Source organism: Gymnoscopelus microlampas (genome assembly GCF_963454915.1).
Source record: "Gymnoscopelus microlampas genome assembly, chromosome: 21".
NCBI classification, from domain to species: Eukaryota; Metazoa; Chordata; class Actinopteri; order Myctophiformes; family Myctophidae; genus Gymnoscopelus; species Gymnoscopelus microlampas.
In genome coordinates, this window is record NC_139958.1 from 35,143,662 (window position 1) to 35,257,475 (window position 113,814).

Here is a 113,814-nt window from a genome sequence, read left to right on the forward strand (position 1 = left end):
CTAACATTCATCGAGCTCTACATGGCTATAAACACATTATAAACACATATCGATGACATAATGTATCAAAGGCACCGCTACCTTCACACAGGGTGTGATTTTTTTTCTGTACTTTTGAATTGGGATCCTGAAAAGTAACATTCGTATTTAATTTGAAATGCATTTAGTTATACTTATATTAACCTTATGAATTTAATTACAAATACATTGGACATAAAAAGACAATAGAATTGTAATACTAGTCATCAAGCTACTAATATAGACTGAAGTAATTAAAGCGGGTCATGTTTGCATGTTTGGAATTGTAACAGCTGAAATCAATAATATATCAGTATTCTGATATTAACCTGCGGGCCGCTTTAAGTGAGGGTGGGGGCCGCGTGTGGCCCCCGGGCCGCCAGTTGCCCATGTATGCTCTAACTGCACCACCGGGGTTTCTTAGTTGTCTAATGTCTTGTATGCTCTTCAGCAGTGGTGGGAGAAGTGAGGCCCAGCATCCCTATTCTGGCGGCAAACATTTGTCAAGATTTACAATGTGTCGACGTGTTGTGAGCTGTAGATTGACAATTCTTTGTGAAAAGATTTGGTGTAGATGGTAACAAGGCAAGCGGGAAAGTAAAGTTGCAACTTTACTAAGAATAGAGGGTTTAAGTGGTGAAGTTAATGTATAAATACACTGTGCATCTAAATACTAAAAGGATAAGTATTTCCTTCTCATCTGCATGTCTCATGTCTCTGTGGCTCAAGAGATGTGTCACTGTTTATGAACCAAAGAGTTTAAGGTTCAAAGCTCCTAAAGAACATTTTCATTGTCCATCTCAATCCTGAAAAGGTGGTTTAAATATTATGTTCTCAGTTGCTTGGTTCATGCCACCATGGCTCAAGAGAAAACTCTGGGGTTTATAAACCGAAGGTTTAAGGTTCGAAACTCCTGGAGCACATTTTTACTGTCCATCTAACTACTAAAAGGTGGTTTAAGTATTACGTTCTCTTCTGCGTTATCCATACCTGTGTGGCTCAAGAGATAAACACAGGGTCTGAAAGCAGAAGGTTTGGGGTTCAAAGCTCCTGAAGAACATTTTCACTGGCCATCTAAATTCTAAAAGGCAGGTGAAGAATGACGTTCCCAATTGTAACTTCCATGCCAGCGTGGCTCAAGAGATAAACACAGGGTCTGAAAGCAGAAGGTTTGGGGTTCAATGCTCCTGAAGAATATTTTCACTGTCCATCTAAATTCTAAAAGGCGGGTTAAGGATGACGTTCCCAATTGTACTTTCCATGCCAGCGTGGCTCAAGAGTTAAACACAGGGTCTGAAAGCAGAAGGTTTGGGGTTCAAGGCTCCTGAAGAACATTTTCACACTGTCTATCTAAATTCTAAAAGGCGGGTTAAGGATGACGTTCCCAATTGTACCTTCCATGCCAGCGTGGCTTAAAAGATAAATCAAAGGTTCACAAACGAAAGGTTCAAGGTTCAAAGCTCACTCAATACAACTACTGAATAAAAACTAAAAGGGTAATACAACAAAAAAACAATGGAGCTGTGGTCAATACAAACTGGTGATGAAAAAAAACAATAAAAAAATGTCTCAAACAAATTCATGTGAAAAAAAACAGAGGCCATAAAATAACAAAAAATACTAAAATAAAAATCTTTAATTAATATGTAAATGTATTAAGCTCCTCCCCCTGGAGGTGGGCTCCCTCCATGCTCCTCCCTCTCCTACCGGAGCTAAAAGAGGGCGTGAGGAGGGAGGCGGGCTTCATCCATGGTTCTCGCCTTAAAAAGGAGGAGCACCCAGCTGCGTCCGCGCAGACGAGACTTGGTGCGTGAGCGTTGATACGTGAGCGCTGCTGTGTGAGGACCGGAAGTGTTCTTTTTTTTTGTGTCGCGCGTGCACAAGCGCGTGCGCAAGCATGCGCGCACGCGTGTACAAATTTACGTGCGTGCGCGCATGCACAAGTTTACGTGCGTGCGCGCATGCACAAGTTTGCGTGCGCGCGTGCACAAAAAAGCAAATAAAAAGCAAAACAAAACCTCACAACATCCCTGTATTTATTTAATTATTTTACTCTCAATAACAATGATTGTTTTGCATTAGTACAGTGGACATATAAATTAATAACTGTTGTTTGTTTTATTGTTTTATATTAAAGCATTTCACTCCCAATGTGTTAAAACGTAGCATTATCATAGGCATGATTACAGTGGATATTTAAATTCATATTAGTATATAATAATATAATATAATCATATATAATAATGATCCTTATCATTAGTGTATGTACATAAATACAAATAAATAATAAAGTTAAAAAGTGCTAGGACAAGTGGATTATCTGTAATCAGCACCCAGCTAGTTTCATTAGTCTTATCTAGGTAATCCATTTAATCTATTTATTAGCATAAACCTATTTTTTTTAATACATTTCCATAACATTTATTGGGGCACTAGAGACATCTGGGCACCATATTGTTGGGACGACTGGGCACCTGGAAATCTGGGCACTAGGGACATCTGGGCACTATGGTACAACTGGGCACCTTGACAACTGGGCACTAGGTACATGTGGGCACTTGGACAACTGGGCACTAGGTACATGTGGGCACCTGGACAACTGGGCACTAGGGACATCTGGGCACCATATTTTGGACGACTGGGCACCTGGACATCTGGGCACTAGGGACATCTGGGCACTATGGTCCAACTGGGCACCTTGACAACTGGGCACTAGGTACATGTGGGCACTTGGACAACTGGGCACTAGGTACATGTGAGCACCTGGACAACTGGGCACTAGGGACATCTGGGCACCATATTTTGGACGACTGGGCACCTGGACATCTGGGCACTAGGGACATCTGGGCACTATGGTACATGTGGGCACCTGTACAACTGGGCACTAGGTACATGTGGGCACCTGGACAATTGGGCACTGGGGACATGTGGGCACCTGGACATCTGGGCACTGGGGACATCTGGGCACTGGGGACATCTGGGCACCTGGACATCTGGGCACTGGGGACATCTGGGCACCATATTTTGGACGACTGGGCACCTGGACATCTGGGCACTAGGTATATGTGGGCACTATGGTCCAACTGGGCACCTTGACAACTGGGCACTAGGTACATGTGGGCACTAGGTACATGTGAGCACCTGGACAACTGGGCACTAGGGACATCTGGGCACCATATTTTGGACGACTGGGCACCTGGACATCTGGGCACTAGGTACATGTGGGCACTATGGTCCAACTGGGCACCTTGACAACTGGGCACTAGGTACATGTGGGCACTTGGACAACTGGGCACTAGGTACATGTGAGCACCTGGACAACTGGGCACTAGGGACATCTGGGCACCATATTTTGGACGACTGGGCACCTGGACATCTGGGCACTAGGGACATCTGGGCACTATGGTACATGTGGGCACCTGTACAACTGGGCACTAGGTACATGTGGGCACCTGGACAATTGGGCACTAGGGACATCTGGGCACTATGGTCCAACTGGGCACCTTGACAACTGGGCACTAGGTACATGTGGGCACTTGGACAACTGGGCACTAGGTACATGTGAGCACCTGGACAACTGGGCACTAGGGACATCTGGGCACCATATTTTGGACGACTGGGCACCTGGACATCTGGGCACTAGGTACATGTGGGCACTATGGTCCAACTGGGCACCTTGACAACTGGGCACTAGGTACATGTGGGCACTTGGACAACTGGGCACTAGGTACATGTGGGCACCTGGACAACTGGGCACTAGGGACATCTGGGCACCATATTTTGGACGACTGGGCACCTGGACATCTGGGCACTAGGGACATCTGGGCACTATGGTACATGTGGGCACCTGTACAACTGGCACTAGGTACATGTGGGCACCTGGACAATTGGGCACTGGGGACATGTGGGCACCTGGACATCTGGGCACTGGGGACATCTGGGCACCTGGACAATTGGGCACTGGGGACATGTGGGCACCTGGACATCTGGGCACTGGGGACATCTGGGCACTGGGGACATCTGGGCACCTGGACATCTGGGCACTGGGGACATCTGGCACCATATTTTGGACGACTGGGCACCTGGACATCTGGGCACTAGGTACATGTGGGCACCTGGACAACTTGGCACTGGGGACATGTGGGCACTAAGGACATGTGGGCACCGGTACAACTGAGCACTAGGAACATCTGGGCACTTGGAGAGGTGGGCACCAAAACCATCTGGGCACTAGGGACATGTGGGCACCTGGAGAGGTGGGCACCAAAACCACCTGGACAACTGGGCACTAGGTACACGTGGGCACCTGGACAATTGGGCACTGGGGACATGTGGGCACCTGGACAACTGGGCACTAGGGACATCTGGGCACTATGGTACATGTGGTGGGCACCTGGACAACTGGGCACTAGTGACATCTGGGCACCATATTTTTGGGACAACTGGGCACCTGGACAACTGGGCACTAGGGACATCTGGTCACCATGTGTTTGGGACAACTGGGCACCTGGACATCTGGGCACCTGGACATCTGGGCACTAGGGTACTTGTGGGAATCTGTACAACTGGGCACTAGGTACATGTAGGCATCTCGATAACTGGGCACTAGGGACATGTGGGAACCTGGAAAACTGGGCACTAGGAACATGTGTGCACCTGGAGAGGTGGGCACCAAAACCACCTGGACAACTGGGCACTAGGGACATGTGGGCAACTGGGCACTCGCTGTTCTAAAAATGGTTTATGCCACTTTTTAAGGTTAATACCATGGTATGTTGTTTTTTATAATGGCATATACCGTATTTTTTAAATGGTATGCCTTTCCAAAACGGTATGTGCCTTTCCAAACCAGTATGCACCGTTCCTGGGAGTGGTATGCTGTTCCAAAATTGGTTTATACCACTTTTTAAATGGTATGTCATTTTATATATAATTATCTTTAATAACACAATTGTAGTGGCTATTTGTCAACAACAATAAAAACTCAAAAGCGACTGAGGCACCAGGCAGCGAATCTTATGCAGATCAGGGGGTAATTGGAATGAGTCCATTGTCCAGACAGGCAGCGAAGTTTTGTGGTATTTATTTAGCTCTCCATGATGAACAATATAGAAAAAGGATGTTGAAATGTTTGCACATTATAATCACAACACTATAATAATAATAATAATAATAATACTAATACTAATACTAATACTAATACTAATACTAATAATAATAATTACCATTATTATTGTTATTATTTTATGAATTATGATGAATTATTTTGTATTATTATGATGTATTATTAGTAGTATTAATATAAAAATTAGGCCAATACATCCACACAGCTTACAGCATTCAGTAACACTAGGTATAACTGCAGAATTAAATAACCCCTGTAGGCCTATTAATCATTAGCCCAAAATATTATTATTGTTATTATTATAAAAAAATAGGCCAACACATGTATCCACGCAACGAAGACCATTCAGTAAAACTGGTATAATTGAAGTAACCTATTAAATATGTATTCATTATTAACCACCCACTATGTATAATGAAATCTTACTGCATGTCTTTATACAATCATAAAGGCGCACAGTTGCTCTAAGCCACACCAAACTTAGTCCTTGGGCCAAACCCCAAAATCTCACATATCGCTACCACCTGGGATGGCAAATTCTAGTTGGGATTTTTTTATTCCTATACATCCCTAGATATTATTTTTGTATGATAGACCTTCCTGAGGCCCAGCTAAATTGGGGTTATCAGCTGCTAAAGTTACCACCCCCCATTGAAAAATGGCATTTTAGACACATGTGCATATCTTGGTATTGGCTCACGTTCAGGGCATATTACAATGTTTTATATTTTATGTTTGGTATCATTTTTAAGGGGACACTTTGAGCTTTCATTCGAGCCCTTTGTTGACTATGTATGATAAGTACAGTGGTCACTGGAGCTCTTCAAACCTTTAATAACCTTTTTTTTCTCACAATTTCCGCCTAAACCATATATTTTCTTTTAGTTATGTGGCATCAAGAAACATCAGAGACACAAAACACAACAACTGGAATACTGACATGACCCTAAGGATTCAGGAAATGTATAATTTACCCATAGTATTTCATTCTGGGGTGGTCATTTTCAGCCTTATCTTAAACAAGCACTTTTTATGAGAAATAGACCGGTCAATAGGCGTATAGGAAAGAGTACCACTAAACCTCCCTAAACATTGATACAAAAGGGTTTTCAATTGATTCTGGTACCTTTAGGCATGCTTGAGAACATCCCAAATATCCAGGAAAATATACTTAGCAGAAAAGGCATAATTTTCAAGATGCCATCCAAGATGGTCATGCAGTTCTGGGCAAGAACCATGCAGTGTTTTGCATGCAGTACAAATATGTAATTTCTGACTATTGTAAAAAGGAGACCACTTCTAGGAGAGGAGACTGCATCTATAGCTGTATGAGACCACTGTACTGTATCTAGAAACCACTGTACTGTATCTAGACCACCACACTCAGCACACTGTATCTATTGCTATCTGAGACCACTTTACTGTATCTAGAGACCACTGTATTGTGTGTATATATACCACTGTACTGCATCTATTGCTATATGAGACCACTGTACTGCATCTATAGCTATATGAGACCACTGTATTGTGTATATATACCACTGTACTGCATCTATTGCTATATGAGACCACTGTACTGCATCTATAGCTATATGAGACCACTGTATTGCATCTAGACCACTGTGCTGCATCTATATCCCACTGTACTGAATCTATAAACCACTGTACTGCATATATAGACCATTGTACTGCATCTAAAGACCACTGTACTGCATCTATAGACTAGCTACTGTATCTATAGACTGCTGTACTGTATCGATAGACCACTGTAGTGCATCTGTAGACCATGTAGTGCATCTGTAGACCCCTGTTGTGATCTGTAGACCCCTCTAGTGTGTCTGTAGACCCCTCTAGTATGTCTGTAGACTACTGTCGTGATCTGTAGACATCTCTGGACACCGATACTGCATCTGTAGACCCCTCTACTGCATCTGTAGACCACTCTAGTGCATCTGTAGACCACTCTAGTGCATCTGTAGACCCCTCTACTGCATCTGTAGACCCCTCTACTGCATCTGTAGACCACTCTACTGCATCTGTAGATCACTCTAGTGCATCTGTAGACCACTCTAGTGCATCTGTAGACCCCTCTACTGCATCTGTAGACCCCTCTACTGCATCTGTAGACCACTCTACTGCATCTGTAGATCACTCTAGTGCATCTGTAGACCCCTCTACTGCATCTGTAGACCCCTCTACTGCATCTGTAGACCACTCTACTGCATCTGTAGATCACTCTAGTGCATCTGTAGACCCCTCTACTGCATCTGTAAACCACTCTAGTGCATCTGTAGACCACTCTACTGCATCTGTAGACCACTCTACTGCATCTGTAGACCACTCTAGTGCATCTGTAGACCCCTCTACTGCATCTGTAGACCACTCTACTGCATCTGTATATCACTCTAGTGCATCTGTAGACCCCTCTACTGCATCTGTAGACCACTCTACTGCATCTGTAGACCACTCTACTGCATCTGTAGACCACTCTACTGCATCTGTAGACCCCTATACTGCATCTGTAGACCCCTCTAGTGCATCTGTAGACCGCTCTAGTGCATCTGTAGACCCCTCTACTGCATCTGTAGACCACTCTACTGCATCTGTAGACCCCTCTACTGCATCTGTAGACCACTCTACTGCATCTGTAGACCACTCTACTGCATCTGTATCACTCTAGTGCATCTGTAGACCACTCTACTGCATCTGTAGACCACTCTACTGCATCTGTAGACCACTCTACTGCATCTGTAGATCACTCTAGTGCATCTGTAGACCACTCTACTGCATCTGTAGATCACTCTACTGCATCTGTAGACCACTCTACTGCATCTGTAGACCACTCTACTGCATCTGTAGATCACTCTACTGCATCTACCGAGCCTTTGTGGCGACATAGTCATGTTAAATGTGCTTTATATATACATGTTTAAAGCTGTGTTGAGTTGAGATGCAGTATAGTGGTCTATAGATACAGTACAGTGGTCTATACATGCAGTACAGTAGTTTATAGATTCAGTACAGTGGGATTGGATGCAGCACAGTGGTTTATAGATTCAGTACAGTGGGATATAGATGCAGCACAGTGGTCTAGATGCAATACAGTGGTCTCATATATGCAGTACAGTGGTTTCATGTAGCAATAGATGCAGTACAGTGGTATATATACAATACAGTGGTCTCTAGATACAGTAAAGTGGTCTCATATAGCAATAGATACAGTGCGGTGGTATATACAATACAGTGGTCTCTAGATACATTAAAGTGGTCTCATATAGCAATAGATACAGTGTTGTGGTCTAGATACAGTACAGTGGTTTCTAGATACAGTACAGTGGTCTCATACAGCTATAGATGCAGTCTCCTCTCCTAGAAGTGGTCTCCTTTTTACAATAGAGGATATGCACATGCTTAAAGTGAAGGGGGGCCCTGCTTCATCTCTCTCTCAGCTAAGGGGGTCCCTGCCTCATCTCTCTCTCAGCTAAGGGTCCCTTTCGCCTGGAAAAACGTTGAAGTCCCCTCTACACCTATGTAATATTACTAGAGATAATATACAAAGGCAGTCTGACTGAATAAATGACAGTAATAATGTGTAGGTATACTTTTGTGTTTTGTAAACGATTGACATGCAGTTTGGGTCCCAAGAGTCCCTTCCTTCCTAGAAATGTAGTGGAGTCAAACTAAACAAACTAAACTAAACTAAAGTAAATGTACTTAACTGTCAACCACTGAACAGTATTCCCAGTTTAAAATTCAAAACTCCAATTGATTAGATTAGGGTGTATTGTGTATATTAGGCCTACTACATACATTTATAGAGGATGCTATTGATCTTGTGGAAATGTCAACAGTATAGTAGGCATGTGTCATAAAGAGAAAAGTATCATTGTATAGCTTATAATGTCTGTTTCAGGTGCTACTGCATATAATACAATATGCGTGCTATGATATGATATTTGAGAAATGAGTAGCCTAAAGTTTAGTAGATCTCTAGAAGTGTGTAGATTGTCTATTTTAAAATCTATCTATCTAAAGACTTTAGATACTAATACATTTTACTTGTATAGCACCTTTCATGACATGAAATGCAGCTCAAAGTGCTTTACAGAGCAGGAATAAGCAACAAGTGCAAGTACAAATGATTAACAATACAGCAAAAAAGAAAAGCAAATAACAACATTAAAAACACAGCAAAAAAGCCAGTGAAAAAAAATGTGAGGAACCCTCTTAGCTGAGAGAGAGATTGAGCAATTTGCAGGTTCTTAATTTGCATTCATCATGATCAACATTAATGTGTAAAGTGTGTTGGGGCGTGTTTCACAAGTTGGCTGAATTGTGATGAATAGGCCAGGTAGATAGGCAATAACAGTTAACTACAACACACACACACACACACACACACACACACACACACACACACACACACACACACACACACACACACACACACACACACACACACACACACACACACACACACACACACACACACACACACACACACACACACAGGCCCTAATCCCGCTGATTCACACACGACATATTTAAGAAAATGACTGGTTATTTTATTCCTTGATTAAATTGCCAATACTAGATATGCAACATTCCCATTTTTGCAAAGATTAGGGCAAGACAGACAGACGGACAGACTAGTTATAGCCATTTAAGTCAAACACTGCTCTAACACTGTTATGGTGCCACATCTATGTGCATTTTTAGTGTGAATATTGTCATCATGGTGGTCCCCTGATCAGTGTTTCTGCCACGTTTTGTGCAGATTGGAGCAATGGTGTGCCTCTCTGGCCCTATGGGTTCCCCTTGGGGCTTGTGGTGGTCACACGTGGCCCCTTCTGGGACTATTGTCATGGCAGACCCCTGAACAGCGTTTGTTCCCAGTTTGGTGTGGATTAGAGCAACTGTGCGCCTTTATGATTGTATAAAGACATGCAGTAAGATTTCATAGTGGGTGGTTAATAATGAATACATATTTAATCGGTTACTTCAATTATACCAGTTTTACTGAATGGTCTTCGTTGTGTGGATGCATGTGTTGGCCTATTTTTTATAATAATAACAATAATAATATTTTGGGCTAATATTTTGGGCTAATGATTAATAGGCCTACAGGGGTTATTTAATTCTGCAGTTATACCCAGTGTTACTGAATGCTGTAAGCTGTGTGGATACATGTATTGGCCTAATGTTAATAATTATTATTAATACTACTAAGAATACATAATAATAATAATACAAAGTAATACATCATAATTCATCAAATAATAACAATAATAATGGTAATTATTATTATTATTATTATTATTATCCTTATTATTATTATTATTATTACCATTATATATATACCATTTAAAAAGTCGTATAAACCAATTTTGGAACAGCATACCACGCCCAGGAACTCCACCCATAATTGGCCACTCGTCCAGGTGCCCACATGTCCCTAGCGCCCAGATGGTTTTGGTGCCCACCTCTCCAAGTGCCCACATGTCCCTAGTGCCCAGTTGTCCAGGTGCCCACATGTCCATAGTGCCCAGTTGTCCAGGTGCCCACATGTCCCCAGTGCCCAGTTGTCCAGGTGCCCACATGTACCTAGTGCCCAGTTGTACAGGTGCCCACATGTACCATAGTGCCCAGATGTCCAGGTGCTCAGTCGTCCAAAATATGGTGCCCAGATGTCCCTAGTGCCCATGCCCACATGTACCTAGTGCCCAGTTGTCCAGGTGCCCACATGTACCTAGTGCCCAGTTGTCCAAGTGCCGAAATGTACCTAGTGCCCAGTTGTCAAGGTGCCCAGTTGTACCATAGTGCCCAGATGTCCCTAGTGCCCAGATGTCCAGGTGCCCAGTCGTCCCAACAATATGGTGCCCAGATGTCTCTAGTGCCCTCCTGACTTGATGTATTCGATTCATGTATTGGCCTTATGTTAATAATAATAATTATTAACATAACATAAGGCCAATAAATAAATAATATTAATAAATAACAATAATAATAAATAAAAATAATAATAATGAATTGTATATATATATATATATATATATATATATATATATATAAAAATGTATATGTGGTTGTAAATATAGTTCGTTTGCAGTTATATCCACCGTAATCACGCATACGATCTATGTAAAATACGTTTTAACATAAATATTGCGAGTGAAATGGTTTAATAACCAATAATAATCCATTTAAATAATGAACACAATCAGAAATAACAGTTCCGGGCTCAGACAATAATTAACATTATTTTAATTAACTTAAGAATGATAATAATTTTTGTTGATAAGCACCATCATTATTATAAATGTACATATATGCATAAATGTGCACACACACACAAATAAAGTGCTCAAACATCATTATTATAAATGTATACACATTCTGTGTGTGTGTGTGTGTGTGTGTGTGTGTGTGTGTGTGTGTGTGTGTGTGTGTGTGTGTGTGTGTGTGTGTACGTTTTAACATAAGTATTGGGAGTTAAATGGTTTAATAACCAAAAAAACACGCACTTCCGGTATTGTAATGTTATAAATGTATATATCCACCGTAATCATACAAACGATCGTTGATACAATCAGTTTCAACATTAATATTGAGAGAAATGTGTTTAATATATAGAAAAAAACAGGCACTTCCGGTCCCTCACACAGCAGCACTCACGTATCAACGCTCACGCACCAAGTCTCGTCTGCGCGGACGCAGCTGGGTGCTATTGTTAAAAAGACAGAAAATTGAGATCTTCCCTGACCAAGATTCAAACCCACAACCATCCGCTTGTGAAGCCTATGCTTTACTCTTGCACCACCAGGCCTTTCACATTAATTAGGATTTCGAGGTTATATTTAAAGTTAAAGCAAGAGGTGACAGGTCAAAAGATGAAAATCCATAGCAAACACCTCTACCCCTGACAGAATGACTGGATCTACTAGATACACCCTCTGATGATCAGGGAAAGGGTTCATTATGACACGACTGAGATTTAGGTTGTTTAAAACCATCTGTTAGAAAACGTTTACTCTGGCTGAGTCTGAACCCAGATTTACACTTTCATTGAAAGGAAACAGAGAGATGTTTCGTAATGTCATAAAAATTCATACCCTTTTTGTCATTTATAAATTCCTTAGTTTCAGATGATCAAAACTATAGCAGTTTTGGTGTTAAATCAAGTAGGCTACATTGTTCTCACTTTGGACTGGACATTAAAAAATATGTCTTAAGTTTTCAACTATAGTTCCTCAAACAGTGCTGTATTACTCTATGATTAACTGAATTAAGTTTAAGAAAATACCACTTCGCGCTCATGGCATGCAGCATATCAATCAAAACAATGATCAATTATAGGCCGAGCTCCATACTTCGTTTTGAGGTATTCTAGTGACTCAGGGATAACAAATTACATAAATTCAACCACTTAAATGTTATGTATTTATTGCAACAACCAACCAAGAGTGTTGCAAACGGCTGAGTTTGTAACAAAATGAGGAAACTCACAAAAACAAAGAACGTTTAAATTATTTTATTAAAACTAACTTAACCCCATATGGGTAACCGGTGAGCCTCAGGGCTCAATACTAGTGTATTTTCTGTTTTGTGTTATTATGAGGAAAGTTTTGACTGAAAATAGCCGATCGACAAGCTCACAACGTGTCGCAGTGAGCTTGTCGATCGGCTATTTTCTGCTAAAGCTATACCCACAATACGGATACTGGGGTGGTTGACAGTGCTTAAAGGGCAAGACCACTTTGGTAGAGGTTTGGGTTGTGTAGTTACCTTGCCATGATGCATCTCCAAAGGTGGGCAAGAAATCTAAAATAATTGCTCCATTGATAATAAAAAAATATGCTCCTCATTGAATTACATTGTAGGCTGAAACAGCTCTCAAAGTCACTCTTTTAGCACAAACGAACGCAAATAAAGTTGATTCAGACTACATAGAACATCACCAAACCCAGTACCGTTTGTTTTTTAAATAAAAATGCTAACATCCTGTTGATTTTGCTATTTTTATTAAAAAGAACTCGGACTGGATCCGCGGATCTGGATCTTCAAATAGTAAAATCAACAGGAAGTTAAAATTTTTATTAAAAAAAAAAACAGTACTGGGTTTGGTGATGTTCTATATTGACTGAATCAGCTTTGTTTGTGTTCGTTTACGTGCTAAAAGAGTGACTTTGAGAGCTGTTTCGCCGTACAATGTCAATGAGGAGCATATTTTGAATGATCAATTTCTATTCAATTATTATACAGCAATTATTTTAGATTTCTTGTTCACCTTTGGAGTTACATCATGACAAGGTAACTACACAACCCAAACCTCTACCACAGTGATCTTGTTCTTTAACAAGCAAAATCCAAAAGGCTGGAGTGCTCCCAGTGAGCTTCACGGTGAGAGATAGAAGAAGGATGAAGTCCAGCCACCTATTTTATAGAGGACAATCCAGGTGGGCCAGATCTCCACTGATGACACCCTCCGCCCTCCAATCATTCTGACACACATGACACATGGTTAGTAACCATGACAACCACACCAGTCACCCTGACAACTCCTCCAAGGAACAGGCCATATGGTGTAGTTGGCAGGGCTTTAATGAAGAAAAGGTGACATTAAAAACAAACAATTAGACAAATAATCATACATTGATGATAATAATGAAGTGCACATTAGCATTCACACTGATTTACATGTCACCCTTAAAGTCACATCAGACAATGAGCATGAAACTGTCGTTGATTGGTACAGTACATAATCTATCCTAAATATGGGAGCCTATATTTTAGCCTACGACACAATGCTCTATTTGATCATAACAGAAAATAATTGCAATGCAGATTGTTTTTTTTGTTTAAAAAAAAAATGGTGGACTTTAAACAAATGCAACAGTTGAAAGCGTACATGTAACTGATCACTTATAACAAAAGAGAAGCACTGAGTGAAAACGTTTTTATTTCTTTCTTTTTTTGTTTCGTTAAACAGAACAGCAGTTATATATCTCCCTAAACGGAAACGTTCAAAATAATTTAATCCATTTAGACCTGAGGCCGATTCTAAAACGCCTTCTAAATCCTGACCTAAGTTTTCTGAAAAAATGTATTCAAAAATTACAACAAATGTATGTTGCTATATACTGTACATAGCAAGGTTCCCGCCCAAACAGAGCGACACAAGACAAAACCAAATGCAAAGTAAGCATCATCATGGGTACCACACTTATTCAAAATCCACAGTATTCTCCTACTCAATCATATTTGTCTCTTTAAGCCTGCTTGAATTTTAAGACTTGTTTCCAATATTTTAATGGAACAAATGTCAATAATTCAGAGCCAGATAGAGTGGCAGACAGCAGTTGGAGATGAGTAAAGGAATCTAAGGATGCAAACTCAGTGGTTCTCAAAGTGGGGTCCGGGGACACCCAGTGGTCCTTGAGGGGATCCAAGGGTTCCCCAGCTAAATGATTGATAGTTAGGAACCAAATGGACCTTTACATGTCTGTAACTCTGTGAGTGAACAAATGGAACCAATTTGGTAGCCTGCACGTCAGCAGTTCGTTTTCCCCACCACCAGCCAAAGTGACGCAATGGGACTTTTGACAGGGCCATACCAAAAGTAGGTTGCTTTATTCGGATACGTGCGTGTCACTGCCCGCCCCTGCCGGTTATGTTTTTTTTTTTTTTTATAGGCTCTGTCATGATTAATTGACCACACATATGAAGTTAAACAACAAAATTCTATCCGAACGATATCTTAAAGGTAAATTCCGTGCCTCAAAAAAGAAGTTTGAGAGCGTTTTCCAGTTTTAAAACCAAAACCAAAAACAGTGGACAGAAAAACATGGCTGCCGTTCCATTTTGGTCGGGTGCACTCGATTCCATTCGGTCTCACACTCGAACTCTCCACCTGATTGGCCAACCTTCGCTGTCAATCACAGAACAATGAGCGAGGACGCTGATAGGAGAGTTCATGTTATGAACTGCGGAGAAACGCCCAGACAGGCCTGTAAGCCAGACTCACTACTGAAATCAAATACAAATCCGAAGGGAGGGGTTTACCAGGCTACCAATTTGGTTCCATTTCTACACTCACAGAGTAACGGGGGTCCGTGGCCTAATGGCATACCAAACTGGGGGTCCTTGACATGATTAAACGTTTGAGAACCCCTGTGCTAACTACATTATGTTGAAGTTATCTGGGAGGATGAGCTACTGCTGCCAGAGCTCTTTGTCTTCTGCCCCCTGGTGGCACTGGGCTGGCGCTGCACTTTCTGGCTGGAGGAGCCCTCTCTGTTCATGTTCTTGTCACTGTGACCAGCTCCTGCTTTACTGCGCACTGTGAGCACAAAACAAACACAACACATGAGACAAGATTGTGTCTGTATGACCTACATCACAGCTTTCAAATAACTTCTTACAAAAACTGAGAAAACATGCATCAGAAAGATGAGATACAGTGGGTCATGATTATGTTCTTTCAATATTGCTTATTGCATGGCTGCATTCAAAAGTACACATACCAACATCCACATTAGTTGTAAAGGGGCACAAAAGTGCTTTTTTTAAATATCAAATAAACACTGAAGTCACATAATTCTATGTTAACCCAAGTGATTTGTGTGATCTGTGTTGATTCTACATTTACTATTATACACATCGTAGGCGCAGCGTGAAAATGACAACTGTGCTGCGTCAGTCACAAACCAGCAATGACACTTGTGCAGTGCTGGTCGCCCACTTTGAGCCAGGTGTATGTAACTGGACAAAACACACCCTGGATTTTATCTTGAGTGGGAAAGGCTACAATCTGCCTTCATTGCCAGGACAAATGGCTCTGCAGTAGTTTCAGGTATTTTATCTGTTCCAGCGCCTATCGACAGATGGAATCATGGCACCCAGGTAGACGAGCCAATTTCCACCCCTTTTCCAGCGCGATGCTATTAGAGATCCACCTCATTTGAGAAGAGACTCAGGGCTCAGCTCTACGGCGTGAGTAATTCACTCACATTGATACATACATGCTAAACTGAAAATGTATTTACAAGTGTGTGTGAATAACGACACGACTTGAACAACCTCTATAGAATCGTCCATTAGTTATTAATTCAACAAACAAAAATATTATCCTACCCGTTATACATCTCAATAGAGTTTTGTGGTCGGCATACATGTCTTCTGAATTCAGTAGCTAATATGGATGACCGTGGAATGTTTTAATCAATAATCCGCTTTGTGACTTTGCACATCTTACATTGCAAGCCGTGTATGTGGAGACTAATGAATCAAGCAAGTTGCAATCCATTGGTTGCAACGTGTCAATTTGGCACCATCACCAAAATAACTATATCTACAACTATGAAAACCTTATGCCGCCCCAAGTTACAGACAACTTGATGAATTATATGTGTATAAAGATTAGTTTATCATATTTGTAATTCACTTTCTAGCCCCTTTGAACCAACAATTGATAAACACAAGGTGAATACATCTACCTGAATGAGATGATGGCAATGATACACTTTTACAACACCCTTGAACAGGTTCAGTTGCGCTCATCCACACACATGCACACTAGGGGTTTCACCAAAAACTAGTCAACACCGTCGGCAGTAGTCAAATTAGTCGACTATTATAATAACTACTAGTCGACACTGTTGGCAGTAGTCAACTAGTCATGGACTGCTCTTTATAGATGTTAACAGATATACAGTTGTTGCTTGTTGATAGGGAACAACAATATAAGACAATTTTTCCATGCAATGGGTGTGAAATGGGGGTCGGGGGGTATCATGATCCTTTACGTTCATTCTTTATTTATATTATGTACAAGGTAACAAGATCATCTCAAGTATTGGATTACAGTTACCACTTTACATACAGTAAATCTCTTGATGACAACTCTGTACTTTGATAAGCTTTTGTTAGAATGACTCAAATTACTATTTATTTTCTTTTTGTTTCTTTGCGTGGTCCTACACAGACAGTGTGACATGCCACAATAAAATGCTTCAACTTCCTGCCTTCTAAAATACAACTGTCATTGTTACCTGACCAAGAACTCCTCTCTCTTGTGTTTCGTCACTGAACAGTTAAAAGACTTAGAAGTCAACTAGTCAAACTATCAAAATGTTATGAAAAACTTGGCAACTATTAAAAATCAATAGTCGTGAAACCCCTCTTGCACACATGCATAATACATGCATAACACACACATTCAAACTCCCATGTCCTCGTTTCCACGGTATGAACAAAACACGCGTCATTCAGATACACCCCTAATTTGATGCAACAGGCACTGTACTGTATGTGTACAAAACACGACTTGCATCCGAGGAGAAGGGCAGGCCAAGCATACGAATGGAGTTACACAACACAGCGCAGCAACGGGGACCTTGAGAGTGAGCGTCTTGCTGGCCGTAGACCACAATCTTAGTGTTGACCCTGGTGGGCCGGGTACCAGAGGATGAAGGGGGAGGTGCAGGAGGCTTAGGGCTCTTGCCAGAGACCACACTATCATCTTCTTCAAGAAACAAGAAACAAGAGGCTTTTTTGTGGATTTATATAATATACACCAAAATTAAAACCACAAGAAAGGAAAATGACAGCACATGTAGTGAGTGAGTGGAGATGTGCTGCTGCTGCTGGTACACTATTAAAAAAAAGAAAGCAAACGTTTTATATTCTCTCTCTCCTCAGTGTCCCAATGAGAGGAGGCGAGCATTCAGAGAAAATAGCAGATCCACAAGCTAAGGACTGCTATTAGATCTGCTATTTTCGGCAAAGACATTTGGTGTAGAGGAAAATACTATTGGACACCAGTCAACAAAGTATATACGTAGGGTGGTTAAAGGGGGTGTGTAAGTATATGTTTTTGTTAGAGTCAAAGCTCTATATTACGATAGCAGTCATTTCTATAGAGAGTGTTCGTTCAGTAACAAGGGTCTCCCTAGTCTCTCTCTGAACTCTTCCACTATCTTCAAATGCTAAATAGAGTCTGTAATAGTCTCTGTACATGGCTGTAGTTCTATTTTCCAGAAAGTGACATGAACATTTCCTGTTCCGGCTGAGTTTCCCTCAGCTTCATTGGCTCAGCTCCATACTCTTTGAACTAGAAACACACATGACACCTTCATAATTATGTGTTTCCGGTTCAAATCTGTTTCCGGTTGAATTACTGCAACTCCTTATACTCTGGGCTCAGCAAAAAGGTCATCTCCCGTCTTCAACTGGTGTCAAATTCTACAGCTAGGTTAGGTTCAGGGTTGATTTTAAGATTTTACTGGTGACTTTTAAAGCCTGGCAAGGCCCTGCTCCCAGCTACATCAAATCTATTTCCGGTTGAATTCTTGTGGAAACACAGCGTGTGTTGTGTTTGTGGTAAACTGACCTCTGTGCTCTGCAGGTGCTGAGGTCAGACTGGTGGTGTGGGAGGTGGTCGACGAGTCTCCCAACGTAGCATCAGCTATCCTCTGCCCCGCACACATGGACTTCAACGTCTGGAACACTGCCTGAGGCGCCACGTTCATCTTCAACAGATCCACAATGATCCTAGATGGACAAAATAGCAGCCATGTTTCCATTTAGCCTGCACAGCAAAACCCTCAGTGTTCCATTTGTCCATTCGTGACTGCGAGCGTAGAAATGTAATCATATGGACCGACCCTTGCGGGTCCATTTGGTTACATGTGTACACTCTCAAAGATAAAGCTGTGTTCCGGAACTTCTTTTCATGCATAAAACCAATCTGTATGTATGGTAAAGCAGTGGTGTGCCATGACAAGTCCAGGCGTGCTTTGGGATTTAGTGACAACCACACATTATTATTGCAATACAATTTGGGCATTTAGCAGACGCTCTTTATCCAGTACAAACCAGGGCCGGTGGAGGGCTGATCGCCGCTCTAGGTGAGATTCCTTTGATTTAATTTTTTCGCCGTTCTGGGCGGATTATGACAGTGTAGTGCCTCAGTAAACTAGGATCACAGGTGAACCAAGAACCAAGCATCAGTCTAAACTCTAAACAATATATTATACTATCAAAAAATGATCTGTACATTGAAACTACAGACACTATAGGATACCAGGTAAACAATGCACCTACCATCTGTCTAAATAACATGCTATCTAAAATATTATTTTTACCTTTGCATAAGTCTGCATGATCATCGAGGCTAGGTCAAGTGCTGCTATGATATGAACAACTATACAAAAAGTTATGAATTCTTTCTTTTTTAGATGTACTATACCCGTAGAGGCCAATTCTACACCTTAAAGAAATATGTATTTTAAACTTTCCGTCAGAGCAAACCAGAGGTTCCAGATTTCATGTGAGCAGTTCATGTTAACAGTGTGGTTGGCTCATTGTACTGCCTGGTTAACTGCTTGTACTGCCTGTAACTTAACCCAATAAGGCCGGGAACGCATCTGTGTCATTTTAGATTTCTTTGGCTATAGAAAATAGCAGATCTACAAGCTCATAGCGCGGCACCGCGCTACGAGCTTGTAGATCAGCTATTTTTTTTAAATCTTGAACATTTTTGCAAATCTTTGAATATATATATTTTTAAGCGAATATTTGTAACTCAAATCTTTGCTTCTGGGGGTCCCTGGAACTAAATATTTTGAGATGGGGGTCCATGGTAAAATACATATAAGTATTCAGTCAATCAATGGGGGTCCTTGAAACTAAACAATTTGAGAACCACTGGGTTTTCTATTATATGAACCTACTTGAAGATCTCTTGATCTATGGTGATCCCAGCAGCCTGGGTGAGCTCGAACAGCTCGCTCTCCTCAGCGTTGAGAATCTTCTTCTTTTTCAGGGCATATTTCTGGACATTACTGGTCACCAGCACATCAGGGGCGCTGGGCGCAGACTGCCCAGACTGTTGAGACATCACGGACACCTAGAGAAATATGCAATTACAATGAATCATAACCAGTGGTGGAAAGTAACTGTACATGTACAAGTACTTTTACTTCTACTCCACTACATCTCAAGAGGCAAATATTGTACTTTCATTCCACTACAATTATTTGAAAACTGCAGTTACTTTGTAGATTTTGATTATTATTACAAAACATACATTATACAACAGGTAGTTCCCACCAAGCAATCTGATTGGTTGAAATAGCTTTCTAGCCGTGCTTCAAACCAGCATCATAGCACGGGCCGAATCACATTAATAAATCACTCCGCAGTGCAGTCCAGTCCGCACCTGATTAGACCATTATATGGCACAGCTGTGCTGTGAAGTCACTCTGTCCCACGGTAGGAAAACAAACAGACAGTAGCCTGACCCACCGCCGCTACCGGAGAACAAACAGCTATGCAAAATGGACTATGTTGTTAATTTGGTGGATTTACGGTTGATCAATGGTTAGAAGGTTATAAATATCCTCCTGTGTAAAGTAAAATGACTCCCATTTCGTTAACAGTCCAGTAGGCTATATGCTCCGTCGTACGACCGTGTCACGCGGCCAAAATAGCCGATCTACAAGTTCACAACGCGTCGCCATCGCGACGCGTTGTCAGCTTGTAGATCAGTTATTTTGGCCGCGTGACACGGTCGTACGACGGAGCATATAGCCTACTGGAATTCATTCCACTGCGCAAGCATTGATAGCTCAGCTGTGTTGATGAGACAGTGCCTCAAACTCAAAGCACTGCTACAGGGACTATTTAATGTCTCTCAGTCAAAAACTCTTCTCTTTACAGGGAAACGGACAATAGCGAAACATTTTTATTATTAATTGCCCCACAATATGAATACATTTGGATGTGTTTTGTTGGTAACTGTTGTATAATCGCAATATTACACTCGAGGGTGTGCTTTACCTTACATTATTGGCACTTCAGTGATGCTGGCGGAACCCGGCTGGCGCCTCGTTCCTGACCGCATCACTGTCGTGCCAATAATGACGGTAAAGCACACCCTCTCGTGTAATATTGCTTAATTAACCACATTCAGCCCTATATACAGTACATTTTGGCCATTTGAAAATATCTACAAGCTCATTAGTGAGCTTGTACTTTCTACTTTTGGTACTTTAAGTACATTTTGATACCAATACTTTTGTACTTTTGCTCAAGTATATTTTTAATTCCAGACCTGTACTTGTAACAGAGTATTTATACATTGCAGTATTAGATACTTTTACTTAAGTACAAAATGTGAGTACTTTTCCACCACTGATCAAAACTAGCATTTAGAACATGGAATCTACCCAAATAATCGATCCGTTCAGGTGATAGAAAATGGGTTAACTTGCTTTACTTCCTTTCTCACTAAAGACTACACTCTAGCTCGAACATACACTTTAACAGCTGTTAATAATAATGAATGATTACATACGGTCTCGATAGATAAATACGTTCCGATTGTCAGATTATTCAAAAACAAACGAGCCTGACATCAACACGGTCCCACACATAACATGTCATCATTGTGCGACCCCATGAGAGAAGCGTCATCCACGGAGGAACGCCCCCTTTGGATTGCTGTATTAAATATTACTTTTTTAGATCATGATACACCACGTTTTGCATTAAAATGAGGTTAATGCCGCCTAAATGTTACTGTGTCTTCGTCTGCACCACAACACTGAACACTCGAACCAGTGAATCTACCGTTAAACAATATCATGGAATGTTGACTCATACGCCCCCTTGTGGCTGCATGTTTTGTAGCTAGATCTGCTATTTTCAAATAGCCGAACTTATTAAATATTATATTTTTTACTCCACTACAATTATTTGTAAACGTTAGTTACTAGTTACTTTGTAGATTTTGAATATTATTACAACATTATTATTGCTAAAAATAATATTATTAATAAATATTATTTTGATAATTGTTTTACATTATGATACTTTGTGAAACCGGACATTCTGCATAATGAGTACTTTTACTTTTGATACTTTAAATAAGTTGAAATAGCTCTGTATTCCCATAGCAATCATTATGTTACGGTATGTTTATTTGGTTTGAGATGGACATCACAACTGTTATAGCACGAGTGATAATCTAACACCTGTCCACAGGAGGCTTTTATAAGTAGAAACACTAATCTAAAACTTAATCATAATGGTAATAATTAACAATTAATCAATCAGACCCAATACATTAACCTGTGAAATAATGATTAGATATGATAATTCCAATGCAGTCAAACTATTCATTTGAGCTGTTGTTTCAACCATAATTTGAGCCCTTTTAAACACATTACCATCTCTCTCTAGTTTTAGATCCGTAGGCAAAGAGTTCCAAAGTTTTACCCTCTTTACTGAGCAGGCAGACTGTCCAAATGAGTTTTAGCACATGGGAACAATACAATCACCATTTGCTGAAGCTTGTGTAGTTGCTCTAGTCTAGATCCATCATCATTCATTCAGATCACTGCTATAGATTGTCTTTTCAGTAACAGGGGTCTCCCCGACTCTTCAGCTCTTTAGTTAAAATACAGGTCCTGAATGGAGACCCAAAGAAAAGTCTTATAAGGGTCTTTATTTTCAGTTTTCTAACAAAATATCACTTAAACCCCTTACTTACTTGTAAAATGGACCTGAGTTGTAACTGTATTTGGTATGCTTTTTTCACTCTACACCAAATCTCTCAACGCGTCATGTTGTGATCTTGTTGATCGGCTATTTTTGGTGAACGTCTCCCAGACCCCCAGAATACTAGGGATGCTGGGGCTAAACTGTTGCCACAAGAAAACACGTAACACTCACAGTAAAACATCATTCAAAAACACACATGAATACATCATTTATTCATATACTGCTCTAATGGGTCGCACTGCATGATGCACATTTTCCAGACATCTCAGACAGAGCATGAACAAATGACAAATTATCATCCATTCAAAGTGAAAATTACAAGTTTTTTTCAAAACCGTAAGGCGTAAGGTTCATGTCCTACCTGGGATTTGAACCCGGGTCTCCAGTGTGGAAGAACAAACTTCTACAGTTCTTTCAAGAATCCCTGTGAGCTTCAGGCAGTACTACCTGTCAACCGGTATGTGTCCTAACCCAACACCAGGGTCTCCATGTCAGAGTGGGAGAGTAGAGAGACCACCTCCAACCACTGCAGGTGGGTGGAGTTCAATCCAAGACCTTAGTGCAGTGTTTATCAAACCTTTTAATTTCAAGGACCCCCAGTTTGATGTGCATTACCAAAGTGGTCTTGCCCTTTGATAACAAAATCTGCAAAAAAATTGCAAACATGGAACTCAACCTCAAGCAAATCTGATACACTGGCCACCTGAGACCAGAACATTTTGACTCTGGGACATTCCTAGAACATGTGCATATATGTGCATGCCCAAGGTTTTAAATGAACACAAAGTGCATAAGGGGTATTTGAAGTTGACAATATTTTCTTGGAGTTAAATAAAATCTGTGTATCAATTTATAGTGAACCATCTGATGATCGTAATTGCAGGAAGTTATGGCAATATTGATCCACACTCTCTTCCAATCTATATGTCCATGGTCTTTCAAATCTATATTACATATTGCTGTAATCCCCATGTAAGTATTCAACACTTGTTGTAGCTCTCCAATCCATAAACATGAGAGACAAAACCATTGGTGATATTGGAAGTAACTAACCATTTCGACTACTGGATGTTTAGCAAGGTTATCCTTCCAGGACAATCCATCCATATATGTACGCATTGCAGTGCATAACTGCAAATAAAAGAAAAATGACGGACCAGGCAAATTAAACTTGAGTTTTTGAAATGACATAAGTCCATCATTGCTCATAATGTCTGGAAGGATGTTAATGGCACATTTTTGCCATTTGGCCACGGATTTGGCCACGGATGTAACAAGTTAAAGCGCCCTGGTCTAAGTCTCGGGTCTAATGAAAGGCGATTGGATTAAAAAGCTTTTTATTGAACACTACGGAAGATACAAGTACTAAGACCCCGGCGCTATAACTTGTAACATCCGTCGGCGTGGGGTCAGCTCTTTATATTTGAAATCTGAACGTTTATGTAGATGTACTGGTTGTAAATGTAACATTTTCAAAAAACAGGAACAAGTACTGTATGACATGGTATGACAGTCATGTTTCAGGGCTATCTGAGCTCATATTTATGGAGTGTTACATAATGTGCAAAAAATCTCCCTTAATGGTCTGAGTTTGTTCTGAGGGCTGAAAGGGGACATAATTATGTGAAAGCAGAAAGCACCCTAAGATATTGTGTTGTGTATTGTCGGTACGAGTTTATGAGAACGTCATAGGTGTACTGCGTCTGTTATTGTGCTCAAAATTGTGAAAACAAATGTATCACAATGTTTAATGTTATTTGCCAGCATGTTTAGGAAAAGGACAACTACAAAGATAATGGAAAACAAAAATAACTATTAAAGGTTGATATATAGACCCAGAGATCAGTGTAAGAGACAAACACCTCTGTTTATTTTTGCTAAACTGTTCTGAGACCGAGAGTAAATAGAGTAATTACAGAGTTGTGATAATGACAGTGAAAGATATTAGAGGATATTAGGAGACAAAACAATAATTTTCAATGTGTAGTTTGTGTAGCATGAACTCAATCTGAATACCACCTCGTGTTTATGCTCAATACAAAAGCAAAAGCAAATGTATACAGTAGGCTAGTTGGAAAGTACTCTGACTAATGCCCCAGTTTCTTATAAAATAAAATACAAAATAAAAAAGTAAAATAAACCATTTAATTCTGAGGGAATAATAATAAATAGTAAATATGCATTTAAGTAATTTACCTAATCCTACAAGACAGTAGCGGTGGATACTACTACATACTATATGGCAATGGACGACAGTGACGTTAAAAGTACAAACAGGAGTACCCGTTTACATTGTACTGTCCCATTTGGCATAGGGGAAAATGCACATTTCTTTTAGAAACGCATGCATGCCATGCCTCAGGGGCGTCATTTGGGGCATTTAACCTCAACATTCAGGTCTTGCACAATACCGTTGAATGTTTACCTTTTGCAGATCAATCAGATTTTAGATTGACACTTATAGTCACTTGTTTTCTTTCTGCAAACATACATTCATTCTCTTCACTTTAAAAGTGGCCTCTTTATTTTGGGCATGTCATACAGGCAAAAAAAAACATATTTTTTCAAAAATAGCAGATCTACCAGCTCACAACATATCGCACCGCGATGCGTTGTGAGCTTGTAGATCGGCTATGTTTTTTGCTATTTTTGCAATCAGGCTTACAGTAAGTGCATGGTCACTTTTTTTATTTTGCCACCGTCTAGTTTTGTTTATTAAATGACGCCTCTGCCATCCCTCAAACAAAGACAACCAACCAGCTCTGTCCTCTTCTCAGAGTAGGGAGGAGTCCAAGTCTCGTCTTGCCTACCAGGCGAGCCTGACAGAAGGCATGAGGTGCTTGGCTTGAAGGGTCCTCAAACCTCCATCTAAGAAATGGATGGCACCGTGACATCACATGACATTCACGCGTGACATCTGTGGTGTCTTAAGGCCTGGTCCACTTTGGTGGAGAACTGGGTTCAGAACCAAATACAGCCAAGATCAGTGATATTTCATGACATTTTCAGAGAGCCCCATTTCCATCACAGCTTTCCTGCGGAGAGAAACACATATATCTATATTTCACGTGTGTACACACACACACACACACACACACACACACACACACACACACACACACACACACACACACACAAATCCCTGCCGATATTTTTTGAGATATGCTTGGGACAAAATCAGTGCACAGACAGACATGTTGGCTCAACCTTAAAATGAAGATGCACAATGCTCGTCTTTCATGCTATAAGGGGGGGGGGGGGGGGGGGGGGGGGGCACACAGTCAGAATATGAACGTACCCAGGCCTTTTCCCATTGTTTTAGCAGCTGTTCGTGCTCTGTGAGCGCACTCCTCCACTGGTTCAAATCTCTGGATGGAATGCTCTCCTCATCTGTTAATTGATAAGAGGCTTTATGCATATAAACATATACCTAATAATGTCATGTCAGGGGTCATGGCAAAAACACAGCAAACGTCCAGGGTAAACTGTTGCACCAATATTTTGTCCTAAATTCAAGGTCGGTTGCGGTAGTCTCAAAAACATGGAGTAAAAAGAGTGGAGCAAGTTTAACGATTTTCCCCATTTATTTTTGACATGCTCAATAATGTGCTCAACGTGCTCAAGTGTAAAGCTCTAGGACAGGGGTCTTCAACAGGGGGTACGTGACCCCTAGGGGGTCCTCAGAGTTACTACAGGGGGGCCACCAAACCCTTGTGTGATATGATTTTTTCTTTTTTACATTAACCACTTAAACCCTTGCATCCCTATTCTGAGGAGAACTTTAGCCAAAAATAGCAGATCTAAAAGCTCACAAAAAACCCCCCAAAAAAAGCTTTTAGATCTGCTATTTTTGGCAAAGAGGTTTGGTGTAGAGGGTAAAAAAGAGCAGACCAAGTAAAAAGAAATAAAGAAAATCTGAAACACAACTTTATACAATATATAGGGGGTCCCTGCTTCGTCTCTCTCTCAGCTAGGGGGTCCTTGGCCTGAAAACGTTGAAGACACCTGCTCTAGGACAAACGTTTCTGTCATGCGATCAGTGTCACTGATGATGGTCACATGACTAATGTTTGTCCTACCATTTCACTTTCTCTTATTAAATAGAAAAAAAAATGTGATTTCATAAATAGATAGACAGATTATAAATAGATTGCAAACTGAAACCAGGGGTCCAAATGGAACCTTATGGGTCTGTGGCTCTGAGTGTACAAATGGAACCAAATGGACCCTTATAGGCCCCTTTAAGTTCTGTATGTATACTCTGAGAGTTAAATGAACACTGAGGATTTTACATTTATCTCTGGGGGTCCCAGAGATAAATAATGTTATCAGATGGCGGTCCGTGGCCTAATGCATGTCAGTCAAACCTTCCTTGAAATGGAAAAAGGTTGCGAATCACTGATATATATAGATTTAGTCATGCTACATGTATTGATTAATCGGGCGATTAATCGTCTACCTCCAATAGTGAGGTGCAGGTCGACCTCAGAGACGTCACTTCCTGCGCTGGCTTCAGCCATACAGTGGTAACGGGCATCCTTAATCAGCGGCCCCTCCCTGAGCCAGCTGCTTACTAGCACCTCCCCATGGCCCGTCTGCCGCCGGTACTCCATGACGGGGCTATCGAGACCGTGTCCGTTTACTAGCCAGTGAACGTGGACGTCACTAGGACCTAAGGGACAGAATGGGACTTCATGTTTTTGACCCCTGATTGGTGACAACCCTGCCAAGACACCGGTCACTTCACAGGGGACATATATACAGTGGTGGAAAGTAACTAAGTGCATGTACTCAAATACTGTACTTGAGTAAAATGTTTAGGTATTTTTTACTTTACTTGAGTATTTCCAATTTCCAATACTTTTACTTCTACTCCACTAAATCTTAGAGGCAAATATTGTACTTTTACTCCACTACAATTATTTGAAAACTTAAAAAAACAAAAACGTTTTCATTATAAAACATACATTAACCACTTTAGTCCTATTTTATTATTTTATACCAATATAGCAATTTGAAAATAGCCGATCTACTGCTTCTAGATCTGCTATTTTCAAACATTTCAGTACTTTTACTTGTGGTACTTTAAGTACACTTTGATACCAATACTTTTGTACTTTAACTCAAGTAAATTTTGAACACAAGACTTTTACTTAACAGAGTACGTAACAGAGTACTTCTACATTGCAGTATTGATACTTTTACTTAAGTAAAACATTTGAGTACTTTTTCCACCACGGCATATATGTGAAGCAGGAGTACCTGTTTATATCAGGCCCTGATCCAGAAAAAGGTTGAGAACCACTGGTATAATGACTAAATTGCACATTAGCAACCCCAGGTGGCACCTAGTTTACTGATAGCCAGGCTATTCTGAACAGCATCATTAAACATTTCTTCTTTGCAAGTCCAAACTTACTTGATTTTAGCTCGCATAAAGGCAAATTCTATAATTTCTACAGTAGCAAATAAAACGTATACTGTAATTGGTTTTAACAATATTTTCTTGCCGATGGTTGCAATGGGGAGGGAAAGTCAGTTATTTTTATAGAACTTACCCTAAAAAAGGTTTCCTTCATGCTAAATGCTATCCTTGTTAATGCCAGGGTAATAAAATGATGACATAACAACTGAATAAATAGGCACCAGCATTGAAAACATTTGAAATCAAGATTTATTTAACCTCCCTAACAACAGCAATAACCCCAAAATGTTTGAGAATATTATGTACATCTTGAAAGTATTTCCCAATATATACAAATATTTACATTTTGTTTACAGGCAAAGAAAATTCAAGTTACACATTTAACCTACAATAGTTCTACAAAAAGAAAGTCATTTTATTCAGAGACATCCTTCTTGACACTGCTTGAGAAGTACCTACTTAATAAATATCTCATATTTCAGGTCAGATTTTCCAGTTATAAAAACAAAGTTCAGTACCGTGGAACTGAGGCGTGTGAGACATGCAACCGCATGTCTGAGAGCTTGTTAGTTTAAAAAAAGAAACTCCAATTTATTCAGATTAGCCTCATATACAGTTTAGGTATAGTCCAAATGGGCCTCGAGAAAAGGTACGCTAATTGTAACAGGACACACACAAGTAAAAAGGCAGTCTTGTTGTGAGCAACTTCGCACATGCGCACGTACGTGCACACACACACACACACACACACACACACACACACACACACAGACAGACATCATAGGTTAGGGTACATATCTATACAGGTTGGGGGTAGGGAAGTGATATTGTAGCCACATGCCAGGTGCACACAGAGAGATAGAGGGAGAAGGGTGGGGGGGAGAGAGGGGGGGGGGAGAGGGGAGATATAGAGCATTAGTTCTCAAAGTGGGGTCCGGGGACCCCCAGGGGTCCTTGGGGGGGATACCAGGGGGTCCCCAGCAAAATTAGTCAAAAAAGCGTCGCAATCATTTTAACCCCTTTATCCATATTTTACACTTTGGCTATTCAAAAATAGCAGATCTACAAGCCCATAGCGCGGCATAGACGCTATGAGCTATTCTGCTATTTTGTGAAAATTCTTGAAAATGTGTGCAAATCCTTAAAAAAGATGGGGGGGGGGGGGCTGGCACAACATATTTTCAGGTGGGGGTCCGCGGCCACATACATATCAATTTGGGGGTCCTTGGCACGAAAAAAGTTTGAGAACCACTGATATAGAGAGAAGGGGGAAAGAGGGGAGATAGAGATAATGTTGAAAGATGGAGGAAAAAGATATAGAGAGGGATAAAAAGTGAGAGACAGAGAGAGAGAGAGTGACTGAAAGGCAAATCCAAGCAGTGTGAGTTCCTGCAGAGGGGGGGGGGGGGTTGGGGGCGGAGTCAGTGTCACAGGCACCACTCACCCAAGGCCAGACAGAAGAGCAGGAAGGCCTCCTGGGCGTGAACCCCCCAGGCCTGATCCTTCAGCAGGGGGGGCAACAGTCTCACCTCTGCCTCCCTCCTCCGGCCCTCCACGCCGCCGTGAGGCCCGGCGGCGGAGGAAGAGGAGGTGGCAGCGGAAAGAGAAGGAGAAGAGGAGGAGGAGGAGCAAGGGAGGACAGAGGGAGCACTACTTCCCGATGAGGAATGGGAGGAGGAGGAGGAGGAGGAGGAGGCACTGGAAGAAGAGGAGGCGGCTGTGAGGGGAGAAGGGAGCACATGGCAAGGGGAGGGAAGGAGGGAGGGAGTGATGGAGAAACGGTAAGAACTGAGGAAGTCGAGGAGGAAAAAGGGTTGACGTGCAAAACACACAAGGAAGGATAACAAAAGGAGGCTCTGATTAGAGGTCTGCACAGGCCCAAAGCGCTGGACCAGTGCCGAAACAGTCCCGTTTCCTTGTTACCCGAACATTGTTTGTGCACGTTTGTTCTCAAAACAGAGACCCGGTCCGTAATGACCCGAGAATAAGCGAACACGGTCCGAAACAGACACAAGAATAACTAGACCCGGTCCAAAACGGACCTTAATTGGACAGGGTCTAGACCCGATCACACTGGACCCGAAAGCAGGCTACATTATACGTATACTGAAATTGTATTTTCAGCAAGGCTTTGCAAAACAATGCTCGTTTCAACGTTGAGACGTGGCCGTCTTGGCCGCATCAAATCTGAGGAGTGCGTTGGAGAGTGTACATTTAGCTGCGCCAATGTTCTTACTGTCCCCTTCTAGGGATGTCCGATATTATCGGCCGATATTAGCATAAAAATCGATATCGGGAAAATATCGGTATCGTTTTTTTTTTTTTTTTGCTTTATAAATAAGTTACAGGAGTTTTTACTGTATATGGTGTGTGTGATATGAAATTTAAGCTTACCCTAATCACAGTAATCCCCGCATATATCGGTATCGGTTGATATCGGTATCGGTAATTAAGAGTTGGACAATATCGGTATATCGGTTATTGGTAAAAAAGCCAATATCGGACAACCCTATCCCCTTCCATAATATCCACACTTTTGCTCACTATATTGTTTCTCTTGTATTTTGGGGTTTTCTCTCGCTAAGGAAAACCCCCATGGTGTTCAGGCAACACACTGCACTTACTTGAGATTGGCTGCATTTCAATCGGCTGTAAATGTCATTCAAACAGAACAGACAATATGGATTTTAGAATGTAAATACCAAAGATTAAAGCAGATGGGGTCAGATTCACTTACCCGAGACCTGCAGCAATTATAATAGATCCGACCCGTACCTGAGAAAAGTAAATATTTTTGACCCTGATCCGCTCTGGTCTCGGGTAGGGCCTTGAGGTTTCGGGTTTCGGGTTGACCTGTGTAGACCTCTAGTTCTAATGCCTTAAGTATACAGGACTTGGTTGCGCATCGTGTCCATCTACAAGCTCACAACACGTCGCAATGCAATGCGTTGTAAGCTTGCAGATCAGATATTTTCGATGTGCGACACCGGCGCGCGACCAAGTACAGATCATGCGTGTGAGAAACGTATCTGATGCAATAAAAGAACAAACCGCAATGGGGAACATCATAACTATATATGCTGTCAATAAAATGAGAATGTTACCACAGATGTGAGAGATTCGTACTTTAAATAATCATCCTCTGGGAAAAGAAAAAAAAAACTAAAGCTGAATTAAATAGAAATGAAAACACAGTAACAGATTGTTTTCAGGGTTCATTCCAAGAAAAAAAAAAAAGGTTATTTTTTATAAAGCAGTGTATTTCTGTACATTAATGGGTTATTGTCAGACAATAGGGAGGGAGAGTAGTAGAGGTTAATATGGCCCTGGGGGTTTCATAGGGTGAAAAACAAAAACAAAACAGAAAAACATTGTGTGACTCCGGTCACATCGACACAGTTCAGACAGTGGTTTGAAACCTTCCAGCATTTTCCCCCATTCCCCCAGTCAAAGTCCCCACCTCCCTCCTACCACTGAGTCCCATACTGAAGGGTTGATTGGTGCCAAGTAAGCAATAATAGGGTTCTGATTGACAAAACCTCTGTGTGCGAATATCATCTTCCTGCTCCCTCTTCCTCCAGATGTATGATTCGGTAAAAAAAATAAATCCACAGATCTCACGTAGGAGAATACAGCATAAAGTCTTCAAAAACATAAAAATCACTGGCCCACCGGCCCCAGTTTTGCTCTTGTTCTTCCTTTGTATCATTGCTGGTCCTACCTCACTGCGACAGGCAGGACATCCATAGTCCACAGACCACGTACGTGCTAGAGGTGTGAAGATTGTACACAAAGCTAGGTAGTATACGACAGCGTACTGAACAAACCTTCCCTGAGAAATTTCACTACATCCACTAGCCCAAATTTCCAAATAATAAAAACAAACTCATAAAATACATGAATTGAACAGGAATTTAACAATATCAACCCCCGCCCACCCACCCCAATCTCACACTGTACAAAAAGGAACATGCATCCAATTTGGAGAACATCAGGCTAACTTACCAATTTGGTAAAGAATGTTTCCAATTTGGAAATTTAAAATAGCTTTTTTCTTTTTTTTTTACTGGACTATGCGGAGACATTCATGAGTTGGCTTGATATTAAATACTTTGTAGCCCTTTGCATCAGAGAATAAATCCGATCTCTGGAGTCTGATGCACAGCCTTGAATTTGAAATAAATGTATCCTCATCTGGCACTGTAAATAGAACATACTATGTACTGTGAGGCGACAATAGCGTAGTATTCCCTAACGTTTCTGGGCTAAGGGAAATGCTAGCTAAACATCTATGATTTCTCGCTAGCAGCAAGGCTCATCGGCATCTGCGAACTCAATCGGTTGAGAATCAGAATCTACGTCAAATGGTTTCTCCTTGGATGGACTGTCGTCAGGGAAACTGTGAGAGGGGATCCTTCCGTTTCCGCACTCCGGTTCGGTCTCGTACCCGGTGTCGCGCAGCGCACGGAGCTGATTATTCGGGGTGGCTTTGCTGCCATTCTGGGTCGGGCGCTGCTCCGTCAGGTTCAGTTTCTCTGCCGCGCCTTGCTCCGTCAGGCCCGACTCACAGGACCGGTACTCGGGCTGAATGGGGTTCTTGTGGCTGCCCAGGAGGGCCGCTCGCAGGCGCAGGCAGGGCGCCGGGAGGTACTGCATGTAGCAGTTGTACGCCAGCGCGGCCAGGAAGAGGAGGAAGAAGAGGAGGAAGAGGGCGAGGAGGGCCGAGCTATTGTTGTACTGCAAAAACTCCGCCGACGGGTCCAGGGTCTCTGGCCGGGGAACGTTGGAATTCGGAGGGAGATGATTAGGCTGGAACCTGGTGGTAGTACTGGGGGGCGGGGTTAGTGATGAGTCGGTTTGAGACGGGGACGTGAGGAGGTTTGTGGCCGAGGGGCTGGGAGGGACGCGGGCCGAAGTTAGTGGAGGTTTGTCTGTGTTACCGTTACCTTCAGAGCCCCGGGGACTTTCCGTCTCCTTCTGGCCAAGACTGGAGCTGAGGGTGGTCACCGTGCGACCACCGGCCTGAAACGGCGGCCTGGACGGGGTCTCCAGGGACAGAAAGTATCCGGCTTGGAGGTGGCTAAAGTTCTTCCCGGAGGCCGGGCTCCATTCCAGCGACCAGCACTCGTAGAGGCCCTGGTCCTCCGGAGCCACGCTGTAGATGAGGAGGCCGGTCTCCCCTATGAGGTGGAAGCGGGAGGCCTCGGTCAGCGCCGAGCCGTTGGACTTCCACAACACCTGGGCCAGGTTGGAGCGGACCAGACACGGCAGCTCGGCAGAACTCCCCGGTTTCACCGTGACGTGCTTGTAGTCCTGCACGGACAGGCCCGGCACTGGAGGGGACACACACACACAGGAGGAGAACGCAGGTTTTGAAGGCCGGTTGTTTAAACGATTAAGACCTGAGGCCGCTTCTACAAATGTCTTCTAAATCCTAACAGTTTTCTGAAAAACTTATGTTGCTATATATATCAGTGATTGCTCACTTTTTTCACGTCAAGGACCCCCAAAATTATATGTATTTGGCCACGGAGCCCCATCTCAAAATATTTTTGTTCCAGGGACCCCCATAAGCAAAGATTTGCACAAAATGTCACTATTTTTCAAAAATAGCAGATGTAAACGCTCGCAACGAAGTGACGCGCTGTGAGCTTGTATATCTGCTACTTTGGAATAGCCAAAGTATAAAATAATTCTTTTTTAGCTCAAATCTAAAATGACACGGATGCTTTCCCGGTCTTAATGGGTTAAGCAAAAAAGCTTGTCAATGATGGGTAGAGCCCGACCGATGCCCGATTTTTGGGGTCCGACGCCGATCCCGAAATCGGAGAGACCCGGAACCACCAATTACCAAATTATGGGTCGGGCTCCAACAATGAGAGGCAGAATGACTTGCCACATGTCGGTTGTGCACACTACCTTTTGGACAGCCGTCTGCGTCGCCATTCAGACTCTGGATCAGACTCCTGGTGAAAAAACAAACATGCATTATGTACACAAGTGTCTAAAACATTCACAGAGACAAACACCAACTCTTAAAGAGGAAAGAAAAAAAACAGGCCAAACGGGAAGGGGAGCGGTGACAGTTAAGATGGTGTTGGTTTTGATAACCGTCTCTTAACCCATTCAATCCGGGAACGCATCCGTGTCACTTTAGATTTCTTTGGCTATTCAAAAACAGCAGATCTACAAGCTCATAGCGCGGCACCGAGTGCCGCGCTATGAGCTTGTAGATCTGCTATTTTTTGAAAATACGTGAAAATTTGTGCAAATCTTTGAATAGATATTCTACAAAATGTCTTCTAAATCCTAACAGTACGTTGCTATAATCAGTGGTGCTCCAACTTTTCCATGTCAAGGAACCCCAAAATGATATGTATTTGGCCCCCCATCTCAAAATATGTTGTTCCAGGGACCCCCAGAAGCACAGATCAGAGTTAAAAATGTTCGCTTTAAAACATATATATATGTATTAAAAGATTTGCACCAACACTAAAATAGCAGATCTACAAGCTCATAGATATGCACACAAGCGTTTAAAACATTCACAGAGACAAACACTCTCTGTGAATGTCTACTCTATGGGCACTCAGTGCCGCGCTATGAGTTTGTATATCTGCTATTTTTTTGAATAGCCAAAGAAATCTAAAATGACACAGACGCGTTCCTGGTCTTAATGGGTTAAAGTGGGTTCTGCTTTTGGTGACTGATGTTAGAAAGATAAGGTGTGAGACAAGCTAAGCGTGAGAAAAAAATAAACATGGGAAAATACCAGAACTCGAATTACCTGTGTGTGTGGCTGGGGGCATCGAATATATTCACACAGGCAGTTTTTTGAGGGTCCCAGGCGCAGTAGGGGTCCCGGGCCAGAATGCAGTCGTCACAGGACAGGTATTTGTCACAGAAGGCTGTAGGTGATTGGACCACTCCCGAGTCTGAACCGGCATATAGAAAACGTGTCTGGAAACACACACACGAAAAGACATACAAATATAACCTAAAATTAATACACATGAGTAAAAGTACAATATTTGCCTCTGAGATGTAGTGGAGTAGAAGTAAAAGTATAGAAACAGGGATATACACCAGTAAAGTAAAGTAAAAAATAAATAAAAAAAATAGTACTCAAGTACAGTACTTGAGTAAATGTACTTAGTTACTTTCCACCACTGGTTAAAATGCACAACCCAGACACCCACCAGGCACTCTCACGCTAATGTTAAGGGAGTCCATGTCCTCAGGGGAACTGGTGGCTTTGCTTTTGAAAAGAAAGGAGCACTAGACACAAACACTAGATGTGCCACTTTTACTACACTTGTGTTACATAAGGTTCATAGAGAACCCAAGTCTGACACCACTAGAGGCTGCCACCCCCCTGGGTCAGTTGTTTTTTCTATCAACAAGAGAAAAAATGACAGTCATAATTTATAGCAGCTTGCAAGCTAAACTAATCACAATAATCTCATTTTGGGGGATTTAGGGCAAAAAGTACTGTTTAATGTGCATTCTATTATGAATTTGTTTTATCTGGCTTGACTGACTGTTGCTGCTGCAGACAGTAGACTCAAACTATAGCGATTTCCTTTATTAGAGGAGCAAATACAAATTTGGGGAAAAAATGCCCCAAAACCTATCAAATACAAAATATAGTTTTTATCTAACCCTAAGCAGAAAAAAAATCAAATTGTAATTTCTTTAGTGCACTCGTATTCTCCTACTCTGTGTCCTCTGCCTGAGAGCTGAGAGGGGGCGGCACCCTGCAAATAGAGGCTGTCAATCAAACTGCCACACTTTGTAACCCAACGCCCAGTCAGAGCAATGGTTAGAGCCTTTTTTTACAGGCACACCCCCTTTCCACAGCCACGCCCACTTTCCTGGGTAGGGGTATAAATATGAATGGCGGAAGTGCATGCCCCTTTCTCTGCCCTTTTATCGCGGCCTGTTTATAGAGCAGCTTCGCTAAAGCAAGCTGCTAAAAATACCATAGGGTCATCTTAGATCGTGTCATAAGAACCGTGTGTAAAAAGCCCCGCGATTTTACTCATATGGATATGAAGCATCAACTGACAGTGAAAAAGTAATTTATCCAAAGAGTACGAAAACAACAACTTTATAAGCTCATGTCACGTAGCCTGCAACATTGTATCTATGTAACAATGGCTGCCTTAAGTTACAAGAATATATATAGGCTAAAAGGTATCTTACCCAATGAAAAGAGATGGGGGATGGCTGCTGTCAGCTTATGGCTTATAGTTAAACAAAACAATACTGTAATTCTGATTTCACAATCATAATATTTTTGGGGAGGAAAAACAATACTTTTATTCCAAACGTTTATAAAAGCTCTGTGGATGTATTCATTATTTGTTAATATAATAATAAAATGTGTATCTCTATGCCCTTTAATGTCTTTTATTTTGAAAATGTAGCCCTCTAATCAATATAGCGTAAAAGAAAGAAAGTGGTACCATTTTGACCTTCTGTTTTCAATAAATGCCAGAGTCAAAATATGATTTAATATGATCTTACACCAGAAAGTTGCTATAGCCTACTACATAAATACACACCTGTGAGGACAGCAGTAAGTTCTTAATGGACTCGGAGTTCTTCAGTAGTTGAATCTCTTCCACACTGTGTACGTCCCCTTCATACACTACTGACTTGTGTAACACTCCCTTGTCTATGGAGGGGAAATAAAAAGGAAAAGCATGCCGAACATGTTAGAAAGTGTAGTCTTTCACAGCATAGTTTTAGACGAGTATTTATGCATGATTGAGAGGATAAACTAAACCAGTTGTTCTCAAAGTGGGCTCGGGGACCCCCAGGGGTCCTTGAGGGGGTTCCCGGGGGTCCCCAGTCCCCAGCAAACATCAGTTAATTTAGCATCAAAATCTGTTTGACCACTAACCCTATCCTGTCTACATCGGCTGTTTGAAAATAGACTATCTACAAGCTCACAACATGTCGCGGTGTGAGCTTGTACAAAAGCAATAATATTAAACAATAATATTTGTGGAAATAAATTAACATCACCCCAAGATGGGGGTCTGCCGCCAAATACAAATTTGGGGTCCTTGACACGAAAAAGTTTGAGAACCACAACATTCAGCCACTAGATGTCACACTTTTACCATTTTCACCTCTATGAGGCAGCAAAGGCAGAAATGATGTACAGTGGTTCCCAAACAACGGGCCGGGACCCATTTTGGGTCATGGACTCATTTTTATGGGTCTTGCCCTTTTTAGTGAAAATAGCCGATCCAGAAGCTCACAACATGTCGTAATGTGACAGCTAATACTGTAGTTTTGTACGTTTGGGTTCTAGGAAGACACCAAATGTTCTCTTTTGGGCCGCGTCGTTAAGTGGTCAGATGGGTGGGCCACGGTCCAGAAAAGGTTGTGAACCGCTGCCAGTGGTGTAACTAAGTACATTTACTCAAGTACTGTACCTAAGTACATTTTTACTTTACTGGAGTATTTCCAATTTTCAGTACTTTTACTTCTACCCCAATACATCTCAGAGGCAAATATTGTACTTTTACTCCACTATAATTATTTGAAAACTTAGTTACTTTGTTACTAGTTACTTTGCAGATATACATTATTATATTATAAACCATACATTAACCACTTCAGCCCTATTTTATATATAGGCAATTTGAAAATAGCAGCTTTACAAGCTCACAACGCGTCGCATCGCTTGTAGATCTTCTATTTTTCAAACAGCATTTTAGTACTTTTACTTTCGGTACTTTAAGTACATTTTGATATCAATACTTTTGTACTTTTACTAAAGTGAATTTTTAATTCCGGACTTTTACTTGTAACAGAGTATTTCTAACATTGCAGTATTGATACTTTAAGTAAGAAACGTGAGTACTTTTTTCCGCTGCAGTGCTTTACCTGTTCCGGTGAAGATGACGTCGTATATGTTGCCGTCGAGCGCCCGGACCCTCTCCACTGCTATCTGGGTGTAGTTGACGTCTTTGGTGATGAATCGGGGTCTGTTGCCTATGGGGAGGATGGGATCCTCCAGCAGAGGGTGGTCTTTGACGAACTGGAGGGTCTTGTCCGGCAGGTGGAGAGAGCTGCTGATATTCTGCTGCCGGTTGAGGTTGTTCATACACTGGGGAACGGCGAGAGAAGAGGACTCAATATTCAGCCGTCATGTATATTCCTGTACTTTGAAAATGACATAAGGTATGGAATTGGAATAGCCGACGTGTTTCCTTACAGTGTGAAGGAATATCTAGTGTTCAATCTGATGAATGACAGATTAACACATTTTTAAACGTTTAAAAATATATATTATACCATGTTATATATTATAATAGGTTGAAATAATATTTCATGAGTCCATAAAATGTAAGAAAACGTCTTTACTCATTCAGTGCCAATAAAATAAAAAAAAGAATTGCGAACTGTGCCAGCAATTTTTCAAATTTCTTATACCTTTTTCAAGTAGTCACATAATATTTATCTCCAGTATGATCGATCCCCTGATGGGTGCTAATCACTGAGGGTTGCACTGTGTGGTTTCACAAATGTCAACGAGGTCATTGGACCTTGTTGACATTAATTGTCTGCCTTTTGAAAATAACATAACAACATTGAAAAATACATAGTAAAAAAAAGTGCTCAGGAGCCGAGATACAGCTTTTTCCAGTAATAAGTTAAACAAGAAGTGAATGGAGCAGCACATCTTCAAATGATGATATATTGGGTTCTGAACGTCCCCGTCCCCCGTCCCCCCCCGTCCCCCCCAAAAAATAAACACGTCAAACACGTCATTGGCAAGTTGCGCCATTGCGGTAAAACACGTGAAACACGTCAATGGCACTGAATGAGTTAATGGGTGTAGTGTGGGGGGGAAATGCTTGAAATTAAATAATGACTGTTAAAGGCTTGATATAATTCATTGTACCGGTAATCGGCTATTTTGGGTGTGTTGTTTTTTTTATAAAATAGAAATGAAAAATGTTTTTGACAGTTGTGTCCAAAAAAAAGTCTGGCCCTGAGAACCACTTATTGTCGATGAAACAAGAGGTGTGTTCTTTCAACAATGAATTCCATCCCGTGTATGAAAAATGGCCCTTACCGCTCCGGGCCGCGGGGAAGGAGTCATTCCGTTGTAGCGCACCCACTTGGTGTGGGACTGCTCCACGGTGGCCTTCTGCATGTACTTCCCCCTGGAGAACACCTCCTCCACCGCCGTCATGTTGTAGGCGCACACCGCTGACAGGCCCACGTTGGCCCTGGGACACACGAAGGACAAGACGTAAGAACAAAGGACGGCATTAAAACCGTTGAGGCCTGAGGTTTCCGATTCTACAAAATGTCTCCTCTAAATCCTACACAGTTTTCTGAGAAACTTATGTTGCTATAATCAGTGGTTCTCAAACTTTTTCATGTCAAGGACACTCAAAATGATATGTATTCGGCCTGCCGAACTCCATCTGAAAATATTTAGTTCCAGGGACCCCCAGAAGCAAAGTTTTGAGTTAAAAATATTTGCTTTGAAAAGATATATTTTCAAAGATTTGCACACATTTTCACGATTTTTCAAAAAAATAGCAGATCTACAAGCTCATAGCGCGGCACTCGGTGCCACGCTATGAGCTTGTATACCTGCTATTTTTGAATAGCCAAAGCATAAAATAATGGTTTAAGTGGTTACACAGATGCGTTCCCGGTTTATATGGGTTAAACCAAATTCCGTCAAGCCGATCTACTTGTTGATCTGCAATTTTTTGGCGAATGTTCCAACTTCTCCCCCCAGTGGATATTGGGGAACCAGAGTTCAAAAAAATAAGTTTCATGGACCCATGAAACTATGGGTCCATGAAAATCAAAAGGTTGAGAATCACTGTGGTAAAACCATAGACTGTATAAAAAGAATGGACAGCGTTACGCCCCTAGACTCTACTCAGACCGTAAATGAAGCCGATTGTTCAGCAATTTCAAATCCGCCATCTTTAGACCATTATTGGTTGGGTAGCTTGTCAATCAAGAGTGTGGGCGGGGAATGAATGCTATTGGTTGTGTAGCTTCTCAATCAAATCATCCCGCCCCTCCTAGAGCATAACCTACTTTATCGTCAATTTTAAAATAAATGGGACCATAGTTTACCAAAACGCATATCATGACGATTGAAAGGAGACTTTAAACTAGCGACTGGAAGCATATAGTATTTATGACATTTTTTATTAAGGTAAGACAATCTAGTCTAAAGTTTGTCAAAAACCCATTAAGATAAATTCTTCCCGACACCAGCAGGGGTAAAACAACGAAACAACAGGCCATTCATATGAACCTTCTCTTCCGTATTAGCCTCAATGTAAATCTTTCAAGCTGGGCCCTTGGGTAAAACACTGACGCGACATTACAAAGTCTAAACCAGTTGTGCTATAAACACGCCCCCTTCTGTGGTCAACGCGGAAGTGCCTTTTTCAAACAACCGCGGACTCTTTTTTTTCGCCGATAAAGATCGTTTTGGACCATGACGGAGGCGCGCCGACTCAGCAGACCTTGAGGCCGAGGAGACGCGCCCGAGCGCCTCCAGGCGCGAGTGCCCGCGTCGACCGGCCAATGGTCTGCTAGTCGACTCAGCGCCGTTCGAGTTGTGTACCGATAGGGACAGAATAGTATATAATGTTTTGGTGAGAGCGTTTGCCCCAACTGTCACTCAAAGTGGCTACTGGCCAATCACAGCGCGTCCTTGCACAAGCGTATTGGCCAATCATGCACAACTGGTTTAGCCTATGGAGTCACGCAACACTGACCACTGGGAGGTGAAGACTCCATAGATGACCGTCTCCTTGGAGTGGTCAGCTTTCAGGATGAAGACGTCATGGACCACGTTGAACACAAAGTTGAGCTCGGGCATGGAGCACACCAGCTTGGCCTTCAGGAAGGACGTCCATTTCTTCTGCAGAGTCCGCTGGCCTCCGAGGTCTCCCTGGAGAGACAAATGGAACAGTTCATCTCTGCAGATGTCACACTTATCATCTCTAAAAAAAATAATATGAGGTAAGAGAGAGGGAGACAGACATGTAATGAGATCATAAAACATCATTGGTGCACAGTCAGTGACAATAAAATGGATATTGACTACAGGTATGAGAAGGCAGACAGAGAGACTTGTGTGTGCGTGCGTGCATAACACTTTCTATGTCTATAATGCATTATAAACATAAATGTATTCCATTAAAATATGTATTAAAACACTGTATAGTTATAAGCACTCAAATATCCATAATGCTTTAGAGCAATAATCATACCAAATGATAAAGCATATTAAACTCATTCACTGCCAAAGACGACTTTTACGACTTTTTGTGTTTTTTAGGTGTTTCCACTAGATGGTGCTCTTCGCTAACATGAGTGACCATTTCATCCCCAGATGCACGCGGCGTGATCCCAAGATTTACTGCTCCATTCACTTCCTGGTTAACGTATGTTGGGAAATACTGGAGATAAATATTCTGTGACTACTTGAAAAGGTTAAGAAAATCGAGAAAAAAAACGCTGGCAGTGGATGATTTATTTATGTATTTATTCTGGCAGTGAATGAGTTAAAGTATCACAACGCATTTCTGCAAATATATATTGCTTTTCATGCCGTTATGTGGCCTATAAATCTGGTCCTATATTGCGCTGATCAGAGCAGTGGTTACTTATGTCCAGATGTCATGGTTGCGACGTCCACCCACACAGCATTTTTAATACAGGATTTAGAGAGGGAGAGAGTGAGAGAGAGAGAGGGTGTGAGTGAGCTCTGGATGGACGGCACTAGAAAAAGATGCAGGAAGATGTAGGGCAGGACATATGCCCCACACTCGGCACCATGCTGCAGGTTCTGGGCAGATGGCAGATGGCTGCGTGACGTTGCACTGACCTTACAGACACGTGCTACCCTGGGAATGAGCAGCTTGCCAAAGAACTCGTACTCCACCGACACCTCGGTGAAGAAGTAGTAGATTTTGTCGTCCTCGCCATCTGCCGCGCTTCCTCCCTCCCTGATCACGTCGGCGAAAACAAAGCTGGGCTCTGCAGCCAAGCGAGAGGAGGAAGAGATGGAAGGGGATCAGAAGAAAATGCCATGAAGATGGTTTATAAAGTTGATCAAAGTGTTATTTTAGTGTTTAGTTAAATATGGAAGTGTGTTTTTTGTTGTTGTTTTTTTATTCGGGAATTCAGTTTAGGGTTCACAGACAGGTGGATAATATATGCACAAACAGTTTTTTTTACCCTGCATTATCTCTGTATATACAGTAAAACAAAAATAGAAAGAAGAGAAAAAATAGTATATGTAGTGGGAAGTGGTTCTCAAAGTTGGGTCCGGTGACCCCAAAGGGGTCCTTGAGGGGATTCCCCAGCAAAATGAGTTAATATAGCATCGAAACCATTTTAAAGGGCAAGAACACTTTGGTAGAGGTTCGGGTTGTGAGGTTACCTTGTTCGTGTTTGTTTACGGGCTAAAAGAGTGACTTTGAGAGCGTTTTAACCGTACATTGTGTACAATGTAAGTCAATGAGGAGCATATTTTGAATGATCAATTTCTAATCAATGCAGCAATTACGTTTGCATCTTTGGAGTTACCTCATCATCATGGCAAGGTAACTACACAACCCAAACTTCTACCCAAGTGTTCTTGCCCTTTAACCACGTTAACTCAGAAAGAGTCAAGAACATATTTGTCATATAAGATGACTTACCATTGAGCCAGGATGTGGAGTATTCTGTCCTCAGCAGAGTCTGAGGAGTTGGAGAATATCTGGAAATAATCGGTTCGCTGCCTAAGAAGTTATATGCTGTTCCAGAATACAGTTCTCCGTCTGATGAAAAAAATAATAGGACAAAGATTTATTGTCAAGCCATCGCACACGTTTTTTTTTAGACCCAGGTCTTTACTATACGCACTCCAAATCAGAATTAGATAGCTCAGAAAATATATGTTTTTCAGAAAAGTTGTTAAAATTAGCAATTTTTTTCCACAACAGTTGTTTACAGTACATGCGAAGCACCTTTATGGCTTGCAGAATCACTAATGCATTCATTCATATATTTTTTGACCTACGGTAAGTGGGACAAATCGAATATCATGCAGGTTCCAACCTCAGTTCATGTGGTCCATAAGCTAGGACCCCAAATTTACCATCTAGGGGGAATAATTCTCATAGTGATTTTTTGGGGGGTGTACACCCCTAGTGCTAGAAAATATGTGATAATATTGCAGCGGTGGTAGCTTTCTGTGTGTTATCAATCCATTCGTAAATCATGCCAAAACACACTTTTCAAAATGATAGATAGAACCGAACACTTCAAACTGATGGTTTTATCTCATTATTGACCCTCTCTCTTTGGAAAATGGTGGGCATAGCTCAGACAATATGTTTTTCAGAAAAACTGTTAAAATCAGCAACTCTAGAAATGTCATCTATTACTGGCAGTGGCAGCATATATTGACTATATATTACACACAGTGTATTTCTGTTTTCAAAGATGTTGTAGGCAAGTCCACACCAATGCAACTAGTCGCAACTTGCAACCGGTTGCAAGACATTGCAGCGGTCTGGACTGACCAGTTGCAGGCCTGCGCCTTTGGGGAAATGGTTGCAAGTAGTTGCAAGTATTGCAGTTGCACAGTGGACTGGCTTACACAAAAGGTTTCCACCGTAAATAACCTGAAGATTTAACAAAAATGTCCACCGCAAGACTTCATGGCTTGCAGGTGGACCCCTGCTCCAAAAGTTGGAACTGTTTTCAGCTTGAAGCGCCCATGGTGCGCCGCCAAAAAACGCTGAATGGCAAGAATGCTGAAACATGACTAGGAGAAGGAGGGCTCCAGCACATCTTCACCATAAAAATGCATGACAGAAATGCACTTTCTGGGTATATACGGCCTCTTACACTCCATTTTACTACGTCTGTCGAACAAAAGTGCCCGTCTCGTGGAAGTTGTTAAAAATGTTACCGACTCACCAACCATGACGCTGGTGAAGCTTTGTGTCGGGTCAAAGGAGCACTTCCCCCTGCCGTCCTCGGCTCGGCCCGCTAGCGTGAAGTCTGACAGGGTCTGGGAGAGAGAAGAGTTCAAGGGTATTTGTCGCAAGTGGGCCCCCAAATAATTGGCAGAACACTAAACACTAATCACAATTTAAACATTCATATTATTCTTCTGCCTACACATACGTCATGTCCTAGTATGAGCGAATAGGGGAAGGGGATCAACGTCACCTGATTCCCTTGTTTGACCCGGCAAAAACTCAGATGTATGTGTCTCAAAGAATATGATTGTTGGCAGAATCGCGGAAAGTTTAGAACATTTTGCGTTCCCGTTTTCATATTTCACAAGATCGGTGGTTGCTGCAATGACCTGCACTACAATACTTCACCATATGTTGCGCTATGACGAAATAAACCCCCAAAATGTAACAATGTGTGCTTTCCGTAATGCAAGCTACAAGCTACAATTTTGAAATGTGTGTGTGCTCGTGTGGCCTAGTCGCTTCTTATGAGCTTGTTTTCGTAGACCTGGCCACTTGTTTCTCTCGCACAAATCTGGCAACACCGGATGGGAGCCGTCACTCACCAGGTAGTCACACTGCGGCTGAAAGGCGTGCGTCCCACAGACAAACAGCCTCTCCTCGTCCAGCACTTGAAGCACCCGGATGTAGTTTAGACAGTCCTTCTGTAAATGATCGAGAGATACGACTAATAAAGCCTTATTCTTAATAATGAAACATGTATTTAGACATTTTAAAAGAAATAAAAGAAAATTCCAATCTGACCTCTTTTGATTTTCCTTTGAGTGTGCACATCGTCATTGGAGTTTCTGCAACTGTCCATTGAACCTTTTAGAAGGGACAAAATAATATCAACATGAATGAACCCATTCAAAACGGAAAAGCATCCGTGTCATTTGAGATTTTTGACGTTAGCTATTAAAAAATAGCAGATCTAGAAGCTCACGGCACGTCACTTTGTGCCGAGCTGCGAGCTTGCACATCTGCTATTATTGAACATAATTTTAAATCTTGAAAGTGTATGAACTACTGATTTAGAAGGCATTTTGTAGAATCGGCCTCAGGTCTTAACTCATTCCTTGCCTAGAACGACTAAAACGACTTCTGTCCCATAAGCCATGCCTGCCTAGAACGACTAAAACGACTTTTTTATTTTTTTTATTTTTTTTTAATGATTTTTCGAAGATCTAGACTCCCATCCACTTCCTTGTTAACTTTAAACTTAAAAATTCTGTATCTCGGCTCCTGAGTACTTTTTTTTTTCAATGAAAAATCTTGGCAGTGGGCAAACGCGGCCAGAAATAATTCAGGCAGTGAATGAGTTAATGGGTTAAAGAGAACACAGCACATTTGTCTTCATATCTAAAAGGATTCCATATCACATTGTGATACCTTGTTGTTCTTGACTGTAACGTTGGTCTTGCTGAGTTCAAAGATGGCCTCCCGGGCTCCCACGTACAGCGCGTCTCTCTCCTCGCTCAGCAGCAGAGTGGAGTAGTTGAAGATCCCTGGCTCTGAGAACTCCATCAGGTCCACCTCTGATAAAAAACACATTAGATCACATGAGAGGATATCCACCAGCAGATCTACAAGCTGGCCAAGGGATTTGGCCGAATCTGTCGGCAACTCCCGTTACAACGTGTAGAGTTGTTGTTATTAGGAATAAAAAACAGCGGTGTAAATTAACTAAGTACATTTACTCAATTACTGTACTTAGGTAACATTTTGAGGTCCTTTTACTTTACTGGAGTATTTGCAACTGTCTATACTTTTACTTCTACTCCACTACATCACAGAGGCAAATATTGTACTTTTACTCTACTACAATTATTTGAAAACTTTAGTTACTAGTTACTTTGCAGATCTAAATTATTACATTATAAAACATACATTAACCACTTTAGCCCTATTTTATAGCTAGGCTATTTGTAAATAGCCGATCTACAAGCTCACAACACGTCGCATCGTGACACGTTGTGAGCTTGTAGATCTGCTATTTTCAAACATTTTTGTACTTTTACTTTTGTTACTTTAAGTACATTTTGATATAAATACGTTTGTACTTTTACTCAAGTACATTTTGAATTCCGGACTTTTACTTGTAACAGATTGCAGCATTGATACTTTTACTTGAGTAAAACATTTGAGTACTTTTTCCACCACTGATGAAAACAAAGGAGCACCACCGGAAGAGGAGGGCTGAACAAGATTGGGTGCAGACAGAAAAAAGTACAGTTATAACTCTGGTCGGTCCGTTTGACTAAGAATAGAGGGTTTCAGTGGTTGAAACCAGGAAAAGACAACGCTAATATCACAATAGGCCATCACAATATAAAAAAATCCCAGGCAGTATTTAGTCTCATATCACGATATCAATATAATATCAACATATTGCCCAGCCGTACTGTATGTGGGCCTACTCTACTTGTGGGGCATGAGTCTCTGTATACTTATGCAGAGTGTCCCATTACTGTCTCTCCAGCTATGGCATATTAACCTTTTAAGACCGGGAACGCATCTGTGTGTCATTTTAAGATTTCTTTGGGCTATTCAAAAATAGCAGAGCTTGTAGATCTGCTATTTTTGTAAAATCGTGAAAATGTGTGTAAATCTTTGAGAATATGTATTTTTTAAAGGGACATTTTTAACTCAAATCTTTGCTTCTGGGGGGTCCCTGCAACACCATACTTTGAGACGGGGGTCCGCGGCCAAATAAATATAATTTTGGGGGTCCTTCACATAAAAACGTTTGAGAACCACTGATTATAGCAACATACGTTTTTTTCAAAAAACTGTTAGGATTTAGACGAAATTTGTAGAATCCCCAAAAGCAAAGATTTGAGTTACAAATGTTCACGAGCTTGTAGATCTGCTATTTTTGAATAGTCAAAGAAATCTAAAAAATGACACAGATTCTTGCCCGGTCTAAAAGGGTTAAAGCATCCTGTGAGTGTATCCGTGCACCCATGTGTCACTATGTTCCGGGTGATTTATCGTGGCCCTAGCGGAGTTTGTGTTAGGCAGGCTAGCTGGCATGGTGGTGTACCAGGTGTGAGCAGGCTCAGGTTGCTGGTGCCAAGACATAAACATCACAACCATGAAAGCAAACACCCTCACTGACTGACCGAATAACTGGCTGAGTCACTTGAGAGTAGAGAAACTCCATTTTGCTTTGAGCCGAGCTATACCACATGCAGCAGGGGCCGTCACCAGGGTTTGTTACGAGAGCTATTTATGTCAATGGCGGCGTACAAATGGGAGCTTCCTCCCTGGCCCATTAGGAGGCATTACTTGAGAACCCGCGATGTGACGGAGACGCGAAGGTGTTGACCCAACAACCCCCCATGTCTGGAAATAGATGGTGACAATTTCATAATATTTCTTTAAACTGAAAAAAAAAACGAACAAAAGAAAAACATTGAAATTGTCTGTAACCTCAAATGAGAGTAGGATCTTTCACATCCATAACTACATGCTGTACTTTATTGTACGATGAAAAGAGAAAATCTTCAAGCTACGAGCTTGTAGAATCTACAAGTAGATTGTATATTTTTCAAAATTTTAGGAGAAACTTACAAATAACAAAATTACAAATAACACAATCTTGAATCTTCACAAGTAAAAAGTGAGGAAGAGAAATATATATAAATGTTTTAAATATTTTTTTTTGGGGACCTTTCTGCCTTTATTTGGATAGTAGTAGTGGATAGTGACTGGAAACAGGGAAGAGAGAGACAGGCAGTGACGCGCAGCAAAGGTCGTCAGGCTCGGGAATCGAACCCGCGACATGCTGTCAGGCTGCATTGGAGCCCATGTGGTATGCGCCTTAACCGCTAGACCATCGGCGCCCCCCGGGGAAGAGAAATATTCGCCTATTTTCTTTTGGTGCCTATAATGACATGCCCAAAATAGGGGCATCGGGTCGCAAGTGGTTGACCTCGAGTGAGCGTCTGAACTTTCACATCCTTCAAGTGGATTACGGTCCATTTCATCCTTTGACACATGATCCTGCATTAGTCAGTGTTCCGGTCTCTCGTATAGCCACAGACACAACTTGAGGAGGTTGTCTGCCCCATCGGCCAGAGACACACTAATGAAAAGCCTTGGGTTACTGCAGTGTGGTTCTCAAAGTGGGGGGGGGGGGGGGGGGGGGGCGCGGGGACCCTCGGGGGTCCTTGAGCAGGTTTCAGGGGGGTCCGTAACAAAGTTGGTTAATAAAAGCGTAAAAGTCAATTTAACCCCTTTAAACCTGTTTGAATTGCGTCGAAAATAGGCGATTTACAAGCTCTCAATACATCGCATTGCATTCTCAAAGTGGGGTCCAGGGACCCCCAGGGGTCCTTGAGGGAGTTCCAGGGGGCCCCCAGCAAAATGATAGATAGTTAGGAACCAAATGGACCCTTGTGGGTCTGTAACTATGAGTGTACAAATGGAACCATTTGTACACTCTCAGAGTTAAATTAACATTGATTTTACTATATAAATTGGGGTCCCAGAGATAGAAATGTCATTAAATGGGGGTCTGTAGCCTAAAATGCATGTCAAACTGGGTGGTCCTTGAAATTAAAATGGTTAAAAATCACTGCTAGAGACGTAAAAATCTTGTCCTTGGCATATCTTTTCAAATGGGGGTCCGCGGGCTAATAAGTGTCCATTTGGGGGTCCTTGACATGAAAAAGTTTGAGAACCACTGGTCTAAATGATTACCTTGGTGTTTGAAGGAGGTGCGAGGCACAGTGTGGGGTCCATGAGTGGACACCTCCAGGAGCAGGCCCAAGAAGACCCCCAGCACTCCAAACCCCATGTTGGACTCCGTCAGCTTTGGAACCGTGAAGTTTCCCCTGCAACACACAGAGGGAGAGACCAAGGTGTTTAACATCTTGTGACTTTACACACAAATAAATCTCCAAAATCCCCTCTATGAAGACGTACACTGTTTCTTTAAATGTTGGTCTTACGTATACAGAGACGGGCACTAAAGCAATCGAACACACTTTCACCTCATACTGAAAACTGGCGGAATGGTATTATCTTGTTTTATATTGTGTAGTGTGGCATAGCATGCGACGAGAACGATTGAAACCTTTGTGCCTGCTCAGAAATTAGTTTTTGGGAAGCCACAGCCACAAATAAAACAAAAACACATTTACAACAGGGTTTCTCCAACAGAGTGGAGTAGACCTTGCTGAGCTCTAATTCAACTCGGAATCATTATTAACCAATGCTACTAAGCACACATCCTCTCTCTAGCAGTTTCAACTTATCATTATACAATCCACTGCAAAAGCTGTGTGGGCGGCATTATATTTTCAGTCACATCAAAAGGTATGCTAGTTGACTCACAAACATGAAACAGCCAGGCTCCCTTTGGACATAGCTGTTAACCACATGAACCCATAGTGTGTGTGTGAGAGCAATGAGGCAGAAAAACAGATGGGCACGGGTGTCGAGTTGGGCAAGGGCTCAGGGATGAGTAACGGGATCAGAGAAAGGCATGATTACGTGACGCGTGACATGATGGCGTGACGTGTCATCAAGGCTCTGTCTGAACAGAAACCATGATGTACAGCCCATTATGTTGGTCTGGTTTGTTTTAAGGTGACTCTCCACCAAACAGATTACCTCAGACTACAGCAGTAGTTGCTTTCCAACGCCTTTCCGAGTCGGGCCGATATCGGTGCGGTGGAGAGTTGACCACAAGCCACACACGCACGCACGCACACCTGATTACAATTAGTTATGGCATGGCTAATGATTCAGGTGCTAGACATCATCATCTTAGGAAGTTGTGAGTTTGTAGATCGGCTATTTTCGGTGTGCAACACCAGTGCGTAACTAAGTATACTGTAAATCAGTCATAACTTCCAACCCCAACCCCTAAAACGTCAACTCTAAAACGCCTCGTCCTAACCTGGAATCTTTTCCTAACCGTAAACTCAACTCTAATCTCCTCTTGTGAGCACCAGGAAAAATTGTCCTCACTATGTCCATTTCTCAAAATTCCACATTTGGCACTCACAAAAATAGTAGTACACAACACACAGAGGTCTGAATGAGATTATGCATACTGTGTGAATATCTATTTTCATCATATTCGGGTGTGTGTTATGTAATGACAGCACCGGGAACGCATCTGTGTAACCACTTTATCCATATTTTATACTTTGGCTATTCAAAAATAGCAGATATACAAGCTCATAGCGCGGCACCGAGTGCTATGAGCGCTATGAGCTTGTAGATCTGCTATTTTCTGAAAATGTGTGAAAATATTTGAAAATATAACGTATTTTTAAAGGGAACATTTTTGACTCAAATCTTTGCTTCTGGGGGGTCCCTGGAACAAAATATTTTGAAATGGGGGTCCGCGGTCAAATACATATCATTTTGGGGGTCCTTGACATGAAAAAGTTTGAGAACCACTGATATAGCAAAATAAATAAAAAAGTAAAAAAAACGTTTAGGATTTAGAAGACATTTGCACAAATCTTCACGATTAAAAAGAAAATTGCAGATCTACAAGCTCATAGCGCGGCACTTGGTGCCACGCTATGAGCTTGTATATCCGCTATTTTTGAATAGCCAAAGAAATCTCAAATGACAGAGATGCGTTCCCGGATCGAATGGGTTAAGATAGGGGAAAATTGATTCTATTGTGCATGTATTGTTGGAGCATATAAAACATAAGAGGCGGGGCTCCACGGGTCTATCGGCTGATGTGGATGACGCCGGCATTCCTGGTGTTTGCTATCATTCCTGGCAGCTATCAGGCCTGTCCTGATCTGGTTGTTGTTCTCCGTTTGCCAATTTGCGGGGACATCGTGCTCCTCCGCCTCCCCTCTGAACAGGCCTCTCTCTCCTGACGCATTCACATCTGCTGCCCGGATGGCCATGATAAGGAAGCCATTAAGCACAAGGTTCTGCGTCATCTCTGTCCGCTTGTTATCACGCTGGTTCTCAACGTGGGGTTCGGGGACCACCAGGGGGTCCCCCAGGTGATTTGCTTAACCCATTAGGACCGGGAACGCATCCGTGTCATCCGAGTGCCGCGCTACGAGCTTGTAGATCTGCTATTTTTGAAAAATCGTGAAAATGTGTGCAAATCTTTGAATATACATTCTTTTAAAGCGAACATTTTAACTCAAATCTTTGCTTCTGGGGGGTCCCTGGAACTAAATATTTTGATATGGGGTCGGCGGCCAAATCATATCATTTTAGGGGTCCTTAACATGAAAAGGTTTGAGAACCACCGACAATAGTATACATACGTTTAAAAAAAAAACAGTTAGGATTTAGAAGACATTTTGCAGAATTGGCCTCAGGTCTTAATGGGTTAAATGTCTAATATCACGTACAGTATATACTTGCTGCTATGTTGATGCACCTTGCGTCTAATACCATGTACATAATGTGTGTACGTAGATATCTTTTTTGCCCCTGCCTTGACCTTGCAGGTCCATTTGGTTACATTTGTACACACCGAGTTCCAATAACAACGGGGGATTTTGTACTGTGTAACTCAATGGAATGCCAAGATTGTGCATTAATCTGCATGATTATTTTGCACATTGACCTACGATGTGAAACTAGGTTACATAAAAAAAAAGCAAAATGTAAAAATACGTTAAACCCACAGAAATGCAACAGGCCTTTTAAGCTCGAGTAGAATATTGAAATAAATCTCTAAAATCTGCCCACTCCTCAATCCTGGTTGTAATACGTTTCTACAGAATGTCTATTTCAGTCAAATGACAGAAAATAATCTCAACAGCAAATGTTATCATAAACAGATTAGCCCATTTCCCACACTGACAGAATACAGATTGCTTCATTTCTGCTCTGTGCATGGTATTAACAATGTAAGAGTGTTATGTTGGAAAGCGATTAACTGCCATAATTCAAGAGTACGGCTCACGTTCTTCCTTTCACTTGATCCAATCATGAGGGGTGTTATGGATGGAGAAGTGTCCTATACAATGCTGTGTCTGTGTCGTTAACGTTGCATTCGTTTGAATGACATTGCCCAACATTATTAGAGGGGAAAAGCTCCTCGTAAACCTACAAATAATGGAGGGAGTAAAAACATTGCCTTGTGTTCTGTACATGTGCTCACAAGGCACACATGTACACAAGTAATGCCTGATTCATACTGTGGCGTTGGGCACCGAAAACTGCCGATCTACAAGCTCACAGCGTGCAGCGATGCGACACGTTGTGAGCTTGTAGATCTGCTATTTTTGGCACATGACACCGTCCTTATAAGTTAAGCATTACATTCACACAAGCAGGGTTATTGTAGATAAATAAAGTTAAGGCTAAAGGGGGGGGGGGGGGGTGTTAAACTAAATAGTACTTAATTTAAAATCATCTTTGAGTCTTTCCCCCATTATAATTATTCGATGTCATGCATTCTTTAACCCTTTCTTCTTCAGCTTTTACAAATCAAGACTTTCCTCATACCTGGACAAACTAAATACAAATGTACTAAAACTAGTCAATTCCTAACTAAAACTACTTAGTTGTAGGAAACGACTGCACAACTGTAAACAAAAAATAAGCTGATATCAAACACCAAAACTGAAGAACTAAATAAATATATATAGCCTACATTTAGCGCTGCCTGCAGCCAAGCAGTGTCGATTCGTCGACTAAAACTTAAAAAATAATGTTTGTTGACTACCTTTTTTCACTGAAGAAAACTAAATAAAAACTAAGCTATGGTGACTAAAACTGAGACTAAATATATTGACAATTTCGTCAACAAATAAAGACTAGACTAAAATGTTAGGGAGGGGCTAGTGGAGAAGAGATCCAGTACAAATAAGACAATTCATTTTATGTTTGGTTGCGCTCGGGTGTTGCGCTCCGAAAATAGGAGATCTACACAAGCTCACAACGCGGCACGCTGCGACGCGTTGTGAGCTTGTAGATCGGCTATTTTCAGCATGAAACCAAGTGTAAAATCTGCCATTACGACGCCATCAAGGCCCGCAAAAATACATTTTAGTCGACTAAATCAACCGTAGATTTAGTCGACTAAAACTAGACAAAAACAAAGACATTTCAGATGACTAAACTATGTCTAAAACTAAATTGAATTTCATTCAAAAGACTGACTAAAACTAAATTGAATTTTATTCAAAAGACTGACTAAAACTAAATCATAATTTGCTGTCAAAATCAACACTGCAGCCAAGACATGTGTTATAATGGTGGTGGTGGAGTAGTAGTAAGTAAGCAGCAGGCACATGGGGGCCACTTGCTTTCTTCTCCTCTCTCTGAGAAAGAGAAAGTGATCCGGCACCAAAGCAGGTTATTCTGGTTTTCCAGAGAGGATAAAATACCAGCAACACACCTCGCCAGAACAGGCGGGGCAGGTGTCCTGAGTGGCAGGAGATGAAGGGTTATCAGGTGTCTCCTAACCAGCGGTTCTCAACCTTTTCTGGGTCAGGGCCCAATTGAAAATCTCAAAAGTGACGCTGACCACTTAACACTGCAGCCCAAAAGGCGGCCAATTTTCAGAGCCTGTTTATTTTAATGGTCAATCAATCAATTGTTTTCCGGCTTGGATTAATGGAACCAACATAGTATACTTGCAGTATAAACTGTAGTATAGTTCCTAATTATTGGTAACAAAAAGAAAACTAAGGTTTAAGAAAAAAATGACCTTTTTTTTTATAGACATATAGTTATATTATTATTCAAATCTTAGTGTTTTGGTAATTATTTGAGGGCCCACTTGCAATACCCTCACGGCCCACCAGTGGTCCCCGGCCCACAGGTTGAGAATCGCTGTTTTATACCATGTTGGACTGAGATAAGGTTTGGCTCAGAGAAACGAAACCAGAAACCTAACGATATGACTAGTCTGGACAGCCAAGCTACTGAAATCATGACGGTCACAGTCAAAATGCCGGAAAAAAATGTATGTCTGCTTCATGTAAATCCATTACAACAGTGACTCTCAAACCTTTTCATTTCAAGGATTCCCAGTTTGATATGCGTTAGGCCATGGACCCCATTTGATTTAAAAAATGTATCTCTGGGATGACATTTCACGGGTACATTTGGTTCCATTTGTACACACACTCAAGAGTTACAGCCCAGAAGGGTCCATTTGGAATCCTGGTCGTTCGGGTTAGGTGTTCTTCTGCAACGTTGGATTGAGATTACCGTGCTGAGGATTCGACTCATAGCAGAGAACTAGAACTAGATATGACTAGGAGGGACATCCAAGCTAATCATGACCGTCACACAGTCAAATGCCGGAACAAAATCGCATGTCTGCTTCATGAAAATCTCCCACAAGCTAGCATCTCATACAGCAGTAGTTCTCAAACCTTTTCTTGCCATGGACGCGCCCAAATTGATAAATGTATTTGACCGTGGACCCCCATCTGAAAATGTTGTGCCAGGAACCTGAAGAATTGCCAAATTATTCAAAACCTTTCAAAAATGATAAAAAAAATAGCAGATATGCAAGCTTGCAAGCACGGCTATTTTTGAATGGCCAAAGATAAAATACGGTTAAAGTGGTTAAAATGATTGTGATGCTGTATTAAATTTAGCTGGGAACCCCCTGGAACCGCCTCAAGGACCGACCCCACTTTGAGAACCAATGTCATACAGAACACAAGAAGCACACCGATAACGCTCTAGCTCAAGCAAACACATAAAATAAGCCTAGTCTTATTTATCTTTATTTCATGACATTACCAGCAGAGAACACCACAATTTTATAACAACATAAATCATCCTCAAATACTGATTAATGACCTAGCGGCACAGATTTGGAAGTTTCCATTACTAAATAGGTTAGAAATAGGCTAGTAATTAGTTAGCCCGTGGGGGATAAATCACACAGTGAGACAAGTGCAGACAATCAATACAGGAGGACAACAGCTAGAAAAGTGTAATTGATTATTGATGGGGCTGGAGAATGAGAACAAATGGCCACAGGGGTGAATTTCGGTCTCTAATACAACCCTCCTATGCTATGCGTTCGAGGAATACCTTTTCGGTACTGGAATAGCAGTCAAGCAGGGGTTTTCTTAGGGTTTCCACAAAACAAATCCACCACTAATGGAATTCTACCCTAGTTCCAACTGTAGCCAGGGACTCTACTCTTCTTCTTCTAAAGGGGGTCAAGTACACAAAGAGCCATTGTTTACTGTGGATGAGGACAACCTCCCCTCCCCTCTTCATCCTATCTACATCATCTCTGCACCGTCATGAACAATGCACAGAGACAAGAGGAGAGAGGGAGAGAGAGAGAGAGAAAGAGAGAGGTGGGGGTTAAATAAAGAGAAAGACATCACTTCTTCCCTCTCGCCCAGTTCTGCTCCAATCTTGCCAATCTAAATGCCAGGCCAGCTTAGCTGTGGGAGCCAAAGCCAGCGTTTTCAAAGATCACATGGGCTCATGAGACCTGGAGCAGCCAGTCTAAAAAAGACTAGATCCACAGAGAGACCGATTATGACACCAGAACTGTCTGTCTGTTCAGGGGAAAAACGCATTCCGAATGGATGAGATTATATAATACACACTTGAGGTGTGCTCAATGCTATTAACCACTTTCAACGTGGGGTTTAGGCCTGTCACAATTATTACATAATCGTCTAATCGCAATTATTTTTGCATAATCGTCATAATCAATTCCATGTTAAAAAATGTCATTTATTTTAAGGCAAAAATAGTGGAAATAGCAGATCTATAAGCTCAAAACGCGCTGCGATGCAACGCGTTTTGAGCTTATAGATCGGCTATTTCCACTATTAATGTTTATTTTTAAGTGTAAAGTAATTAAATGTGTTATTTGTCATATCTGCCCTGTGCAACTTTAGTTTACGAAAGCTAAAAGCCAAACAGTCATTTGTATTCATAATGTTCCATTCATTTTCAACGACAGAAACACAATTAAATCGTTAACCGTAATTATTTGAGTGACAATTAATAGTCAACTTAAATTTGTAATCGTGACAGCCCTATAGTGGTGTTCCTATTTTGGGGTGTGTCATCATAATATTGTCAAATTGTGTGAAAATAGCACATCTACAACCTCACAGCAGATCTGCTATTTTCCCTATTTTCCCTTTTTTATTTTTGCCATTTCTTTGTATCTAAAACATTGCGATGCCACGCGTTGTGAGCTTGTAGATCAGTTATTTTTGCTATTCGTCGTATGACGAAGAAAAGGACTCATGTGGATAAAACTCCAGATGCTAGAGTCTCATTTTCTTGTTTTGACCTTGCAAAAATCCCCTCCCCAAAAGAGGACACAAATCAAAGCCTCAAACTAGATTGCACCCACTGTCCGTGCGCTCCTAATGTCCCCCATCAATCTACCCATGGCATACCCCGCCGAGACTTCTCTTTAGAGAAAAGCTTTAAAAAGTGTCAAAGTCCGTCGAGAGGCACTGTTTACAGTAACATAAAAAGAGCCTCCTGGCAGCTAGCCGACGGTGCTCAGAGATTTAGGAGTGACCACACTGGCCCTGGGATATTTAAGACGGTAACCATGCTGGCATGTCTCTTTGAGCGCTTTGTGTTCGACTCTGGGCTCCTTTGGTTGCACAGGGAGGTTGACACCTGCTCGGGGCACTGGGGCTCCCAGCGCTCTCTGCTGCTAGCCGGGCACACAGAGGTTGGCAGGCTGCCACACAAGGGATGGTGGTGACGGGGGAGGGGAGGAGGAAACGGGAACTGTATGGGTGTATGGAGGCCATGAGAGAGAGGGAGGGTGAGAGAGAGAGAGAGAGAGAGAGGTGTGTGAGAAAAAGCGAGCAAGAGAGAAAGAGAGAGAGTGAGAGAGAGACAGCGGTGGAAAAAGTACTTGCACGTCTTAAGTAAAAGTATCAATACTGCAATGTAGAAATACTCTTGTTACAAGTAAAAGGCCTGTGTTCAAAATGTTACCGGAGTGAAAGTACAAAAGTATTGGCATCTAAATTTACTTTAAGTACCAAAAGTTAAAGTACTAACATGTTTGAAAATAGCAGATACAAGCTTGTAGATCTGCTATTTTGAAATAGCAGATCTGTGGCTAATGTACGTTTCATAATATCATAATTTATATCTGAAAGGTAACTAGAAACTAAACTTGTCAAATAATTGTAGTGGAATAAAAGTACTATATTTGCCTCTGAGATGTAGTGGAGTAGAAGTAAAAGTACTGAAAACTGGAAATACTCAAGTAAAGTAAAAATACGTCAAAATTAAGTACAGTACTTGAGTAAATATACTTAGTTACTTTACACCACTGGAGAGAGATATGAAGAAATAGAAATTCTAGAGATAACGCAGTGGTTCTTGAATATTTTCACGTCAAGGACCCCCGACTTAATGGCCGCAGACCTCCATCTGAAAATATTTTTGAACTACCGGTAGTACTTCTTAAATCATGGAAGTCTGACTTGTTATTGGTGACACAAAAATACACCACGTTTTGAATGAAAGAGAACCATGGATGAATTGTCTGTGATTAGCTACAGAGCAGCAGAACTGAATACTTCTCCTTGATGGCGATAACTCAGCGATAACCCAATTCTAGGGGGTCCCCAGGAGCAAAAAATGGAACTCTCTGTATTGATCTTGCGTTGGAAATTCAGTGGCACCGAAGTAGGAAACACATGACTAAGTTAAACTACCAAAGGATTCTACAGATCGGGGTCCCAGAGATAAAAAATCATATGACGGCTTCAGATTCACTGATCTACCATCTGTGAATGTCCGCTGCGGTCCAGGGAGCCTGGTCGGGACTTTCTGTTTAATGCACAGACGTTAGTCAATTTCCTCTGTGGTCTGTCAGAAAATTCAAATCGATAGGAAACCATCTGTACTCCTGGCTGAGATGAACCTCTGTCAGCACATTATGGTAATGTACTGTTCAGTCAGTACAAATGGAACCAAACAGACCAGAACAAAAAGGTTCCAACGCGCCTCAAGCCAGGTTCAGGCTGGTCCGGTGCATCACAGAAGGAGGACACATACAGCAAAAAAAAAAACATAAAAGGCACTGGATGAAGTGCCTGATGAAGATGTATTGACATTTATTTTGCATCCTTACTGTCTCCAACTGTCCGAGTTGCTCCAGTGCCTTTATTGTCTTTGCTGTAAGGAACCAAATGGACCCATGTTCCATTTGTAAACTCTCAAGAGTTAAATAAACATTTTATTTGAAGATTGTGGTTCCAGCGATAAAAGAAATGCATCAAATGGGGGTTCCGTGGTCCAATGCATATCAAACCGAGGGTCCTTGAAATTAAAAAGGTTGAGAACCACTGGCCTACAGGAAGAATGGTAGTGTGTAGGTCAGCCTATACTGACCTACAAAGCCAAAGTGCAGTAACTATGCAAAGAAATCAAGCCAGGAAAAAAGGCTTTAAAGTGACAAATAAAGAAGTCAATGTCTCCAAAAAGTAGTTGCAGCACTTTCAGTACAGGAAGGATGGTTAATGTAATGTTCAGGTCTGCCAACAGGAAGGATGGTTAAGTGATTTGTGGACAACATCCTTGCCAACAATATTGGCGAGACATGAGTGGGCTGTGGGCATATCCCTTTAAATAATGTTCCTATGGTCCCAAATCAATGTCTCCAAAAATGTAGTTACAGCACTTTCGGAATAGTAAATGGATGGTAAATGTAATGTTCAGGTCAGCTTACAGGAAGGATGGCAGGTGATTTGTGGACTCATGTCTCACCAACAATATTGGAGACATGAGTGGGCATATCCCTTTAAATAATGTTCCCAACCTTCCCGGTTTTAACCGCTATTTTATCCTACGTTGGTGTCGTGCGGTGGAAATAGACGATTTACAAGCTTGTAGGTCTGCTATTTTTATTTTTAGGTTGATAATGACATGTCCAAAACAGGGATGGCAGGTTGAAAGCGGTTCGAGAGGTTGTGTGCAGCTGGGGTGACACTGACAGACCTGTTGCTTCCAAACCTAAACATACTGCACATGTATCTGTGGACAGGACACTCTCTCTCTGTATCTCTCTGGCTAGTATTTGGTGGCAGGCTCTCTGTGTGCGCATGCGTGCGTGTGCATGTGTGTGTGCGCGTGTGCGTGTGAGAGAGAGGACCCTCATCTCTCAAACTGAGAGAGCGAGCAAGAGAGAGAGGACCCTCATCTCTCTCAGAGAGAGAGCGAGAGAGAGAGAGGACCCTCATTTGAAACACAATACGGAGACCACAGAAGACGGAGCTCTGTGAAGGGGGCACATGTCCGCTCCAATGCAACTAACAGATGAATGGGTTTTGGCTACAGATGTGAGACGCACGCGCGCGCACACGCGCACGCACACGCACACACACACACACACACACACACACACACACACACACACACTCCTGTCATGACTTCATAGTATTGCCCACTGTGTGCATGGAATTCCTATCTTCTGGGACCAGACAGTGACCAAACGGCTCATCTTAAAAATATTGTCAGACATGGCAGAATGTTGGTTTGCCACACTCCTACCTAACCAACTAAAACTAAACTTTAAAACTAAAACTAGGTGTGTAAAAAAAACGTTTTAGTTAACTGAAATAAAAATAAAAACTAAGTTTGGAAAAAAAAGAAAACTAACTGGAACTATGTTGGGTACTAACAAAGCTCAAATAACATTTAAAAAATACAATAAATTAAACTTTGTTAATTTGGTCAAATGTGTCAACACAACAAGCATGAGGAGGCATTGGTGCATGTTTACTGAGATGTATGCATGACTGTGAGTCAACTGCCTTCACAAAGTGATGTTTATGGACCAGTGGTTCTCAAAGTGGGGTCCGGGGACCCTCAGGGTTCCTTGAGGGGGTTCCAAAAGGACCCTTACAAGTAGTTATGTGGGGTCCTTGAAATTAAAAGGTTTGAGAACCACTGTGATACCTATCTGTGATAAACCCACTGAAACTACACGGAAATGAAAACAATACATGGTCAATTTAAATAGATTAAAAATACAAAAACTACAATAACCTTGCTAACAACCGCCATGAATTCAACATTGTATGTCCAATGCAATGTCCATGATATAGAACCAGACAAATTGCAAGTCACAACACACAAGTACACGAACTGTCATTTACTACAAGTGTGTCATTTAAAAAACGACAAGGAAGAGAGTGACAGAGCAGGGCTCCTGTCCAAACCCAAACCACCTGGGGGTGATGGACGTTAACCATCACTCTTCACTTGTCAGTGTGTGAAGCCACGGTGTCAAAGCCGCACCACGTTGAATCTTCATCTGCTGAACATGCTCTACACAACCTAGCTTAGTCTCAGCCACGTGGATGAAATGATCTAAGCACTGTTACTTAACCACTTAAAGGGGGTGTGGGTGATATTTCAAGTGTTGAATAGCTCAATTTGTTCAGATAGTAATCATTGATATATAGAGTGTTTGTTCAGTAACAGGGGTCTCCCCGTCTATCCAGTTCTTTGGTAAACAAAAAATACATTTACAGGTTGGACTCGGGATACAAATGTCAACCAATCAGGAGAGAGAACTGAAACAAATAGGATGAAATTGGCAACACACCTGAACAAAAATATTTTCTGTTTAGTTAAGGGCTGGAGAGACCCCCGTTACTGAACAGAACACTCTATAGCTATGATTACTATCAGAATATAGAGCTTTAACTTTTTAACAAAAAGCCAAAAAATAAAAGGACAACTTTGTTTTTTTTACAACCAAGGTTTATGTTTTAGCTTGTAATTAAAGTAAATAAAAGATGAGGGTTCATTTTTTTTCATTTACTGCTTTCTATAGTTTTAGCAATTTTCGCGTTCTTTTTTACAGTGGGCGGGGGGCATTCGGGCAGGTGGCTAAATGTCTTTTTTTACACATTAAAAAAGTTGCCGTGGTTTTCGATGGACAGATGTGAGTTATTGGGGGCTAGAAGAACTACTGTAAATAATAAAGAAATCGACGGGTTATTGTGTAAAAAAAAATACATATTTAGCCACCTGCCCAAATGCCCCCGTCCACTGTAAAAAAGAACGCGAAATTAATTACAAGCTAAAACATAAACCTTGGTTGTAAAAAAACAAAGTTGTCCTTTAAGCCACATAGTTAATTGTATGATGAACAGCATGTAACATTGAAAACGTTTTTGCCTATAATGACATGGCCAAAATAGAGACATCAGGCTGAATCTTGTAGCAGTTAGATGATGCCCTGGAACACTGTGAATGACAGATGGCAGGAGTATTTCACATTTAAACCAGATTAAAAGAGAAGAAACTGCTGTTAATTCATCCATTTGCCAGCTCCGAGACCATACGAATGGTCCGTTTGGTTATGTTTGTATTGTACGCTCTCAAGAGTTAAATTAACACTGATGTGGTTTTTTTACTGTGTTTAGTTATATTAAGAAAAAGTAGGTAGAAGACGTCAAAAGTAGGTAAACCATAAACGACAACCGAACGTCTAAATTTGAGGAGGAGAGCGGAGAGCTTGTGTGAAGGAAACACTATACAGAGGATGTCGAATGGGAGCTCTCCCATGTAATTACCAGTTGCGGAGCCCCTGCTGAGCTAGCAAGTCGACCTAAAGTGACCACAGCAAAGGCAAATGAGGGGTCAAGTCCTAGTAAAGGGTATATTTAGTCCACGATGGAGAGGTTTTTCAAAAACAACACGCCCTTCTCCTGGATCACATGGCCCTGATGGATTTGAAAAAAAAGGGGACCTATAAACACACAGTCGAGTGAAGTAAGCTGGCTAAAAAGGATGGCATTGATGTGTGGCGTTCCCCTTTTTCCAAGTGCCGAACATGCTTCTGTAGCCCAACATTAAAACATAATCACCATGTGCTCTTTCTTTTAATTAAAAACCGGCGGCGGGGGAGGGGCCTGGGTTTTGCTATTGACATCTGTGAACTTGAACTAGAGTGAGGTAAGTTTGGGCTTGGTGGTCAACTAGACAAGAAACTACTTGTGAAGCTAAGCAGCTAACTTCTCTTTCACAGATTTATAAGGGGTGTTTGTTAAACGCTGTATTGTGTACATACAGTGGTGGAAGAAGTACTCACATATTTTACTTCAGTAAAAGTAGCAATACCACAATATAAAAATACTCTGTTACAAGTAAAAGGCCTGTGTTCAAAATGTTACTTGAGTAAAAGTACAAAAGTATTGGCAAAATACACTTAAAAGTATCAAAAGTAGAAGTACTAAAATGTTTGAAAATAGCAGATCTACGAGCTTGTAGATCGGCTATTTTCAAATAGCCTATGTATAAAATAGGGCTAAAGTGGTTAATGTATGTTTTATAATATAATAATGTATATCTGCAAAGTAACTAGTAACTAAAGTTTTAAAATAATTGTATCGGAGTAAAAGTACAATATTTGCCTCCGAGATGTAGTGGAGTAGAAGTAAAAGTACTGACATTTTTAAATACTGTACTCCAGTAAAGTGAAAAATACCTTAAAATTGTACTTAAGTACAGTACTTGAGTAAATGTACTTAGTTACTTTACACCACTGTGTACATATTACAATTACAGAGTATCCCCTTACTGATGGCAGTGCATGTTGGTCCCTTTCTACTGCACTAAGGAATACACTAGGGATGTATCAATTGGGGAGATTCTGGATCGATACCCATGTTTAAAATTTGTCCGATAGCCGATGCTGACAGCGATGTTTTTGTAGTAGTGGTAGTAGTAGTAGTAGTTATTGATTCCCCCTTTTGAGCCAGAGAAAGGTGAGTTTTTCAGCAACGACCTCCTCTATCAGATGGTAAATTGCTATAACATTATAATACAGTAAAAGACAGGAGGTGTCAAATATCAATTGCTTGGTGGTTATAGTGCAACAATTATCTGAAGTACAAAGGTTTAGATTAGCAACTATCACAGCATTAATAAAACATTGATATTTCTTGAATGACATGGAACCTCTTGTGAAATCGCTGAGTGGTGCACGTTTATCATGTGCACAATCAGGCATGACAAGCATTTGAAAGAGAGTCCATCGACATTATAAAATAAAGGTGTGTTTACAGTCATAACAATCCAATGGCACAGAGACACAATCCTTTCATTTTCATATTCTTTCCTTGGGGCAAACTGCCATAACCTCTTAGGCCTTTTATACTTTGTTTAATCGCTGTACGGCTACACAAGCTCGGCACGTTGTTTGAAAACTTTCACCTATAATGGCATGCTCAAAAAATAGGGACGGCAGGTAGAAAGTGTTTAAAAAAAAAAACACTTAACACCGTAGTATTAAACTTAGTTGACAGGGCTATGCTAGGTCTGCTAGTATTTCTATCCTAGGCCTGCTAGTATTTCTATAGGTCTGCTAGTTTTTCTATGCTAGGTCTGCTAGTCACAATTATTACATAATCGTCTAATCGCAATTATTTTTGCATAATCGTGATAATCGTCTACATGTTTAAAAATGTTCACACATAAAAAAAAAAATGAAATACATATTAAATATGTTAATAATTTCTTTGTATATTTAAGTTATTTGTCATATCTGCCCTGTGCAATTTTTGATTATGAAGCCTAAAAGGCAAACAGATTTTTTATTTTATTCATATGTTCCAATGGTCAACGCCAAACGCACAATTAAATCGTTAATCGCAATTATTTGAGTGACAATCAATCGTCAACTTAAATTTGTAATCGTGACAGCCCTATTTCCGTCAACAACAATTCTAGCGTTGCGAGCTTGTAGATCTGCCATTTTCGCCCCCCCAGGATAGGGACACTAGGGTTCAAGTAGTTAAGGCCAGCCAAGCCTCGGTAGATAATATACCATGATGGAACTATTTTTGGAAACTGTGAAAGCTCAGGGGCCCCGGCTAAAGGCCTTGTGTGATGTCCTACTGGTGAATGAGAAATCACAGTGCTGCTGCTTCCCTGCACTGCACAGTGACAGCCTACAGCAGGTGTCTTACACCATTAGACATTCAGTAGCGTAGGTCCCTGGGTGTAACAGTGGAATGAAGAGGGGCTTTACAGACACGTGCACTTGATGCGAACACAAAAACACACGCGCGCGCGCGTGCTAGAACCCGACCGATGTAAGATTTTTGTGTCCGTTGCCCATCCCGATTTTGGAGAGTCCTTGACCAATTCATTTGAATATCTTAGATTGGATTTGAAGTTTCTATTTGTGAAAAGTTAGCATATAAGCTAAAAACGAAACATTTTGATTTTATTTAACCACTTTGGCTATTTTTGAACGTTCCAAAATAGCCAATCTACAAGCTCACAGTTCTGAGCCTGTACATCTGCTATTTTAGATTTTTTTTTTAAGCTTTATCAAACTTTTGAAAACATTCACCTAAAAAGATACAATAGCGGTGTCGTCCAAAAAAAGTAATGACGGAAATATCGATCTGGCAGATATATAGGTCGAGCTCTAACGTACGCGCAGCCACACACAGCATATTTGATAGGGCCCATTTCTAAAAAAAACTCCACTAGATATTCCCACTGTGCAAAATGTGTATTTAACACTTCTCTCTCCTGCATTGTCTCGTGGCTGTTTTTAGCAGCCTATCGATTTCACGGTGGTGATCTTGGCCGGGGGAAGACAAACCCTGGCTGTGTGAAATAAAAAACTCATCCCCCTCACCCACACTGGCTGCCACAACACTTTTTAGTGTGTCCTCCTGAACTTGGCACATGGGGAGGAGAATGCACACACACACATTTTGACTGCTTTCCAATGGGGACAGAGAGAGACAAATGAGACAAAGACATTCCTGCAGTTTGGACTGTCAATCACACAGATTTGCTGTGGTCTGGTGGTGGAGCATCTCTCTGTAGGACTCTATGGTTCACAATACGTCTCTGTCGGGGTGGAAACCGTGTATGTCCAAAAAACGTTACATTTCAGGAAATGGAGAAAAGAAAGAACCTTGTTCTTGCACTGATGTAGTTATTATTTAGTCAAAAGCTCTTGTTAGTGCTTTTCATTGGTTAAATATAAAACCCACAGATACACTTAAGCCCTTCTACTTTCACTTTCAAATATGTAGATTGGCTATTTTAGTACCTTTGCATGTCACTCTTGTAATATGAAGAAGTGCATTAACTCATGCAAAAAAACAAGGTTTCTGCTCGGCAGCAAAGAAAGTCCATGTGTTGTTTTTGAGCTCTGCCGTTTTGGCCCTTTTTTAATCTTTAAAAAAAAAACGAATCTGGCTTTTTTATCTGTTGTGTTTTTATTATCTGTCCTGTGTTCTTTTTATGACTTGCCGTAATAGCCATGGCGGCTGAATTACCCCCACGGTATCAATAAAGTTCTATCTATTTATCTATGTGGGGATATTTGGTCATTGAATATACAGTATGTTTGCTAAACAATACAAATTAATTAACCGCCAAACCTATGTAATTTTTTAAGAACATTTCAGAAGATGTTTGACTATAAACATTTGCTATTTTCCCAATAATGAAAGTGGTTACATTTATTATACGGTTATCAATTAGACACAAAACACCAATAATAATAAATGCTGTTATGATTGGGGTGTTGGGTTTCAGTCACAAAAGCAAGGTCACGGTCACAGCGGAAGCAGGTGAGCCACAAGGCCACTGGACACCCAGTGACGCCCAGTGACGTGGGAGCAACTTAAAAGTTGGATGAGTGCTCACAACGTGTCACGCTGAAAGTGGTGAAAGGGGAAAAGAGACCACAACAACCCAAGAAAAACAAAGAAAAACACCTCGGATTATTGGAATTTTTGCCTTTTTCTTTCCAATCAACAAGATGAAAAATAGCTGATCTTTTGGAGAAGCAAAGCCAGAGGGAATCACTGCAACATCACCCAGGTGTGGTCATGCACGCAGTGGCGGAAGGAAAAAAAAGCCTTTTTATTTTAAGAGCACTGGTTCTCAAAGTCAGGTCCTGGGACCACCAGGGGTCCGGATAAACCCTTATACGGGTCCATTTGGGTCCCCCTGATGGTCCCCGGACCCAATGCTGAGAAACCAATGCCGTAAGGAGGTGATTGCAAGGAGGGTTTGGGGGGAGATAAGCATGCAGGCCAGGCAGCATACATGTGGCAGCATGCAAGGCCGCGGGGCAGCGCAGTACGCCAGGCGTTGTGTATAGCGACGGGGTGGGAGGAGCAGGGGTGGGGGGGGAGGGGGAGTTATCTGACCTGTGGCTCGTCAACGAGCTGCGACGTTCTCCCTCTGGACAGAATTATAAAATCCTCAAGCTGGGGCAGAGGGGGGGAGAAAGACAAGACAGGTCAGACACCGGTAGTTATACGTGTGTGTGTGTGTGTGTGTGTGTGTGTGTGTGTGTGTGTGTGTGTGTGTGTGTGTGTGTGTGTGTGTGTGTGTGTGTGTGTGTGTGTGTGTGTGTGTGGTAATAGGCATATCCTGCAAGTCATCCAGGATTATCAGCATAATATCATCACATGCAGCATAATAAAACTTCACAACAGACTGAACCAACTTTGCAAAGTCATCTCTATATTGCTCTCTGAATAAGGATGCATTACTACTCATCATTGTTAAAAAAGGAACTTTTCGAAGCCTTTTCCATCATCATATTGTTGTCCTCACTATGGGAAAAGGGTAATTTCTATCTACACGCTCCGTGTCTCAGAGTTGGTCTATGGATGGTTAAAAAATGTGGTAGTTTCAAACAAGATTTCAAACTTTTATTTTGTTTTGTTTTTATTGATGGCTTCTATTTTACCGTGCTAGCTTTCCAGAAGGAGAAATGCTGTAGTTTCCATTAACTTGGAAATCCCCACCAATGATGTCATTGGTTGGCAGGTTTCTGAACTGTCCGCAGTCCTCCTCTGAGACACAGAGCGAGTGGACAGAAATGGTGCCATCTTATAATGAGTGTTAGTGAGGACAGAGTATACGAAGAAAAGGTGTTCCTTTACTCATGAACATACCCGTTAACGGTGATGTTGATACCTATCTGTTGCTTTGACTGCTGAGTTTTTCTCACCAAGAATGCAAATGTTTAAATGTTTAAAAATAAATGTAATTGAACAGCAAAGCAAATAAAAGAAAAGGTACATTGTGAATACTATATAGAGTCTCTATAGCATTGAGCTTCTTAGCCCCCACTCCTTCCATCCCCTGTCAAAGAAAGTTGTCAAAGGATCATGAATCATGGATTGTATGCTCTACCACGGTCTGATAGCGTTTTACAAGGAAGTCTCAGGTGAAATAATAAACATGTCTGTGTGTGACCACCACCTGTAGTTATTGTAAAGCACCCCCCTATTCACCCTTGGTTTCGTTACAGCTGAGACCTCTGCTAAGATGGGTCTTGCATCTAGCCAATTACTTTACATCCCTAAAAAATATTGCAGAATTTAAAAACATTGACTTTGTTTCTTTTTCTGAATTTCTAATTTTAATTGCAGATAAACTAATCATACAGGCAAGAGAGGGCAGGAAAAGAAAGGAACCGCTAGCGAGACAGATGGCTGCTTCACTATTCACAGCAACTTGCTTCCCCCGAGCAAAATGAAAACACTTGCAAAAAGCTGAATACATTCACCCAACACAACAGCACAGGCTGCATTCAAACACTGCCCCTTAATCCAAATAACCCTGTCAGAAGAGTGCTCACTTCACCTTCCTTTGAAAAGGGGCTTGGTGTGCATTCAAAATAACTGTTGCAAAATGGTTTACAAATTAACCCGGAGGAACGCAGAATCATTGCCAAGTTCCAACCATCGCGAACAACATTCAATCCATTTAAAGTCAATAAAGAGAAACCATGAATGTTTAGACTATACAGTGATGGAAAATAAACACAAATATGGCTGTTGTCTTCGTGCCTCTGGCTACGCAAAGAAGACTGTTATTGAGAGTAAGGAGTCTTTCTTTAGCTACTTTTATACTGAAGCATTTTCCTTCACCAAAGGACATAAACGCTGTTTTTAAAAATAAGATAAGCATGCTAAAGTTGTGTGACACACTTGACTCACATTACAACGTAATTTAATTTCACTCTCTCTCCCTCCCTTTCTCTTCTTCACTAAATCTCATTCTCTCTCTCAGTCGCACACACACAACTTCAGATGACAGCTGTCTTTGGAATTAAACATTTACAGCAATAGCCTATGCATTTATTTCACAAAATACAGACAAAATATGTATGTAACTATGTATGGTTTGTTAGACTAGGGCTATTCATTTAGGGTAACAATTTAAATCTGTTGCCTCTGTAAGGTGAGGATTAACTCATGACAACAATCTTCTCACAAAATTAAATAATGTAAAAGACAGATCCACACATCACTAGTGTGCGTGAGAAAGAGAGAGACAACATGTTGATGTGTAACATTACAATAGTGAATTCGTGCGAGCAAGTGTTTTGTGATCAGAAAATGCATTGGAGGAGAAATTGAAGAGAAGCAGGGAGCGGTTCAAGGCAGAAACCTTAGACGTCACACCCGTCTCGCCCTGCCGGCTGTCCCTTTTACACAGACGTTGATTTGGCTCTGTGACTACCTTAGCTGCAGGCTCAACAACAATGCACCCCCTCCCCCCCAAATTCTGTGCCCATGACTTTTATACAGATCGGCAGGGCAGAATAGCAGCGCAACATTCCCACTTTGAACTGGCTGTGTAAAAGGGTATTTTGTGGATAGTGGATACCCCAGGCTATGCAACAAAGATCATTATCCCGAATAAGGAATCAACCCAAATACAGTGATTCCCTGGCATCTGCTTGGTAAAGCAACCCACTGTAACAAAAGGACAATCAGATTAAGTTATGCAGAGAGGATTCTACAGACCCAGGGAAACACTTAAATGATTTAAATGTCATATGATTAAAATTAAAACCACATATGAAAGTTCTATTTCTAAAGTTTCAAATGTATGATAGTGTGACTGAAGTGTGATGGCGATATAGTGGAACTGGAAACACGTGAGCCGAAGGCCTCAGGGAGTAATTATTAATATCAAAATAACATATTGCATTTCAGTCAAGTGTATAGATTCAAATTTACGGTAAGTAGGGATTAGTATCGCTTTTCAGGTTATCCATTGCAAACGATGCTGCTGTCTACTCGTATCAAGGTCAAGAGGCATTTGGCCATCTGTAGACACTTCCAGACAGTCAAAACAAAGCCAGCATGGTCTCAACAGAGACGGATGGATGGTTCTCTCTAATCTCTGCCCTTCTCACTCCGACACTCCCTCAGACACACATACAGAAACAAAAAAACGCATGCATGAATATTGTATGCATATTATGCATACAAGCACAGGCACGGCAAAGCAACATATCCCTGCCTCTTGTCTTCCTCTGTCGGCATCAATAGAGCACAGGGACATGTGACAATAGCACAAGATTGATGAGTCGCAGGTCATAGGTCACATCCCCCTTGACATCTTAAGGAAGCGTTTTGACTAGGCGTCCCTCCGTTCCCACAAAACCCTGTGACAGCCGATACAGGGTCTCGACTACGTGCCCACAAAACCCAGCTGACAGCGCACCCTCAGATGTCTCCATTCAGTACGTCCTCCTCCCGAGTGGGGTGTCAAGTCCCCGAATCAGGAGCCCTGTGGAACTCCCCCCCCCCCCCCCCCCATGTTACGGTTACGCCCTCGGTGACACAGTGGTCTGGAGAGGGGAACGGAGAGGAAGTGGCAATGTCACGGGGTCCGGGGGTCCGTTAATTGATGAGTGAACCTGAATAAGGAACGGCCAATGCGAGCCTTTTAAAGGGTCTTTTCAAGCCCGAACAAACAGGCCCTACTTCAGGACCCCAGCGCATGGTAAACATAGTGACAGGAGGGGCTATAGAGCTCACTTCACCGTGACACCTGATTTACCAATTTGCTAAAGCAGGTCCACAAGCAGTTAAGTAAATGTTCTATTGCTAGCACAAACGCTGCCGTTATTAATCATCTTTAGGCCGCTTTAGAATGACGGGTTTAATAAGGTGGTCAGTCGAGCCTTAGGTGGCCGGTTTTTAACATGGGGTCTAAAACTAAACATCTCAAATGGGGTGCGTGGCCGAATGCATATCAAACCGGGGGTCCTTGAAATGTGAAAGGTTGAGAATCACTGAACGAGACATTTTAGACGTTAACACTTGAGTAGGCTAATCCTAACTGAGCCAAACCTTTCCTCTCGGTGGTGCGGCTTAAAAAGACCAACCAAGGGAGACGTAGGCTCCGGAGTCGAGCTCAGTCAAACCTCGGGATAATCAGGCAAGTCAGGAGAGTTGACATTTTCGCTCGGTGAAAGGTTAGCGAGGCCTTGGCACGGCTTCTATATGAGGCTGGTGTATCCCCACACACCCGACACTGACATTGAGCCTCACACGGGACTCTGTGGCCGTCACAGATACACACACACTGATGCAGAATGAGGAAGGCCACACTCATCTATCTTCCAGTAAAAAAGACCCCCCTCCACCTCCCATCCATAAACAGAGCATTCTCATGGGCGCAGTGAGTCACGCTACTTTACTGTCCTTACACCCCAACTCTCTTGACATGGCTGTCAGCATGCGGCACCCAGAGTGGGGGAGGGGAGGGAATGAGAGGAGAGGAGAGGGGGGAGAGAGAGAGAGAAAAGAGGCAGGGGTGGGAGGGGTGGATATTTGAGAGTGGGGGGTTGACAAAGCGATAGAGGCTGAGCAAGTATAGAACAGTAGTGGTTCTCAAACTTTTTCATGTCTAAGGACCCCCAAATGAATATGCATTTGGCCACGGAGTGGACTCCCATCTGAAAAGATGTTGTGCCAGTCAGAGACCCTCATATAAGATTTGTGTTGTGTCCACATTTTTTGTGTCCACATTTTTTTCAAGAATCTTTGGAAATAGCTCATGTATATAGAGTTAAAGCGGTTAAACTGATTTTGATGCTACATTTTCGCTGGGGATCTGCCGGGAACCCCCTCAAGGACCCCTGAGGAGGGTTGAGAAACACTAGAGTAGAAAGAGTAGAAATAAATCAGGTGTTGTTGTTTTTTCTCTGTGCATCCGCACTGCACTGCAGACATAGCAGAGTTCAAAACACAGGTAAAAAAAAGACAAAAACACAAATGAATGTGCTTAACTTCCTGGGCATCCAAGCAGATGTTTACTGTGTGCGTGAGCGTGCGTGTGTGTGTGCGTGCGTGCGTGCGTGCGTGCGTGCGTGCGTGCGTGCTCTGAACTTTTCTCCCATTTTTATTTTCAAAAAGGGGAGCATCCATCCAGCTTTTTAAATGTGTATTTGCATGCCATCAGAACTCTATTCTCTCAGCTCTTTTGGAGGGAAAATCACCTAAATCCTTCTGCCCTACATTCACCATTAGTGCCCTAAAGTAAACCACACAACAAATCTATGTAAGAGACAGAGAGACAGAAAGCAAGCAAGTAAGAACGTTATGTGAAATTCATGTTAATTCACTTCATGATTGCGGAGTGCATGCAGTGTACTTGTGTGTACACATGCAAGCGCGCACGCACACACACTGACACACACAATGTGTTGGAGAGGATTATGCAGGCTTGAATTTCAACAGAAAGAATTCTGGTCTGCAAGTATTAGAGGGCAAAGCTGGCTTTAGAAACTTTCTACAACAGAGAGCATCCCACAACAATAGGACACTGTTCTTACAATACAACAAATAGTAAATCCCTATGATTTCTAGTAACAGCTCACACACACCATTTATATGGACATCTGCAGCTCAGCTAAATTCACCCACCAAATAAATGGCAGCCTTTATTCATTTGGACATAAACAACTACTGGAGACACATGAGCATGTGTGCCACCTTGTACAACATAATTAAAAACACCTCTTGTTCCGTAGGGTTGTAAAAAAAAAAAAGAAAAAAAAAAGTGGGACATATTCTTTAACCACTTAATGGTTTGACAAATAGCAAAAAATAGCTCATCTACAAGCTAGATCTACAATGTGTCGCATTTCATTTTTAATTAGGAAAAGGAAGGTTGGGATGTCTGCCAGGATTAATGAGGTTAACATACATTTTTTAATTGTGATATTATCAAAACGCACATATATCAAACATATCAGACAGTCTACATTTCCCAAAATGAAATGCATGCATTTAATTCAGTCTGACCAAAAAAATATATCCTCACTGTCCTTAAATATCAATGAAAAGAGGGGGGATATCAAAAGCCCCCCTCTTTCCTTTCTTTCCTCCCCCCCCCAAACACACACACAATCCCCCCCCAGCGAACCCAACCCTGAGGCCACGTGTCTCTCTACAAATATAAACCAGAATGCACGCATCTTCAACATGTCTAAGATGATGATAACCCCTTAGGGCAAATGTTTGCTCATGAGAATGTTTGATCGAAATGGGCTGCGCGTCCAAAAGGAAGAGCCCTGTCCTCCCTGTATAAACCTTAAGTAGTTCCACATGGGATGGGGGGGCGGGGGGGGGTCTTTGTTTGTGGTCATTATTAGCGTGGGGTGAGGTGGAAGGGGTTGGTTGGGGTTGGGGGGGACATGTCTTCCAAACTTCCCTCACTTCCTTTTGGCACAACATTTTTCATTCTTCTCCCGCTGACCGACAATCGGCCTACAACACTGACTAGCATCTATCTAGCGAAAGGGACAAACAATGAAGTGCCCCCCCCCACCAACCCCGTCCGTTGCTGGGATACCTTTGATCCAATGGGGGCAGCTTGTCAACAGCATCATTACTAAAGCCTGATTTATGCTTCGGCGACAAAGTGTCATGCGACCTGTCGCTCGACAAAAATACGATTTTCAACTTTATGTTGAAAGTAAAAGTATGTTATTTTTGTCGAGCGGCATAAAGAACATACTTAAGACTCTTTATGGCTGAAACATAAATGAGGCATTAGAAACTCCCGACCATCCAAACACTGCTCTTCTCACATGGATAAATAGACTCTCTAAAAGACATCTCACAGCTGCTTCTCAAAAGGGAAGTTTCCAAGAACACATTTTTCTCGTTAGACCCTCTGCCTTACATCCAAGTCATTAGTCTTAAGCTTTGGATCCTTAAACTTGTTATGCTTCCTCAAGGCTGAAGTCATAAAAACCTCATAATTTGCAAGATCCTTTCTGGGCAAACGTTAACACTACTCTCCTCCACGAACCAACTGGTTTTGAACAGATTTAACAGGGAGGACACCCTGTGGGTCTTAATGTGAATGTTACATAAAAAGGATGGCGTGCTGAGCCTGTGCTGTTATTCAATATCCTCCACTGTAGCGGCGCCCAAACCGCACCGCGTGCCTTTCAAGGGTTAATGTATCTCACTCTCCAACAACAGGTGCAGCGGTGGTTTTGTGTGCGTGTGTGTGTGTGTGTGTGTGTGTGTGCGTGCGTGCGTGCGTGCGTGTGTCATAGTAAGAGATGAGGCTGATCATAATGAATCAGCTTAAACGAGGGCACGCTGCAAACTGAATGCAAAAAGTAAAGCATCACACTTTTGTTAAACAACATCCGGCTGGAAACAGCACTTTACTCGCACACACACACACACACACACAAACAGACAGACAGGTACGTAGTCTCCCACAATTGGCATAGGACCTAACAGCCTCTGAAAATTAGTCAAATATAAAGCAGAAGTCCTCATTTCCCCACTTCCGTTTTGCCTTGGCAGTCCCGCAAATACATACTGGAAACCTAATTAGTCGAAGCCTATCTAGCTAGCTAGCAGCTTTGCAAAAATTCTTATAAATATTTTCAAATGCATTTTCGTGAACATTCTGTCGTTATTGGTGGAATACAGACTCTCTGCAGAATTTGAAGATTGTGGAAGAGATTGTCTGGCTTTTTTGTAACCAACATCCGGTTAGAAACTTCACTTTTACACCCACACACACACCTCTGTCTGGCTTTTTTTAACCGGCATCCGGTTGGAAACTTCACTTTTACACCCACACACGCACCGCTGTGGCAGGTAAAAAGCCACAGTCGCAGGCAAACAGCAGACATTCTTACCACGCAACTGTGGCAGGTAAAAAAAGCACAGATGCAAAACAGACATTTTGAGGGAGCTGCTCTGATTGAAATCTCTCTATACTGAAGCTTACAGGAAAGGAAAGGTGATAAACACACACACACACACACACACACACACACACACACACACACACACACACACACACACACACACACACACACACACACACAGTATACCTATACTCAAAACCTTTTAAAATGACTGCGTTTCATCAGGAAAGCAAAGACCAACGAGTAGCAGAAGCAGCAGTGAACATACCAGCAAAGGAATGCAAATCAGCCCCCGATGCAAATGGCATACATCTTCAGGGGCAAGACAGACGCAGTCTTTATACAACCAACCCCCCACCATAGGACGCTTTTCTCTGTAGTATAAGAACCCCCTCCCCGCCCCATTATCCCACATTTCTGTACATAGTCCAAGACAGACACACACACACAGGTCCAGGAGAGTTTCCAGAGTGAGAGCAGCATGCATGAGGACACACACACACACACACAGGAACATTGTGATGACGTTATCCTAGGCAGAGAAAACACACTATACAGTGAAAACAAACACCAAACGTCACAAACACTCACTTGTCCGTCATGGCTTCAGCTAGCGAATATTGATTCATTAAAACTGCTCTTCGCTCGTCTTCACAAGAGGTGGAAAAACTGCTGCGATTGAGTCCCCAGGGCAACGTGTGGAACACCGTTCTGTAGGAGGAGAGAAGGGCAAAGTATGTTAGAGCAACGTAAACATTCATACATGTTTAAGAAGCCTCCATTGGAGTCAAGGCTTCTTGATAATACACACATTTTAACTAAAATATGATTATTAACCACTTAACCTACTTCGTCGAAGTAGGTACTAGGTACCCCTGGGGTCCAGCTTTGGCCCCCTCCTTTTTTGGGGCGGTGTAGCCGCCCCCTATAAGTGAGTTTTGGACACCGACCAAAACATTTGTATACCCCCTAACCCTTCCATTGTTAATGCAAATCGATACTTTTGAAAAGTCAGCCAATCACATTACAGCTAGTGTCATCACCACTAACTGTAATGTGATTGGCTGACTTTGCAAATTCAGGACTATGATTGGCTAGCGAAACACATGACACATGTGCAGCCCTATGAATAGCAGTATGGACTTTAAAAAAAGTCATTTATCCTTTTTTTAAAGTGAGTCATGTTGTGATGACCACACACCGCCCACTTCACACTGGGTGTGATTGTTTCCCCTCTTCACACCAAATCTCTTCTCAGAAAATAGCACATCTACAATCTCACACGCGCGCCGCGTTACGATGCGTTGCAAGCTTGCAGATCTGCTATTTTCACCAAATGTTCACTTATTTCCGCTGAATGTTTGCCTATTATGGAATGCCCAGAATAGAGATGCTCGGGGGCAAGTGGTTAAACCCTATCTTATACTTATATTATAACCATATACACGATGGGTTTGCCATTTCCGATCCCAAAATCGGGATGCCAGTCTGAAAGTGGTTACTATATTTTAAAGGTGATTACGCAAATTATTACTGGATGTATACAAAAGACAAGGAATCCACGCCACAGTTAAAAGGACCCCCCAGGTCCTCGGCTGTGTCCAGATCTGTTATAGACACCAAGCTCCCTGGAACACTTTACTTCACCAGGGGGGCACAACAATGAAAAAGCCAGGGCTTGAGCACAAAGGCCCCCGGGGGAAACAAACCATCACTATGACTGTGGCTAACTTTGCAGCCATGCCTCACTTGCACACAATTAGCCTAGCGAGGCTTGGTCTCTTCACTTTCCGTTTCTGGGTATACCGTTGCTACGGTTACCAAAGCAGCCAGCCAGCCAGCAAGTGAGCATAAATTGAGCGCACTACAGAAAATCCACCAGCCACCCACTTCAACCCCATCTGCACTTAGTAAAACGTATCCGAGTTTGCAACTGTACTTGGTGTGCTCTTTTTATCTCCTTACCAAAAACAGCAAGCTAGATCTGCTATTTTTTGCCGACGTTACCCCAAGAATAGGCATGCTGGGGTTCAATAGGCCAGTGTTGCCATATTCTGTGAGAGAAACAAGCAACCAGGTCTAGGAAAACCAGCCCAAAAGAAGAGACTATGGACCACATGAGCACTTTAACATTTACATCAGCTATTTGAAAATAGCAGATCTACAAGCTCACAACGCGTCGCGATGCGACGCGTTGTGAGCTTGTAGATCTGCTATTTTCAAATAAAATCTTGCGGGGAAATTATAATAAGCAGATCTGGCAGCCGTGGCTGGGGTTCAAGAGGCTATCAAGCAGACGCCACTTAGAGCCAAGATGAAGGGACCTACAGATTCACCACTGGGTTCTCTTGAGATCCAATCACACGGGCAAATTGCATTATGTGATTCCACGACGGAGACGATGACGACAGCGTCGCATCACTGTTAGCTGGTTCACATCAGTGGTGGAAAGCAACTAAGTACATTTACTTAAGTACTGTACTATTTTGAGGTATTTATACTTTACTTGAGTATTTAAAATTTCCAGTACTTTTACTTCTACTCCACTACATCTCAGAGGCAAATGTTGTACTTTTACTCCACTACAATTATTTGAAAACTTCAGTTACTAGTTACTTTGTAGATAATAATAACATATAACATTCTAAAACATACATTAACCACTTTAGCCCTATTTTATACCTAGGCTATTTGAAAATAGCCGATCTACAAGCTTGTGAGCTTGTAGATCGGAGATTTTCAAACATTTGAGTACTTTTACTTTTGGTACTTTAAGTCCATTTTGATACAATACTTTTTGAAATCCGGACTTTTACTTAAGTCAGAGTACTTCTACATTGCAGCATTGATACTTTTACTTAAGTAAAAAATTTGAGTACTTTTTCCACCACTGGTTCACATCCAGTACAACATCAGATACGTGACACAACATTAAAGCACGAGTAATCCGTTCGGAAGCTCATCCAGTGTTTAAAAAAATGATAATATCTAGAACACATGGAGATCAGATTACATAATGCTGTATATTTAGGAACGCAGACTGGACTGCACATTTCCATAGGGCTGTGTGTGCACTGGCAGCATTCTGACTTTGGAATATTCAATTCACTGATGCAATGAGTCTACGATGAATGCAATTACTGTATATCCTGTGAGCCGCTGGCCAAAAATGCATCAGCAAAAACCTGGGATTAGCCTATCAGCAAAATATTAGAATGGCAACACGTCATTTAGATTCATCTACTAGTTGAAGTTGCCGCACAGATATGCCCATATATGGACTGGGCATGCCCCGACATAAGCGCAATTCGGCGTTAGGCAACAGTGAACCCATTAAGACCTGAAGTTGATTCTACAAATGTCTTCTAAATCCCAACAGTTTTCTTAAAAAAACGTATGTTTCTATATCAGTGGTACTCAAACTTTTTCATGTCAAGGACCAGCAAAATAATATGTATTTGGCCGCCGACCCCCATCTCAAAATGGTTTGTTCCAGGGAACCCCCAGAAGCAAAGAATACAGTTAAAAATGTTCGCTTTAAAAAATATATATATTCAAAGATTTGCACACATTTTCACGATTTTTCAAAAATAGCAGATCTACAAGCTCGTAGCGCGGCACTCAGTGCCGCGCTATGAGCTTGTAGATCTGCTATTTTTGAATAGCCAAAGTGTAAAATAATGCTTTTTAGCTCAAATGAAAAAGTGACACGAGATGCGTTCCAGGTCTGAATGGGTTAATGTCAGCGCAAATAGCCGTTGTAAAGGCATCGGTTTCGGCTGTGTGTGACATCAGACAAGAGCTCGATCAACGAGAGAGAGAGAGAGAGAGACACAGGCGACAGGGGGATAGAGAGAGGGAGAGCTCAATCTGTGAGAGAGAGAGAGACAGGGAGCGAGAGAGAGTGAGAGGGGAGAGAGGGAGCGAGCGAGCGAGCCGATTTCACTCACGTCATTACCTGGCCAACGCTGGTATAGGCAAAACCTGAACGCACTGATTGAAAAAAGCGATATGTTGTCATCGCGATAACCAGTGCAAATGCCAGGCAAGCTGATAAAGCGCAGAGTTTTCTGCTTGCAGATTACAATCTTCTGTGTCCACACAGCACATTGGCATAACGCAGACTTGTGACTTGCCCGTAAAAAGGATCAATCAGATAATCAGAGATAGATAGGCTAGATTAACTCTCTCTTCTTCACCCTGACGGCAATGCACGAACAGCTGATCTAGTACAGAAATGGATCCCACATGGCTGTGGCTCTGTGGTCCAGAATAATCCAGAAGCAATTCGTTAAAGAGTCCTTAATGGTTTTATGGAAGTCAGATGATACGGTTACCATAAACTCTCCAGAGAGGGCGTGGCCGGCACTGCCCCCATCCTGAGTGGCCTGCATCCCAGACAGCAGGGCTGGGGCAATAAACACAAATTGAAACCTCTATTTAAAACCAATAACCGACTTAATGTTGCTCATGTAGGTTAATCTAATAATCAAGACGTTTTTTTATGTATATATATATATATTTAAAAAAAAACTACATAACGAATCGACACAAAAACATATTTTTTTATAATCGATTAGACTGATTAACCACTTAACCCTCTATTTCACTTTGTTGTAGAAAATTTGTGAAAATAGCCAATCTACTAGTACAAGCTCAACCCTAAAGTCTCCAGAGAGGGCGTGGCAAGCAGGCCCCCATTCCAGACAGACAGTCACTTGCAGCCACAGGCAGTCTGTCTGGGTAGAGGCTGAAACCCCCCCACACCCCCCCATGCAGACTTGGTAGGTATCTCCGCTTTCTCTCTCCCTGTTGTGTCTGTTTTTGTTTTTTCGTCTGCTTTCCTGTTTGTCTTCTATCCGCCAGTCTCATCCGTGTGTCTCTCGACTTGCGCTTTCTGTCAAACAAACACCACATTATTACTCTTTAGCCAGTCTGTCTGTGCACAGCTTTGCACGACTAAGAACAGACAACATTTTATTTAGGCCCATATTTCCTCTGGTATTATTCAATTGCATTGTTCTTATAAAGAGCGCCATGTTCACTGTCATTATTCCAATCATTATCATTGCCTTAAAGGACAACTTTGGTTTTTTACAACCAAGGTTTATATTTTAGCTTGTAATTAAAGTAAATAAATGATGAGTGTATTTTTTTTTTCATTTACTGCTTTCTATAGTTTTAGCATTTTTTGCGATATTTTTTACAGTGGGCGGGGGCATTCTGTCCGGTGGCTAAATATGCCTTTTTTACACAATAAAAAAGGTCCGGCTGTCTGAGATGGCCAGATGTGAGTTATTGGGGGCTAGAAGAGCTACTGTAAATAATATTAAAGAAAACTCCGGGTTAATGTGTTAAAAAAATACATATTTAGCCACCGGACAGAATGCCCCCGCCCACTGTGAAAACACTGTAAAAAAGATTGTGAAAATTGCTAAAACTATAGAAAGCAGTAAATTAAAAATTTTTAACACTCATCTTTTATTTACTTTAATTACAATCTAAAACATAAACATTGGTTGTAAAAAACCAAAGTTGTCCTTCGACAACCAAAGACAGCCTTCGTAGACAATTCCTGTATTATGGGCTTGTGAAACTAAGCAACAATAAACATCCCAAGTCGCTGCCAAAGAGTTTATCTCAGGTCTTTAGCATAAAAAATGGCAGGCTAACCCGGAACGTTCCGAATGCCATTTCCTCATACAACCATAACGGTTGAAAAATATGCAAAAGATTCCATGAGTTTTACATAATGCGGTCAGAGACGCAACAGTAAACGTTTTCTTTAATATGGAAAGATAGGCCATGCAGTTTGCATGTCATGCGCTTAGTGTTTTCCTTGTGGAAAGAATGCAAAGCATGACTGGGCTAAAAAAAACGTTCGTCTCTCCAATCAAAATCATATTCACCACCACCACCACATACAGTACACTAAACAATAATCACGCAGTACATGGATACTGAAAAGCCTGGTTTAATACTTAAAACACAATGACTTCTGGATCCAAGGGTGAATAATAAGGTGTTGTCACAATCCAAAGCCATGGCCGTATCTCTGTAGGTGGTAGTTAGCTGCCACATGAATGACAACAGACTGGTGAGGATCAGGACCTGCTTGGAACCATGAAAACCAGGTCCTTTGAAGTTGAGCAATAGCACTTAAAATGACATGTCAGCCAGCTTTGATCCATCTACTGCATATTCCCTCGTATTAGAGCGTCAGTCCTTTGACAGGGCAGGCTGAGCTCACGAACAAGCAAAATAAATGGTCCTCCTCTTTTAGTGTCTGGGGTAATGAGAGCATAAACCACAGGCACACTGTAGGGGAAATACAAATGTTCACACTGGGAGAGCCGAGCTAAACACGTTACTTCCCCTCTTAAGCTAGATTTACGAGCTGCCGGGCACAGCCAGCTAATTCAAGAGAGAAACTTGTGGATCCATCCAGCAGAATCCCACTAGAAACAATGTATATATCATATGTTATGAATATGTTCTTCTTCTGGCATTTAAGCATCTACACAGCTCAGCTGGTAGCCCAAATCTTGAAATTGAGACAATATTATTTAGCAATAACGGTCTCAATTTTGCATACATGTGTCTGTATTTCATCAACAGAAAACACAGACCCCGTTTCTACTCACATAGCATCAGAGATGATCATTCCACCATTCGACCAGAGCACTAAATTATTCAACATCCAAGTGAGGGATTTAAGTAAAAATAGCATGCACTTGAGGCGTGAGACTGTCTCCACTCTGCACTGCACAATCTAAACACAATCAAAAGTGTTATCCTTTGTCAGCTGTAACAAAGGAAGATTCTGTACTCCTGCCGGGCATCCACACAAGCTGTGCAAGACGTGAATCTTACCATTCTGTCAGTCGGGTTAGGCATTCTTCCAGGTACATATAGATGGAGATGCTCCACTCTCAACCCAGCCCGCCCCGGTCAGGGTGTCATTATTCCCAAATATTTCTCTTGACAGAGATGATGAAAATACATAATAAGAGCACGATCCTCCACCAAGCATAGACTGTCTGTCACCCCCCCCCTCCCTCCTTATTTGCGCTCTCTCATTTTCCCTTTCTCACAGCATCCCTCCTGCTGTCTCTCACCGTGTCTCTCCCGCCTTCCCTCAATAAATAATTACCCTAAACAAACAGCAGACAGGGCTGAAAATCATAAGACGGTAGGTAGGTACACTTGCATCACTCACACACACAGACCACTTTTTCCCCCCGAAACCCCACGGCAGCAGCATCAGCATCAGAATGCTTTCACCACCTCCTCCTCGTGAAAACCATCTGAGACAAGACGAGTCCATCTGCCTTGTCACAGCGGTAAAAGCCACACGGTCACCAGACCAAGAGGAGGACGGTAGCCATCAGACTGTGCCTCTGGACAGCGTCAATGCAACACACAATTCCTGGAGAGGGGGAGGGGAATTGAGGAATGGGGGGGGGGGGGGTTAGAGGGGGGAGGGTTGAGGTTATGGTGTGTGTGTGTGTGTGTGTGTGTGTGTGTGTGTGTGTGTGTGTGTGTGTGTGTGTGTGTGTGTGTGTGTGTGTGTGTGTGTGTGTGTGTGTGTGTGTGTGTGTGTGTGTGTGTGTGTGTGTGTGTGTGTGTGTCCGCGCGCGTGCGTCTTTTGTATTGGGGGGGTTTTGCACTTCTTTAATAGGCGATACAGACCGCAGATCGAGCAGCTGACCCCTCGGCCATAGGTGACGCTGACGTAGCTTCTGCTGTGCATAAAATTGTGATTCAAGGCAGTTGTGTGTACATACATGCATCCTCTCGTCCACGTGCTACTGAACAGATGGTTTCGTACCTTTTTAGGCAATGCCTCATAGACGCTGTGATATAAGTGTGTTTTCACCATACGGGAAAAAATAAACACAGAGCTACTACCCACTAATTAACCGCTTAAACGTTATTTTATGCTTTGGTTATTTTTGTAAATTGTCGTCGCCTATATTACACCCATGCCAAAAATAGGGCTGCCAGGATTCATGTGGTTAATAATTTTGAACACTGTACAATAAAAGATCCCCCAGAACATCGTCTTTATCTTCACAACTAGAATTCCCATTGACCGCTTGCCAAGCCAGGAAACCCATCTCTGGACGACGGCTTCCAACAACGAACTTAATAAAAGCCGAACGATCGCATAAGAACATTTTCTCCAGTCAGCTGTGTCAGATAGCAGTGGGCACCGTGGTAACAGAATGTACTGTATGTGGACTAGCTCCCCACACACACAATACCCTTCCAGCTCCCTGCTCCCGGCCACGCTGCTGGGAAGCCTTTCAAAACATCAAGCATGCTGTCAATAGCACTGCAGCAGCGCTTCAGTTAACTTTTTTTCTACACTGCAGTGGCCTGTCGCTCTTGGCCCTGCTGTGGCAGCGGCCTTGTCGTCTTTTCAACAGTTCTCTTAGGTTTTCACGAGGAAATCTGGAGTTACTGCAACCCTCTGAAAGTTAATCCTGAAAACCACCAAGGGGTGGTGGTTTCAGTGTTTATTCCAGTACATTTGTACAAAGGACGGCCGTGTTTTTGAGGAAAACTATCTTCTTGAGCATGTCTCGTTGATGTGGCTTTCACCGAACATCTGTCAAAACATTTCACTTGCTCATCTGCAGGCTGCAGATTGCCAATGTGCTCCTTTTCATTTTTAATGTAGCCCCTGAAACCATCAGAAATAGCCTACTTAAATGTGTCGTCATAGTGGTAATAATAGTTCAATTACTTTGACCAATAAAGCAATGTAAAGCCTTATTCTGAATAAATGATATCATGTACACTGCTTTACCTTGTTTTCCCCCTCCTATCAGCAGCAATAAAATCCAGCATCACCCTTGAAAGTCAGTACAGTATTTCTATGTTGACATATGCATGACGTTAAGGAACACAGCCTTCTTTGCAAAAAAAAGAAGGCTTAAATAGGTATCTTATTGCCAAGAACGTTTTATCCTCTATATCAAACAACTAATTTGTCATATGACAAAACAAACATTGCAAGGACATCTCAGGAATGCTGAAATTCATTTGGGCAGACAGCACATGCACACTAGCTATCTACATCTGCCTTTGCTTGGAGCCAGATGTTACTCCTCGTCTTTGCCCTAAGGGGGTGGGGGGGGCTAGGGTGTGGCAGGACAGGGCTTGCGTATCAAAGGTGGTTGATCCAGATCCATTGATCTATATGATAAGACCAAATGGCCTGCAGGTCGGTATAAAACACTTCAATGTTATAGAGTTCCACACTGGCCTGGCACCTGACTTCAACCAACTGGGTCCTGAGTTACTGCTTTAGATGTAGGCACCTATGAGTCATATTACACAGAATACACACTATATCCTCATACTAGTACTTCTTTCTAGTCAACTATAAAGGGTTTATAAATGACAGTTGTTGTCATGTCAGTCACATTTTCCATTAAGTAGAGGTATAAAAGAAATGAATATTACATGATGAGACAGATAATTAAACACTTTCAACCTTCCTATTTTGGGCATGCCATTGTGGGAAGACGTTTTCACAAAATATAAAATAGTTTCAAACATTTTCACAATGTTTAAAAAATAGTGCCAATATAGCTACAAGCTCATAACACATCGCATTGTGATGCATTGTGAGCTTGTAGATCAAGCTTGCAGATAAAAAAATGTAGAGAATCAACAGATGGGATGAGAAGGAGTGAACCATATTGTGCTGTATGTGTGTGTCTGGTCTCTTATATAACATTGTTTACAGTGTTTTCCACAGCAGGAGGTAAAGTGCTACTATTTAAACACTCTAAAGGCCATTTGCAGATTTATTGCACTCGTTTTATACCAGGTAAGTTGACTGGTGCCAAATACCCTCGCAGGGCCAACTTGTAGGATAAAGGCCCACTAAGCTGACTTGTTTGGACTAAAGGCCTGTCCACACACCAATTAAATGTTGTTTTAGCTCGAGTGGATGGCGGTGGAGTCCACACCACAACTATAATGATAAATGACAGTGGTGAACGATATGGTTGGGATCACTTTCAGAGCGTTTTGACAAACGATAAAAACACTGACAGCCAATCAAAATCTAACCAAACTTACACATTCAACACATCACTCACGTCACATGCAACATGTTTACAGAACATTATCATTCATCAGCATGGATGCTCACATCATATGCTCACATTTCAGTTATCATTCTTGGTGAGGACAGTGGACACCGGCCCTTACCAGGCTGTGACAACTAGTGCCTGACCTGGGGCCTGTTTCACGAAACCTAGATAGCAGATTAACCCGGGATTTATCAGCCATCCTGAATGAATTTATCTTGGTTTAGCCATGAATCGGTTTCATGACAGCTGAGTCATCTAACCAGATTAATTTAGCCAGTTATCCTGGATATGTTTATCTATGCCTCGGTTTCATGAAAGCAATGCCACATTAGTTAGCCTGGTCCGGACCAGGCTAACAGCCAGGTTTAACTTCTGATCCTGATGGCTTTACTGTCCTTTAAGCATCAATCTGATCACAACCCAATGAATTTCTCATACTTATTCCATTTGTATGTGTTTATGTTGCCTTATTTTTATTAGCCTGCATTAAAATAACAAAGACGACATTGCCATTAAATGTCCACTTAAGCCCTATACTTCATTGTACATCAAATAACTAAATAATAAGCTTGTAGATCGGCTTTATAGACTATATTAAACAGCAATATTGCTACCAATATGTAGTATGACACCTGAATTTACCCATGGAATAAAGGTCTATATTGGTCTACATTGAGCTGTCCTGTGCTCTCATTGGCTGTAGCACAGATCTCCTCGGGGTGCGGTCACAACCCCGTTCATACTGTATCCTTTCAAGTCGGCGACAGAGACAAATATCAAACCTGCTAGATATCTAGAAACGCTCGGGGAGGCAGCGGCGAGCGCTAGAATCGAGGTCGGACCTTCTCACAGTACGTTTCACACACAGCGAGAAAAACCACGGCGTGCGAAGCCCGATCTTGAGTCAGATCAGGGATTTGTCAGAAGTTTCGCCAAAAAAGGTTGGCGATAGCATAATCAGGGCAAATCTCTTGCAGTGTGTAATAGCCCTTACAGATGTTTAACTCGCTGTGAGTGTGTGCATTAAGTTTAAGTTTGATATATTCTCTAAATACTCTTGGATGGGGTTATTCACTGCACCTCAACTAGAAAGACAAAAACTGACATCATTGTCATGCCACCTTCATGTCTATATTGCATCTGTGTGTCCCTTTTTCTTGTGTGATTTGCTTTCTGTTCACTTCTTCTCATGCTCTGATTGGCTCAGGCTGAGCAGCCTATCAGAGAGCTCTCCTTTGTCTCCGCTGCCAATTCAACATACTCAGTCAGGTGATCGGACCACGCTAATGGCTGACTACCGGCAACGGCGCGGGACACGACTGAAAAACTACAGCCAGTTGACATGCTCACATGCCGGCACGACTGCCCGTTGTCTGCTTTAAATACTAACCCCTATACTAGCCTACACTTCGTTGGTATTTATTAGTAGCCCCCTATTTTTCCCTGTACACCAAATCTCTTCACGTTTCGTCTTTACAGTCGCGCAAATTTATCCTAATATAAATCAAAATCATTTAAGTATATTTAGCTTGCTGCTTAGCAGAAATGGAAATTAAAAACTAAAATGTAAAGATATTTTAAAATATATTTTCGTTAACGGAAGTGCCAGTTTCCTCAATCGGATTTCGGGAGTTGTAGTTCCAGACTCTATATAGCATTCAGAGATTGTGGAATAGTTGTCTGGCTACGCGAGACTACTGGTTTATATTATATTTGACCCCAGAATAAGGATGCTAGGATCATTTTGGTTAATAAGCGCCATGCAGTCTGTGAGGAAACCGTCGTGGTAATGAATCGTCTCAAATCCATTAGTCTTTATTAAATGACCTGTAAGCACAGGAAAGGCTCATTCAAATGGGGTCTCCCTTGAAACCAATTCATTGCATTTATATACCTACATGATGTCACACAACCTGTATGTGTAATAACATGTGCCATACAACACTGGCTCGGCTCTAGTTAGAAGCAATGTCAACATTACATTTTTTCTTCCATAGGGAGATCTTACACTCCAAGACCTAAACAAGGCATGCCAAGTAAATAATCCCTCTGACATCCAAACATGTGCCACTTCTGCACAAAGTTCATGTTCAAAACAAAGCTCCTTTTCAGCCAAGCAGTTCCTGACTGAATTCCCCCATTCCCTACGCATTTTAAATTGATTATTGGTCAAGAAGAATAAAGGGGCTAGCGCTGGTTTGCGTGCCAATGTACGACTAGAGTTAATGTGCCTATGTACGGTTGGAGTGTTCTATGTAATTCAATCTAAATGTGAATCCTGTGCTTCCAATGAATGACATGAACAGCAACTTTAAGACAGGATAGCTTTTCCACAAACAAATTAAATACAGAAGCAAACTAATTATAGGCTAAAACGAATGTATTGCTTAGCATTCTTAAAATAGAAGGTCCCATTAAATAGTAACATTCAATCACTACCGTTTCCCCCTGACTAAAAAAACTAAACAAAACAAGAAGTAGGCCTAATAGAAGCTAAATCAATACAAAAACACAGACCAATTTGCAATTCTCTCTGGCTGTTGTTAAGTTACTTTAATTCTTAATGGACCTTCAAATCATTAGAAAGATTCTTAAATGTTTTTTGGTCAAACTGATGAAGCCATTGTTGCCGCATAGGTGTATTTTCTATTCTTGCCATGCATTAGCCACTATTAAAGGCTTTTGAATTTTTCCACAAGAGTGCCTTGGTCTCTTCCCTTTTTTTGCAAAATATTTTGTCACGCACTTGTACCAATGAGCACCTTGTTGGGGATTTTTACTCCAGCCAAACGGATGCGCTCCTTTCTCTCATTTGAATATGACTCACTCTTAATGTTTCAAAACCAACATCAAAGTGACAATTGATAGTTCTAGTTCTGCACTTCCGTAGGCTACTTTTTGAAACAGTTTGAGCACAGTATCATATTTGTTACAACAAGACGTATTAACAATAGCAATCATATTTTTTTCCAACTAACTACTAACTATGCATTAGTTTCGCAAACAGGGCTCATCTTTTCACAACTTCTTCTACCTAAAAATCAAGATAAATGTTGCTTACACAAACAAACAGCATCACGATAACAAAAGGAAGAGGAATTGCAAAAATGTCTCCTGGTTGAGTTTTCAGTGATAAGACCAAAAGCATGCAGCCTTAAGACAAAGCCAGGGAGACTGCAATGCCTATAGCTACAGCTCAACAGCACGCATCCAGTGGTTTAATGATTTGTCTCCAGCTGGTGAATGATCACACAGCAATATCCTGTTCTAGCCAGCTATCCAGGCCCCCAGGGCTCTGGCTGACATGATTCTGGCATGCCCTACTCCTGTTGCAGTGCCAGGCAGCCATCATATCGACAAGGTCCTGGTAGCTGCCCCATGCTTCATATGACCCAGCCAAGGACCTGTGGAATCGAACTTGATGAGGCAGAATAATTACTTATTGAGGCCCTAAGGGAAGGCCAGTCATAGAGCCTGGTTGAGGGAAGTAGAAGAGTGGGAGGATTTAAATGTCACTAATGAAACTGGAAAATAGATTTAGACAACAAAGTAGCTCCAGTTAGTGAAACACTGAATAGCTTGCATAGTCTCCAACTCTCCCACACTGCTTAAGTAAGGGAAACTAAATCTGTAGTGGTGCTGGAATGCATTTATTTAACTTGAATGTAAGGCAAGGCAAGTATATTTGTATAGCACATTTCAACAAGGCAATTCAATATGCTTTATATAAAATAAACTTTGAGACATTAACCACTTAAAACTCTATATTCTTTGTTGACCGGGGTCCCCCAGGGGTCTGTACTTGGCCTCCTCCTTTTATCCATGTACACCTTTTCTCTCTTTTTGTCCAGTAAACCAAAGTCTTTTGCATACCCAGTAACAGCTCAGGAACAGGTGTGTTGGCAGAGCAGATAAAATAGAAGAACCCTAACACCGTCTTCACTTGCCTTTAGGCAACAGGTTTTTTGGCCTGCAAATTGCATATCTATAAGCTCACAATGCCTTGCGGCAAAGAACTTAAGATAAAAAAATGGAAACAATCTAATTACAATACAATACAGAAAGAAAAACCTCAATAAAGTAGCATGAGTCATTCATCAATGCATTCCCATAAGCTTAGACAATGTCATGATGACAAGTGCGTTTGTAATGCATCAGTATCATCTGATGTCCAACCCACAGAAAAACTGCAAAATAAGACTACTCAGACAATATCACCACCACCAATGATTCAACACAACCCTTAGCTTCTCAAAATAGTGTCCCTAATTTGAGAGGGAGGTGAACTTGAGAGGGAAAAGAAAGCCAGGCAGAAAGAAAGCAGAATGAATAGAGAGCATAGCCTAGCTACGGTGGCTGAGAGCCACCAACTGCCCTCTTTAGGACAGAGGGCAAGTTGGAATGAGGTGAAGAACTTCCATAACTTCTAATTCCTCCCAATTCATAGTTTACACTACAGTTTCGGGTTGATTTAGACATAAAACTAGACATGCACACAGGTGAAGGTTTATTTGTAAAACACTGACCTAAGACTGACATTACTGCCCACATCTCAAATATCATGGCGGGGCTGGGTGATGTGGACAAAATAGGTTATCACAATATATTTTAAATAAAGGACTCGATATAGTGATGAGGATAATATCGTATCGTATATCCTTTTTCACGTAAAGAAAATAGCAGATCTACAAGCTCACAACACATCGATGCGTTGTGAGCTTGTAGATCGGCAATTTCACTTTTAATTTGATTTCTAAGTATACAATATGGCGTAAGTGATTAAAAACAGGAAAAGACAACACTTATGCCAAATCCAAAATCCCAATATCTAGTCTAGCATCAAGATATAGAGATATTGACCAGCCCTCATGAGCCCTTTGATTTACTTAGCTCGATATGGTCAAATTCACAAATGCCTTGCTTGACAGAAGCCAGGGTGGACTTTATTAATATGGGACTGAAGGTAGAGACAGCCAGAGAGCATACAGGTGCTCTTGCTGCCTGCCTGCAGCTCCGTTCTCCGAACAACCCCCACATAAACTGTGGTTAGGTGGTGGATATAGGCTCTTCACTCATTTCAATAAAGGTCTTTTGTTGTTGCAATGAAAGAGCGCCCTTTATTTATGCGTGCCAAGGGTATAGAAGCCCCTCAATGACCTCTGAGTGCCAGTCTGGCATTTAAAGACAGCCGTGGAGAGACAAACTGTTCAGGAATGATTCCAACCACCAGCTTCAAGGACACACACTGGACTGACAGCAACTGCAGTCAAACTTTCAGTTCGAGAGTGAGCTGCAGCAATCCGCCACCACCAGCAAACCCCCTAGTCAATTACAGTGGTGAAAAGTAACTAAGTACCTTTACTTTAAGTACTGTACTTAAGTGCAATTTTGAGGTCGTTTTTTACTTTATTGGATTATTTCCAATTTTCAATACTTTTACTTCTACTCCACTACATCTCAGAGGCAAATATTGTACTTTTACTCCACTGCAATTATTTGAAAACTTTAGTTACTTTGTAGATTTTGATTATTATTACAAACAAACAAACATGCATACAAAAGTGCAAAAGTATTGGCGTCAAAATACACTTAAGAACTAAAAGTAAAAGTACTTATTATGCACAATATCCCATTTCACATGTTTCCAAACATATAAAAAATCATTAAAAATAGCAGATCTACAAGCTGAGTAAAGTACAATATTTGCCTCTCAGATATGTAGTGGGGTAGAGGTAAAAGTACAGAAAATTGGAAATTCAGTAAAGTAAAAAAGTATACCAAAACAGTACTTGAGTACATGCACTTATAGTGACTTTCAACCACTGGCAACAAGTGCAACAACATGAGATCTTAGTGTGCAGTAAACCAGCCGGTCTGACTGACTGTGTGAGAGACTAGAGCAGCACGCCTGTCCTGTGACTCCTGTCCCACCCTGGGGCAACAACCAGGAGGAAACTAAACAACTAAATGTAGAGTAAACTAAGGTCAACTAAGTAACTAAACCAGTGTAGAGTAAACTAAAGAAGTGTGCAGTGAACCAGCCGGTCGGACTGACTGTGTGAGAGAGAGCAGCACGCCCGTCCTGTCCTGTGACTCAGGAGTAAAGAGACCCAACTTGAATAAATAAAAAACAGCGTTTCAGCATTTACTTTTAAACTACAGGCGATCGGCTATTAAACGGTGCATTCACGTACAGTACACACACACACACACCCCGAACGATCGCACTCACCCGGTGAGAGAGATATGATCCTCTTTGTGTCGCCGTACAGACAGACTACAGAGATGACTTTCGTGTCCAACTGGCTGCAACTAAAGCGAAGGAGTTTGGTTTGTCGCTCCGTTCCAGTGTTGCCAGGTTGTGCGAGAGAAACGAGCAACCGGGTTCTATGAAAACAAGCCCAAAAGGAGCGACATAATTACTTTGCATGGCCACCTGAGCGCTCTATAATAACCCTATACTATATATACATTGGCTATTTGAAAATCGCCGATCTACAAGCAAAGTTGTGAGCTGCTAGTCACATCTGCTATTTTCAAAGAACAATCTTGGGGGGGGGGGGGAAGTGAAAATGTAGGAATATTTTCGAATCCACAAAATCGTGTATGGGGGGTCTCTGGCACAAGATATTTTCAGGAGGTTGTGGACCTTCACATATACAATAGACCCCTTAACAGACGACGTCACACTGATAAGAACCAGTATGCGTGCAACCAGTATGCGCGCAATGAAACCCATTCAGGTCTCGCTAGGACGCGCCTCACTAGCCAACACACAAGAGGGGGTTGGGGTGTGCTGAAACCAGCGCACCCCAAAACAACAGGTTGAGAATTGATTGCATGAAACAATCACCTGTGCGTCCAGTCTCAATGTTAGTAAACAAATAATTGGTCTATACAATTAATACAAACACATTCATTTGTAGACATCAAAATGTTTGAGAACCACTGGTTTAAACAACAAGGAAACAAGCCTAAATAAGCAACTACACTTTATAAACAAGCCTAAGTAAGCAACTACACTTTATAAACAAGCCTAAATAAGCAACTACACTTTAGAAACAAGCCCAAATAAGCAACTACACTTTAGAAACAAGCCCCAAAAAAACGCAACTACCAAGCCCAAAGTCGCTTAGTTATAAGCAGACATGGCAACACTGCTCAGCTCAGCGCAGCATGGCGGCTGGACGGGGGGATTCAAACCTGTGTGTGTGTGTGTGTGTGTGTGTGTGTGTGTGTGTGTGTGTGTGTGTGTGTGTGTGTGTGTGTGCGTGCGTGCGTGCGTGCGTGCGTGCGTGCGTGCGTGCGTGCGTGCGTGTGTGTGTGTGTGTGTTGCAGTGCGTGTGCGCGTGCATGCGTGGTGCGTGTGCGTGTGAATCACCAAACACTTTACACACAGATAGGACGGAGGGGGTGGGCGCAGCCGGCACAGGCAGTGGTGGAAGAAGTAGCCTACTCAAATGTTTTACTTAAGTAAAAGTATCAATACCGCAGTATAGAAATACTCTTTAAAAAAAGTACCAAAAGTAAAAGCACTCATTTTGCAGAACGTCCCATTTCAAAAGTTTTCAAATGCATAAAATGTGTGTAGCCTACAAGTCTTTTTGAAAATAGCAGATCTACAAGCTCAGTGTTTTGAGCTTGTAGATCTGCTGTTTTCAAGTAGTCTTTTTAAATAGGGCTGAAGTGCATGGCTAATGCATGTTTAGTAACAATAATCACATTAACTAGTAACTCAAATTGTCAAATAATTGTAATGGAGTAAAAAGTACAATATTTGCCTCTGAGATGTATCGGAGTAGAAGTAAAAGCATTGAAAATTGGAGAGATTCCAGTAAAGTAAAAAAAAAAACTTAAATACAGTACTTGAGTACATGTACTTAGTTACTTTCCACCATTGGGCGCAGGGTGGGCGTGAGTGCATTGAAAGTAACCATGGTTACAAGCAGATCAAGTTCCCCAGAGTCAACAATAAACTCTGAGATTGTGTGAATGCCAAATGGGCGCTTTTACTTTTACTTTTGGTACTTTAAGTATATTTTGATGCCAATAATTTGTTACATTTGTAATCTCTCCATCAGAGATACGAACTTTGCAGAGTTTACACAAAATACTGTAAAGTTACTGATTCTGCTTCCAGAAGCCATAAGCTTCAGGAACTGTCTTTTTTTATGTTCACAGCACGGTTAATGGCTCAGTTTTTTGTTGCAAAATATTTGTCAGTTTGCTTATTGCATTTCTATCTAAAAAAGACAAAAATGACTCACAAAAGAGTTGAAGAGAAACACAAAGCAGTGAGAATAATGCACATGATTCTGTAACACAGTCTTTCTTATACAGCTGTGGTGTGGCAGCCTAGTTTGTTTTGTAAATTGATTATAATTAGGCTACAGTGATGTTGTTTTGTTTTGCATTATCATGCTGAGGGGATTCTCTGTGGATTATTGCCTCAGTGTGAGTTCAAAAGGTGATTGCCATTGAGCAAAGGCTATGCAACTTTTCCCCAATACACAAAAACACGGTGAAGGAAAGACAGACCGACCCTTGTGTGTTATTGTGTCTGTGTGTGTGTGTGTGTGTGTGTGTGTGTGTGTGTGTGTGTGTGTGTGTGTGTGTGTGTGTGTGTGTGTGTGTGTGTGTGTGTGTGTGTGTGTGTGTGTGTGTGTGTGTGTGTGTGTGTGTGTGTGTGTGTGTGTGTGTGGGGGTGGGGGGGGGGGCTGATGAATACAATACGATCTTTGATTCACAGAGATGCTACAAGTGTGTTGGGGTTTGCCTCTCTGGTGTTGCTATGCACTGCATGCAGCCAGGTGTTTTTTTCTCTGAATTGTGTTCTCAATCTGACACGTGTTGGTAAAAGAAAGAACGTGACCGTGAAATATAAAATACTAAACCACTAACCACTCTGTTAATGTCATCAAGGGCAAGGTCAGCTTTATTGTAAGTGGGACATTTGGCTTGGGCTTTCCCCCATGCTGCAAATGTAAGGCAAAAATCCCCACAAAAAAACATGCATAGATGTTAATGAATACAATTCTATTGATAAAAAGAAACAACAAAGGTCCATCCTGGCCTCATTATTTTCCTTATAGAACTATTTAGACCATGGTTCTTCAACAGGGGATCCGGGGCCCTATGGGGGTCCTCAGAATTACTACACAGAAAGGCAAGCGCCAAATCTTTGTGTGAAAGATTTTTTTTATTTTTCATATTAACCACTTACACCTCAAACCCGGAACATTCGCCAAAAATATCCAATTTACAACTTCACAATGTATCAGCTCACAACTGTTGTGAGTGTGTAGGCCTATCGGCTATTTTCTGCAAAGAGGTTTGGTGTAGAGGGGAAAAGAGCAAACCAAGTACAGAACCAAAGGTCAAGTTTGCTAAGTATTGATGGATTACATGGTTAACTGTCTGACAAAGGCACATTAACATGAATCCAATATATGAATAGAAAAAAAACGTGAATTTACACAACACATAGTTGTGATAGTGCTGTCAAAGTCTATGAAGCTATCTATGAAATCTGAAAAAGTTTAATCTGCAACATAATTTTATACAATATGTAGTGTTCTGCTTCATCTCTCTTTCAGCTATAGGTCCTTGGCCTGAGAAAAGTTGAAAACCCCTTATTTAGAAGTTTTATTTAAAATGTCTAAAGCAATGTTACTAACATTTTCTAATTTGAAATTTCTATTCAAGCAATTCAAATGTTATACACTAGGCCAGGAATATGAATGACCAAATAACAGGAAAATGAGACTTACAAAAGGAATAGTCTAATACTTATGGTTAACCAGTGCCATCTAGTGGAAATGAGGCATAATGGCCTTCATATGTGGCCTCTTGAGGGTTTAGCAAATAGGCCTACTGTCTGAGACACATATACATCATTCTGCTACAGTAAGGTGCGGGCCAAATACCATCCAATGATTTCATTAAGATATTGGTACAGTTAACCAGTAAATGTCTTGAAATAATCATGATTGTATGATGTGATTCTTTTCCCTTTTCATGTGGAAGGCAGATAAGGCAGCAGTATAGCCAGATTTACACATTGTCATAATGATACTGTCACACATAAAAAATAACTAGTACTGGACTTACTTCATCGATTTATTATAGCATACAGATGTTTGTTCCACCTATGAAATAATCAACATCTGTGACGGTCTTGTGACCTTAATTGATTGAAAAAGCTGAAGCTTAATTCCTTTATGCTTCATTCACATAGTTACTTTGTCACAATGTCACACACTTTGTATGACAGAATGGCATAGATATCATTTTCATTTATGCAAGCGATAGAAGCATAACATGTACTGCATATCTTTGGCTCAGGATAGTTCACAGCTTGTCTGTTTGCCCAGGTCTACTCTCTAAAACGAATGGACTTAATAGCGCCGGACTTATGTTCCCTCCTCAACCACCTTCAAAAAGGAATTCATCATCAGAATTTCAGTGATGAAGTATTTTGCATGGTATTCTGCACGTCTCGCTTCCAGGGGTTTGTGACCTTTGACCCTCTCTAAGCCCAGGTATGGACAGATACATGAACTCTTGTCCTCTTTCTCCCTCTTCTTATCACCAAGTCCACGTTGTTAGAGGTGGAAAGAAACTTGGCCTGGCAGGCTGAAATGGAAGTCACAGGATCAGCTTGGACTTCCTCACAAACCAAAAACAAGCGAGATAGTGTACTGCAGCTTCAGCAAATTGTTACTTACATTTCCTAGTTAAAATGGATAACATTGAGGTTATTTTATTGCACGATACAGCGTATCCATTTCCACATTTGCAAATAGCTAAATAGTAGAAAGGTCATCTTGCACTGGCCCAACAGCAGATCTGTTTACATAAATTCTTTGTTATTATAATTCATTTCCGCTATAAGATCCTGGACGTTGCTTGTGAGTTCCTGTGGGAGTGAAAACTATATTTTCTTTCCTCCACTGTTTTAAACTGTGATGTGTAAATGAAAAGCAAAACATGATGTGTGATGTGTGATGTTCACCGATCTGTGCGCCCGCCCCCTCTCCAATGTCAGCATTGAGAGCCCTGACGTCACAGCATTTGGAGCGATGCCCACTGCACTCTGGTTGGTTGGGGAAATGAAAGGTTGACTCCCACTTCCTATGCCAGGAATGTCAACACCTTGGTCCAGGTTTTCTTTTTGAGAAAAATGCGAAGGAAAATAAAAGCCTGGAGATTGAGGCTACCGTTACAATAGCAGGTACTATGTACATGATATTAAACAACAATAGCATCATAATATGCAGATGTGTACATTTATGTGCCACCATGAGGCGAGATTAAAAGTAGCAGCAGGTGCAGTGTTCGTAAGGTGCAGTTCACTAGATCAGAACAGGTAAGGGACATAGGGACATAGGTCTTCATGCAACAAGGAAAGGTAAATCCACATACAGGAGTAGTCCATAGGTAGACACACATCAGGTAAATCCACAGTAGGTTTGAATTCCAGAGGTTTGTGACCTCTATAAACCCGAGTATGGACAGAACCCCTGAACTCCTCTTTCTCCCTCTTCCTATCACCAAGTCCACATTGTTAGAAGTGGAAAGAAACTCACCCTGGCAGGCTGAATGGAAGTCACAGGATCAGCTTGGACTTCCTCACAAAGCAACACAAAGTGAGATAGTGTACTGCAACTATAGCAAATGACAGTAGTAGCCTATTTACTTACATTTCCTAGTTAAAATGGATAACATTAAGGTTATTTTATTGCATGATACAGCATGTGTTATACAGCAGCATTCAGATCCCATTTTATGATTTACGGTAGGTTTGATCTGCTTAGTGATTATGTAGTCAAAAAAGAAGAATAAAGTGGCTTAATAGTAAAATGGAATGGTCTTATCAACAGCAGATCGGACCTAAAAGCAAACATTTCACTGTTTTAAAATGTGTTAAACTGTGTTTAAAATGTGTGAAAACAAAACATGAAACAGGATGGTGTTGGTTAGCTCATCATTCTAACAATACAAACAGCAGAATGAGTCTTTGAAAGAAGGCGCTACCAATGACTGATAATACAGTGTATAATCTGTGCCTCTGCAAAGTGCATGTGACTGCAGATTGTGACTGTTTACTTCTACTTTTATTTCCACTGGTTTTTATCGTGTAGAGAATGTCTTGGATCTGTATTTTTGCATAGATGTGACAGAAGTCCATTCAATCAATAAATCTGTTGTTTACAAATCATGTTCTATTAATGTTTTTAATGTTGTTATATGTACATAGGTGGAGGCCTCGTATAAGCCCTTTGGACTTCTTGCCTCCTCCTGGCACTTTTCTTTTTATATTTTGTGTACTGTTTTTTGTATTGTTTTTATATTTTCTGCTAAATAAATCAGATCAAATCAAATCACCTGCTTTCTTATGACTCAACATCTGAGTGACTGGCACTCATGTCGCTTATCCTCTGCTGCTTGCCGGCCTCTTTTCCCCCTGTGTCAGCCGCGTTAGGCTGAACCGCCTCTCTGGGTATGTAGTTTACCACTGTATTGATCAGGTTGTTGCGGAAGCTCTTGCTGAGGAAGTTGTAGAGAATGGGGTTGGCGATGCAATGGAAGAAGGTCAGGCACCGCACCACGGAGGATGAGAAGTAGAGCACCTCAAGCGTATTACAGCTAAAAACAACAAAGGGGTCGTCGAGTGCGACGGGATGTGAGAAGTCTATGAGAATCAGTGTCTTCACCAGCTGGTACGGCAGCCAGCACACCACAAACACCAGTGAGTAAACATGCACCAGCCACACTTCTCGCCGGCCCTGCACATCCGGAGCCGCGCGAACCGCGCGAACTATGAGGATGTTGAAGGTGATGATGATGGCCCCAGGGCCCAGGAACTGGAACACCACAGCTGACAAATCAATCACGATGTACCACTCTGTGAAATTGTGCTCAGGAAACATGATACAGCCCGGCTCGTCCCATTCCGCGAGTCTCACATGAACGTTCTCCAACAGCGCCAGGAGGAAGGATAGCAGCCAAAGGCCTCCACAGAGCAACCAGCGGCGCCGGCCCGCCACGGGAAAGCAGGTGGCAGATGAAGGCCTGGTCAGGGACAAATAACGCTCCAGGGTCATGAAGGCCAGGAAGAAGGAGCTGCTGTAGAAGTTGACCCCGTAGATGAGGTTGGTGACCTTGCAGAGGAAGTGGCCCCACAACCACACATGTTTCATGGTCACCTCCATCATGAAGAAGGGCAAGATCACGATCACCATGAGGTCTGAAAGACTCATGTTGATGATGCAGAAGAGCACCCCGTTGGCCGAGTGGCGCCGGCGCCAGTTGACCCAGACGACCACAGTGTTCTCCAACAGGCCCACCGTGAAGATGAACAGGTAGAGGAGGAAGAGTGCAATGCGCCGGCCGTCCGTGTTGATGTTGAGGGTGCACTCAGTGTCCCACCACGAGTCGTTGTGGAAGGAGTGGTTACTGTGGTCTTCAAGCGACATGGTCTGGGGTTAAAAGAAGAGAGGAGGACATTGTGTCAGACTCGGTGTGTTTGATACGTTTTCAAACATTACATAAGAAAAGCACAGCACAACAGGAGAGTCTAGGTAGACATGCTGGGCTATGAAAATATGATTCCAGGATATTCTAAGTGACTTATAATAGTGCAGTTATAAAAGGCATTTAGAACCCTGTTTCGCAGATTGTGTGGAGGAGAGGAGTGGCTACCTTGTGATTATTTGATTGACAAGGTACACAACCAATAGCATTCATTCCCCACCCCCGCTCTGGTCCCAATAGCATTAATTTCCGAGCGCATATAGGATATAGAAAGATGGCGGAATTGAAATAGTTGAAAAATAGGCTTCATTTACGGGTGTAACGTTGTCCATACTTTTTACTGTCTATGTTTGGAACTCTTGCTTGCTTCAAATTCATAATTCTAATTTGAAATGCTCGCTGTTACTGTGTTCAGTACAATTCCTTTGTGATCTCTATCAACAATACAGATAAATATCCCTCAAGTTTGTATATGTGGATGAAAGCGGTTGCGAAACACACAGTGATGCTACGAGGATAGTAATGTAAGACACACTCAAGTACCAGGACGGGCACTTAGGCTCTGATGTAGCCTGACAGTGCACTGTGGGTTCGAGTCCCGTTCCCGATGATCTTTACTGTATATCTCTCCCCATCTCTCTCTCCCTGTTTCCTGTCCATCTCCACTGTACACTACCAATTAAAGGCAGAAAAGCCCCAAAATATATCTTTGAAATAAAAAGTACCAGGACTGAAATGTCCCCACTTTCCACAATCAATATACACAAATTTATCATTCACAATTATCTAAGTATTAAAGTTAAACCACGTCAACTGAATTTGAGGCAGCAAATGGTCATATTACCTTGATATGTTGGTGTGTGGAAAGGATCAATGATGAAGAGGGACGGTTCGTCTCAGAGTGAACAGCTTGGGGTTTGTGTCAATCACAACAAGACAAGTTAGACAACTCTACCAACTCTGCTGTCCTGGACTATCTGGGCAGTCAGGCGGCCTGAGCTTCTCCCCTCCCATCGTCCATTAACACACATTCGGACACACACACGCACACACACGCGCGTGCGCACGCACACGCGCACGCGCGCGCACACACACACACACACACACACACACACACACACACACACACACACACACACACACACACACACACTTATGAGATCTAACAGGACATCCTCAGTGACTTGGGGGAGTACGTGGTACAGTACAGCAGGAAAGCCACACACAACTACATTTCTAGGTATTGGGTAATTCTTTTTCCTAAGATTTGTTTTGGCTTTTCTGCCTTTATTGATAGTTCAAGTGAGGATGGACAGGAAAGAGGGAGAGACACAGCAATGATCGTCAGGAACAGGGTTTGAACCCGCGATGTGCTGTAAGGCTGCATTAGAGCAGCGTGCGTATGTGCGTGCGTATACCCTATTTGTAAGCTTTTTTGAGTGTTATGTTGTCCACATCACATTTGAAGCAGAACAAAACAAGGTTTTAGAAAATAAAGTATACTGAGGCCTTATAATTTAAAGAGGGTATTTCACTTTAAAACACTTCTGGGGCGTTTCATTTTTTTATTTTATTTTTTCATTAAAAAAAATAAAAAAGGTTAATATGAGTCCATTGGTTAAAATGGAGATTGAAGTTGAATGGGACAGTAGGAGGGACTAAGGAATTTCAAATATCTTATAGTGTTGAATCAAATAACTTTAATTTCATGCAAAGGCCAGAGAAGATGTGAAAATTACCCCAGAATTGTTTAAAAATGAAATACCCCTTTAAGTAGATGACATGTAATCTTCCTTTCTTCATTCTTGTAGTGTTTTTGTTTTTTGTCTGTTGTAGCTTTATGAGTTCGGATTATACAAATCACACACTATATCGTTGCTGTCAAGCAGAAAAGTGTTATAAACCACACAAGTTACAACCAAATTTGAATGATTAAAAACAAATTGATTATGAAACAAAACTGGCAAGTATACATATAACATTCAGTTAATTCAAAATCATAAAGGGTATTTCCTCTATTCACTCTGCTCTGAATCAGAATCACCTTTATTGTCACATCACAGGTTTACAAGTGAAAAGCATGATGGGAAATCCATTGTTTTCATGCGCACTCCATCATTTGTATTGTTTTTGTGAGGAGGGAGGAGGATAGAGATAGTAAGTGCGGTACAAAAACAAAGGACAGAAACAGTTCAAATATCCAAACATACAAACTGTACATATACAAATAGCATGTGAAGTAGTGTAACGCCCGGGATGTGAACTCAGGTGTCCCGAACGGAAGGCCAACAACTTAACCGCTAAAGATCATTTTCTATTTTCTGAGGGAGATATTACATTTTTAGGCCATTAGGCTGAGGCTGTGAGCCACTCTGTTAAGGCAGCTCGCCACCACACCGATTTTGGGCCGACTCGGCATTGGAAAGCGTTGGATATCGTCGTTCCGTCGCGATGTCCGTCGGGACCTTATCGACCCGACGCCGAGAAACCGAGCATGTTTAGTTGTTGGGCCGATCGGTACAGCTGTCGATAGCCGTAGGGTAGTGAAGGGGGGAGAGAGGGGGGTGAAGGCTCTGTAGAGCACCCTGATTGGCTGTTTAGCTTGTTTGGTCAGACAGGCTCCGTAGAGAAGACCTCTCATCTGCTACTACTGGTGCAGAAGCAAGCCTAAATAATCCAGAGACATTTGCCTGTGGCACAATCAATCAATCGATCAACTCCAAAGCAAAGCAGTAGGCAACAATAGCGCAAAAAAATGCTCCGTGTTTATGTTTTGGTCGAGCTAAGTGTTTGACGAGGTCTATGAAAACAAGCCCAAAAGAAGCGACCAGTGTCACCACTTGAGCCCTATTGCACCAGTAAGACTCCCTAATCGGGAGATAAGCGACCGTAGGTCACATGTATACAGAAGAGGGCTGTAACGGCGATTGGTTCCTAGTTGTGTGGGCAATGGATAATTTTGTTTGGTGGTCTAAATGTGGGGTTAGCTGTATGGCAGACCAAAAGCAAAGGTGTGCAGGCAAGAGCTGTTGGTGTGTGTGTGTGTGGTGTGGGAGAGAGAGTGTGTTTATAGGGGAAAGGAGGGATTGTTTGTGGGGGGCAAGCCCCCAAGTTACGGCATTTTATGTGAGCTGCAGTGGCAGGGGGTCCTCCACTGGGGGCGCCACCACTTTTGCATCCGTTCTGGAGCACCAGGAGTGGGTGGTCCCCGGGAATGCCCCGTGAGCAGCCCCGTTGGGGTGGTCATTTGGTAATTTGTCCACATGTGCTAATTTTTCACACTTGGGGGTCCCCGAGGCAGCTGGGGGTCCCTGGAGCTCCGGGGGTCCTTGGAGGGTGTAGTTTGGCAGGTAAGGAGTGTGTGTGCAAAATGTGGCATGGATCGGGGCAATGGGTGCGGAGATATGAGCAGGGCAAAAGTGTGACGTGTGTGACGGAGTGACGGAGTGACGGACGGACACCTGGAGCAGCTTTCTGTAGTAAGTGCGACCTACGGTCGCAATCAGCTATTTTCAAAAATGATCTTGAAAGCAAGCAACTACACTTCAGAAACAAGCCCAAACAAAAGAGGGGCGGATTCAAAATCTCCGGAGAAAACAGCCGGGGGCTCCCATTGGTTCACCGATCTGTGCGCCCGCCCCCGCACCACACCCCTCCTCCTCTCCAATGTGCAGCATTGAGAGCCCTGCCGTCACAACATTTGGAGCGACGCCCACTGCACTCTGGTTGGTTGGGGAAATGAAAGGTTGACTCCCACTTCCTATGCCAGGAATGTCAACAGCTTGGTCCAGGCTTTATTTTTGAGAAAAATGCAAAGGAAAATAAAAGCCTGGAGATTGAGGCTACCTTTACAATAGCAGGTACTATGTACATGATATTAAACAACAATAGCATCATAATATGCAGATGTGTACATTTATGTGCCACCATGAGGCGAGATTAAAAGTAGCAGCAGGTGCAGTGTTCGTAAGGTGCAGTTCACTAAATCAGAACAGGTAAGGGACATAGGGACATAGGTCTTCATGCAAAAAGGAAAGGTAAATCCACATACAGGAGTAGTCCATAGGTAAACACACATCAGGTAAATCCACAGTAGGTTTGAATTCCAGAGGTTTGTGACCTCTCTAAACCCGGGTATGGACAGAACCCCTGAACTCTTCTTACCCCCTCTTCTTATCACCAAGTCCACATTGTTAGAAGTGGAAAGAAACTCACCCTGGCAGGCTGAATGGAAGTCACAGGATCAGCTTGGACTTCCTCACAACGCAACACAAAGTGAGATAGTGTATTGCAACTACAGCAAATTACAGTAGCCTATGTCACTTACATTTCCTAGTTGAAATGGATAACATTGAGGTTATTTTATTGCATGATACAGCATGTGTTATACAGCAGCATTCAGATTCAGAATTTTATGATTTACGGTAGGTTTTATCTGCTTGATGATTATGTAGTCCAAAAAGAAGAATAAAGTGGCTTAATAGTAAAATGGAATGGTCTTATCAACAGCAGATCGGACCTAAAAGCAAACATTTCCTTTCCTCCACTGTTTTAAAATGTGTTAAACTGTGTTAAATGTGTGAAAAACAAAACATGAAACAGGATGGTGTTGGTGAGCTCATCATTCTAACAATACAAACAGCAGAATGAGTCTTTGAAAGAAGGCGCTACCAATGACTGATAATACAGTGTATAATCTGTGCCTCTGCAAAGTGACTGTTTACTTCTACTTTTATTTCCACTGGTTTTTATCATGTAGAGAATGTCTTGGATCTGTATTTTTGCATAGATGTGACAGAAGTCCATTCAATCAATAAATCTGTTGTTTACAAATCATGTTCTATTATTTTTTTTAATGTTGTTATATGTACATAGGTGGAGGCCTCGTATAAGCCCTTTGGACTTCTTGCCTCCTCCTGGCACTTTTCTTTTTATATTTTGTGTACTGTTTTTTGTATTGTTTTTATATTTTCTGCTGAATAAATCAAATCAAATCAAATCACCAGCTTTCTTATGACTCAACATCTGAGTGACTGGCACTCATGTCGCTTATCCTCTGCTGCTTCCCGGCCTCTTTTCCCCCTGTGTCAGCCGCGTTAGGCTGAACCGCCTCTCTAGGTATGTAGTTCATCACGGCATTGATCAGGTTGTTGCGGAAGCTCTTGCTGAGGAAGTTGTAGAGAATGGGGTTGGCGATGCAATGGAAGAGGGTCAGGCACTGCACCAAGTGGTATGAGAAGTAGAGCACCTCAAGCGTATTACAGCTAAAAACAACAAAGGGGTCGTCGTGTTCGTAGGGATGTGAGAAGTCTATGAGTAACAGCGTCTTCACCAGCTGGTACGGCAGCCAGCACACCACAAACACCAGTGAGTAAACATGCACCAGCCACACTTCTCGCCGGCCCTGCACATCCGGAGCCGTGCGAACCGCGCGAGCTATGAGGATGTTGAAGGTGATGATGATGGCCCCAGGGCCCAGGAACTGGAACACCACAGCAAAGAAATCATTCACAATGAACCACTCTACGTCGTTGTGCTCAGGCATTGTGTAACAGCCCGGCTCGTCCCATTCCGTGAGGGTCACATGAACGTTCTCCAACAGAGCCAGGAGGAAGGATAGCAGCCACAGGCCTCCACAGAGCAACCAGCGGCGCCGGCCCACCACGGGAAAGCAGGTGGCAGATGAAGGCCTGGTCAGGGACAAATAACGCTCCAGGGTCATGAAGGCCAGGAAGAAGGAGCTGCTGTAGAAGTTGACCGTATGGATGAAAGCGGTGACCTTGCAGAGGAAGCGGCCCCACACCCACACATGGTCCATGGTCACCTCCATCATGAAGAAGGGCAAGATCACGATCACCATGAGGTCTGAAAGACTCATGTTGATGATGCAGAAGAGCACCCCGTTGGCCGAGTGGCGCCGGCGCCAGTTGACCCAGACGACCACAGCGTTCTCCAACAGGCCCACCGTGAAGAAGAACAGGTAGAGGAGAAAGAGTGCAATGCGCCGGCCGTCCGTCTCGATGTGGAGGGTGCACTCAGAGATCCACCATGGTGTGTCATTGTGGAAGGAGTGGTTGCTGTTGTCTTCAAGCGACATGGTCTGGGGTTAAAAGCAGAGAGGACGTTGTGTCAGACACTGTGTCAAAGTGTTTGATTAAGTTTTCAAACATTACATGAGAAAAGCACAGCATTTAGATCAGCTAAAAAAGTACCACTCCTACTGCTGCTATTGCTACTATTACTACTGTACTGTAAATGATGCCACTAATATACTGATCTGCTAGGGCTAGGGGCTACAACTGCTATTGCTGCCGAAACACCTCATTCTCCAGCCCAGTGGTCTCTCTCTGTGCTTGCACTCCTACTCTTCGTCGCTTTTACGTCTGTCTTAACATCGTTGTTGGCAGGTTTCACTTTGGCTCCTGCCGCTTCATCACTCTGGCCTCCAAGTTGTGGAATGACTTCTGACCTCGCCTCTCAGTCAGGACTATAGACTCACTCCCCATTATCCTCCACAGTCTGAAAACTCACCTCTTCAGACTCACCCCACATCAACCCCGAGCACTCCTTTCTCCTTGTATCACTACATGCACCTCAACCCCTAGCCCTAGCTCACCCCTCCAGCATTAAATTGTTTTTCTTTGTACTCTACTTAAGTTTTTTTTTTTTTTTTATGATTTTTTTTGTGGACAAGAAAATTGAAATAATTAGCCATTTTTAAATTTTTGTTCTGAAACAAAAATAAGAAAAATACTTTTCTTAAAGTGAATTCCAATTGGCAATCAAATTATACTATGATCCCCAGACCATTTAGAACCCTGTTTTGCAGATTGTGTGAATCTATGCCTTGTTTGGAACTTCAAATTCATAATTCTAATTTGAATTGTCCGCTGTTACTGGGTTCAGTACAATTCCTTTGTGATCTCTATCAGCAATCCAGATAAATATCCATCAAGTTTATATATGTGGATGAAAGCGGTTGCAAAACACACAGTGCCAGGACTGAAATGTCTCAGCTTTCCACAATCAATATACACAAATGTATCATTCACAAACTTATCTATAAGTACTTAAACCACCACAACTGAATTTGAGGCAGCAAATTGATCGTATTACCTTGATATGTTGGTGTGTGGAAAGGATCAATGATGAAGAGGGATGGTGCGTCTCAGTGAACAGCTTGGGGTTTGTGTCAATCACAACAAGACAAGTTAGACAACTCTACCAACTCTGCTGTCCTGGACTATCTGGGCAGTCAGGCAGCCTGAGCTTCTCCTCCCATCGGCCATTAACACACACACACGCACACGCACACGCACACGCACACACACACACACACACACACACACACACACACACACACACACACACACACACACACACACACACACACACACACACACACACACACACACACACACCCATACAGTATATACACACACACACACGAACATGCACACGCACACGCACACACGCACACGCACACGCACACGCGCGCGCACACACACACACACACACACACACACACACACACACACACACACACACACACACACACTTATGAGATAACAGGACATCCTCAGTGGCTTGGGGGAATGGTACAGAGCAGCAGGAAAGCCATTCAAAACGAAATTTCTAGGTTTTCGGTCCTTGAAGGCTGTAGAGAATTACAATCTCAACAACATAATACAACTGAAACACAGTGCTGTCCCTCTTTGTATTTTCACAGAATACTCATCCCTGACCTCTATATCTGTGTGTGTGTGTGTGTGTGTGTGTGTGTGTGTGTGTGTGTGTGTGTGTGTGTGTGTGTGTGTGTGTGTGTGTGTGTGTGTGTGTGTGTGTGTGTGTGTGTGTGTGTGTGTGTTTGTCTTACTGTTTGTGTAGTCTCCTGTAGCCAGACAACTATTCCACAATCTCTGAATGGAAACATTTGAAAATTGTGGGAGGCAACAGTCCAGCCACGCGAGACTACTGTGTGTGTGTCTTTCTTTGTCTGACTCCTACACAGTTCCTGAGTGTTGAATTGTAGACATTAATGAATTTAATGTGTTTTTCTTTATATGTAGGGTTCTATGGAGTCTTCCTGTCAGTCTCTCTAAACGCACATACACCCAGTGGCCACTTGATGGCAGTGTATCTTTTGTTACATGTGTGGAGAAGAGGGGAATGTAGCAGGCTGTTATTATGTACATTGCTATATTATTCACAAATGTAATTAAGCTACAGGAAGTAGTACCTCACTGTATTATAAAGTAATTATTTCATCATTTGCGGTCAGTATGAACCATATGGCATATTTTTGGCACTCTTTTTTGAGTATTAAGTTGTCCACAACACATCTAAGCAGAACAATACAAGGTTTTAAATAAAAGTATACTAGGGGTATTTCACTTTAAAGCACTTCTGGGGCTGTGTATTTTCAAATAAGTTTAAAATATATATATTTTTTATTTCTTTTTTTTAAAGGTAAATGATGAAAAACACGCCCCCCTCACGCATTAAGACAAAATCATTAAAAAAAACGGTATTTCCTCTATTCACTCTGCTCTGAATCAGAATCAACTTTATTCTCACATCACAGGTTTACAAGTGAAAAGCAACATGTTTTTTCATGCATTTTTGTGAGGAGGGAGAAGGATAGTGATAGAGTACGTGTAGGGATAGAAACAGGTCAAATTAAAAAAAAAAATGCATACATATATACAAATAGCATATGTAGTGGCAGGTACTACTGTATGTACATGATGTTTAAAACAATAGCATCATATGCAGATATGTACATAAATCTGCCAAAATGAGGCGAGATTAAAAGTAGCAGCAGGTGCAGTGTTCGTAAGGTGCAGTTCACTAGACCAGAACAGGTGGACATGGTTTTCATGCAACAAGGAAAGGTAAATCCACATACAGTAGTCCACAGGTAAACCCACATCAGGTAAATCCACGGAAAGTTCTGCAGTGTTCCACGCGGTATTATTCTGCACTTCTCGGTTCCAGAGGTTTGTGACCTTTGACCTCTCTAAGCCCAGGTATGAACAGAAACCCTGAACTCCTCTTTCTCCCTCTTCTTATCACCAAGTCCACATTGTTAGAAGTGGAAAGAAGCTCACCCTGGCAGGCTGAATGGAAGTCACAGGATCAGCTTGGACTTCCTCACAAAGCAACAAGACGCAAGATAGTGTGCTGTTGCAATGTTACATGTTGTTGATATGTATGCAATAAATGCTGTCAAAATCCCCCCAAAAAAGACAAAAGATAGTGTGCTGCAACTACAGCAAATTACAGTATGTTACTTACATTTCCAAGGTAAAATGGATAACATTGAGGTTATTTTATTGCATGATACAGGCAAGCATCTGTTGTACAGCAGCATTCAGAACCAGATAATGTAATGATTTAAGTTTATCTGTTTACTGATTATGTTGTAATACTAATTATAATAATCCAACATTTCCACATTTGCAAATGTTTGCAAAGGATCGGTTTTATCTTGCACTGGCCCGACAGCAGATCTGTATACATAATTATTTGTTATCATAATTAATTTCCACTATAAGATCCTTAATGTTGCAGTGAGTTCCTGTGGGAGCGGGAAGAAAAACATTGCCTTTCCTCCACTGTTTTAAACTAATGTGTTAAATGAAAAGCAAAACATGAAGTGTATTATAAGGGGAAGGTTTTGGTGAGCCCATCATTCTTACATAACAAACGGAACAATGAGACTTTGAAAGAAGACACTACCTATGCCTCTGCCAGCTGCATTTCCAAGGCATCAAAGACAACGTCTTTGATGCCACTATTTTATAGAATTTTACTTTAATTTACACTGGTTTTTATCATTTAAAGAAAGTCTTTGCAATTTTTGCATGGATACCAATAAATCACTAGATTTCTTACGATCCAACATCTGAGTGACTGGTACTCATGTCGCTTATCCTCTGCTGCTCCCCGGCCTCTTTTCCCCCTGTGTCAGCCGCATTAGGCTGGGACCCTGGTCCCATCTGAACCCCAGCCGCCTCTCTGGGTATGTAGTTCACCACGGTATTGATCAGGTTGTTGCGGAAGCTCTTGCTGAGGAAGTTGTAGAGAATGGGGTTGGCGATGCAATGGAAGAGGGTCAGGCAAACCATCACATCGTATGAGAAGTAGAGCACCTCCATCATATTACAACTCCAAACAAAGGGGTTAGGTGTTGGACTTAGGAATTCTATGAGTATCAGCATATTCACCAGGTGGTACGGCAGCCAGCACACCACAAACACCAGTGAGTAAACATGCACCAGCCACACTTCTCGCCGGCCCTGCACATCCGGAGCCGTGCGAACCGCGCGAACTATGAGGATGTTGAAGGTGATGATGATGGCCGTAGGGCCCAGGAACTGGAACACCAGCCAGAATAAGTCAATCACAACGAACCACTCTATGTGATTGTGCTCAGGTATCATGAAACAGCCCGGTTCGTCCCATTCCGTGATGGCCACATGAACGTTCTCCAACAGTGCCAGGAGGAAGGATAGCAGCCAAAGGCCTCCACAGAGCAACCAGCGGCGCCGGCCCACCACGGGAAAGCAGGTGGCAGATGAAGGCCTGGTCAGGGACAGGTAACGCTCCAGCGTCATGAAGGACAGGAAGAAGCAGCTGCTGTAGGAGCTGACCATATAGATGAGGTTGGTGACCTTGCAGAGGAAGTGGCCCCACAGCCACACATCGTCCATGGTAGCCTCCATCATGAAGAAGGGCAAAACCACGATCACCATGAGGTCTGAAAGACTCATGTTGATGATGCAGAAGAGCACCCCGTTGGCTGAGTGGCGCCGGCGCCAGTTGACCCAGACGACCACAGTGTTCTCCAACAGGCCCACCGTGAAGACGAACAGGTAGAGGAGGAAGAGTGCAATGCGCCGGCCGTCCGTGTTGAGGTGGAGGGTGCACTCAGAGACCCACCACGGCGTGTCGTTGTGGAAGGAGTGGTTACTGTGGTCTTCAAGCGACATGGTCTGGGGTTAAAAGCAGAGAGGACATTGTTTCAGACTCTGGCTCAATGCTGTTTTTTGGGGGTTCATCTGATTATTTTTTCAAATATGAGATAAGAAAAGCACAGCACAAAAGGAGGATTCGGGCAGACATGCTGGGCGAGGAAAATGTGATGTTATGTAGCTGATAATAGTAGTGCAGTAAGAGAAGGCATTTAGAACCAGAATGTGCAGAATGTACAAATCTATATGCCTCATTTGAACCTGGGTTATGTACAATTCCTTTTTGATCTATCAACAATCCAGATAAATATCCAATACATTTGTATGAAATATCCCCAATTTCCACAATGAAAATACACACATTCATGTTGTAATTACTTAGAAAAGTGAAACCACATCAACTGAATGTGAGGCAGCAAATTGGTCATATTACCTTGATATGTTGGTGTGTCTACTGGAAAGGATCAATGATGAAGAGGGAGGGTTCAATCTTGAGGCCTAATTGTCTCGGAGTGAGCAGCTTGGTGTCTGTATCAATCACAAGACAACTTTACAGTATATACCAGCTCTGCTGTCCTGGACTATCAGGCCTGAGCTTCTCCCCTCCCATCGCTATTAACACACATTTGTGCACGCACACACACACACACACACACACACACACACACACACACACACACACACACACACACACACACACACACACACACACACACACACACACACACACACACACACACACACACACACACACATACACACGCACTTATGCGATCTAACAGGACATCCTCAGTGGCTTGGGGGAGTGGTACAGAGCAGCAGGAAAGCCACACAAAACTAAATGTCTAGGTTTTGGGTCCTTGAAGGATCTAGTAGTGAATTACAATCTACTTTGTATTTTCACAGAATACGAGTCATGCCTGACCTCTATGGTTCTCAACCTTTTGTAGATCGTGGCCCACCCATCTGATCACTTAACATGGCAGTCAAATTGCTGCCGTGTTAAGTGGTCGGATAGGTGGGCCACGTGCATTCTCAGAGCATGTTACTTTAATCAATCAATTGATTGTGTGTGGATCAATTTCCTATTTATCTCAGTGAAAACAAATTAAAAATTTTACATTTGTTTTTATATGAGGGGGTCTGCAAAAGACACATGATGATGTGAATTCACACAACCGGGATGGTTTACCAGGCTAAGGGCAGGTGCTAGGGGCTAAGGTGGAGTCTGAAGAGGTGAGTCTTCAGATTACGCCGGAAGATAGAGAGTGAGTCTGTTTTCTGATTCGACCCTGTTTCTATCCAGTGCTTTTTCTCCTTCTCTTTCCTCTATCTCTATCCGTCCTCCCTTTTCTGAAAACTACAAATGATGGAGCCTACACAAAAAAGGAATTTCACCCACTTCTTTACACCCATAAACGTGATGTGACAATGAAGTTGACTCTGATTCTGATTTATCCCACCACATGCAGTCTTTTTGTATTCATGTTGTGCTGTAGAAATAATGTAACTGAAGTGCCCACCGACGACTTCACGCCTGTGATAAAAGAAAGTGTTCCCTCTCTCTGTATCCAATGATGTTATGATATATTTATTGACTGATTATCTATTATATTTATGTCTTTATGTTCATGTAATATCTTTAACTATTTGATTTTCAAAGTGTTTTAAAGTAAGAACTATGAACGTTAGCCTTCTTAACATCAATCAATGACTCAATCAATCAATCAATCTTATTTTCGTATTTTCAGTGATGAATTTGCAGTGTTCCATGGTATTCTGCACTATTCTCGCTTCCAGAGGTTTGTGGCCTTTGACCTCTCTAAGCCCAGGTATGGACAGATACCTGAACTCTTGTCATCTTTCTCCCTCTTCTTATCACCAAGTCCACATTGTTAGAAGTGGCCTGCTCACCCTGGCAGGCTGAAATGGAAGTCACAGGATCAGCTTGGACTTCCTCACAAAGCGAGATAGTGTACTGCAACTACAGCAAATTATGTGACTTACATTTCCTAGAAAAAATGTATAACATTGAGCCAGGTTATTTTATTGCATGATACAGCATGTGTTATACAGCAGCATTCAGAACCAGATAATGTGATGATTTAAGGTAAGTTTTATCTGCTTAGTGATTATGCGGTAAAAAAATAAGAATAATCCAACATTTCCATTACACTTCAATATTTCCAATTGGCTTAATGTCAAATGGAACATATATCTTGTACTGACCAAACAGCAGATCTGTTTACATAAATTCTTTGTTATCATAATTGATTTCCGTTATAAGACCCTGGGTGTTGCTATGAGTTCCTGTGGGAGCGAAAAAATCTGCAAAACATTTCCTTTTCTACACTGTTTTATACTGTGTTAAATTAAACCAAAATGTGAAACGGGATGGTGTTGATGAGCCCATCATTCTAACAATACAAACAGCACAATAAGTCTTTGAAAGAAGTCATTACCAAAGTCTAATGAGCGTATACTATATGCCTCCGCAAACTACATTTCCGAGGCATCAAAGACAAAGTGGCTGCAGATCACCACTGTTGTATAGAATTTTACTTTCATTTCCACTGGTCTTTATCATTTAGGCAATGTTTTGGTACTGTGCATATTTTGCATATATGTGACAGATGCCCATTCTATCAAGAACTGTCTTGGTCACAACACATAGATTCTGTTGTAAAGAAAATGGGCAGGTCATTAGCAGTGGTATTGGCATTGCAGAATTTTACACCTGATCTAATTAAACTGGTACTAAACACACTTGTTCTTTCACAGCTTGATTACTGCCAAAATAATATATAAATGAAGATTTAAGCAAACTCCAATTAGTGCAGAACAAGGCAGCAGGGCTTGCAACATCAACACCATGCACTTCCATTTAGAAGTTAAAGACAAAATGACTGCTGCACTGCTACTTTCAACATGGAATGTGTTGAACCCCATAATTTCAGCACAGTCAGCTGAAACACAATTTTAGAGTCATATACATATGCCTCCAGACAGGCAACACAAGGCCGGTTTTCACTTCCCAAGGTAAACACAAATTATTTGAAGCGCATAGTAGAATACAGAGAAATGGAAACAAGTAATCTCCTTGCCACTGTTAACGACCAAACTGACACAGAAATCACTATTCTACAAGCTAATAAAGAGACACCTGGGAAAATATTTGTTGTAGGATGTACTACACAGTACATATGAGATCTAACAGGACATCCTCGGTGACTTGGGGGAGTGGTACAGCAGCAGGAAAGCCAGCACAACTAAAGGTCTAGCTTTCGAAGGATCTAGTGAATTACAATCTGAAACAACATAACTGAAATACAGTGCTGTTTCCCCTAGTTGTATTTTCACAGAATGCTCATGCAAGTAGGCCTACTTGACATGATAAAGCCCTAAAAAACATTCTGCAGCTCATTGCTTCTGGAATGTCTTTGACATACTTGTATATCCCACAGAGCCAAGAGATATGTATGAACAACGGATATTTTTTTATTCACCCAGCAATTGCAAATTTCCTTAATGAATTTCCTCTAAGGATCAAGAAAAAGATGGTGTGTTTTTGTTGTATGTGTGGTTGTCACAGAGCTTACAACATTATGAAAACAGCCGTCACAAAGCAAATAGGACGATACCAGCAGGCCCCTTCTTCTGCAGAGCAGTAGTGAGTGACAGGCAGAGTGGATAAGTAGGAAGCCTGTAGCCTGGCATGGCCGGACTAAAACACTGACAGAGCAAATTATTTCATTCTGGCAGGTTTGTCTGGAAGCGTGCACATCAAGCCTCACTAGGGAAGCCGGGCATTTAAAGGGCAAGACCACTTTGGTAGAGGTTCGGGTTGTGTATTTACCTTGCCATGATGTAACTCCAAAGGTGGACAAGAAATGAAAAATAATTGCTCCAGTGATTAGAAATTGATCATTCAAAATATGCTCCTCCTTGACTTTGACATTGTACGGTGAAACAGCTCTCAAAGTCTCTTTAAATACAAATGGTAACTTCCTGTTGATTTTGCCATTTCTATTAGGAAGAAAACCTTCAAATAGTAAATCAATGGAGCAATTATTTTTGATTTCTTGTCCACCTTTGGAGTTACATCATGGCAAGGTAACTACACAACCCAAACCTCTACCAATGTGGTCTTTCCCTTTAACCTACGCACGCAACCACATCGATATATGACTTCTAGACAGATTCAGAAACGTGCTTTGAAAGTGTGTTGTATTAAAAAGATTCTGATTTCCAGAGTTCCTTTTCAGTTGTCAGACATTGCCGGGTTCATAAGGGATTTCTTTACCAATAACAAGCGGGAAAATGGGAATCTTCTTCCATGTTTCACCTAACGTTAAACCTAACGGGAAAGAAAACATGCGACTCACTGCACAATGGCTGACAGATAAAGCTGTGTGTTGCTTTTGGTGCAGTCTATCTTCACAGGCCACCACTGGAGTGACGGTAAGGTCATCATGACACAGGTCACTGTCAGAACATTTTGTGTTGGCTGCGATTCACCTCAGCTGCAGATTAATGGGATCTGTCCTGTTTCAGACTCTGTCCACTCCCTCTCTCCTCGTCCATCCTGCTTGATTTCCATTGTTTAAAGGCAGTCAATTCTTGCTTTTCCTAGAGCAGCAGGAAGGAATTGTCAGCAGAATTACACATTCTGGAAACATTTACACAAAACCAGTCCCTGAGCCCCTCCATGTTCTGTGGAAATTCCACGGACATACAAAATGAGTAGACAAACACATAAAGAGCTAGCCCTAAATGACCATTACAGATCTGTAACTCTGAGAGTGTACAAATGGAACCATATGGACCCTTATGGGTCCATTTGGTTCCATTTGTACACTCTCAGAGTTATGGGGGTCCTTGAAAATAAAACGTTTGAGAACCTCTCTCCTAGTGGACTCCACTGAAGAAAAATTGAGACTGACATTCAGTAATTGGGTCTTATGATCAAAATAAGAACATTATAATGGTGTGTAAACACGAAATCTATAGATTTTTTGTAAAAGTAATCTAGTCTACTTGTGCTGTGTCAGCACAAGCGAATGTATAATATCAACCACTTAAACACAGTAGCCTAAGCTGGGCTCT

At 41.9% G+C, this 113,814-nt stretch overlaps 5 protein-coding genes across 10 annotated transcripts; all 5 read right to left on the reverse strand.

Moving 5' to 3' along the window:
- Window positions 1-13,726: 13,726 nt before the first annotated feature.
- Window positions 13,727-21,596, reverse strand: LOC311037110 (mitotic-spindle organizing protein 2-like). 3 transcript variants are annotated; one of them, XR_014599927.1, is made up of 6 exons: window positions 21,501-21,596; window positions 19,876-20,051; window positions 18,534-18,694; window positions 17,538-17,666; window positions 14,322-15,482; window positions 13,727-14,191 (listed from the first exon to the last, which is right to left on the reverse strand). XR_014599927.1 is itself a non-coding variant. In XM_084046194.1 (5 exons), exons 2-5 carry the CDS (start codon window positions 20,040-20,042, stop codon window positions 15,328-15,330), a joined length of 612 nt encoding a protein of 203 aa, XP_083902320.1. In that variant the 5' UTR covers window positions 20,043-20,051; window positions 21,501-21,596; the 3' UTR covers window positions 13,727-15,327. The 3 variants fall into 3 exon arrangements, 2 of the variants coding, with proteins under 2 accessions (XP_083902320.1, XP_083902321.1); XM_084046194.1 differs by having other exon boundaries at window positions 13,727-15,482; XM_084046195.1 differs by lacking the exon at window positions 21,501-21,596 and adding an exon at window positions 21,373-21,492 and having other exon boundaries at window positions 13,727-15,482.
- Window positions 21,597-24,556: 2,960 nt separating this feature from the next.
- sema4d (sema domain, immunoglobulin domain (Ig), transmembrane domain (TM) and short cytoplasmic domain, (semaphorin) 4D) lies at window positions 24,557-90,499 on the reverse strand. 3 transcript variants are annotated; one of them, XM_084046003.1, is made up of 21 exons: window positions 90,429-90,498; window positions 74,676-74,795; window positions 66,292-66,351; window positions 48,869-49,002; window positions 45,554-45,699; window positions 44,927-44,989; window positions 44,728-44,826; window positions 44,118-44,211; window positions 42,851-42,970; window positions 42,031-42,182; window positions 40,916-41,091; window positions 39,232-39,388; window positions 38,037-38,259; window positions 36,701-36,813; window positions 34,921-35,093; window positions 34,053-34,099; window positions 33,080-33,466; window positions 29,578-29,850; window positions 27,168-27,380; window positions 26,007-26,098; window positions 24,557-25,743 (listed from the first exon to the last, which is right to left on the reverse strand). In XM_084046003.1, exons 4-21 carry the CDS (start codon window positions 48,963-48,965, stop codon window positions 25,714-25,716), a joined length of 2,655 nt encoding a protein of 884 aa, XP_083902129.1. In that variant the 5' UTR covers window positions 48,966-49,002; window positions 66,292-66,351; window positions 74,676-74,795; window positions 90,429-90,498; the 3' UTR covers window positions 24,557-25,713. The 3 variants fall into 3 exon arrangements, with proteins under 3 accessions (XP_083902129.1, XP_083902128.1, XP_083902127.1); XM_084046002.1 differs by lacking the exons at window positions 24,557-25,743; window positions 26,007-26,098; window positions 27,168-27,380; window positions 29,578-29,850 and having other exon boundaries at window positions 32,089-33,466; window positions 90,425-90,499; XM_084046001.1 differs by lacking the exons at window positions 24,557-25,743; window positions 26,007-26,098; window positions 27,168-27,380; window positions 29,578-29,850 and having other exon boundaries at window positions 32,089-33,466.
- A 3,846-nt stretch (window positions 90,500-94,345) lies between these two features.
- Window positions 94,346-98,686, reverse strand: LOC311038082 (G-protein coupled receptor 182-like). Of its 2 annotated transcripts, XM_084047411.1 has the most exons (3): window positions 98,577-98,686; window positions 96,584-97,677; window positions 94,346-94,831 (listed from the first exon to the last, which is right to left on the reverse strand). In XM_084047411.1, exon 2 carries the CDS (start codon window positions 97,672-97,674, stop codon window positions 96,592-96,594), a length of 1,083 nt encoding a protein of 360 aa, XP_083903537.1. In that variant the 5' UTR covers window positions 97,675-97,677; window positions 98,577-98,686; the 3' UTR covers window positions 94,346-94,831; window positions 96,584-96,591. The 2 variants fall into 2 exon arrangements, with proteins under 2 accessions (XP_083903537.1, XP_083903536.1); XM_084047410.1 differs by lacking the exon at window positions 94,346-94,831 and having other exon boundaries at window positions 96,390-97,677.
- A 3,763-nt stretch (window positions 98,687-102,449) lies between these two features.
- On the reverse strand, window positions 102,450-104,976 carry LOC311038081 (G-protein coupled receptor 182-like). The gene is made up of 2 exons (XM_084047409.1): window positions 104,849-104,976; window positions 102,450-103,832 (listed from the first exon to the last, which is right to left on the reverse strand). Exon 2 carries the CDS (start codon window positions 103,827-103,829, stop codon window positions 102,744-102,746), a length of 1,086 nt encoding a protein of 361 aa, XP_083903535.1. The 5' UTR covers window positions 103,830-103,832; window positions 104,849-104,976; the 3' UTR covers window positions 102,450-102,743.
- Window positions 104,977-106,724: 1,748 nt separating this feature from the next.
- Window positions 106,725-109,199, reverse strand: LOC311038079 (G-protein coupled receptor 182-like). Its single transcript, XM_084047406.1, has 2 exons — window positions 109,142-109,199; window positions 106,725-108,729 (listed from the first exon to the last, which is right to left on the reverse strand). The coding sequence occupies exon 2, from the start codon at window positions 108,724-108,726 to the stop codon at window positions 107,626-107,628; it is 1,101 nt and encodes a 366-aa protein (XP_083903532.1). The 5' UTR covers window positions 108,727-108,729; window positions 109,142-109,199; the 3' UTR covers window positions 106,725-107,625.
- Between the last annotated feature and the right edge of the window lie 4,615 nt (window positions 109,200-113,814).

Bases quoted from the DNA above. Each gene is read 5' to 3' on its own strand.
- LOC311037110 (XM_084046194.1), bottom strand. From the start codon at position 20,042: ATGTCTCAACAGTCTGGGCAGTCTGCGCCCAGCGCCCCTGATGTGCTG. The intron at 18,695-19,875 runs GTAGGTTCATAT...TTGTCCATCTAG, and splicing joins ATAGATCAAGAGATCTTCAA to GATCATTGTGGATCTGTTGA. The intron at 15,483-17,537 runs GTCCCCGTTGCT...TTGTGCTCACAG, and splicing joins GCAAGACGCTCACTCTCAAG to TGCGCAGTAAAGCAGGAGCT.
- sema4d (XM_084046002.1), bottom strand. From the start codon at position 48,965: ATGGGGTTTGGAGTGCTGGGGGTCTTCTTGGGCCTGCTCCTGGAGGTG. The intron at 44,212-44,727 runs GTGAGTGACGGC...TCTCTCTCCCAG, and splicing joins AGCCGCAGTGTGACTACCTG to ACCCTGTCAGACTTCACGCT. The intron at 42,183-42,850 runs GTAAGTCATCTT...GCTTGGCTGCAG, and splicing joins CTCCACATCCTGGCTCAATG to AGCCCAGCTTTGTTTTCGCC.
- LOC311038082 (XM_084047411.1), bottom strand. From the start codon at position 97,674: ATGTCGCTTGAAGACCACAGTAACCACTCCTTCCACAACGACTCGTGG.
- LOC311038081 (XM_084047409.1), bottom strand. From the start codon at position 103,829: ATGTCGCTTGAAGACAACAGCAACCACTCCTTCCACAATGACACACCA.
- LOC311038079 (XM_084047406.1), bottom strand. From the start codon at position 108,726: ATGTCGCTTGAAGACCACAGTAACCACTCCTTCCACAACGACACGCCG.